Here is a 144,179-nt window from a genome sequence, read left to right as displayed (position 1 = left end):
GTCAGAAAGAGAAAAACAAATACCGTATGCTAACACATGTATATGGAATCTAAGAAAAAAAAAGTCATGAAGAACCTAGGGGCAAGACGAGAATAAAGACACAGACCTACTAGAGAATGGACTTGAAGATATGGGGAGGGGGTAGGGTAAGCTGTGGCAAAGTGAGAGAGTGGCATGGACATATATACGCTACCAAACGTAAAATAGATAGCTAGTGTGAAGCAGCCACATAGCACAGGGAGATCAGCTCGATTGTTTGTGACCACCTAGAGGGGTGGGATAAGGAGGGTGGGAGGGAGGGAGATGCAAGAGGGAAGAGACATGGGAGCATATGTATATGTATAACTGATTCACTTTGTTATAAAACAAACTAACACACCACTGTAAAGCTATTATTCTCCAATAAAGATGTTTAAAAAAAATGTCTCTTGCCTCTTTGGCAGCTCCACACTTTTTCCCGGACTCCCTCCCAGCTAGCTGGGGCCCACTACCCCCCCTCCTTCAGTCTGTGTTCACGCAGCCAACCCCAGTCCCCTCCCTGGGATCCGACTGAAGCCAGACCCTCAGCTCCCAGCTCCCAGCCATCCCAGCAGGTGAGGAGACAAGACTTCCGGGCTGGTGAGTGCTCGTCAGCACCGATCCTCTGTGCAGGAATCTCTCCACTTTGCCCTCTGCACCTCTGTTGCTGTGCTCTCCTCCATGGCTCCGAAGCTTCCCCCTCTGCCACCCAGAGTCTCTGCCCACAAAGGGGCTTCCTAGTTTGTGGAAACCTTTCCTCCTTCACAGCTCCCTCCCACTGGTGCCGGTCCTGTCCTTATTCTTTTCTCTGTTTTTTTCTTTTGCCCTACCCAGGTATGTTGGGAGTTTCTTGCATTTTGGGAAGTCTGAGGTCTTCAGCCAGCGTTCAGTAGGTGTTCTGTAGGGGTTGTTCCACATGTAGATGTATTTCTGATGATTTGTGGGGAGGAAGGTGATCCCCACGTCTTACTTTTCTGCCATCATGAAGCTCCTCTCAGCCCCATACAACTTTATCACATGTGTAGGTTTGCATGACCAACACCACAGCCAAGTTACAGAACAGTTCCATCACCATCCTTATGTATTGTATTACCCTTTCAGAACCATGGATTCCTTCTGTTACCCTTTTATAGCCACCTCTATCTTCTTGCCCTTCCCTCTCCTAACTCCTGGAATTGGGAAGTGTGAGTTGGTATTAATTCTACTGTAAATGTGTGATAGAATTCTTGAAACAATCTAGTCTGAGCATTTTATTTTTCTGGAGATTTTAAATCAATTTTTTAATGATTGTACGACTATTCAGATTACCTATTTCATCTTGGTTGAGTTCAGTCGTTTGTGGCTTTCAAATAATCGGTCCTTTTGTATTAAGCTGTCAAGTTTATGAGTGTAAGACATCCTGCCCCTGTGCTGTTCCTCCAAGCCTAGGGTTTTGAACCAGTTAGCTTTTCTTACTACCTTCCACAGCTCTCCTTCCTTGCCTATTGGCATTATAGCTAGGGTTTTTAGTTTTCCTTAGCAGGGAAAAGCAGAGAGAATGTCATCTTGTCTGGTCTATACCATCTTGTCTGGACCAGATGTCCGAGGAGGGTATTTTTATGTCATGTTAGACAAAAGCATTCTGCCATGTGGGGCTTCTCAAGGCTCCATCCCGTTGCAGCCATTCTACCATACCAAGAGTTGAGATAGAAGGAGGTGGGGGTAGAACTGATCCTCCAAAAAGGTCAAGCCTGGAGGCTGGATTTCTGGGCATTTTAATGTGTAATGGACATGTTGGTAAGTCTCTGGGGCTGGATCTAAGTCCCCATCCAGAAGCTCTTTGTGCTGCAGAAGCCTGCAATTTGAGTCCACATCCACCCCCATGAGTCTTTTCTTCTTTAGAAGGGCCAAGAAGGTCCTCATCCTGACTGTCCCAGGTTTCCTTGGTTTTCTATCTGGGAGTTTGGGCTCTGGTTTTTCAGCGATTACCTGGCCTTAAGCCAGCAGGCTGGGATTCCAAGGCTCTGCAACTGTTACAGGCCAATGTTTTCCACATAGTGGACAACCTGGGGCTAAAGGGGTTTGCTGGAGCACAAGAGAAAAGTTATTCTGCTCAGGCATCCGTACCATAAAGCCAGACCTTCATTCTCCATCTGAGTCTACTCTTTTGTGTTAGATCCATGGAATTTTCTAACTTGGAGAGCCTTCACAATTCATAGTGTCTATCCTTTTTTGTATAATTGGAGAATAGTAGAGAAGAGAAGGAGCCCACCTGAAATCACCCAGTGAGTCAGTGAGAGAGCCAGGGCTAAGACTTAAGTCTCCTGACTTTTAAGGCTCTTCCCACCAAACTAAATATTAGTAGCCATAGATTTTTAGTGTGAGAGGATTCAGTGTAAGGAGATTTCATAGTAACATGGGAAAACTGGATTATGTCCAAAAGAGTGTGAACAGTCTGGAGAAGGGGCTTCTTATAAGGACCATGAGGAACTTTTGAAGGAACCAAAGCTATTTAGTCTGGAGAACACATTAGAGAGATATGTTCACTATGTTTAGGTCTTTAAAGGACTATCATGGGAGGAGGGAGCAGATGGGCTCTGGGTGGTGCCAGGTGATAAAGCTAGGGCCTATGGGTGGAAGCTGCAGGAAGATAAATTTCAGCTTAAGAGAAGAAATAAATGTCTAATGGTAGAGTTGTTCAAAGATGGGATGGGCTCTCTCAGAAAGGAGCAAGCTCCCTGTCATTGAAAGTATGCAGCAAGGACCAGAAAAACATTTGTAAGTCTTGCAGTAGAAGCAATTAATGGCTTATATGGGTGTGGTGGTGGTGGGAGATTGAACCAACAGATCTTTGAGGTCACCTCCAACTATGAGTCTACAAATCTGTCATCCTGACTGAATTGTCTACTTATGTGATCTGAAGCAGATCACTTAACCTTTTTGGGATTCTATCACACCATCCTATTCCCCCAAATGAAGAAGATAACTGAATCAGTAGGAAATGATTAGCAATCCCTAAAAGAGAAAACTTCTTTCCATGGTACTTTGGGAATCAAAACAAAACAAAACAAAAAACATGAGAAATATGACTCCTCTTCAAGAACTTGACTGAATTTGATGTCCCAATATGAGCCCTGGACAGACTGAGATTCTCGCATTAGCAGATAGACCACAAAAAGATGTTGTCCTGTGCATGCTGAATCCATGCTTCTGGGAACTCTAAGGTGCTTCTGCAGAATGCAAAAGCATTCCCCAGGGTGAGAGGGGCACAGGAAGAATGGTTCATCTCTCTATTGAACTTGGAAGTTGATCCTCAAAGAACTGGTCATTTCAGGCTTAACATTACATATAAATCTCCTTTCTAGAATCTGATCGCAGATTAGTTTTGCAGTTTTATCTCCTACTACCTCTAAATCCCATGCACTTATCACAATGAGGTGCTCCTTTCTTGACGTCTCCCTCTGGCGGCCTGATTGAAAGCTGCAGGAGAGCAGAAGCCTGAGTTTCTTCATCCCTGCATTCTTCCCAGGACCCAGCACACAGTGAATACAGCTTTGATTGAATGTCCTGTCTCGCCCCAGTGGTTACACTTAGCTTATATCTGTGCACACAGCTTAGTACTGGGGCACATTCCTGAACCCCGTTGAATTTGTTATCCTGAGTTCTCTAACCTGAGCTCTCCTTTCTGCTGAGTGAGAAGACCTGACACTGAGCTTTGCTGAGTACTTCTTATGTGCTAGACACCACTCTGAGCACTATTCAGCAACTCCATAATCCCCCTCAAACAATCTCCATTTGACAGGTGAGAAAAAATGAGGCACAATGAGGTGAAATGACATGCCCAACGTCACGTTGGAACTAATAAACTGCAGGACTTGTCTTTTAACTAAGGCGACTAGCTCCAAAGAGCACACTTTTCTAAGAAATATTTTGTACTATTGTTTCATTAAAAATAGAAAAAAATAGGGCTTCCCTGGTGGCACAGTGGTTAAGAATCCACCTGCCAATTCAGGAGACATGGGTTCAACCCCTGGTCCGGGAAGATCCCACATGCCACGGAGCAACTAAGCCCATGCGCCACAACAACTGAGCCTGCACTCTAGAGCCAGTGAGCCACAACTACTGACTCTGCGTGCCACAACTACTGAAGCCCGCACGCCTAGAGTCCATGCTGCACAGAGAAGACACTTCAATGAGAAGCCCATGTACCACAACAAAAAGTAACCCCCGCTCGCCGCAACTAGAGAAAGCCCACATGCAACAATGAAGACCCAAAACAGCCAAAAATTAAAAAATAAAAATAAAATAAATTTAAAAATAGAAAAAATAGTATAATAAATCCCATATACCCATCACCTATATTTAGCTGTTATTAATATATTTCCAAGTTTGCTCCATCTTTCTTTGTGAAATATTTTTTTTTAAATTTATAGACATACTGACATTTCACCCCTTTTAGAATGCACCTCAAAAAATTAGGACATTTTCCTACATATGCACTTAGAAAAGTTAAGCATAATTCCTTAATATTCATTACATAGTCAATATTAGCATTTTTCAAATTGTTCTTCCAAATGTCTATTTGAATCGGGATCTAATCAAAGTCCACACATTGCATTTGGTTGTTAGCTCTCTTAAGTATCTCTTAATTTCCACCTTCCTTTTAAAATCATGCCACTGACTTGTTGAAAAGACCGGGACAATTGTTCTTGTAGAATTCCCCAGCTTTTGTTATCAGTCTAATTGCAGACTCCACTCGTTTTTTTTTTTTTTTAATTTCCTTCCTTTCTTTATTTATTTATCTTTTTTGGGGGGGGGCTGCATCAGGTCTTAGTTGTGGTACGTGGGATCTTTCATTGTGGATGGTGGGCTCTTTGTTGTGGTGCGTGGTTTTCTCTCTAGTTGTGGTGTGCTGGTTCCAGAGCGTGCAAGCTCAGTAGTTGTGGCACTCAGTCTCTCTAGTTGTGGTGTATGGGTTACAGAGTGCATGGGCTCAGTCTTTGCGATGCATGCGCTTAGCTGCCCCACAGCATGTGGGATCTTAGCTCTCCAACCAAGGATCAAACCCACGTCCTCTGCATTGGAAGACAGATTCCTAACCACTAGATCACCAAGGTAGTCCCATCCACCATTTTAATTGCCAATCCATGCAACTTTCCTGCCCTCTTCTTGCCTTGGCTTATTGTTTTGATGTTTTCTTCCCCCAAAAAAAGACAGAGATATTTTGATAGCTTCCCAGGGCTCTCAGCCTTAAATCATACCTGTTGAGTGTGCCAGAGGTGTTGAAGTGTCTCATTTTTCCAGTAAGTCACACCCACCCCATCCCCATGCCTTCCATACCTCTCTTCTCATCTCCACATCTTACCCTCTTGTCTTCTCTCTAGGCCAATAACTCTCAAGCTTAGTTTTACATTAGAAACATCTAGAAATATTTAATAGGCTTTTCCTGGAGGCCCAGTGGTCAAGACTCTGTGCTTCCAATGCAGGGGACATGGGTTCTATCCGTGGTCAGGGAATTAAGATCTCACATGCCATTTGGCACGGCCAAGAAAAAAAGAAAGCCTTAACAAAAACGGATGTCAAGGTTATACTTGAGCCCAGCTAAACTGGAATCTTTTGGGGTGTAGTCCAGGTATGCAAAATATGTAAAGCTCCCCAGGTAATTCCAATGTAGAGTCAAAGTTGAAACCATTGTCTAGACTGTCTAATATAGTGTTTCTCAACATTTTTAAAATTATTGCTTCCCCACCAATAAACATTTTCAAATATTTTTTCCCAAATCACTCCATCTGAGAAATTTTAATAACAGAGTTTTATCAAACTCTTAGAGGAAAACATAGGCAGAACACTCTATGACATAAATCACAGCAAGATCCTTTTGGACCCACCTCCTAGAGAAATGGAAACAAAAACAAAAATAAACAAACGGGACCTAATGAAACTTAAAAGATTTTGCACAGCAAAGGAAACCATAAACAAGACAAAAAGACAACCCTCAGAGTGGGAGAAAATATTTGCAAATGAAGCAACGGACAAAGGATTAATTTCCAAAATTTATAAGCAGCTCATGCAGCTCAATATCAAAAAACAAACAAACAACCCAATCCAAAAATGGGCAGAAGACTTAAACAGACATTTCACCAAAGAAGGTATACAGACTGCCAACAAACACATGAAAGAATGTTCAACGTCATTAATCATTAGAGAAATGCAAATCAAAACTACAATGAGATATCATCTCACACCAGTCAGAATGGCCATCATCAAAAAATCTAGAAACAGGGGCTTCCCTGGTGGCCCAGTGGTTGAGAGTACGCCTGCCGACAAAGGGGACACGGGTTCGTGCCCCTGTCCGGGAAGATCCCACATGCCACGGAGCGGCTGGGCCCCTGAGTCATGGCCGCTGAGACTGCGCGTCCGGAGCCTGGGCTCCGCAATGGGAGAAGCCACAGCAGTGAGAGGCCCGCGTAGAGCAAAAAAAAAAAAAAAAAAAAAAAAAAATCTAGAAACAATAAATGCTGGAGAGGGTGTGGAGAAAAGGGAACACTCTTGCACTGCTGGTGGGAATGTGAATTGGTACAGCCAGTATGGAGAGCAGTATAGAGGTTCCTTAAAAAACTACTAATAGAACTACCATATGACCCAGCAATCCCACTACTGGGCATATACCCTGAGAAAACCATAATTCAAAAAGAGACATGTACCAAAATGTTCGTTGCAGCTCTATTCACAATAGCCCGGAGATGGAAACAACCTAAGTGTCCATCATCGGATGAATGGATAAAGAAGATGTGGCACATATATACAATGGAATATTACTCAGCCATAAAAAGAAATGAAATTGAGCTGTTTGTAATGAGGTGGATAGACCTAGAGTCTGTCATACAGAGTGAAGTAAGTCAGAAAGAGAAAGGCAAATACCGTATGCTAACACATGTATATGGAATTTAAGAAAAAAAATTGTCATGAAGAACCTAGGGGTAAAACAGGAATAAAGACACAGACCTACTAGGGCATGGACTTGAGGATATGGGGAGGGGGAAGGGTAAGCTGTCACAAAGCAAGAGAGAGAGGCGTGGATATATATACACTATCAAACGTAAGGTAGATAGCTAGTGGGAAGCAGCCGCATAGCACAGGAAGATCAGCTCGGTGCTTTGTGACTGCCTGGAGGGGTGGGAAAGGGAGGGTGGGAGGGAGGGAGACGCAAGAGGGAAGGGATATGGAAACAGATGTATATGTATGACTGCTTCACTTTGTTATAAAGCAGAAACTAATAAAAAATAAAATAAAATAAATTAACAGCATAACGTTCCCATAATAAACACGACGGAATACAAAAAATAAATAAAATAAAAAATAAAGTAAAACTTTCACTTTCTGTGTCTCTTTGTTTCCTCCTCCAGTGATTGGTTTCCACACTCCTACTACCAAAATGTTTGAAAAAAAAAAGCAGAGTTTTACTCAATATTCATATACTATGACCATTTCACGAGACACAAGCCAGTGTAATAACTAAGATCTTCCCCTCAGCCACACAAAAAGCAATTTTTACCTGTTTGAGGACTATATAATCCCAGTTGAGAATGTATGCTAACAAGTTGCTGTTCAAAGAGTGGTCCTAAATCAGTAGCATTGGTGTCACTTGGAATTTGATAGAAATGCAGAATCTCAGGCCTCACTGCTCCACAAGACTTTTCTTCTCACCCACAAAACTTACTGTCTCTGGTAAGATGACTAGAAGCAGTAGCATCCACACAGACCTCGGACCTCAGGACTGAGATAGAAGTTAAAGGCCTCTAGTCCAAGCCTCTGTCATATCATTTGAGCCTTTCCAAAAAAGCCCTGCCATGTAGTCATCCAGCCACTGATGGAAAACCTCTGGCTATGGGAAACTCACTATTATTCCAGGCAGACCTTTCCAAGAATTCTTTTATTTTTTAAATCAAAATAAAGTTGATTTACAATATTATGTTAGTTTCAGGTGTAGAGCATGGTGATTCAGTATTTTTGCAGATTACTCTCCATTATATGTTATTACAAGATAATGGGTATAATTCCTTTTGCTGTACAGTATATCCTTTACTTATCCTTGGCTATTGTAAATAGTGCTACTATGAACATTGGGGTGCACATAACTTTTCAAATTAGTGTTTTCATTTTTTCTGGATATATACACTGGAGTGGAATTGCTGGATCATATGGTAGTTCTATTTTCAGTTTTTTAAGTAACCTCCATACTGTTTTCCATAGTGGCTGCACAAATTTACATTCCCACCAACAATGTACAGGAGTACCTTTTTTTCCCACATCTTCTCCAACATTTGTTGTTTGTAGACTTTTGATGATAGCCATTGTGGCAGCTGTGAAGCGACATCACAGTGTTGTTTTCATTTGCATTTCTCTAATAATTCGTGATGGTGAGCAGTTTTTCATGTGACTGTTATTCATCTGTATGTCTTCTCTGGGAAAATGTCTATTCAGGTCTTCTGACAATTTATTTTTTATTAGTTTCGGCTTTATAACAAACAGAATCAGTCATACATATACATCTGTTCCCCCATCCTTTCCCTCTTGCATCTCCCTCCCTCCCACCCTCCCTATACCACCGCTCCAGGTGGTCACAAAGCACCGAGCTGATCTCCCTGTGCTATGCTGCTGCTTCCCACTATCTATCTACCTTACGTTTGGTACTGTATATATGTCCATGCCTCTCTTTCGCGCTCTCACAGTTTACCCTCCCCCTCCCCATATCCTCAAGTCCATGCCCTAGTAGGTCTGTGTCTTTATTCCTGTTTTACCCCTAGGTTCTTCATGACTTTTTTTTCTTAAATTCCATATATATGTGTTAGCATACGGTATTTGTCTTTCTCTTTCTGACTTACTTCACTCTGTATGACAGACTCTAGGTCTATCCACCTCATTACAAATAGCTCAGTTTCATTTCTTTTTATGGCTGAATAATATTCCATTGTATATATGTGCCACATCTTCTTTATCCATTCATCCGATTATGGACACTTAGGTTGTTTCCATCTCCAGGCTATTGTGAATAGAGCTGCAACGAACATTTTGGTACATGTCTCTTTTTGAATTATGGTTTTCTCAGGGTATATGCCCAGTAGTGGGATTGCTGGGTCATATGGTAGTTCTATGTTTAGTTTTTTAAGGAACCTCTATACTGCTCTCCATACTGGCTGTACCAATTCACATTCCCACCAGCAGTGCAAGAGTGTTCCCTCTTCTCCACACCCTCTCCAGCATTTATTGTTTCTAGATTTCTTGATGATGGCCATTCTGACTGCTGTGAGATGATATCTCATTGTAGTTTTGATTTGCATTTCTCTAATGATTAATGATGTTGAGCATTCTTTCATGTGTTTGTTGGCAGTCTGTATATCTTCTTTGGAGAAATGCCTATTTAAGTCTTCTGCCCATTTTTGGATTGGGTTGTTTGTTTTTTTGCTATTGAGCTGCATGAGCTGCTAATAAATTTTGGAGATTAATCCTTTGTCTGTTGCTTCATTTGCAAATATTTTCTCCCATTCTGAGGGTTGTCTTTTGCTCTTGTTTATGGTTTCCTTTGCTGCGCAAAAGCTTTGAAGTTTCATTAGGTCCCATTTGTTTATCTTTGTTTTTATTTCCATTTCTCTAGGACGTGGGTCCAAAAGGATCTTGCTGTGATTTATGTCATAGAGTGTTCTGCCTATGTTTTCCTCTAAGAGTTTGATAGTTTCTGGACTTACATTTGGGTCTTTAATCCATTTTGAGCTTATTTTTGTGTATGGTGTCAGGGAGTGATCTAATCTCATACTTTTACATGTCCCTGTCCAGTTTTCCCAGCACCACTTATTGAAGAGGCTGTCCTTTCTCCACTGTACATTCCTGCCTCCTTTATCAAAGATAAGTTGACCATATGTGTGTGGCTTTATCTCTGGGCTTTCTATCCTGTTCCATGGATCTATCTTTCTGTTTTTGTGCCAGTACCACACTGTCTTGATTACTGTAGCTTTGTAGTATAGTCTGAAGTCAGGGAGCCTGATACCTCCAGCTCCGTTTTTCGTTCTCAAGATTGCTTTGGCTATTCGGGGTCTTTTGTTTTTCCAAACAAATTTTGCAATTTTTTGTTCTAGTTCTGTGAAAAATGCCAGTGGTAGTTTGATAGGGATTGCATTGAATCTGTAGATTGCTTTGGGTAGTAGAGTCATTTTCACAATATTGATTCTTCCAATCCAGGAGCATGGTATATCTCTCCATCTATTTGTATCATCTTTAATTTCTTTCATCAGTGTCTTATAATTTTCTGCATACAGGTCTTTTTTCTCCTTAGGTACATTTATTCCTAGATATTTTATTCTTTTTGTTGCAATGGTAAATGGGAGTGTTTTCTTGATTTCACTTTCAGATTTTCCATCGTTAGTGTACAGGAATGCCAGAGATTTCTGTGCATTAATTTTGTATCCTGCTACTTTACCAAATTCATTGATTAGCTCTAGTAGTTTTCTGGCAGCATATTTAGGATTCTGTATGTATAGTATCATGTCATCTGCAAACAGTGACAGCTTTACTTCTTCTTTTCCAATTTGGATTCCTTTTATTTCCTTTTCTTCTCTGATTGCTGTGGCTAAAACTTCCAAAACTAAGTTGAATAAGAGTGGTGAGTGTGGGCAGCCTTGTCTTGTTCCTGATCTTAGTGGAAATTGTTTCAGTTTTTCACCATTGAGGACGATGTTGACTGTGGGTTTGTCATATATGGCCTTTATTATGTTGAGGAAAGTTCCTTCTATACCTACTTTCTGCAGGGTTTTTATCATAAATGGGTGTTCAATTTTGTCGAAAGCTTTCTCTGTTTGCTAGTATTTTGTTGAGGCTTTTTGCATCTATGTTCATCAGTGATATGGGCCTGTAGTTTTCTTTCTTTGTGACATCCTTGCCTGGTTTTTGTACCAAGGTGATGGTGGCCTCGTAGAATGAATTTGGGAGTGCTCCTCCCTCTGCTATATTTTGGAAGAGTTTGAGAAAGATAGGTGTTAGCTCTTCCCTAATGTTTGATAGAATTTGCCTGTGAAGCCATCTGGTCCTGGGCTTTTGTTTGTTGGAAGATTTTTAATCACAGTTTCAATTTCAGTACTTGTGATTGGTCTATTCATATTTTCTATTTCTTCCTGATTCAGTCTTGGCAAGTTGTGCATTTCTAAGAATTTGTCCATTTCTTCCAGGTTGTGCATTTTATTGGCATAGAGTTGCTTGTAGTAATCTCTCATGATCTTTTGTATTTCTGCAGTGTCATTTGTTACTTCTCCTTTTTCATTTCCAATTCTATTGATTTGAGTCTTCTCCCTTTTTTCTTGATGAGTCTGGCTAATGGTTTATCAATTTTGTTTATCTTCTCAAAGAACCAGCTTTTAGTTTTATTGATCTTTGCTATCGTTTCCTTCATTTCTTTTTCATTTATTTCTGATCTGATCTTTATCATTTCTTTCCTTCTGCTAACTTTGGAGTTTTTTGTTCTTCTTTCTCTAATTGCTTTAGGTGCAGGGTTAGGTTGTTTACTCGAGATGTTTCCTGTTTCTTAAGGTGGGATTGTATTGCTATAAACTTCCCCCTTAGAACTGCTTTTGCTGCATCCCATAGGTTTTGGGTCGTCGTGTCTCCACTGTCATTTGTTTCTAGGTATTTTTTTATTTCCTCTTTGATTTCTTCAGTGATCACTTCGTTATTGAGTAGTGTATTGTTTAGCCTCCATGTGTTTGTATTTTTTACAGCTCTTTTCCTGTAATTGATATCTAGTCTCATAGCATTGTGGTCGGAAAAGATACTTGATACAATTTCAATTTTCTTAAATTTACCAAGGCTTGATTTGTGACCCAAGATATGATCTATTCTGGAGAATGTTCCATGAGCACTTGAGAAAAATGTGTATTCTGTTATTTGTGGGTGGAATGTCCTATAAATATCAATTAAGTCCATCTAGTTTAATGTACCATTTAAAGCTTGTGTTTCCTTATTTATTTTCATTTTGGATGATCTGTCCATTGGTGAAAGTGGGGTGTTGAAGTCCCCTACTATGAGTGTGTTACTGTCGATTTCCCCTTTTATGGTTGTTAGTATTTGCCTTATGTATTGAGGTGCTCCTATGTTGGGTGCATAAATATTTACAATTGTTATATCTTCTTCTTCGATCAATCCCTTGATCATTATGTAGTGTCCTTCTTTGTCTCTTCTAATAGTCTTTATTTTAAAGTCTATTTTGTCTGATATAAGAATTGCTACTCCAGCTTTCTTTTGATTTCCATTTGCATGGAATATCTTTTTCCATCCCCTTACTTTCAATCTGTATGTGTCTCTAGGTCTGAAGTGGGTCTCTTGTAGACAGCATATATATGGGTCTTGTTTTTGTATCCATTCAGCCACTCTGTGTCTTTTGGTGGGAGCATTTAGTCCATTTACATTTAAGGTAATTATCGATATGTGTGTTCCTATTCCCATTTCCTTAATTGTTTTGGGTTCGTTATTGTAGGTCTTTTCCTTCTGTTGTGTTTCTTGCCTAGAGAAGTTCCTTTAGCATTTGTTGTAAAGCTGGTTTGGTGGTGCTGAACTCTCTCAGCTTTTGCTTGGCTGTAAAGTTTTTCATTTCTCCATCAAATCTGAATGAGATCCTTGCTGGGTAGAGTAGTCTTGGTTGCAGGTTTTTCTCCTTCATCACTTTAATTATGTCCTGCCACTCCCTTCTGGCTTGTAGAGTTTCTGCTGAGAGATCAGCTGTTATCCTGATGGGGATTCCCTTGTGTGTTATTTGTTGTTTTCCCTTGCTGCTTTTAATATGATTTCTTAGTGTTTAATTTTTGACAGTTTGATTAATATGTGTCTTGGCATATTTCTCCTTGGATTTATTCTGTATGGGACTCTCTGTGCCTCCTGCACTTGATTAACTATTTCCTTTCCCATATTAGGGAAGTTTTCAACTATAATCTCTTCAAATATTTTCTCAGTCCTTTTCTTTTTCTCTTCTTCTTCTGGAACCCCTATAATTCGAATGTTGGTGCGTTTAATGTTGTCCCAGAGGTCTGTGAGACTGTCCTCTGTTATTTTCATTCTTTTTTCTTTATTTTGCTCTGCTGCAGTTATTTCCACTATTTTATCTTCCACCTCACTTATCCGTTCTTCTGCCTCAGTTATTCTGCTATTGATCCCATCTAGAGTATTTTTCATTCCATTTTTTGTGTTTTTAATCCATGCTTGATTCATCTTTAGTTTTTCTAGGTCCTTGTTAACTGTTTCTTGCATTTTGTCTATTCTATTTCCAAGATTTTGGATCTTGGAAATAGAATCTTGGATCATCTTTACTATCATTATTCTGAATTCTTTTTCAGGTCGACTGCCTATTTCCGCTTCATTTGTTAGGTCTGGTGGGTTTTTATCTTGCTCCTTCTCCTACTGTGTGTTTTTCTGTCTTCTCATTTTGCTTATGTTACTGTGTTTGGCGTCTCCTTTTTGCAGGCTGCAGATTCGTAGTTCCCGTTGTTTTTGGTGTCTGTCCCCAGTGGCTAAGGTTGGTTTAGTGGGTTGTGTAGGCTTCCTGGTGGAAGGGACTAGTGCCTGTGTTCTGGTGGATGAGGCTGGATCTTGTCTTTCTGGTGGGCAGGTTCACGTCTGGTGGTGTGTTTTTGGGTGTCTGCAGACTTTTTATGATTTTAGGCAGCATCTTTGCTAATGGGTGGTGTTGTGTTCCTGTCTTGCTAGTTGTTTGGCATAGGGTGTCCAGCACTGTAGCTTGCTGGTCGTTGAGTGAAGCTGGGTGCTGGTGTTGAGATGGAGATCTCTGGAAGATTTTCGCCATTTGATATTATGTGGAGCTGGGAGGTTTCTTGTAGACCAGTGTCCTGAAGTTGCCTCTCCCACCTCAGAGGCACAGCACTGACTCTTGGCTCCTCAATTTGGGATGATTCATTGTCTATTCATGTATTCCACAGATGCAGGGTACATCAAGTTGATTGTGGAGCTTTAATCCGCTGCTTCTGAAGCTGCTGGGAGAGATTTCCCTTTCTCTTCTTTGTTCTCACAGCTCCCAGGTCTCAGCTTTGGATTTGGCCGCACCTCTCTGTGTAGGTCGCCAGAGGGCGTCTGTTCTTTGCTCAGACAGGACAGGGTTAAAGGAGCAGCCGCTTCAGGGACTCTGGCTCACTCAGGCCAGGGGGCGGGGAGCGGCACGGAGTGCGGGTTGAGCCTGCAGAGGCAGAGTCCGGCATGACTTTGCACCAGCCCGAGGCGTGCCATGCATTCTCCCAGGGAATCCTTCCCTGGATCCCGGCACCCCAGCAGTGACGGGCTGCACAGGCTTCCCGGAAGGGGGGTGTGAACAGTGACCTGCGCTCGCACACAGGCCTCGCGGTGGTGGCAGCAGCCCCAGCGTCCCACGCCCGTTTCTGGGGTCTGCGCTTTCAGCCGTGGCTCACGCCCATCTTTGCAGCTCCTCCAAGCAGCGCTCTTAATCCCCTCTCCTCGTGCACCAGGAAACAAAGAGGGAAGAAAAAGTCTCTTGCCTCTTCGGCAGGTCCAAACTTTTTCCCGGACACCTTCCCAGCTAGCTGTGGCGCATTAGCCCCTTCAGGCTGTGTTCACGCCGCCAACCCCAGTCCTCTCCCTGCGCTCCGACTGAAGCCCGAGCCTCAGCTTCCAGCGCCGCCTGCCCTAGCAGGCGAGCAGGCAAGCCTCTCGGGCTGGTGAGTGCCGGTCGTCACCAATCCTCTGTGCGGGAATCTCTCCGCTTTTCCCTACTCAGGTACGTGGGGGAGTTTCTTGCCTTTTGGGAGGTCTGAGGTCTTCTGCCAGCGTACAGTAGGTGTTCTGTAGGAGTTGTTCCACGTGTAGCTGTATTTCTGGTGTATCTGTGGGGAGGAAGGTGATCTCCGCGTCTTATTCTTCCGTCATCTTCCCCGGAAGTCTCTATGAAAGTATAAGTTAACTTGAAGAGAGGTCAATACACATTATGCAAGCCAAAGAACAGAGAGAAAAGTCAAAGAAGAAAAAGGAGCAGTCTTAGAGAAACGTGGGACACCATTAAGCATGCCAACATATGTATAATAGAGGTGCCAGGAGGAGAGAAGAGAGAGAAAAGAGCAGAAAAATAAATATTGAAAGAAATAATGGATCAAAACACCATTTATGTTTTTTCTTTTTTTCTTTTTTTTTTTTTTGAAAAACAATAATCTACACTACCAGGAAGCTCAATAAGTCAGGATTGGATAAATACAAAGAGATCCACAAACAGACACATCAGAGTAAAAATTACTGAAATTCAAAACAATTGGGAAATATTTGAATATTGAAATTCAAAACAAGGGGAAAGCATTGAAGTTAAAAAAAATAATTTCTTGGCAGAAACAATGGAAATGTAAAGGATATGGAATAATTTATCAAAATTGCTCAAAGGAAAAGTATTTTTTTAATTCTAGATAAACAAAAGCCAAGAAAATTGATTGCTAGAAGACCTGTCTTACAAAAAAATACTAAAGGAAATTCTTCAGAATGGAAGCAAACAACCCTAGATGGTAACTTAAATCCACATAAAAGATGAGGTAGCCAAGATGGCAGAGTAGGAAGACAAGACACTGAGCTCACCTCCTACCACAGGCACATCAAAATTGAAACTATTTACATAAAAACTATCCATGATAGTGACCTGAAGATTAGCATAAAATATCTTCTACTACTAAAGATATAGAAAATGAACCATAATGAGATGAGTAGGAGGGGTGGAGACACAGTATACTCAAGACCTATACCCCAGGGTAGATGACCCATAAATGGGAAGATAATTACAATTGCAGAGGTTCTCCCCAAGGTGTGAGGGGTCCAAGCTCCACATCAGGCTCCCCAGCACAGGAGTTTTGCACTTGGAAGAGGAGCCTCCAGAATGTTTGGCTTTGAAGGCCAATGGGGATTACTTTCAGGAGAGCCAGAGAGCTGTAGGAAATACAGACTCCACCCTTAAAGGGAACACACAAAATCTCACATGCTCAAGACACAGGACTTTAGCAGTAATTTTAAAGAAGCTTGGGTCAGACCCATAATCTGATCTTAGAGAGCTTCCCAAAAAGGCAGGGGCCAGCAGAAACTCACCCTGGGGACATAGACACCAACAGCAGCCATTTCTGGCAGTTTATACCACTATGAGGACTGGTGCTGATAAGTGCCATTTTGGAATCCTCCCTCATGGTTATTAGGACCAGTGCTCAGTCCCTTCTACCAACTACTCAACATCTGTCCTGGGATGCCCAAAGCCATGCAGCCATCTGGATAGGGACATTGCCCCACTTGTGAGCAGGCTGGGTGATGTTGGACACCCTGAGTCCACAGCTGCCCCAGAACCAGGCCCTGCCCACCAGAAAGCCCATGACTTGGCAGCATCCACCAGTGGGGCAGCAGCTCTGGGAACCCCTGGGCCCTGCTAACACCCACTGTGGGGCCAACACCAAATCTATAATTTATAGACTCCACAACCAAAGAACCCAGGACCTGGTTCTGCCAACCAGTGAGCCAGCACTAGCCCTGAGACATTGCCTCACTCAATCATGAGCGGACATCAGCCCTGGGCTACCCTGGGCCATGGTCCAACATACCTGAGGGTCAACACCAACTTTGGGACCTCCAGAGCTCTTCAGCCAGAAACCCCAAGACCCAGGTTTACACACAAGAGCACTGGCACTAGCCCTGTGTCATTCTAGGCCCTAGAACAACTCAACAGTGGGAAAATACCAGCACTAAGATACCCAGAAGCACAGTGAGAGACCCCAGGAAGCAGTTCCACCCACCAGGGGACCAGCTTTAGTCCCAGGACCTAGCCTTACACAACAGTAAGTGGGCACCAGTCTGTGATACCCTGAGCCCAGGTCCCACCCACCAGTGAGCCAAAACCAGTTCCAGGACCACTGTGGCCCCACAGTTAGCCATGTTAACCAGGCCCAACAACTAGCAGGCCTGCAACATCCTGGAACAACCTGGGCTTCAGTGCTTCTCAGCAATAGGCCAAAACAAGCTCCAGGACACCATGGGTTCCTCCACCAGCCATGTCAGGATCTGGCCTCACCCACCAGTAAGACAACACCCGCCTCAGGACCCCCTCCAAGGCCACATTCCCCCCATCATCAGGTGGGCATTAGCTCTGGGATCCACGGTCCTGCAGGCAGGAACTGCAGGACTTAGTTCAACCCATCAGTGGGGCAGCACAACCCCCAGGTGGTCTCCTGCCCTGACCCTGCCAACCTACAAACCAGTACCAGAACCAAGACTCCCATGGCCAGCTGTGCAAGGACACACTTCTGCCCACTAGTGGCAGGCAGCCTCTGAACTAGGCAAAGCCTAGCAACCAACTGAAAAGGGGACCAATCATGCCTACCAGTGTACCCACGGTACTCTGCGACCCACGACAGAAGGACATATACAGCCCATATAGAGGATACCCCTAAAGCATATAGCTCTGGTGACCAGAGGGAAGTATGCTACTGGGTCCCATAGCATGTCACCTATATAAGGTCGCTTCTCTAAGATTGGGAAACATAACCAACCTACCAAATGCATAGAAACAAAAACAGTGAATTAGGCAAAATGGGGTAACAGAGGAATATGTTCAAAATGAAGGAACAACATAAAACCCCAGAAGAAGAACTAAGTGAAGTGGTGATGGACAATCTACCTAACAATAGAGTTCAAGGTAATGATCATAGAGATGTTCAAAGAGGGATGCAGCAAAAGCAGTTCTAAGAGGGAAGTTTATAGGAATATAATCCTACATCAAGAAACCAAAAACAATCTTAAATAAAAAGCCTAAGCTTACACGTAAAGCAATTAGAGAAAGAAGAAGAACAACAACAACAACAACAAAACCCAGAGTTAGCAAAAGGAAAGAAATCATAAAGACCAGATCAGAAATAAATGAAAAAGAAATGAAGGAAACAATAGAAAAGATTAATAAGACTAAAGGCAGGTCTTTGAGAAGATAAACAATATTGATAAACCATTAGCCAGACTCATCAGGAAAAAGGGGGAGAAGACTCAGATCAACAGAATTAGAAATGAAAAAGGAGAAGTAAAAACTGACAGTGCAGAAATACAAAGGATCATGAGAGATTACTACAAGCAACTATATGCCAATAAAATGGAAAACCTGGAAGAAATGGACAAATTCATAGAAAAATACAACCTTCTAAGACTGAACCAGGAAGAAAGAGAAAATATGAACAGATGAATCACAAGCACTAAAATTGAAACTGTGATTTAAAATCTTCCAACAAGCAAAAGCCCATCACAGATGGCTTCACAGGTGAAATCTATCAAACATTTAGAGAAGAGCTAACACCTATCCTTCTCAGACTCTTCCAAAATATACCAGAGTGAGGAACACTCCCAAACTCGTTCTATGAGGCCACCATCACTCTGATACCAAAACCAAAGAAAGATGTCACCAAAAAAATAAAACTTCAGGCCAATATCACTGAAGAACATAGATGCAAAAATCCTCAACAAAATAGTAGCAAACAGAATCCAACAGCACATTAAAAGGATCATACACCATGATGAAGTGGGCATTATCCCAAGAATGCAAGGATTCTTCAACATACACAAATCAATATGAACAAACTGAAGGATAAAAACTATATGATAATCTCAATAGATGCAGAAAAAGCTTTCAAAAAAATTCAACACCCACTTATGATTTAAAAAAAAATCTCCACAAAGGAGGCATAGAGGGAACCTACCTCAACATAATGAAGGCCATACATGACAAACGCACAGCCAACATCATCCTCAATGGTGAAAAACTGAAAGCACTTCCTCTAAGATCAGGAACAAGACAAGGGTGCCCATTCTCACCACTATTATTCAACTGTTTCGGACGTTTTAGCCACAGAAATCAGAGAAGAAAAGGAAATAAAAGGAATCCAAATCGGAAAAGAAGAAGTAAAGCTGTCATTGTTTGCAGATGACATGATACTATACATAGAGAATCCTAAAGATGCTACCAGAAAACTACTGGATCTAATTAATGAATCTGGTAAAGTAGGAGGATACAAAATTAATTCACAGAAATCTCTTGCATTCCTATACATTAACAATGAAAAATCTGAAAAAGAAATTAAGGAAACACTCCCATCTTCCATTGCAACAAAAAGAATAAAATACCTGGCAATAAACCTACCTAAGGAGACAAAAGACCTGTATGCAGAAAACTATAAGACACTGATGAAAGAAATTAAAGAGGATACAAACAGTTGGAGAGATATACCATGTTCTTGGATTGGAAGAATCAACATTGTGAAAATGACTATACTATGCAAAGCAATCTACAGATTCAATGTAATACCTATCAAACTACCAATGACATTTTTCACAGAACTAGAACAAAAAAATTCACAATTTGTATGGAAACACAAAAGACCCTGAATAGCCAAAGCAATCTTGCAAAAGAAAAATGGAGCTGAAGGAATCAGGCTCCCTAACTTCAGACAATACTACAATGATACAGTAATCAAGACACTATGGTACTGGCACAAAAACAGAAATATAGGTCAGCGAAACAGGACAGAAAGCCCAGAGATAAATCTACACACATATAGTCAACTTACCTTTGACAAAGAAGGCAAGAATATACAATGGAGAAAAGACAGCCTCTTCAAAAAGTGGTACTGGGAAAACTTGACAGCTACATGTAAAAGAATGAAATTAAAACACTTCTTGACAACATACACAAAAACACCATCAAAATGGATTAAAGACCTAAATATAAGGCCAGACACTATAAAACTCTTAGAGGAAAACATAGGCAGAACCCTGTATGACATAAATCGCAGGCAAGATCCTTTTTTCTCTAGAGTAATGGAAATAAAAACAAAAATAAACAAATGGGATCTAATGAAACTTAAAAGCTTTCGCACAACAAAGGAAATCATAAACAAGACAAAAAGACAACCCTTTTTGAGTGGGAGAAAATATTTACAAATGAAGCAACTGACAAAAGATTAATCTCCAAAATATACAAGCAGCTCATGCAGCTCAATATCAAAAAAGAAAAACAACCCAATCTAAAATGGGAAGAAAACCTAAATAGACATTTTTCCAAAGAAGATATACAGATAGCCAAAAAACACATGAAAATGTGCTCAACATCACTAATCATTAGAGAAATGTAAATCAAAACCACAATGAGTTATCGCCTCACACCAGCCAGAATGGCCATCATCAAATATCTACAAACAGTAAATGCTGGAGAGAGTGTGGAGAAAAGGAAACCTTCTTGAACTATTGGTGGGAATGTAAATTGATACAGCCACTATGGAGAACAGTATCGAGGTTCCTTAAAAATCTAAAAACAGAACTACCATATGACCCACCAATCCCACTACTGGGCATATAGCGTGAGAAAGCCATAATTCAAGAAGAGTCCTGTACCACAATGTTCATTGTAGCTCTATTTACAATACCCAGGACATGGAAGCAACCTAAATGCCCATCAATAGATGAATGGATAAAGATGTGGCGCATATATATATATATATATATATATATATATATATATATATACATACAATGGAATAATTCTCAGCCATAAAAAGAAGCAAAATTGAGTTATTTGTATTGAGGTGAATGGACCTAGAGTCTGTCATATAGAATGTAGTAAGTCAGAAAGAGTAAAACAAATACTGTATGCTAACACATATATATTGGATCTAAGAAAAAAAAGAGGGGGTTCTCATAAACCTAGTGGCTGGACAGGAATAAAGATGCAGACAGAGAGAATAGACTTGAGGACATGGGGCAGGGGTGGGGATGGGGAATCTAGGACAAATTGAGAGAGTAGCACTGACATATGTATAGTACCAAATGTAAAACAGATAGCTAGTGGGAAGCATCTACATATCACAGGGAGATCAGCTTGGTTCTTTGTGACCACTTAGAGGGGTGGGATAGGGAAGGTGGGAGGGAGGCTGAAGAGGGAGGAGATATGGGGATATATGTATTCATATAGCTGATTCACTTTGTTAAACAGCAGAAACTAACCCAACATTGTAAAGCAATTTTACTCCAATAAAGTTGTGTAAAAAAAAATAGCATTCAAAGAACTCAGGACAAGATTTAATGAACAGTGAGAAGTTAGAAGCTTTTAACAAAGAGTTAGAAAATATACAGAAGAACCAAACAAAGTTGAACACAATAATTGAAATGAACAATACACCAGAAGGAATCAACAGTAGATTAAGTGATGCAGAGGAATGGATCAGCGTGCTAGAAGGCAGAGTGGAGAAAATCACTGAAACTGAACAGAAAAGAGAAAAAATAAGAATTAAAAGAAATGAGGACAGTTTAACTGAGACAACATAAAGTGTACTAATATTCACATTATAGGGGTATCAGAAAGAGAAGAGAGAAAGGGAAAGGCAGAGAACATATTTGAAGATATAATAGCTGAAAACTTCCTTATCCTGGGGAAAAACAACAATATCCAGGTCCAGGAAGCAAAGAATCCCAAACAAGGTGAACTCAAAGATATCCACACAAAGACACTTTGTAAATAAAATGGCAAAAAGAAAGATAAAGACAGCAAGAGAAAAGCAACTCATTACATACTAGGAATTCCCTTATGAAAAGCAGCAGACATTTCAGCAGAAACTTTGCAGGCCAGAAGGGAGTGGTATGATACATTCAAAATGATGAAAGATAAAAATCCCCTACCAACAAGAATACTCTGCCCAACAAGGCTCTCATTCAGATTTGAAGGAGAAATAAAGAGTTTTACAGATAATCAAAAGTTAATGAGTTCAATAGCACTCAAATTGGCTTTACCATAAATGTTAAAGTGATTTCTCTAAGTGGAAAAGAAAAGACTACAACTAGATATATGATAATTATGAAGAAAAAATCTCACTGGTTAAGATAAGTATTCAGAAAAAGTAGAAGATTAACCCTTATAAAGCTAATGGGGGTTTCCCTGGTGGCACAGTGGTTAAGAATCCACCTGCCAGTGCAGGAGACACGAGTTCGAGCCCTGGTCCGGGAGGATCTCACATGCCACAAAGCAACTAAGTCCATGCATCACAACTACTGAGCCTGTGCTCTAGAGCCCGTGAGCCACAACTACTGAAGCCTGCACACCTAAAGCCCATGCTCCACAACAAAAGAAGCCACCACAATGAGAATCCTGTGCACTGCAACAAAGAGTAGCCCCCACTCGCCATTACTAGAGAAAGCCCGTGCACAGCAACAAAGACCGAACACAGCCAAAAATAAATAAAATAAAATAAATATTTTTAATAGAATAAAGCTAATAGGAAGGTTAAAAGGCAAAAGTAGTCAAATCAACTATATCCACAATAACTAGTTAAGGGATACACAAAAGAAAAAGATGTAACATATTATGTCAAAAATTAAATGCAGGGGGGATAAAAATGCAGGGTTGTTAGAATGTGTGTGAAAGTAAGAAATCATCAACTTAAAATAATCATATATATATTCATATATAGTCATTATAGTTATACATAAACCTCATGGCAACAACAAACGTGTATCTATAATAGATACACACAAAAAAGGAAGGAATCCCAACATAACACTAAAGATGTTTACCAAATCACAAGGGAAGAAAGCAAAGGAAGAAGAAAGGAACAAAAAAGAACTACCAAAAAGCCCCCAAACAATTAATAAAATGGCAATAAATATATACCTATGAATAATTACTTAAAATGTAAATGGAATATTTTCTCCAATCAAAAGACATAGAGTGATTAAATAAATTTAAAAAAAACACCGATGTATATGCTGACTATAAGAGGTTTACTTCAGACCTAAACACACACACAGACTGAAAGTGCTGGAGTGGATAAAGGTATTCCATGCAAACGGAAATGAAAATAAAGCTCAGGTACTAATATATCAGCAGAGTAGACTGTAAAGCAAAGACTGTAACAGGAGACAAAGAAGGGCATTACATAATGATAAAGGAATCAATCCAACAAGATATAACAATTCTAAATATTTATGCAGCCAACATAGGAGCACCCAAATATATAAAGCAAATATTAATGCACTTAAAGGGAGAAGTTGACAGTATAAAAATAATAGTAGGGGGCATTAACACCCCAATTACATCAATGGACCGATCGTGCAGGCAGAAAATAAAAAAAAAAAATAAGGAAAAACCAGCCTTAAATGACACTATACACCAGATGGGATCTATATATATCCATCCAAAAGAAGCAGAATACACATTATTTTCAAGTGTACATAGAACAGTCTCCAGGATAGATCACATGCTAGGCCAAGAAACAAGTCTCAATAAATTTAAGAAGATTGAAATCATATCAAGCATATTTTCCAACCACAATGCTATGACTAGAAATCAACAACCAGAAAAAAAACTGCAAAAACATGAACATGTGAAGGCTAAACAATATGCTACTAAATAACCAATGGATCACTGCAGAAATCAAAGAGCAAATCAAAAAATACCTGGAGGCAAATAAAAATGGAAACACAACAATCCAAATTCTATGGGACACAGCAAGAGCTGTACAAAAAGGAAAGTTTAGAGCAATACAAGCCTACATCAGGAAACAAGAAATATCTCAAATAAATAATCTAACCTTACACCTAAAGGACTAGAAAAAGAAGAAAAAACAAAACCCAAATTTAGTAGAAAGAAATAAATAATAAAAATCAGAGCAGAAATAAATAAAATAGAGGATAAAAAATATATACAAAAGATCAATGTCATTAAGAGCTGGTTCTAAGAAAAGATAAACAAATTTGAAAAATCTCTAGTCAGTATCTTCAAGAAAAAAAGAGAGAGAGACCAAATGAATAACATCAGAAATGAAAAAGAGAAGTTACAACTGACACCACAGAAATACACAGTATCATAAGAGATTGCAACAAATATTTGTATACTAATAAAATGTACAACCTAGAAGAAATGGATAAATGCCTAGAAATATACAATCTCCCAAGGCTAAATCAAGATGAAATAAAAACTATGATCAGACTGAATACCAGTAATAAAATTGAATTAGTAATAAAAAAAAATCCAAAAAAGCAAAGTGCAGGACCAGATCGTTTCACAGGTGAATTCTACCAAACACTTAAAGAAGAGTTAACACCTATCCTTCTCAAACCATTTCAAAAATTTAAAGTGAAAGGATTGTTTTTGAACTCATTGTAAAAGGCCAGCATCACCCTAATACTAAAACCATACACAGCACAAAGTAAAAAAAAAAAAAGGATAGTACTAAAATACTTGATAGAAATAGCATATACTTTAGGACTGAATGATTAGAGTTAAAGTATTCTAAAATCCTTTTATTGTTTAGGAGGAAGGTCAAAACATGAGCTAAAATTAGAATTTTGTTAGTTAAATATGCATGTTAATACAGCTAGAGTGAACACTAAAAGACTAAACAGAGCATATAACTTCCAAATGATAGAAGGAGAAAAATAAAGGGTAAGGAGGAAAAGCTCTAATCATTCCAAAATATGGTAAAAAGTTAAGGGGAAAGAAGGGAAAATAGAATAAATGGGACAAATAATAAGTGCATACAAATAAACAAAAAATATCAGCAATCACAGTAAATTTACTATGTTAAATGACAGAGGTCATCAGAATATTTTTTAAATCCTGCTGTAAACAGTTCAAAAGAGATACACGTAAAACAGAATGGCACAGCAAGTGTGAATGTCAAAGTATGGAAAAATATATAACAGGTAAATACTAATAATGGAAAAAAGGTTGCTGTGGATATGTTAATATCAGTCAAAATAGACCATGAAGCAAAAAGCATTAGTAAAGATAAAGGTGGTCACTATACAGTGACAAAATTATCAATTAATCACTAAGATATAACAAATATAAATTTATATGTATCTAACAATTTAGGCTCAAAATTTATAAAGAAAAAAAAATAACAGCATGATAAGGAGAAATAGACAGCTTATACCATTACCATGTGAAGTTTAATACATCCTTCTCAGTATTGATCAAGTGGACAGAGTCAGTAAAGTTATAGAAGACGTGAACAAAATAACAATCAAATTTGAACTGCTGGAGTTCAAAAAATTATATACAGAATTTCATACCCAGAATTTGGAGGATACATATTATTTTTAAGCACGCATGAATATTTGTGAAAATTGACCATGTGCTAGGCCCTAAAACTAACCTTAACAAATTTCAAACGAATGGCATCCTACAGCTCAAAAAAATGCAATCAATTTAGAGACCAATTATAAAAAGATAATTAAAGAGATATTTAGAAATGAAAAACACCTTACTAAACAACTCATGAATCAAAGAAGAAATCAATGAAAAATTTGAAAATACTTAGAACTGAAAAATAATGAAGATACTACATAGAAAAACTAAAGTGGTACTTGTAAGAACATATTTACCTATGAATATTTATATTAGAAAAGAAGAAAGGCTCAAAATTAATAATTTAAGCACTCAAGAAGTTAGAAAAGGAAAAGTTGAATGAACCCAAAGAGAGTAGAAAGTAGGGATAACATGCATGTAATTTGATAAAGTATTGCCAGATTTTCCTTCAGTTTGCACTCCCATCAGTAGTGCCTGAGTATTACTATTTCCCATATGCTCATCAACACTTGATATTTTCCTCCTTACTAATTTTGTCACTTTTATCTGTATAAAGTGGCCATTCATTATTTTATCTTTTCTCCAGATAAATTGAATATATATTCATATACTAATGAGCCATTCAGGTTTGTCTTTTTGTGAATTATTTTATTCTATAATTTTCCATTTTTGCTCTTGGATTTTGAGAGATATTCAAGAGTTAGAACCACATGACTGGTGGCTGGATGTGGAACATTAGGTAGAGGGAAGAGTCAGGGATAAGGATATCAATTTGGATTTCTCTAAGTTATCACTTCTCAGCAAACAGCCCTGGTTCTAAAACTCTCCATGTGTTATGGTATCCAGCTCCTTCATAAATTGACTTTTTGTCTTCTGAAAAAGTTCTGTTAATATCCTCCTAAAAGACTTAGTGCCAGAGCTGGACAAAGCCTTCTAGGTCACCTTCTCATTACAGAATTCTATAAATTCAGATTTGATATAACCATACCATTAATTGTGCATCAATGAAACAATTAGAACCCACCAATACAATGATGAAATGATAGAACTTTCTGTAATTGGGGATCTATAGTGTTCCTCTTTCCACCTTCCCTCACTACTTAAAACATATAGCCTCCTTAGCAGCTGTCCACTAATTCCACAAATTTTCCTGAAGCATATGGTCTGGATTAGGAGTAGAACACAGACAAGTGAGACCAGAGAATGGGTTATATTTCCCTAGGAAGCAGGTAGAACCCAACAGGCAGAATTTGGTTCCCCAAACACAGATTGCACTTCTTCTCTCCATTCATTTATTTCAAAGATGTTTGCCATCAGTCATAATGCACTGCTGCATATAAAGACCATTCCTCTTCCTTGGGATGAAAGTCAAATTATATGCTCTACCCATGGTGGGTCAAAAGAATCCTTCAAGACAGACATCATAAAGTAGTAATTATGAGCATAGGTTCTGAAGTCAGACAGACATCTGTATTTGAGTTTTGTTTCCACAACTCGCTGTCTGTGAAATCTTGGGCAAATTATTTAACCTGTCTGAGCCTGTTTCCTCATCTGGGAAATAGCACATATCTCTTCGGAATGTTGTGAATGTTAAGTGAGATAATGTGTGTACTAGGACCTTTGAACATAGCCCTTCATGAACATTAATAGCTGTATACTATTGTTATTCAGTGATATAACAGTGCATGAGCATAAAGCAGAAGTAAATTAGACACTAAACATAATGAAGTGAAAAGAACACTGGTCTGGAGTTAGCAGAAGAAACTCCAATTATTAGCCAGATCCACTCATGCTGATACAAATTTTTCAGACTAGATGAATCAAAAAATGCCCAGGTTATAATCTGTTCCACCTAATCCTAGAAAAGAAGATCCTATCTCCCATTAATCTGGCCCTGGATGCCTTGTCCTGATCTGGGTTCTATCTGCCATCTATCTGCACAGTTACCTCTGACAGGGCCCAAGACAGCTCATAAATAAGATCCTAGATTTTTAACATATTAATTACTTTTTATTTGGAAATAATTTCAAATGTATGAAAAGTTACAAGAATAAGAATAGTACATGATATGTCAATTATTTCTCAATAAAATTGGAAAAAAGAACAATAATACGTAGGATAACCCTGTACCCTTTAGACTTTTTCATACTGAAATGTTTGTTTCTGTTGTCACAGTGTGGAGTTTATTCCTCCTGATTATTGCCACCTCCCTCTTCTCCACATAAAGAGTAATAGAGAAAGAAAGGGCAAACAAGAGGTATTCCCCAAGTGACAATGGGAGGTCCAAACCTGGGAAGTTGCCCAGAAAACTCCACTATCTTTCATTTTATTTAATGTAGTTTTTAATAGGATAAAATAAATTTTTTTCTGTTACATTTTGGAAATTTTTATTCCTCAGGAGCTACCAGGGTCCCAAAAGGATCCAAGGAGATAGAAGAGTTACCCAAAGCAAACAATCCCCTCATTGGTTGCCAAGGAAACACCCTCTATTGATAAAGGTCTCATGCAGTATCAACTTTATAGTTGAAGGAAGAGGACCTTGCACTAAGCTGACAGCTAGTCCCTAGGAGGACAGGACATGGGGCTCAGGCCACAATAACCCTACTTTTTCCAGTTTCAGAGAAAAAAAAAGAATAAATAGCCAATTTTTTTTCAGAAAGACACCATGACTTTGGACAATTTGAGGCTCCTCCAGGCTAATTAGAGAGTCTTACCACATGATTGCTGCCCTTTCAGAGAGGCACCATTGGCTTGTGGGAAGAACAGTTAACTATAGGAGTCAGTCGTCTCAACTCTGACTTTGACAATTTGTAAGACTCTTGATCCAGACTCTCTTTGGGCCTGAGTCTTTCCATCTGACAAATGAGAGGAGAGAGAATTGAACTGGGTGATCCCTGAAGTCCTTTTGAACTCTGATGTTTTCTGAGTCAATACTGTCTCATTATTACTCCTCCACCCTGAGGTTAGCTTTGGTGTTCTAATAGCAATAAGAAAGGAGAACACCAAACCAGCCCCTCCCTCACATCGACAGTGTGGACATTTTCATCTCTGATATGCATCCTTACCCTTCAAACAAGTTGACATGCTGTTGTTTGTATGGTCCATGGTGAATGAGAAGAGCAAAGGTAAATGACCCACAGAGGAGTTGAATTGGGCATGTTGGCTTCAATAATGAGGTGTGCTAATTAACTGAGCTAATCTGCTATACACTAATAAAGCAGCTTAATGGCCTTATCTGAGCTTCCCAAGGGAAGATACCAGGAACAAAGAGGTTCCAAAATAGTTATTTTTCCCCTGAAAAAGGAAGGGTGGAAGGAAGGAAACTAGCACTTTGTAAAAACCTATTATGTCAGCCCCTGTGTTTATTGTACACCTTTTCATGCACTACCTCATTCTGCTATGAGGGGGGTTAAAGATACATATTTGTCACCTTATTGACTTCCAACTTTTTGTGTGTGTGTGTGGTACGTGGTCCTCTCACTGTTGTGACCTTTCCCATTGTGCAGCACAGGATCCGGACGCGCAGGCTCAGTGGCCATGGCTCACGGGCTCAGCCGCTCCGCGGCATGTGGGATCTTCCCGGACTGGGGCACGAACCCGTGTCCCCTGCATCGGCAGGCGGACCCTCAACCACTGCACCACCAGGGAAGCCCTGACCTCCAACTTTGACCCCTCTTTAACCCTTGTCATCCCCTGTGTGTCACTCTTCCTTGAAGAGGATGATTTACAAAGAAGAGGACCATTATTCCTCAAATGACCTAAGAGTAGCTGCTCCTGCTGGAATCTTTGTTGTCATATTTAATCTTCTTATCGGCTTCATGAGGTCCTGATCTCTTGCCCTCAGGTAAAACAGATGATTGAAACATATGTTCCACAAACTGAAATGGCTTACCCAAGGACACACACTAGCAAATGTCAGATCTGGAATTGGAACCTAAGACTCTAATACCATGTCCAGTCTTATCTATACTGTTCCTTATAGGTGCTACTTAGACCCCTCCATTCTTGGGGACTAAGAATAGCAGAACAGGGGTAAACCTCAGGAACACTGAATGGGCCAGCAAAATTGGGAGCTCTGTTTCTCAGAAGATGCTTCAGATAGGGAGATCCTCTCACGTTTAGGGGCTGAAAAAAGTACCAAAATCAACAAAGTAGCTTAGAGACCTGCTGAATTAATATTTCCATTTAAAGAAAACCACACTGTGAGACTGGTGAGACATCAGTTCAGTCTAAGTAAGCTCTAGTCCACTCCCTCAGTCATCCCAATTTCTGGGTCATTAAAATGTCCTTGACTTCTCTGGCCCTTGCCTACTTCTTCTTGGAAGAGAAAGGAAACCAAGAAGTTCCCTGGAGCCCCCCCAACCTGCCTCAGACTCCATGAAACAAAGTCCAGCTCCTGGGCCTTTGGCCAGTGGTATCTCAGTGTCATGAACTTACCCACAACAAAAAGCAAAAGGAAGGAGTGGGAAGGGCCCAGTAAGGTGGCAAGAGCTAAATTGTTTTTCCTCACAATGAAATAAGCTCATGGCAAAACAGGGCCCTCATCAAATTTTTCCTCTGGCCCTGGCCAACTCATCTGACATAAGCCATAAAGCCTTCACTGACAAAGAGTCATGAACTACACAAACTTAATGCCTTCCATATGCACAGGCTTCCTACCTGGTACTAAATTTTATACCAGGTACACTCAGAAACCTTATTGCATTAACTCCTCCAAACAACGCTAGAGAATGAGGGTAATAGTAACTAATGTTCAATGAGTATTTGCTATGTTTCTAGCTCTGTTCTCTAAGCTTTGCATATATTAACTCATTTAATCCTCACAACAAATCTATGAGGAAAGTTCTACCATATTTCATCAAATTTTAGATGCACTTTAAAAAATTAAAGTCAATAAAATTTGGATGTATTCAATATCTTGTTTCTTTAACATCTTGCTCTTCATCACAGCACTCATCACAAATTATGCATTTGCTTGTGATTACATCTCTCACTGAACTGTGAGCTTTTTGAGGACAGAACACTTTGACATTTTTTGACCTTCTTTACTATCTTATCCCCAGCACTCAGCACACAGCCTAGTGCAGAGTAAGTGCTCAGAAAATATTGAATAAATTAATCAAACCACTAAAAAGTAGACATTTCAAAATAGAAAAGTGACTGGAATCATGTAAATTACCCCTTTGCTTCTATGCAAAAATATTTGCAAAATTGACCCACATTAATAAAGCTTTCATGACATAAATCACAGCAAGATCCTTTTTGACCCGCCTCCTAGAGAAATGGAAAAAAAAAAACAAAAATAAACAAAAGGGACCTAATGAAACTTAAAAGCTTTTGCACAGCAAAGGAAACCATAAACAAGACAAACAGACAACACTCAGAATGGGAGAAAATATTTGCAAATGAAGCAACTGACAAAGGATCAATCACCAAAATTTACAAGCAGCTCATGCAACTCGATATAAAAAAAAAATCCAAAAATGGGCAGAAGACCTAAATAGACATTTCTCCAAAGAAGATATACAGATTGCCAACAAACACATGAAAGGATGCTCAACATCACTAATCATTAGAGAAATGAAAATCAAAACTACAATGAGGTATCAGTTCACACCAGTCACAATGGCCATTATCAAAAAATCTACAAATAAATGCTGAAGAGTGTGTGGAGAAAATGGAACCCTCTTGCACTGTTGGTGGGAATGTAAATTGATACAGCCACTATGTAGAACAGTATGGAGGTTCCTTAAAAAACTAAAAATAGAACTACCATATGAGCCAACAATCCCACTACTGGGCATATACCCTGAGAAAACCATAATTCAAAAATAGACATGTGGGCTTCCCTGGTGGTGCAGTGGTTGAGAGTCCACCTGCCGATGCAGGGGACACGGGTTCGTGCCCTGGTCCAGGAAGATCCCACATGCCGCAGAGCAGCTGGGCCCGTGAGCCATGGCTGCTGAGGCTGCGCGTCCGGAGCCTGTGCTCCACAACGGGAGAGGCCATAACAGTGAGAGGCCCGCATACTGCAAAAAAAAAAAAAAAAAAAAAGACATGTACCACAAAGTTCATTGCAGCTCTATTTACAATACCCAGGACATGGAAGCAACCTAAGTGTCCATCGACAAATGAATAGATAAAGAAGAAGTGGCACATATATACCATGGAATATTACTCAGCCATAAAAAGAAACGAAATTGAGTTATTTGTAGTGAGTTGGATGGACCTAGAGTCTGTCATACAGAGTGAAGTAAGTCAGAAAGAGAAAAACAAATACCGTATGCTAGCACATATATATGGAATCTAAAAAAAAAAAAAAAAGCTGTCATGAAGAACCTAGGGATGATTGGTTCAAGATGGCGGAGTAGAAGGACATACTTTCACTCCCTGTTGCGAGAACACTGGAATCACAATGAACTGCTGAACAATCATTGACAGGAAGACACTGGAACTCAACAGAAAAGATACCCCACATCCAAAGACAAAGGAGAAGCCACAGTGAGATGGTAGAAGGGGCACAATCACGATAAAATCAAATCCCATAACTGTTGGGTGGGAAACCCACAAACTGGAGAACATTTATACCACAGTAGTCCACCCACTACAGTGAAGGTTCTGAGCCCCATGTCAGGCTTCCAAACCTGAGGGTCTGGCAACGGGAGTAGGAATTCCTAGAGAATCAGACTTTGAAGGTTAGCGGGATTTGATTGCAGGACTTTGACAGGACTGGGGGAAATGGAGACTCCACTCTTGGTGGGCACACAAAAATTAGTGTGGGCATTGGGACCCAGGGAAAGGAGCAGGGACCCCATAGAGACTGAACCAGACCTATCTCCTAGTGTTGGGGGTCTCCTCCAGAGGTGGGGGGTGGCTCTGTCTCACTGTGACAACAAGGACTGTGGCAGCAGAAGTTCTGGGAAGTACTCCTTGGCATGAGCTCTCCCAGAGTCCGCCATTAGCCACACCAAAGAGCCTGGGTAGTCTTCAGTGCTCAGTGACCTCAGGCCGAACAACCAACAGGGAGGGGACCCAACACCACCTATCAGCAGGCAAGCAGATTAAAGTTTTACTGAGCTCTGCCAATCAGAGCAACAGCCAACTCTACCCACCACCAGTCCCTCCCATCAGGAAACCTGAACAAGCCTCTTAGATAGCCTCATCCGCCAGAGGGCAGACAGTAGAAGTAAGAGGAAGTACAATCCTGCAGCCTGTGGAACAGAAACCACATTCATATAAACATAGGCAAGATGAGAAGCAGAGGGCTATGTACCAGATGAAGGAACAAGATAAAACCCCAGAAAAGCAACTAAATGAAGCAGAGATAGACAACCTTCCAGAAAAAAGAATTCAGACTAATGATAGTGAAGATGATCCAGGACTTCTGAAAAAGAATGGAGGCAAAGGTTGAGAAGATACAAGGAATGTTTAACAAAGATCTAGGAGCATTAAAGAACAAACAAACAGAGATGAACAATACAATAATTGAAATGAAAACTACACTAGAAGGAATCAATAGCAGAATAACTGAGGCAGAAGAACGGTTAAGTGACCTGGAAGACAGAATGGTGGAATTCACTGCTGCAGAGCAGAATAAAGAAAAAAGAATGAAAAAAAAATGAAGACAGCCTAAGAGACCTCTGGGACAACATTAAATGCAACAATATTTGCATTATAGGGATCCCAGAAGGTGAAGAGAGAGAAAGGACCCGAGAAAATATTTCAAGAGATTATAGTTGAAAACTTCCCTAACATGGGAAAGGAAATAGCCACCCAAGTCCAGGAAGTGCAGAGAGTCCCATACAGGATAAACCCAAGGAGACACAGGCTGAGACACATAGTAATCAAATTGGCAAATATTAAAGACAAAGAAAAATTATTGAAAGCAGCAAGGGAAAAATGACAAATAATGTACAAGGGAACTCCCATAAGGTTAACAGCTGATTTCTCAGCAGAAACTCTACAAGCTGGAAGGGAGGGGCATGATATACTTAAAGTGATGAAGGGGAAAAACCGACAACCAAGATTACTCTACACAGCAAGGATCTCATTCAGATTCAATGGAGAAATCAAAAGCTTCACAGACAAGCAAAAGCTAAGAGAATTCAGCACCACCAAACCAGCTCTACAACAAATACTGAAGGAAATTCTCCAAGTGGGAAACACAAGAGAAGAAAAGGACCTAAAATAACAAACCCAAAACAATTTTAAAAATGGTCATAGGAGCATACATATTGATAATTACCTTAAACGTGAATGGATTAAATGTTCCAACCAAAAGACACAGGCTTGTTGAATGGATACAAAAACAAGAGCCATATATGTGCTGTCTACAAGGGACCCACTTCAGACCTAGGGACACATACAGACTGAACGTGTGGGGATGGAAAAAGGTATTCCATGCAAATGGAAATCAAAAGAAAGCTGGAGTAGCAATACTCATATCAGATAAAATAGACTTAAAAAAAAAGAATGTTACAAGAGACAAAGACGGACTCTCCATAATGATCAAGGGATCAATAGAAGAAGAAGATATAACAATTATAAATATATATGGACCCAACGTAGGAGCACCTCAATACATAAGGCAACTGCTAACAGCTCTAAAAGAGGAAATCGACAGTAACACAATAGTGGGGGACTTTAGCACCTCACCTACACCAATGGACAGATCATCCAAAATAAAAATAAATAAGGAAACAGAAGCTTTAAATGACACAATAGACAAGATAAATTTAATTGATATTTACAGGATATTCTGTCCAAAACCACAGTTTACACTTTCTTCTCAAGAGCACATGGAACATTCTCCAGGATAGATCATATCTTGGGTCACAAATCAAGCCTCAGTAAATTTAAAAACTGAAATCATATCAAGCATCTTTTCTGACCACAATGTTATAAGATTAGAAATGAATTATGGGGAAAAAACATAAACGCATGGAGGCTAAACAATACGTTACTAAATAACCAAGAGATCACCAAAGAAATCAAAGAGGAAATCAAAAAATATGTAAAGATAGATGGCAATGAAAACACAACAACCCAAAACCTATGGGATGCAGCAAAAGCAGTTCTAAGAGGGAAGTTTACAGCTATAGAAGCCTACCTGAAGAAGAAAGAAAAATCTCAAATAAACAATGTAACCTTACACCTAAAGGAACTAGAGAAAGAAGAATAGACACAACCCAAAGTTAGCAGAAGGAAAGAAATTATAATGATCAGAGCAGAAATAAATGAAATAGAAAGAAGGAAAACAATAGCTAAGATCAATAAAATTAAAAGCTGGTTCTTTGAGAAGATAAATAAAATTGATAAACCATTAGCCAGACTCATCAAGAAAAAGAGGGAGAGGACTGAAATCAATAAAATTACACATGAAAAAGGATAAGTTACAACAGACACCACAGAAATACAAAGCATCCTGAGAGACTACTACAATCAACTCTATGCCAATAAAATGGACAAACTGGAAGAAATTGACAAATACTTAGAAAGGTATAACCTCCCAAGACTAAACCAGGAAGAAATAGAAAATATGAACAGACAAATCACAAGAAATGAAATTGAAACTGTGATTAAAAATCTTCCAACAAACAAAAGTCCAGGACCAGATGGCTTCATAGGTGAATTCTATCAAAAATTTAGAGAAGAGCTAACACCCATCCTTCTCAAACTCTTCCAAAAAAATTGCAGAGAAAGGAACACTCCCAAACTCATTCTATGAGACCACAATCACCCTGCTACCAAAGCCAGAGAAAGATACTACAAAAAAAAGAAAATTACAGAACAACATCACTGATGAATATAGATGCAAAAATCCTCAACAAAATACTAGCAAACAGAATCCAACAACACATTAAAAGGATCATACACCATGAACACGTGGGATTTATCCCAGAGATGCAAGAATTCTTCAATATACGCAAATCAATCAATGCGATACACCATATTAAAAAATTGAAGGAGAAAAAACATATGACCCTCTCAATAGATCCAGAGAAAGCTTTTGACAAAATTCAACATCCATTTATGATAAAAAAAAAAACCCTCCAGAAAGTAGGCATTTAGGGAACATTCCTCAACATAATAAAGCTCATATATGACACACCCACAGCCAAAATCGTCTTCAATGGTGAAAAATTGAAACCATTTTCACAAAGATCAGGAACAAGACAAGGTTGTCCACCCTCACCAATATTATGCAACATAGTTTTGGAAATTTTAGCCACAGCAATCAGAGAAGAAAAAGAAATAAAAGGTATCCAAATCAGAAAAGAAGAAGAAAAGCTGTCACTGTTTGCAGATGACATGATACTCTACATAGAGAATCCTAAAGATGCTACCAGAAAACTATTAGAGCTAATCAATGAATTTGGTAAAGTAGCAGGATACAAAATTAATGCACAGAAATCTCTGGCATTCCTATACACTGATGACGAAAAATCTGAAAGTGAAATGAAGAAAACACTCTCATTTACCATTGCAATGAAAAGGAAAAAACATCTAGGTATAACCCTAGCTAAGGAGACAAAAGACTTATACGCAGAAAATTATAAGACACTGATGAAAGAAATTAAAAGGGATACAAATAGATGAAGAGATATACCATGTTCTTGGATTGGAAGAATAAATATTGTGAAAATGACTCTAATACCGAAGGCAATCTACAGATTCAATGCAATCCTTATCAAACTACCACTGGCATTTTTCACAGAACTAGAACAAAAAATTTCACAATTTGTATGGAAACACAGAAGACCCCAAAGTGCCAAAGCAATCTTGAGAACGAAAAATGGAGCTGTAGGAATCAGGTTCCCTGACTTCAGGCTATACTTACAAAGCTACAGTAATCAGACAGTACGGTACTCACACAAAAACAGAAATAGAGATCAGTGGAACAGGATAGAAAGTCAAGAGATAATCCCAAGCACACATGGTCACCTTATCTTTGATAAAGGAGGCAGGAATGTACAGTGGAGAAAGGACAGCCTCTTCAGTAAGTAGTGATGGGAAAACTGGACAGGGACATGTAAAAGTATGAGATTAGATCACTCCGTAACACCATACACAAAAATAAGCTCAAAATGGATTAAAGACTTAAATGTAAGGCCAGAAACTATCAAACTCTTAGAGGAAAACATAGGCAGAACACTCTATGACATAAATCACAGCAAGATCCTTTTGGACCCACCTCCTAGAGAAATGGAAATAAAAATAAAAATAAACAAATGGGACCTAATGAAACTTCAAAGCTTTTACACAGCAAAGGAAACCATAAATAAGACCAAAAAACAACCCTCAGAATGGGAGAAAATATTTGCAAATGAAGCAACTGACAAAGGATTAATCTCCAAAATTTATAAGCAGCTCATGCAGCTCAATAGCAAAAAAACAAACAACCCAATCCAAAAATGGGCAAAAGACCTAAATAGACATTTCTCCAAAGAAGATATACAGACTGCCAACAAACACATGAAAGAATGCTCAACATCATTAATCATTAGAGAAATGCAAATCCAAACTACAATGAGATATCATCTCACGCCAGTCAGAATGGCCATCATCAAAAAATCTAGAAACGATAAATGCTGGAGAGGGTGTGGAGAAAAGGGAACACTCTTGCACTGCTGGTGGGAATGTGAATTGTTACAGCCGCTATGCAGAACAGTATGGAGGTTCCTTAAAAAACTACAAATAGAACTACCATATGACCCAGCAATCCCACTACTGGGCATATACCCTGAGAAAACCATAATTCAAAAAATGTGATGTACCAAACTATTCTTTGCAGCTCTATTTACAATAGCCAGGACATGGAAGCAACCTAAGTGTCCATCAACAGATGAATGGATAAAGAAGATGTGGCACATATATACAATGGAATATTAATCAGCCATAAAAAGAAACGAAATTGAGTTATTTGTAGTGAGGTGGATGGACCTGGAGTCTTTCATACAGAGTGAAGTATGTCAGAAATAGAAAAACAAATACCATATGCTAACACATATATATGGAATCTAAGGGAAAAAAAAAGGTCATGAGGCATCTAGGGGTAAGACGGGAATAAAGACACAGACCTACTAGGGCATGGACTTGAGAATATGGGGAGGGGGAAGGGTAAGCTGTGACAAAGTGAGACAGTTGAATGGACATATATACACTGCCAAACGTAAAATAGATAGCTAGTGGGAAGCAGCCGCATAGCACCGGGAGATCAGCTAGGTGGTTTGTTACCACCTAGAGGGGTGGGATAGGGAGGATGGGAGGGAGGGATACACAAGAGGGAAGAGTTATGGGAACATATGTATATGTATAACTGATTCACTTTGTTATAAAGCAGAAACTAGCACACATTTGTAAAGCAGTTATACTCCAATAAATATGTTAAAAAAATAAAAACAAAGATATTAAAATAGATGGAGATATATACCATGTTCTTGTATTGGAAGAATCGATAATGTGAACATCAATATACTATCCAAAGCAATCCAGAGATTCAGTGCAATCCCTATCAAATTACCAATGGCATTTTTTATGGAACTAGAACAAAAAATCTTAAAATTTTATGGAGACACAAAAGACCCCGAATAGCCAAACAGTCTTGAGGGAACAAAATGGAGCTGGAGAAATCAGACTCCCTGACTTCAGACTATACTACAAAGCTACAGTAATCAAGACAATATAGTACTGGCACAAAAACAGAAACATAGATCAATGGAACAAGATAGAAAGCCCAGAGATAAACCCATGCACCTATGGTCAACTAATCTATGACAAAGGTAGCAAGGATTTACAATGGAGAAAAGACAGTCTCTTCAAGAAGTGGTGCTGGGATAACTGGACATCTACATGTAAAAGAATGAAATTAGAACACTCCCTAACATGATACACAAAAATAACCTCAAAATAGATTAGAGACCTAAATGTAAAACCAGACACTATAAAACTCTTAGAGGAAAACATAGGAAGAACACTCTTTGACATAAATCACATCAAGAACTTTTTTGATCCACCTCCTAGAGTAATGGAAATAAAAACAAAAATAAACAAATCGGACCCAATGAAACTTAAATGCTTTTGCACAGCAAAGGAAACCATAAATAAGACAAAAAGACAGCCCTCAAAATGGGAGAAAATATTTTCAAACGAATCAACGGGCAAAGGATTAATCTCCAAAATATATAAACAGCTCATGCAGCTCAATATTAAAGAAACAAAGAACCCAATCCAAAAATGGTCAGAAGACCTAAATAGACATTTCTCCAAAGAAGGCATACAGATGGCCAAGAAGCACATGAAAATCTGCTCAACATCACTAGTTATTAGAGAAATGCAAATCAAAACGACAATGAGGTATCTCCTCATACCAGTCAGAATGGGCATCATCAGAAAATCTACAAACAACAAATGCTGGAGAGGGTGTGGAGAAAAGGGAACCCTGTTGCATTGTTGGTGGGAAAGTAAATTGATACATCAACTATGGAGAACATTATGGAGGTTCCTTAAAAACCTAAAGATAGAACTACCATATGACCCAGCAATCCCACTGTTGGGAATATAACCAGAGAAAACTATAATTCAAAAAGACACATGCACCTCAATGTTCATTGCAGCACTATTTACAATAGCCAGGTCATTGAAGCAACCTAAATGCCCATCAAGAGATGAATGGATAAAGAAGATGTGGTACATATATACAAAGGAATATTACTCAGCCATAAAAAGGAACGAAATTGGGTCATTTGTCACACATTGCCAGTGTCAGAGATGCCATAATTTCTATTTCAGTGCTCTTTCTCCCATACTATTCTCTTTCAGAACCTGTAGAAGAAGAAGAATGGCTGCAATTTATGGAACACTTATTCTTTTTTTTTTTTTTTTTTTAATTTTTTGCCTTATAACAAATTTAATCAGTTATACATATACATATGTTGGAACACTTATTCTTTACCAATCTCTGAGCCAAGCAATTTATGTTTATTAGTTGAATAGAGAAGATGGTTGGTGGTATACGCAGAATGAATTGAAGAAAAGATTGAGGGTGGAGGGCATCAGATGGAAGGCTATTGCAATAGGTTAGTTGGAATAAAACTCATACTAGGAAACTGCTGGTGGGAATGGAAAGGAAAGGAGAAGTGGGAGATATTTCCATTGGATTAGCTGGAAACAGCAGGATCCCTAGGACAGTGGACACATGAGTTTTGATGTAGGAAAAGATAAATAAATGTGTGCTCTAAAGAAAGGTGCTGTCCAGATTGCTATCCTGCATCTGTGACGCTAGCTAGTTTCTAGAAGAATCCCAGCCTATATATATATCCCATATTCCTGTCTACTCCTCCCTCAATATGGAACTTCTCTCAAATGTGGGTATTCATTGGTAGCTCCAAATGAATCCATGTGCTTGCCATAAATCCTGCTCCACAGCCCCTCAAAATTCCATTCGCTTTCATTTCTGCAATGGGTACATCTGGGCAAAAGAGGAATTGGCAGGATCTCCTGCAGAATTTTGGTTCTGCATAATCTAAGCGAGGATGCTCCCTAGCATGTCCAGCTCCATCCTATCTTCTAAATACACACTTATACCCACATCTCAAATTTAGCATGTTTATCTTTTTTGTGTGTGTGTGTGGTACGCGGGCCTCTCACTGTTGTGGCCTCTCCTGTTGCGGAGCACAGGCTCCGGATGCACAGGCTCAGCAGCCATGGCTCACGGGGCCCAGCCGCTCTGCGGCATGTGGAATCTTCCCGGACCAGGGCACTAACCCATGTCCCCTGCATCGGCAGGCGGACTCTCAACCACTGTGCCACCAGGGAAGCCCAAATTTAGCATGTTTAAAATTGAGCTATTTGTAATGAGGTGGATGGACCTAGAGTCTGTCATACAGAGTGGAGTAAGTCAGAAAGAAAAAGACAAATACCAAAGGCTAACACATACATATGGAATTTAAGAAAAAAAATGTCATGAAGAACCTAGGGGTAAGACAGGAATAAAGACACAGACCTACTAGAGAATGGACTTGAGGATATGGGGAGGGGGAAGGGTAAGCTGTGACAAAGCTAGAGAGTGGCATGGACATATATACACTACCAAACGTAAAATAGATAGCTAGTGTGAAGCAGCCGCATAGCACAGTGAGATCAGCTCGGTTGTTTGTGACCACCTAGAGGGGTGGGATAGGGAGGGTGGGAGGGAGGGAGACGCAAGAGGGAAGAGATATGGGAACATATGTATATGTATAACTGATTCACTTTCTTATAAAGCAGAAACTAACACACCATTGTAAAGCAATTATACTCCAATAAAGATGTAAAAAAAAAAAAAAACCTGCCCTTGATTCAACCTCCTTGATTTTCTAGGTTCTATAGACAGTCTCTCCATTCCCCCATCCCTATGAGTTAAGTCCTGGAGTATCCCAGACTTCTTCCTCTCTCTGACCTCCCACATCAAATCAATCACAGAGCCCTATCAATTCTCGCACTGCAGCAGAGCTGACATCAGTGTGGGCCTTTTCCTCTGCACTGCCCAAATTAAAGCTCTCATTATCACTGATACAGATTATTGTAATATGTATTATTCCTGCCTCCTCTTTCTTACTCCTGTGATATATACTGCACCAAACACCCATCTATTTACTGAGGCCTTATAATGGCCTCTACACTGAACTAGTTGTGGAGATACAGATAATAAAAACATTGCCCTTAAGAACCTCACCATCTGGTTAAGGAATACAGGTGAAAAATCAATGCAAAAATATTTTTGCAAGTATTACATTGGAAGCGTGAATGAAAATGCTATAGAAACTTTTGTGCTTGTTGGGGGAAAATATTTGAAAAGACAGCTTCACAGAGGGGGTGACACTTGAGTATGATCTTAAAGGCTAAATGGTCAACCTGGAGGAAAAGCAGGAGAAAAGCTCTGTAAGCAGAGGAAGGACATGCATGATGATATAAGGTGGTTACACCAGGACTGTTGAGCAGTCTGAATGGTTAAAACACAGAAGAAAACAAGTAAGGCATGGGATAGGGCTCAGCCAAACCAGGAAGAAACCCATGCCCCTTTTGTAGGAAGTGGGGGTGGGGAGAGGACTGTACAGCTATCTCAGACAGGATTCAGACTGGGCAGTGGAGCTGTCCAAATGAGGGCTTGTTTCTTGGCAACAGTATGATAGCCCAATAACAGTGTCCAGGGATCTGTCAGAGCAAGACTATCATTCAGGAGCCAGCTCCTTCTGGCCCCACTTGAGCAGTCAGCCTAGCTCATGTGCCTTGCACTATTCCCTAGGGCTACAGTCAGGGTTGGCTCCAGTCCTCGTCCCACTAAGCTCTACCATCAGTTAGTTCTGCCTACCTCCCAATCAGCATCTCCAGAACCTCCTCATCTCCACCCTGTGCTTCCCTGAAATTGCTTGTGCTTTTCCCAAGGAAACATCTAGTCTCTACACATTCTTTTCCAGGCTACATCAACATTTGGCACTGTACATATCCAGAGCACCCCCAAATTCTTTGCTTTTACTCTCTCATCCCCAAATACTGTCTCTTGGCTGAAGCCCCTCAGCCTTGCTCGCTCATACTGTGTGTGTGTGTGTGTGTGGTGTGCTACTTCCTTTAGCTCCCTCATAAGAGGGTCTTGAAGACCACAAGGTCTTGAAGACTGGAAAGATCCAGTGAGAGCAGGATTGAGCTCTAAACCCAAATCGTTTCTTCTTGCCCTTTCCTATGTCCTTGGGGGTATAATTCCTGTCACTACAGATTAGCCAGACATTCTCACAAACATTCTCCTATGCCTTCATCTCTCAGTGCTCCCTCCTTTCATCCCCCACTCCCTTCAGAATCACTCAGCTAGAGGTCTTTTCTTGCCTTGTACTTTCCTCTCTGCTCGGGATCCCCAACCCCTGTCTTCCCTGGGGCACCCTAGCCCCGCCTCTCTCTACAGTGGCCCCAATCCTGCCCTCTCTTTCCTGGCCTCCCGAAGCATAGGGGAGACATGGTCCGCTATACCCCCAGCCCCTTACTCTGAAGCCCTATTCTTTTTCTTTTTTACGTCTTTATTGGAGTATAATTGCTTTACAATGGTGTGTTAGCTTCTGCTTTATAACAAAGTGAAGCAGTTATACATATACATATGTTCCCATTATCTCTTCCCTCTTTCGGTGGGAGGGAGGGTGAAGCCCTATTCTTATGGAGTCTTCTGCAGCCCCCGCCCCAAACACTGCGCTGTCAGATCTGCACCAGATTCCCTCCCCTCCCATTCACAGCTCTCCAGTAGCCCCTCCCCAGGGCGGTCTTAAGGTCAGAGGCTCTTTCCAGCTCAATTCCATCCAATCCGTCCTAGTCCAGTCCAAACCGCCCCCAGCCCCCGCCAGATGACTCACGTACGTATTTAACAAGCGAGGGGTGGGGTGATCGGCGGCTGGCAGGCTAAAGGGAGGTTCTGAAACCTTCCGGTGGGAACCAGGAGTTTCTGGTCAGAGGCTGTTCCGCGCCTTCAGGGTCAGTCCTCGCTGCAACCCAGTTCACCTTCTTCTCTCTCGGTCTCCAGGCACTTAGGGCAGCCTCACTCGCTAGCCCGCTGGGCGCCGCCAAGGGTCTGGGGCCCCAGGGCGGGGACGGGGAGAAGACAGCCGATTGCTGAAGAGAGCTTTACTCCTGCGGCAACCCCGCCACCATCCCGGCTACTGCTGCTGGCCCATGACAGCGCTGAGGGTTTCTGACAGGCTACCACTGCGACCTCGCAGATCATGTCTCCCCTATCCTTTGGGCGAAATGCTGGACAAGCCCCGCCGATCGCTCTCCACTAGCCAGATCTGGCCAACTTCAGTGCCTGGGCCCCGTAAAGAAGATCAGAGCAAGGTATGTAGTTGGGGCAGAGGGGACGGAACAGGAGGCAGTTGTGCTCTACAACGTGGCCAGGTTCCGCACGAGAAGATGCACGTGGGAATAGCGGTGAGGAGAATCAGGGCTGAGGGAGAGTCCTCCAACACCGACTCCACCTCCCGTAGCTTCAAAGCCCCGTCTCCCACCCCAAACTTGAAAGTATATATATGACCTCACTTCCGAGGTGCGAAATCACTTCCTTCTTCCCTGACCTGCCTGGAGTGCGAGCTGGAGAGTCAAATCCTAGAGTGCCAGGGCCTCTGCAGGGCTGTGTTCTTCCCAGTCAGAGAAATGTAGCATAGCCAGAGGCAAGCCCCCTCCCCAGACCGGGCATGATGATTCCCTACTCCCACTCAGCATTCAGAGGGGGTGGGGCTTCCACTTTGCTCCATCCAGCCCCAGAAGCTTTTCTCCACTAAGCCACAGTTTATTCATCTGTTAAATGAGGCTACCGAAGTCCACTCAGAGGGCTGCTGTGAAGATTACTGGAGGTAATGTATGTGCACAGCTCTTGACACACAGGGGTCACTCACTTCTTTTTTTTTTTTTCTTTTGGTATGTGGGCCTCTCACTGCTGTGACCTCTCCCGCTGTGGAGCACAGGCTCCAGACGCGCAGGCTCAGCGGCCATGGCCCATGGGCCCAGCCACCCCGTGGCATGTGGGATCCTCCCGGACCAGGGCACAAACCCGCGTCCCCCGCATCAGCAGGAGGACTCTCAACCACTGCGCCACCAGGGAAGCCCAGGTCACTCACTTTTACTTTTCTTTGCTCTTGACCCTACAACCTTTGAATGATAGAAACCTGGCACATTTCCTATGGGGTGATATTCTTGACCTCGCAGGCACAAATCATGCTGAATTAGCTACCTCAGGGACAGAGACTCAAGAGACAAGTAGGGGTGGGCAGGAAAAGTCCAGAAGAAACGAGGAACCTGCTAATGAAAGGAGAAACTCTGGTGACTAAAGAATCCCAAGGAGAGGAAGAGCCCTGGAAAGTAGGAGGAGATGCCAGCAGGGAAGTAGAATCTGAGAAAGAGGTAGAGTCCCAGGGATTTGAACAGGGTAGCCCCAGGAGAAAAATTAAACCCCCAAAATAAAAAAGATTGAAGCCTCGGATTTAGAAAGGATACTGAAGAAGAAAAGGTGGTGCCCCAGAGACATGGGGGACAGTGAATCCCATGAGAGCTAGAAACCCAGGAGAAGAAGATTGCAGAAAAGTGGTGGAGTCCCAAGGATGCCCAAAGGAAATAACAGGATAGAGATGGGACTGCAGAAAATGAGTGGGGTCCCAGTGGTACAAGGAAGAATCTCTAAAAAACAGTACTCCAGAAAAGGGGTGGAATCAGGAGGAGGGAGAGAAGGTTTCCTGAGAGAGATAAAAACTGCCCTGCCGGGCTTGCCTGGTGGCACAGTGGTTGGGAGTCCGCCTTGCCAATGCAGGGGACATGGGTTTGAGCCCCTGTTGGAGAGGGTCCCACGTGCTGCGGAGCAACTAGGCCCGTGCGCTACGGCCGTTGAGCCTGTGGGCCACAACTGCTGAGCCTGAGTGCCACAACTACTGAGCCCGCATGCCACAACTACTGAAGCCCACGCTCCTAGAGTCGGTGCTCTACAACAGGAGAGGCTGCCGCAGTGAGAAGCCCGTGCACCACAGCGAAGAGTGGCCCCCACTCACCACAGCTAGAGAAGGCCCAGGCAAGACGGTGGGGACCCAAGGCAGCCAAAAATAAAAATAAATTAAAAAAAAACTGCCCTGTAGTGCCAGGGATTTAGGGATAAGAAAACAGAAAAAAGATAAGAAATGCAAGCATAGGGGTTCCCCAGGAAAGGTAAAATTCCAGAAAAAAAGGTGAAGCCCCAGGGAAAGATGGAATGGGGGCCTAAATAAAATTTAGACCCAAAGAGGGGTAGGACTCTATATCTAAAGGGAGGGTATTTTAGAAATGTGATAGAACTTTCAAAAGACTGGCCTGTATATTGGAGGGACATCAGAAAAGGGAAATAGGTCCAGGGATTTGGGGTAGTGCTACCAGAAGAAAGAATGAAGAAAAGGGGTAGAATTGCAGAGATGCAGAAAGGGCACACCAGAAAAGTGGTATAGCCCTAAGATGTGGGGAGACCCTGAGAAATAAAAGGCCCCTAAAGGGAGTACAGCTTCAGAGATGTAAGGATGAGTCCCCAGGAGAGACATAAGACACCTCCTCAAAAAAGGCAAGGCCCAGAGACATAGAGAGTAAACCAAAGGAGAAAGTTAGGACTCTATTAAAAAGAAAGATGACTGCTAACAAATATGGGGTTTATTTGGGGGATGACGAGAATGTTCTCCAACTAATTATTATGGTGATGGTTACACAATTCCGTGACTATAATAAAAAGTATTGAAGTGTACACTTTAAATGGTTGAATTATATGGTACCTGAATATCTATCTAGATATATCTAGATAGATAGATAGAGGGAGAGAGAGAGATAGATAGAGGGAGAGAGAGAGAAGGAAGGAAGGAGGAAAGGAAATAAAGTAGGGAGGGAAGGAGAAAGGAAAGCTGACTTGCCGATATAGGAAGGAGAGCCCCAGAGAGAATTTGGACTCCCAAATGGATGGCCCTAGATATAGAGTGAGGAGACACCAGGAGCAATAGAGGACCCCAGAAAAAAATGTGCCCTGCAAAATTGGTGGCATGCAAAAGAGGGGTAACTCCAGTAATTTGGGGCAAGTAAGTTGAAGAAGAGACTTCAGAAAAGGGATAAAGTCACAAAGATGTAAGGAGGGGCTTCTAGGCAAGAAATAAAACTGCCTAAGGTGGGGGAGTCCCAGGGCTGCAAGGAGAGAGCTCTAAGAGAGAGAGAATTGGCAATCCAAGTTGAAACCCCAGTGATTTGGGAATGGAACTCCAGGGGGAGAGGCTGAACCCCAGAGGCTTGAAGACCATGATTCTAAGGTAGTTATAGAACTTCAGAAAATGGCCACAGCATTAGAGATTGGTTAAATGTATTGTTAAAAAGGTGGGGGTGGTAATACAAATAAAAGAGACTCAGGACAAGAAGGAGTACCTCATAAAATTTTAGACTATCAGGGATTTCAGGGAGTTGGGGAAGAAAAAATTTCAAGAAAAGAGATCGATACCCAGAAAAAAGGTGAATCCCTGGGAGAGAAGAGCAATTCAGCAAGCCAGGTAAATACCCAGAATTTAAGGATGAAGACCCCAGGAGAACAGTGTGATCAATGTTGAAGGGGCTTTGGGGAAAGAGTTTTATCCCAGGAGAGGGCTGAAATCCCAGCCCGGCCACTATCTTTTACTTTTTTGTTCCCCCAGCCAGCTGGGCTGAGATGACTGTAGTTTAAAACTGTGATAGGTTAAGGAGATCCTCAAGGAGGGGATTGGGCTAGGCCACAACCCCCAGCTTCAGGGTCTTAATTAAAACATTCCCTACCCCTACCTCCTTTCTTTCCTTACCTCTGGCACCCACCCTGGCCTTAATCTTAAAGGGCTTATTGACCATTATATTTTAAGTGATATTTGAACAGAGGGGCCTTCTTGTCTTTTTCAGATTTCAGCTGCTTACCTATTTGCCTGAGGTTCCCCCCCCCTTCTCATTTAATGCTCATTTTATTTCTGTTTTAGTTATTTCATTAATATATCATTATTATTATCATTACAATCACTGTTGTCAAAATAAAGCTAAAATATAAACCTACCAAGGAGAAGTGACATCATGTAATAAGACAGTCAAAAACACTGTATTACCTAGTTCTGTATTGAAATTGGGAGTGCTGGAGTAATTCAGTTTTCCCAGCTGAGCCTCAGTTTCTTCATCTGAAATTCTCTATGTGATTCTGTGATTCTATAAACCAATTTCTGGATGGCACATTTACTCATCAACCTCAGGGTAGTCAGTTAAGGGAGTTGAGGTAACGGCTGGCACTCAGGGCAGCCTATTCCCCCTAGTAGAGTCTCAAGAGCTCTCCAGGTAGTCTCACTGCCAAATTATTCTAGTGGTCCTGGCTGGGCTACCAGGGAACCCTGGGAATCCAATTTTTGGTGCAGGTGCAGTAAGATTCTACTTCCGTATCGGGCTTGGTGGTCTGACAATCACTGATGCTTCTACCCTGTCAGTGAGTGAGACAAGAGACTGATTGCTTATGCCTGCTGATCACCATGCAGAAGAAAGATTATTAGACTCTAAGGGGGCTTGGGCACCCTGTTATCTCCAATCCTGAGCTCATACCCAAGTGCCTTTAGGTGGGGCACCAGGAGAATCCCAAATATCTTCAATCAACATACCAAGAAAAGATATCTGAAGGATTATACTGCTCCCACAGAGCGCAATGCCCTCTCAATTGCTCCCATCCCACAGGAATCCTAATTTATTAAATCAGTCGTCTCAGTCTGAATGGTTTCCAGAGAATGCTGGTTAAATTCCTTTTCTCCTTGTTCTCTCTCTGCCCTACCCAGAACCTCTGCATTTGTTGGTAGCTGCCAAAGATTAAGAACCTCTGTGTGGTACTGCATTGCTGCTGCTGCCACAAACCCAAGGAGAAAGACCCAGAAAGACCAAGGTTTGTTGATGGATTTTATTGGGGACCTAAAAGTCTAGGAATTATGTGGGTAATATTTTAAAACTAGCACTACTATTTAGCTTATCATAAGTACCCTGTGTCAAATTATGAATCTACCGAGCTTGACTGGTCCCTGGGCATACTCTTTAGCCACTAAAAGCCAAGTATGCACATATGTCCCATGAACATATCCTCTATGTCTCCCCAGCTCTAACCAGGGTCAAACACAAACACCCTGTGTCCCAGGTATCTTTCTCCTTCCCATCCCTTCAGCTGAAATGAAGGGTGCCTGCTCTACCCAAAGATCCATGGGAGGGGAAAAAATAAACCATTCCTCTGCCCACCTTTCCCTCCCAAGGAAAACACTCCTAGGATAGAGCATACCCAGCCTTCCTGACTGGAAAGAATAATTAATATTTAGTCTTAAATCTCCCCTTACCTAATCCCCCTACCCACCCTACATTTAGCTAAAGTGAGTCCAAATACAACACTTTCATGTATGTCAAAACTGGAAGGGAACCAGACTGTCCTCTCCACTTTACAGGTGGTAAACTGAGACCCAGAAAGAAAAGATTTTCTCAGTAAAACTGTTAGTGGCAGAATAGGATATAAAACCTGCATTACCATTTCCCTCTCAGCACCACCCCTCCCACCCAGTCTCACGCACAACTCTGAGGCTTCTTCAGGACTGGACCTATTCATTTACAATGAAATGCTAGCCATCTATTGTATTTCCCTTCACAGGTGGATTACCTCTGAAAAGAGGACCTCAGGGCAGATTTACCCTTAACCAAATGAATGTCCTACCAGATACCTTCTAAAGTATCTGGTATCTGGTATCAATAATAGACTGGGAGAGATTGGAGTGGAACAGGCTAGGAGGGGACCCAAGGAGAAGGAACGTGGACAATGTCTTCATTTTGACTTAGATTTATAAAGCCCACTCAGCTCATGCATGACCCTTCTCCATCACAGGCAGTTAACTCTGCACCCCCTACCCCACTACCTTGCTAAACTGTCCTCCTGAAGCCAGCCCTAAGACAGGTATCTCAGACAGGAGTGAAAAGATAAAAGGCCAAGGTAAACACTCATACTGTTTTATTCCTTACCTACCACTCAGTGGCCCTAGACCAACCTTGGTTATCTGAAGTTTTGTTATGGAAAGTGGAGTTTTCAAGAAGCCCCCATATTATTACATACCTTGGGCTCTGGACTGCATTTTTTTATCCCTGAAAACTAATTCCTTTGCCTCTGGTATTATGATACCATGGGCTGCCCACATAGACTTCTTCACCAGATACGGCTTAGTAGCTAGACAAAGAAAAGAGCAATGAAGCTTTGAAATTTCTGGGGTTTTTTTTAAGGGAAGAGAGGTGGTATGTGTGGAAGGGATCTATTTATAGATATTGGTTTTTCAAAGACTCCTCTAGGCCCAGAATTCTGGTCCATTTTACACATCATCTTGGCAATCATCTACCCTGGGAACAGAAATAAGAGGGTGAATACTTACTTTTCTTACTATAGTGTGACTTCTATGTAAATTATGTGAGTGAGTGGTGTTGTGTGTGTTCATGATTATATTTGTGAGTATGGTCGGTTGCACAGGTCAGTTTTACAAGTTTGTGTGTTCATATTTCAGCTAAAATTAATACAGTTAATATTTCTGGTTAACTTTGGCATGAATGAAAACAAACTTCCAAGCACTAAAATTATATGGAACAAAATCCATATATTCTAATTTCCCTAAATACTACAGGAGAGGCCTGTGTGTACATCAGTCTTGGCAGACACACACACACATCACTGGAGAGGATTATCTTTGTAGGGACACTATTGCTGTTTACTTGGCTCTTAGAGTAGAAACAAATTCTAATTTTAGAGACTATATCATTGAAAATGCCTGGGGCCGACTAGAAGCCTAGGAAGCTTAGTTCTTGCTTTGGTTCTTAGAACAACTCACTATATGACCTTGGGCAGGTCTCTTCAACTCTCCAGGTCTGTTTTCCTCATCTGTAAGCTTGGGCTTATGACCTTAGCCTTCCTTTTCTAACAGTTTTGGAAGTTGAAGAGGCAAAGTACCCAACACAATGCCTGACAGAGAGTAGGGGCTTACTAAATAGCAAAGGGCAAAGGCTGTACTCTCTACTTCCTCCGCGTCCCCTGTCCAGCTTCTTCCCTGGATGGGGGCCAACTCCTTGGCTTCAGTGAAGCACTTCTCAAAGTGATCAGGGTGAATGATAGGTAAGTAGACTACTTAGTAAAATCATGTTGAGCCCAGAAAGCCCTATCTCCACCAAGTTTAGAGCAGGAAGTACTGGCATCAGCCCATTTGCGCTTGGACCTCTGCCCAAGCGCAATGGAGTGGTGGTACTCCTTTCTGCTTGCTTCCTTATGGTGGTGAGGACCCTTCTTCAGGACTATCCCTCCAGAACTTCTATTCCCTCCACCTTCTTCCAACCCTACCCATTCACCTGCTCACAGATTTTTTTCTTTTTTTTTTTGGAGGCGTTGCAGCATCATGTGAGATCTTAGTTCCCCAACCAGGGATCAAACCCACGCCCCCTGCATTGGAAGTGTGGAGTCTTAACCACTGGACCACCAGGGAAGTCCCTCATAGATTTTTTAAAGTCACTTCACTGGATGTACAAAAGGGCCAATAGTAAACCCTCCATGGGAGTGAAGTGGTCACTGCCTCTTTTCAATTTCAGGGTTGCCAAGTAAGGTACTGTGACCTAAAAAATTATCCTCCTGGATACTGTTGCTATCTTAATCTTATGAGTCCTAGACACTTCAGTGGAAATGACCTTGCTATGGGAGAAAAGAGCATGGCTATGCCCTTAGGCAGATTGCTTCTCCTCTCTCCCTTACTTTATTCATCTGCAAAATGGGGCTGATCTGTCCCACCTTGATTGTCTTACAAGGTCTCACAAGGATCCAACAAGACAAATCACGGTCTTTGTGAACCAAAAAACACAGGCCAAATAATGTGGATACCAAAAAATACCAAACAAACAAACAAAAAGACACCAGGCTAAATATCCATCAAATATTTATTCTCAAGTCTAAGAAATAAAAATAAATCAATACAAATGAGAGGCAGGGCTACGGACAAGGGCATAATTCAAATATAAATTTAGCCCAAGTACCATTTCTTTTGCCACTAAGAATAGCAAGAGGAGAGATGGAATAGAGGGATGGAAGTATGGATAGCAGTAGAAGATGTCTAACTTTCTCCCCTTAGTTTGATCACCACCTGAAATTCAGCCACCTGACCTGTTCTGCATATTTTGAATTTTCATTTTTGGTTTTCTTTTCTTTTCAGGTGATTTCTGCATGGGATATATGGGGACTAAGACAGTAGGGTAAGAGGTAAGGGTAGCTAGGGCAAGGCCCTAACAGATAGTGGGCAGTTCCTTTTTTTCAACCACAGTGTAAGGGCTGACCCCCTTACATTTCTGGAGGAGACTTATCTTGTGGTACAAGTGGTTTGAGGGCCTGCAACATTGCTAGCCCGGAATCATTCTGGCCTCTGACTCTGTGCCCATGGACAAGAGACTCCAAAATCACCCTCTTTGTCCAGGCCACAAAGCTGGAAGCTGGCCACACAGGCTGCTTGGCTGATGTCTGTTTTGGCAAAAGCCATCCTACCTCCAGCAAGAAAGATCTAGATCCAGGTGACTCCCCAGGGGCCATGAGGCATTTGAGGGTGGTGAAGTAAGGGTACAGGTTGGAGAGATCCAGCGTTCTTTCTAGGGACCATAGAACAGCTGGGGCTGGTTGTGAACCAGTTTGCCTCTAAGCCTGTCTAAACTTCTCTCCATTCCCTTTAGGAGAAGCACTGTCTCCTCCTTAGGGATAGATCTGAGAGCCAGCCAATGAGACTGAAAGGATCCATGAGATGCAAGTCCAATCCTCTCTGAGATGCTGCTCACAAGCCAAATGACCAGAGTCCAGAGTCCACAGCTGGGTCCTGGGCCCCTTCAAACTACCTCACAGGGTTGTTGTGAGGTTGTAATGAGATCATGTGCCCAACACAGTAAAGAGCTCAATAAATGTCTCTTGAACAGATCCATACATGTGATGGTGCTTTGCAAACTGTAAAGCTCCATACCAAATGGTAGAGAGAGTCAGGACACTGTTTTGCAGTCACATAAAGGGAGTGATTTTTGCCACTCATTCTCACCCCTCACTTAAGACTGGGGCATGGGAAGGAAATGGAGAGGAGAGGAGAAGTTTGAAATAGGAAATAAAGGAATAAGAGAACAACAAATAAAAGAAGAACTTAAAGGCAGATGATTCTCCAGTGACCAACTTGTATTTGAGAGCGGCAATGAGGATACAGACAGGAGTGACTTAGAGCTCTTTCTAGGGACAGAAGAACAGAGTTCAAATGGATCTTAGATATTTACTTCAAGGCCCCAGCTCCTGTTTGCAACACCTCAAATGATGGATGACTGTTTTCTCCCTGAGGCAGCTTGTTCTAATTATAACCAGTTCTAATGGTTAGAGAGTATTTCCTTGTATTAAGCTGTTTCCTGCAGCTTTAAATTCTATCCCTTGGTGCCACATAGAAAAAAGCTAATGCCTTGACATCATGTGAGCATTCAATAAGTGTCTGTTGACTGACATATAGGCAGGTGTTAGGGAGGAGTAGACTATCTCCTTTTGTGCCTTCAGGAGCCAGTCAGCACAGCCTTATATTTTACGGAAGGTTCAATAAATATGTGTTGAACATATATGTGGAATTTAAGAAAAAAATATGTCGTGAAGAACATAGGGGTAAGACAGGAATAAAGACACAGACCTACTAGAGAATGGACTTGAGGATATGGGGAGGGGGAAGGGTAAGCTGTGACAAAGCGAAAGAGCGGCATGGACATATATACACTACCAAACTTAAGGTAGATAGCTAGTGGGAAGCAGCCGCATAGCACAGGGAGATCAGCTCGGTGCTTTGTGACCGCCTGGAGGGGTGGGATAGGGAGGGTGGGAGGGAGACGCAAAAGGGAGGGGATATGGGAACATATGTATATGTATAACTGATTAAATTTGTTATAAAGCAGAAAAAAAGAATATACAACTTGTTAATCAACTATACTTCAATAAAAAATAAATTTGAAAAAAAATGAATGAATGAACATCCCAGGGTAGGCATGACTGCTACAATCTCTTGAGTTGAAATGGTCCATTAAAAGTCATCCAAATCTATCAACCTACCTCTCAAAGAACTCTAAGCCATCCCATCAGATTCTGAGTCTTCAAAATAAACACCTGGCTGTTCAGTGACTTTGGGCCAAACTGCAATCTTACAGTGAGAAAGCTAATCTCTTATTGATTTACCCTCATCCTCTTCCACATCCCAAGGCTGATGGAAGGCAACACCTTAAGTGGAAAATGACTCTCAAATCCAATGTGTGACAAATGCTCAAATAGAGGGTGCTATGGGAGCACAGGTTCAGGAGTACTTGAGTCCACCTGACTAGGAGAGGCTGTGTGAGGACATTCTAGAGCTGAGTCCTGAAAGACAAAGAAGCTGCATGTATAAATGAGGTGGGAGGAGGGGGCAGGTAGCTCAGATAGAGGGAACTTCATGGAGTCCTGAACGTGCATTCATGGGAAATAGCAGGAGTTTGCAAAATGGCTAAGGCTTTCTAAATGGGGTCCTGAAATTTGGATGGGGGAGGTGGTGAGAAAGCAAATAACCACTTCTAATTCAACTTGATTCTGGAGGTGACCCAGAGTTTGGCAAGAAGCTGGGCCGTGATTAAGTAATCACCATAGCTACTATGATCAGCACTGTTCATCTTCACTGCTCTCATCTCATGTGTCACCACTGGCATCATCACCATTGTCAGGACTGTCATCGCTGCTACCCGAAGTGTCAACATAATTGCTACCATTCCAGCCCACTAGCATTCCAACTATTACTTCACCCATGCTCTTCACCACTGACATCCACCATCACTCTTGGCATGGCCCTCTGAGCCAGTGTTTCTCATATACTCCAGGAAGTTGGGGGGAATATTCTGTCCTTCTGGGGTATGCTAGAGATGCAACCGCAAACAGCTAACTACAAGCCAAATTTTCTTTGAAATGTTATGTTGTGTATCAAATATTTATGCAAGTTTTGTTTTCTTTGATATAGTCATGTTTGTTTTAAGATAAAAGCAACACTATTTAAATTGTTTACTCCCCCCCCACCAAATCTGTAGGTAAAACTGATGTTGCATGAAGGTGTTTTGTGTTTACCCTGCCACTTCATGTATCCTTCGGTGCCTGAACTACTTCCTTGCTTCCATCCCATCATTTTCTGTCTCTGATTTTCAGAGGCAACAGAGCATAACAGTTAAGCGTATGCATCCTGATGTCAAATAGCCTGGGTGTGAATCATATTGTACTGTGATATGTCCTTGGAAAAATTACTTAGCCTCTGTCATTCTGTTTTCACATCTCTAAAACAGAACTAATAATAGCACTTACCCGTAGGAATATTGTGTTTTCGCAATGAGTTAGTGCCTGTAAAGTGCTTAACACAGTGCCTGACACATAATCTGTGTCCAATAAATTTATTAAACCGTGGTTGAATCAATTCAGTCTTTACAGAGCACATACTCTATGGAAGACATAGTGATAGGCTATGCTATTGGGGGAGAAAGAGTGGAGTCAGATACGGGATTAATCTTTAAATTGCTCACACTTGGTGGGGTAGGGCGAAGTGAGGAAGGCTCATTAGAGAGTATGAAAAAAATGTATTTAATCAATACCATAAGCAAGAAAAAATCAAGTTGTGACATGGAAAATTTAGCATTTAATAAGGATCTTGAAAGATAGGTAGAATAAAGACATACAGAAATGTACCAGATTGAAGGAATCCCACAGGTGAAGGGGTAGAAATGGGAAAATAGAAGACACAGTGAAGAAACGAGTGTTGCAGTTTGATTGGAGCATGGGATTTTTGGAATAGGGAAATATAAGATTGACGTGTGAAACAAAGACCTATATGTAGAAAAGAAATCACTAGAAAGAGAATCCAGCAATGTATTTACCGTGATTGTGTTTGAGAACTGGTATACTAAGTAATTTCCTTCTTTTTTGTGTTTTTCAAAATAAGCATGCATCATTTTTATACCAGAGAAACAAAAAAGGTATATTTTATTTTTTCTTGAGGGAAGATGAATTGTGTCAGGTTATCCAGGTGGACTTGAAAGGACCTATAGGTTAGTATAGTGGAGGCCTGGGGTCTCCTAACCACCAACCCGCCAATTCTGCCACTGTGTGACTTTGGATAAATCTGTTTCAGTTGCCGTATTTGTAAATTCATTACTTGATTTTAAAAATGTTTACTGAGCACCTACTGTGAGTCAAGTTCTAGGTGCTGGGGATATAGCAGCAAACAAAACAGAGAAAAAATCCTGCTCTGTTTATTCTAAGCTTTAAAATAAAAGTCTTCTTGTTTTCATCATGTGAAATCTTCAAAAGTATCCCCTACTTCCTCAGATTACATAAGGCCTGTTGGCACGCTTTATTCTCCATAGGCCCTACTGAGGAACCTGCGTGTTGGTCCCTATGCCTGCCTGCAGACACCTAAACATTCCTGTTAACACTTCCTCAGCTGTTCACACCTTCAATGATACCACCTGTTTGTTCAGTGACTTTGGGCCACATCTTCAATGATTCATTCTTCCCTCTAATGTTACTTTCTAAACCAACCAACTAATACATCTTCATTTCCACAGCTCCCAAGGGATCAGGCCATGGGAAAGAGGGTCCAAGGTCTACCTTCACCTACCATGGGCAAATGCCCCATTGCCCTTGGTGCCCTGTTCCAAATTCAGCTTGGTACTATTCAGCAGACTTAGGTGAACACCTGTGCCAGGCATGGTGTTGGACTGCCTGGTAAAATCTTTGCAAAAAGATAGAGTTTTAGATGGGCAGCTCTGCATTCTCTAGAGATTCCCAAGTTTCAGAGAAACAGGCTAATAACAAAGTATGTCTCTCTGTTCTTAAGGAGCCTCTGAAAGAAAGGCCTTGGTCCTAGTCTTAATTCTGTCACTGTTTCCTTACTTCAGAATGGGAAGTGCTGATGAGGGGCAGTATCTCAGTTAAGAATAGGTTTCCTGGAAATATTCAAGGGTGCAAGGACTGAAGGTGGCCAGAGAACTCTTAAGTCTACAGGGAGCATTCCTAGTCTGGTATCCCCAAACCAAGAGCAGAGCTCAGTAGCCTTAAAACCCTATTATAATCTCAGATTCACCGTTATAGGGATGGTGGGTGATAGGGAGGAGTGTGGTCAGAGAAAGAACTATAGATGTAGCCCAATGTAGGGTTCTCCCTACTATCAATGAGCACAATGCCCTAAGCCTCAGTGGCTTGCTGAGAACAAGGAACTAATCATATCAACATTCAGCCAAGGTTTGCTTCCTTTCTCCCACATCATGCCCTTTCTTAGCCCTTTCTATAAGAACCTAAGATCAAGGCCAGTCCTACTGCCCTACACTCCACTCCAGCTACTTGACCTTTCTGTGACTCGGTGTCCTTAGCTGTAAAATGGAAATAATAATGATACGACTTCACAGGGCTGAGGAGAGGGTGACATGAGTTAATCTAAGTAAGTGCCTAGTGCATTTACTAGTGCATTACTACTATCATCAATATTATAACAAGTGGTATTTAATGAGTCCAAGGTAAGCTTTGAGACTCAAGGCATACCTGAGGATGGAATGTTACTTTAAGGAAGGTATGCCCCTCAACCCAGGAGAAAGAGAAATTTTTCCAAGCCTTAGGAGTGACAAAATATCATCCCACAAGAAAAAAATCAATAGCCTCTTTTTGGAGCATCTACCACCTTTCCTCAGGAGCAACTGACCCATACCTGCCTAGAGAGGGGAGGAGAGCAAAACAAAAATATCAAAACAAAACACAAAACAAAACAAACAAAAAACACCAGACTTGACCCTGATGCCACCCATGATAAAGTGGGACCCTAATCTCTTTGGGCTTCAGTTTCCTCAGCTACCATATAGAATAATGGTACTAACTTTATTGGGTTGTGGAGACTATCATGGATATAACAGAGGTGAAGACACTTTTCAACTATAATACATGCTCCAAACATAAGGTCTTAATGGGGACAGAAACTAACTGCTCCTGCCACAAGAAGAATTTAAACCGTACTTAAGGAAGAACTTCCTGGTAACCCAGGGTTTTCTATTATTGCAATGTGTTAGGGAGAGGAAAGAAGAAAGAGACAGTGACATCCTTGATAATCAGAAGCCATCTGCTCTGCCTGGCTTGGCACTAGTATAATCTTTTCTCCCAACAGGAGAAAGGTCTAATTTCTGATGATCCCTTCCTCACTGAAGATCCCAGCTCTCTTTGGTTGCTGGACAGCCTAACACTGTGAGTATCATACCCAGCTTCTCTTTGCATTCAGTTTCCCCCTTTCCTTCCTTCCTATCTTCCATCTTCCTTCTTTCTTTCCTTCCTTCCATCTTCCTTCCTTTCTCCTTCCCTCTCTCCCTTCCTTTCTTTGTAAAAATTATTCCCTGACATACATCAACTACTGTAGTCCCGTGTGGGGAACTGTAATTGCCAATCACCTGTTCTCTTCCTTAGCCACTCCTTCCTGCCCTGTCCCAACACTCCTTCCACATCCCTTCATACCATTATCTAGGTCCCTGTCTTGGGAAGATGAATTAAACTGTAGTAGTAGTATCAGATTTGAAGTTTTACTGAATCTACCCAGGGGATAGGCGAACATCACTCTCAGCCCTCTAGCTCCGAACAGCTTGCTTGGGCTTCAGTAAGGCTGACATTCTCAAATTTCAAAGGGCAAAGGGAGGAAAGTTGGGAATTTGAGTGTGAGAGGGACTATGAAGGTGTGGGCCTTTAGTGGCCATCACCATTAATGGTCTTTAATGGACATTCACCATCTTGTGTGTTTTAGGGAAGGGAAAGGGACCAAAAAGAGTAATAATAATGCTTTCTGAGCACCTACTATATACTGAGTAGTTCGTGTGGTTAGGATTATTATTGGTCCTCCATCTTACAGAGGAGGAAATGGAGGCTCTGAGAGATTAAATAACCTCTCCAAGAGTACACAGTTAGTAGGTACAAGTGCTGGAATTGATACCCAGAACTGCCTGATTTTTCCATCCCAAACAGGCAATGGTCAATTAGAAACTGGCATAAAAAGTGGACGCTCTGACCACTAGATGCAAGTATTTTTTTTGAAGTATAGTTGATTTACAATGCTGTGTTAGTTTCTGGTGTAACTAAAGTGATTTAGTTACATATATATGTATACATATATATCTGTATACATATGTGTATATATAATATTCTTTTTCATATTCATTTCCATTATAGTTTATTACAAGATATTTAATATAGTTCCCTGTGCTATACAGTAGGACCTTGTTGTTTATCTATTTTATATATAGTAGTTTTTATCTGCTAATCTCAAACTCCCAATTTATCCCTCCCCCACACTCTTTCCCCCTTGGTAACCATAAATTTGTTTTCGGTGTCTGTGAGTCTGTTTCTATTTTGCAAATAAGTTTATCTGTATCATATTTTAGATTCCACATATAAGTGATATCATGTGGTATTTGTCTTTCTCTGTCTGACTTACTTCACCAGCATGATGATCTCTAGGTCCTTCCATGTTGCAGCAAATGGCATTATTTCATTTTTTGCTTATGGCTGAGTAGTATTCCATTGTGTGTGTGTGTGTGTGTGTATTATATATATATATATATATATATATATATATATATATATATATATATATATCACATCTTCTTTATCCATTCATCTGTTGATGGACATTTAGGTTGCTTCCATGTCTTGGCTTTTGTAAATTGTGCTGCTATGAGCATTGGGGTACATGTATCTTTTTGAATTAGAGTTTTCTCTGGATATATGCCCAGGAGTGGGATTGCTGAATCAAGGCAACTTTTCAGTTTTTTAAGGAACCTCCATACTGTTTTCCATAGTGGCTGTATCAATTTACCTTCCCACCAACAGTGTAGGAGGGCTCCCTTTTCTCCACACCCTCTCCAGCATTTATTATTTGTAGACTTTTTAATGATGGCCATTCTGACTGGTGTGAGGTGATACCTCATTGTAGTTTTGATTTTCGTTTCTCTAATAATTAGCAATGTTGAGTAGAAGCAAGTAATTTAGGATGTGACTTTGGTCAAGTCACTTCTCCTCTCAGCTTCATCTTCCTCATCTGTATAATGGGGGTTGAGTTGGGTTGGGTTGGGGAAAGTGGAAGCAAAGGTGTTGGGCCACATGATATCAAAGATCTTATAGACCACTGACATTTTCTATGTCTCAGGTGTTATGAATATGTTCCTCATGGTCATGCTCCTTTGGGATGCTTGGTATTGAATGAGATGGGTAATAAAAAAGGTCATTGGCCAGGAAGACAGAGATTTCTTTCCTTCCAGACATACAGGCTGAGAGCAGGGCATCAGTCAGACCAGGAAGTGGATACGGGGCTCTGGGCTAGGTGCTGACTGGGGAACTGCACAATTAGGGACATAGATCATGGGGCAGACAACTTGTGTACACTTTCCCTCTCAAAATATCTTCTTTTAGGCATCATTTCCAAAACTTATCTAATATTTGCAATCGCTTGGAGTGGGAGTTCTTTCAATTACAAATTGCCAGGCATCTCCCTTGAATATTCTGAACCAACATATTTGGGGTGGGATTGATTCCTCCAAAGTTGGATGGTCCCTCATACGTGGCACAGACCTTTTTCCAAAGAGTCCTCAGCTGAGACTAGCATCCATCAAAAGTGATAGTAACAAATCCTAAAGAATAGAAAGGAAATAAGTACAGAAATCATGAATAGGAAAAGAACAGCCAAGTTTCTTAAGTATAGTATACATTGATTGATTTGCACATATTAAAGAATCCTTGCATCCCTCAGATATTTCCCAGCTGATCATGGTGTATAATCCTTTTAATATGTTGTTGGATTTGGTTTGCTAGGATTTTTGCATCAATGTTCATCAGTGATATTGGCGTGTAATTTTCTTTTTTTTGTGATATCTTTGTCTGGTTTTGGTATCAGGGTGATGGTGGCCTTGTATAATGAGCTTGGGAGTGTTCTTTACTCTGAAATTTTTTAGAAGACTTTCAGAAGGATACGGGTTAACCCTACTCTAAATGCTTGGTAGAATTCAACTGTGAAGCCATCTGGTCCTGGACTTTTGTTTGTTGGAAATTTTTAATCACAGTTTCAATTTCAGTATATGTGATTGGTGTGTTCATATATTCAATTTCTTCCTAGTTCAGTCTTGGAAGGTAGGACCTTTCTAAGAATTTGTCCTTTCTTCTATGTTGTCCATTTTATTGTCATACAGTTGCTTGTAGTAGTCTCTCATGATCCTCTGTATTTCTGTGGTGACAGTTGTCACTTCTCCTTTTTCATTTCTAATTTTATTCATTTGAGTCCTCTCCCTTTTTTTCTTCATGAGTCTAGCTAAGGCTTATCAATTTTGTTTATCATCACAAAGAACCACCTTTTAGTCATTGATCTTTGCTACTGTTTTCTTCATCTCTGTTTTGTTTATTTCTTCTCTGATCTTGATGATGTTTTTCTTCTACTAACTTTAGGTTTGTTCTTCTTTCTCCAGTTGCTCTACGTGTAAGGTTAACTTGTTTATTTGAGATTTTTCTTATTTCCTGAGGTAAGACTGTACTGCTATAAACTTCCCTCTTAGAACTGCTTTTACTGTTTCCCATACATTTTCATTCATTGTGTTTTTTGTTGTCACTTGTCTCTGGGTATTGTTTTTATTTCCTCTTTGATTTCTTCCGTGACCCATTAGTTGTTCAGTAACATATTATTTAGCCTCCATGTGTTTGTGTTCTTTACAATGTTTTTCCCTGTAATTGATTTCTAATCTCATAATATTGTGGTCAGAAAAGATGCTTGATATGATCTCAATTTTTTTTAATTTACCGAGACTTGATTTGTTACCCAATATGTGATCTATCCTGAAGAATGTTCTGTGTGCCCTTGAGATGAAAGTGTATTCTGTGCTTTCAATGGAATGTGCTATAAATATCAATTAAGTCTATCTGGTCTAATATGCCATTTAAGGCTTGTGTTTCCTCTTTAATTTTCAGTCTGGATGATCTGTCCATTTGTGTCAGTGGGGTGTTAAATTCCCCCACTATTATTGTGTTACTTTTGATTTCCCCTTTTATGGCTGTTAGCATTTGCCTTATATATTGAGGTGCTCCCACGTTGTGTACATATATATTTACAGTTGTTATATCTTCTTCTTGGATTGGCCCCTTGATCATTATGTAGTGTCCTTCCTTGTCTCTTGTAACAGTCTTTATTTTAAAGTTTATTTTGTCTAATACGAGTATTGCTACTCCAGCTTTCTTTTGACTTCTATTTGCATGGAATATCTTTTTCCATCCACTCACTTTCAGTCTGTATGTGTCCCTAGGTCTGATGCGGGTCTCTTGTAGACAGCACATATATGGGTCTTGTTTTTGTATCCATTCAACTAGTCTGTGTCTTTTGTTTGGAGCATTTAATCCATTTACATTTAAGGTAATTATCAATATGTATGTTCGTATTTCCATTTTCTAATTGTTTTGGCTTTATTTTTGTAGGTTTTTTTGTTTGTTTGTTTGTGGTACGCAGGCCTCTCACTGTTGTGGCCTCTCCCGTTGCGGAGCACAGGCTCCACACGCACAGGCTCAGCAGCCATGGCTCACGGGCTCAGCCGCTCCGCGGCATGTGGGACCTTCCCGTACCGGGGCACGACCCCGCGTCTCCTGCATTGGCAGACAGACTCTCAACCACTGCACCACCAGGGAAGCCCTGTAGGTTTTTTTTCTCCCCTTCCTCTTTTGTTCTCTTCTCTTGTGGCTTAATGACCATCTTTTTGTATTTGGGTTGCTTTTCCTTTTTTGTGTGTGTATCTATTGTAGTTTTGGGATTGCATTTCCCATGAAGTTTTGATATAGCAGTCTATACATATACAAGGTTGTTTTAAGTTGCTGGTCTCAATTTCAAATGCAATTCCCATTTTCTGCATTTGTACTCTCCTCTTCTCATGGTTGCTCATTTTGATATCATATTTGTGTATGGATGATTTCCTGCTTTTACTGTATGTTTGCTTTTACCAGTGAGCTTTCCCACTTTTGATTTTCTCATTTACAGTTGTGACCGCTTTTTTCCCCTTTGCTAGAGAGGTTCCTTTAGCATTTGTTGTAAAGCTGGATTGGATGTGCAGAATGCTCTTAGCTTTTTTTTGTCTGTAAAGCTTTTGACTTCTCCATCGAATCTGAATGAGAGCCTTGCTGGGTAGAGTATTCTTGTTTGTACATTTTTCTCTTTCATCACTTTAAACATATCATGCCACTCCCTTCTGGTCTTCAGAGTTTCAGCTGAAAAATCAGCTGATAGCCTTATGGAGATTCCCTTATATTGTGTTTGTTGCTTTTCCCTTGTTGCTTTTAATATTTTTTCTTTGTATTTAATTTTTGTTCGTTTGATTAATATGTGTCTCAGCATGTTCCTCCTTGGGTTTATCCTGTATGGGACTCTCTGTTTTTCCTGGATCTGGGTGACTATTTCCATATTAGGGAAGTTTTAGACTACAATCTCTTCAAATATTTTCTCAGACGCTTTCTCTTTCTCTTCTTCTGGGATCTCTATAATTCGAATGTTGGTGTGTTAAATGTTGTCCCAGAGGTCTCTGAGACTGTTCTCATTCCTTGTTATTCTTTTTTTTTTATTCTTTTCTGTGGCAGTGATTTCCACCATTCCATCTTCCAGCTCACTTATCCGTTCTTCTGCCTCAGTTATTCTGCTATTGATTCCTTCTAGTTTATTTTTCATTTTAGTTATTTTATTGTTCATCTCTGTTTGTTTGTCCTTCTAGGTCTTTGTTAAACATTTCTTGTATTATCTTCTCAATCTGTGCCTCCATTCTTTTTCTGAGATCTTGGATCATCTTTACTATCATTACTCTGAATTATTTTTCAGGTAGTTTGCCTATCTCTTCTTCATTTAGTTGTTCTTGTAGGTTTTTATCTTGCTCCTTCATCTGCAACATATTTCTCTGTCTTCTCATTTTGTCTAGCTTACTGTGTTTGTGGTCTCCTTTCTACAGGCTGCAGAATCGTAGTTCCTCTTTCTTCTGTTGTCTGCCCCCTGGTGGGTGAGATTTGTCTAGGGGCTTGTGCAGGCTTCCTGGTGGGATGGTCTGGTGCCTCCCCTCCTGTGAGTGGAGCTGGGTCTTGTCCCTGTGGTTGGCAGGGCAATGTCAAAGGTTGTGTTTTGGGGTGTCTGTGAGCTTAGTACAACTTTAGGCAGCCTGTCTGCTGATGGGTGGGGCTGTGTTCCTGTCTTGCTGGTTGTTTGGCCTGAGATGTTCCAGCACTGGAGCCTGCTGTCTGTTGGGTGGGGCCAGCTCTTGGTGTAGAGATAGGTACCTCTGGGAGAGCTCACAGTGATTAATATTCTCTGGGGTTTCCACTACCTATCCCCTTGCCACCACAGTGAGCTACAGCTAACCCCGCCTCTCCAGGAGATGCTCCAAGACCCCTATGTAGGTCTAGACCTGTGTTCCTATGGAAGTACTGCTTTTTGCTGGGTTCCACTGTACATGAGGCCTTGTGTGTGCTCTCCAAGAGGAAATGTCCCTGTGTAGCCTGCATCTGCATGGGGTTATTATTTTTTTTTTTTTTGGTCAAGAGCTCTTTTTAGTATGGATGACTGCCACCTCTTTCCTCAGTGTGTGCTGGTCATTATTCCCTTGATAGGGTGCTTGACTGGTGTCTTGGTGTCCACAGCCTACCCTGGATATTGAGCGGGGCCTCCCTTTTGCTGTGTGGTTGTCACTGCCCTATCAGGGACAGTGTCTGCTCCTTAGTTTTTGGAGTAGTGGCCCCCAGTTCTGTTTCTTTACTGTGTTTCTGATCTGTGTTGCCAGGTAGGTGGGATTGGAGCACTCCCACTGGGAGAGAAGGCACTGAGAATTCTTCCTCTGGAGCTGTTCAACTGTGCATGTGCTCTGTTGTGTCTCCTTTCACCCATTGTGCTGGCTCACAAAGTACACTGTTGTTGGGACTGGTCTCAGTTCTTTCACCATGGGTATGCTGGCAATTGGCTCTGGTGTCTCTCAGGCACTCTTTCACCAGGCCACCAGTGCAGAATCACTGTGGTCAGGTCCCAGGACTGCAGTAATCATGTACCTGGACCTGCTATGGGAGTTATAGAAGTAGCTCAAATTCTGGCCTGGCCCAACCCCCATGTGTACATGTCCACAAATCCCACATCTGCTAAAGCCAGACCCATCTCAGCTGCAGAAGCACTTGTCTGTTTGGATGTTGTACAGGTGCTGAATTTAGGAAGCCTTTAGCAGAGTTATAACTCTACCATTCACACTGGTGGGAGGAGAGATTTCAGCTATCCTTCCTTAGTCACACCACCTCTGGGACTCAGCTGTAGTTTCAGTCTCACCTCTGCATGTGGGCCACCCACTGGCATCTGCTCCAAAGTCTGCCAGAGCACACAGCTTGTCAGGTGGGCGGGAGCTGCGAAGGCGATGGGGCAAGCAGGCTGCCCAGGAAGGAGGGAGCAGAGGCAGAAATTGGGGCTAGCATGTTGCCCAGGTGGGGAGGGGCAGAGGAGGCGTTGGCTGCGGTCGTGTAAGCCTACTCCGGCGGGACCCCTCCCTAGTGCCCATGGAGGCAGGGATCAGCACCTGAGGGCAGAAGCTGGAATGGTGGCCCCACCCTTTGCACCTCACACAACAATGGTGCTTTGCTTCTATGGTGGTCTGGGCTTCCTCCATGAGCACTCCTGTTTACAGATTTCCTTACTCTCATCCCCCCAGGTTGTCTCTTCACAGCCAACAGCAGTCCCCTCCCCACGTCTGCTCTCCAAACCCCACGTTCCAGCATCCATCCCCCTTGTGCACTGGCAGACACCCATCTCAGCCTGGGTGTGCAGAGCTGTGGCACAGACCATCTCTGTAGGTCTCACTCTGTCCTACCTGCCACATACCTGTTGCTGTGCTCTCCTCCAAGCCCCCAAAGCTCCCCTTCTGTCCCATCTGATCTCCTCACCAGTGAGGGGTCTTCCCCAGTTGCGGAAACTTCTCCCATTCTTTAGCTGTCCCCCAACCAAGGGTGCAGGTCCTGTCCCACTTCCTTTCCTCTTCCTTTTCCCTTATTCTTTCTTTTGGCCTACCTGGTTATGTGGGGATATTTCTTGTCCTTTTAGGTGTCTGAGGTCCTCTGCTAGTGGTCAGCAGGTGTTCTGTGAGAACAGTTCCATTTGTAGATTTATTCTTGCTGCATTTGTGGGGAGAGATGAACTCCATATCCTCCTACTCCTCCACCATCTTGACCTCCCTCTTTGCCATTTTAATTACAATGTGCCTTGGTGTTTTCCTCTTTGGGTTGATCCTGTTTCGGACTCTGTGCTTTCTAGACCTGGGTGCCTGTTTCCTTTCCCAAGTTAGGTAAGTTTTCAGCTATGATGTCTCCAATATGTTCCCTGTACATTCCTCTCTCTCTCTCTCTCTCTCTCTCTCTCTCTCTCTCTCTCTCTCTCCTCCTTCTGCGACCCCTATAATGCAAAATTAGTATGCTTGATTTTGTCCCTGAGGTGTGTTAAACTATCCTGATTTTTTTAAATCCATTTTTCTTTTTTCTGTTCAGCTTCGGTAATTTCAACTACTTTGCCTTCCAGTTTGCTGATTCATTCTTCTGTATCCTCTAATCTAGTGTATTTTTTATTTCAATTATTTTATTCTTCAGCTATGTTTGGTTCTTTCTCTATATTTTCTATTTGTTAAAATTCTCTGTCTGTTCATTCATTCTTCTCCCAAGTTCATTAAGCATTTATGATTGTTACCTTGAACTCCTTTTTGGGTAGGTTACTTATCTTCATTTATATTCTTTTTCTGAGGTTAGGTCTTGTTCTTTCATTTGGAAGATAGTACTCTGTCTCTTCATTTTGCCTAATTTTCTCTGTTTATTTCTATGTATTATGTAGGTCTGTTACATTTTCTGATCTTGGAGAAGTGGCTTTATGTAGGAGACATCCTATGAGGCCCAGAAGCATACTCTCCTCTGGTCACCAGAGCTATATGCTCTAGCGGTAACTTCCATGTTGGTTGCATGGGCCCTTCTCTGTGGCAAGGCCTACTACTGTGGTTGTGCTGGTAGGTGAAGATGGCCACCAGCCAAGTTGACTGCCAGGCCCTACCTCATGTGATGGTCACTGGCCCACTGGCTCACTGGCAGGCAGGGCTGGTCCTGGTGCAGCTGGTTGCAGGGCCCAGGGGACTCAGGGTTGGTGCTGGCCCACTGGTGGTGAGTAAGCCTCCGGCACTTGTAGGTTAGAGGGAGGACTCCAAAATAGTGCTTGCCAGCATGAGTCTCCTCACAGTAAAATGAGTTCCCCAAAATGGCTACCTCCAGCATCTCCATCCCCAGGGAGATTCTCAATTGCTGTCCCTCTCTCTGGGAGGCTCTCGAAGATCATCAGTCTGTCTGACCCAGGCTCCTTTCAAATTACTGCCTCTGCACTGGGACTTGGAGCATGTAAAATTGTTAATAGCAGAGTCTCTGTTTCCTCTGGCTCTCCGATATGCAAGCCCTGCTGGCCTCAAAGCCAGATGTTCTGAAGGTTTGCTTTCCTGGGGCAAGACTCCTGGGCTGGGAAGTCTGACGTGGAGTTCAGACCCCATGCTCCTTGGGGAGAACCTATGCAATTGTCATTATCTTCCCATTTGTGGGTTGCACACCTGGAGGTGTGGGTCTTGACTATACCATGTCCCTGCCCCTCCCACTCATCTTGTTTTTGTTCCTTTTAAAAATCTTCAGTTGTGGAAAATCTTTTCTGCTAGTCTTCAGATCATTCTCACAGATAGTTGCTCTGTAAATAGTTTTGGTTTTGGTGTGTCCATTGGAGGAGGTGAGCTCAGGGTCTTTCTACTCCACCATCTTGGCCACACCTTCTATAGCTGTTTAATTTCTCTGTGCCTTAGTTTCCTTCCTCATCTATAATGAGGTAATAAAAGTATTTACCTCATGGAAGCATAATGAGTATGATTTAATATATATAAAGTGCTTAGAACAGTATCTGTCATATAAGAAGTCATATGTTTTATTTATTGTAGGTGTGTATGTGTTGGGAGTAGGGGACTAATTTAGATAGGGTAGGAAAGGAAGGACTCCATGAATTGGGACCTGAACAATTAGGAGCCAGGCATTGGAAGAGCATTGCAGATAGTGGGACAGTTAAAGGCCTTGATACTGGAATGAGCTTAGAATATTAAAGGAACAAAAATAAGGACCAGGACCAACCTGGTAGGAGAATCTGAGCAAAGAAGATGAGAAAGGTATAGGGGTTTCTAGCAGGTGGCTGGCAGCAGAGGGTAGAAAGGTAGACAGGAGATCTAGTGAGGAAGCCATGACAATCGTCCCAGCACCAGAAGAGGAGTAAGGAGATGTGGCATTAAAAAGTTATTTAGGGAGCAGTATTAAAGGCAGGAGGACTGGGAACAGGGACATGGTAAGACGAGAGGGAACTGTCAAGGAAAATATCCAGGTTCTTATTTTGGAAAAATGAGTAGATAGTGGTGCCACCAAGTGAGAGGGGAACAGATGAGGATAAGCAGAGTAGGGTGACAATATAGAGAATATATTTGCTTATTAGACATTCTGAATGTGAGGCTCCAAGAAATATTTAAATCTTGTCTCTGTCACTCCATGCTGTGTGACCTTTGACAATTTATTTATTTTCTCTGTGCGTTAGTTTCCTCATCTGTAATAATTGGCCTTGACTCAGAGATGTGAAAATAACATGAAGAACTATAAAGCACATTGAAGAGTGTCCGACATACAGTAAGCACTTAGTAAACATTAATTATAATTACAATTATTATTACAAAGCCATGAGCAAATCTGAGATGTTGAGGGGCTGGGAAGGTTCTACTATGTCTAGAATGTAAAGTGCTGGGGGGGAGATAGACAATGATGAATAGTGGAAGAAAAGACAAGTCAAATTCTGAAGAGTCATGAATGCTCCCTAATCTAAGCAAGGTAATGGATGTTCTCAAAGAGCAACAGGCTTGGAGCCCTCCATTTCAGCTCTAGAAAATGATCTAGAAGTAGTGTGGCCTATTTCCTTAAGATCTTGACTAAAGGCTTCAAGAAACACCACCTATGCAGATATGTAAATGTGGGATGGGGAGATATCTTTAGGAAGAGGATTGGAAACAAAGCAGGTAAGACAGTAAGGGTGTCCCATGGTAGACTGTGTACAGGTCTGGGGCAGATACAGGAGATAGTTCAAGGCTAAGTCCTGCCATTGTGACAGTGCCTTTGATCCTTGAGCTTCAGTTTCCCACTCTACAGAATGGGGAGAAGGGATTAGATCCAGAAATCTCTCTGGTCCCTTCCTGATCAGATATTATAATTAAGGGATATAGTAAAGCAAACAATGGAGCACTACTCCTGGATGACAGAGAAGGCCTGACCTAGGCCTTGAAGGCCCACCGAAGAGTCAGGAAGCAAGTTCTAGGCCCCTATCTGTCTGACTGCTTGTGTGACCTTAGACAAGTCTCTTCTCTCTCAGGAAAGTATTTGTCTAGTCTGGACTCCAGTGGCTCTCAAAGTGTGGCCTCTGGAACAGCAGCATCAATGCAAATTCTCAGGTTCCACTTTAGACCCACTGAATCAGAGACTCTGAGGTGGAGTCTAGTAATCTGTTTTAGGCAGCCCACAAAGTGATTCCAATAGACAGTAAAATTTGAGAACCATTATTCTAGATATTTTCAAACTTTTGCAGCAAGGGAGCCCCCCCTTTATCTTTTCTTTTTTATGGATTTGTAATTTACATACATCTTGATGAATTTTTACATGTTTGTACCCTGTAACCACCACCCAAACCAATTGTATTTCCATGACCTCAGGTTTCCTTGTGCCACTTTCCAGTCAATCCCTACCACCCCAGCTCCAGACAACCATGCCTGCTCTAGAACTTGACATAAATGGAATTATATGTTCTCTTTTGTGTCTATTTTCTTTTTCTATACAAGATATTACCTGTGAGATTCATTCATATTGTTGTGTCAGTAGTTGATTTTCCTTTAATTTCTACTGCTGAGCAATATACCATTGTATGAATATACTATAGTTTTGTCCATTCTCTAGTTGATGAATATTTGTGTTGTTTTCAGATTTGGAGCTTTTGCAAATAGTACTGCTACGTCTTTTGGTGGACAGAAGCACTCATTACTCTTGGATATATACCCAGGAGTACCACCACGCCTTTTAAAAATTAAATCTTCTTCTTTTGAGATCACTGTAGATTCACATGCAGTTATAAGATAAATAATACAAAGAGATCTCATGTACACTTTATTCACTTTCCACCAATGGTAATACCTTGTAAGCTATGGTATAACATCACAACCAATATATTAATATTGACACAGTCAAGATAGAGTATCACTGCAAGGATCTCTCATGTTGCTCTCTTATATATCTAGATCTACTTCTCAGATGGCTTCCGCCCACTTCCTTAACTGCTGGAAACCTACACTTTGGAATCATTAAATACATTGATACCTGTGTCCCACTACTAGAGATTATAATTTGATCTGAGGATGTGGTCTAGGCTTTGGAATCTTTAAGATTCTAATATGCAGACAAGTTTGAGAGCCACTGCCTCAAAGGGTTGTCGTAAGGATTTAAAGCTCACAGAATACATACTTACTTTTCCTTGCAAGTATTGGCTCATCAAGAAGGGAGCTGGTAAATAAGAGTATGCCAGGTCCAAGACGGCCTGGAAGGCTGATCTGGGTCTCAAGTTTCCTCGTCTGTAAAACTGGGATAACCATATCTAGGCTACAAAATTGCCATGTTTTATAAACCATAAAGTACAACATCTTTTGTACATACATATACTACTCTCCATTCTTACTTCATACTCCACTCTCTACTACCTTTTGCAACAGTGCTCAAGGTAATTTCTCTGACCTTCACTGGCACTGCAATAAGTGAGGATAGTAGGTGAGCAAGCCTGGAGGCCTTCCTGAAAAGAGACAGGATAGGGCCTGACCACCCCAGGGGGAGTCCAGAGATATAAACCGCCCCCCACAAGCAGCCCCAAAGCTCCAATGCCAAACAAGCCCAGGAGCATCATATGGTCAATGCAGGGCCCATCTACACCAGAAAAAATTGGCCTAGGGCTATGGAAAGGGCACAGGCTATTAAGTCATACAGTCCTGGGCCCTTGGGCAGTTATTCTACTTTTTCAAGTCCATTCCCTCCTCTATAAAATGAGGATAGTCATATCCACTCTCCATAGGACTGAAGTGAGAATGAAATGAGACCAGGGATAGGAAAGTGGTTCACAGAGTGCAAATTACAGTGAAGTATCTTACAGCCACCACTCATGCCATAAAGAAAGATCAAGTCACAGTGAAGTCTTCCTAGATTTTATTGGCACTGAAATAGAACATTGGTTAAGCATAAACCCCTCCAAAAACAAATTTTAAAAACCCCAAAAATACACACACACAAAAACTGAATATAAAATCTAACCTTTTTCCCCAGCTTCCCTGGGGCGGGGGGTACTACCTTTAAGGCAGCTAGATTGCTCCACAATTCCAGGTTTGAATTTAGCCAATAAAGGGCGTATCACCAAGAGAGTGTCAATATAATTCACAGCAATGCACATAAGACTCCGCAAGGTCAAGCAGGAGGCAAGGGGAGGGAGGGATCAAAGCCATGGGCTCTGGGCTAGGGGCACTGCATGGAAGGACAGTAGGGCCCCTTGGGGAATGAACTTTGAGGAGAAGGCAAAAATAGGAACAATAAAACCAAATACCAAGAACCTTAAAAAAGGACTGTATGACCTATAGTGACAGGTGATATCACTAATACTGAAAGCTTCCTACATTAATTTTCCTGGCAAAATACTCTTTTACAATATAGTATATGCTTCCTAGGTGTAGGGGTGGTAAGGGAATGAGGCCAAAATGATCCTGTCCCAACACTAATATCTTCTAAGGGTGCATTAGCAAGAAACGCAGAAATCAATATTGAGTTAGATGCCACTAAAATATATAATACTGGTGGAAAGAAAAGGAGCACACATGAGACAGAGGAGGAGGAGGCTGCTTCTGGGTGGAAAGAAAGAGGTGGGAGTGTGAAAAGGACCAGGCCAGAGCCCCTAACAGCTCTCTGGTTTACAGCTCCAAGGGATAGCACAGCTGGTGGCAAGACCTGGGTTAGAGGTTTATTAAACAGAGGCAGGACCCAATCACCACCTTGGAGAGGTGTAAACTGTAGGATCTGGGCCACAAGCTTCTCTCACCATACTCAGCTTCTTCCACCCACTCACCAGTTGAGCCAACTGACATCAAGATCCAGGGCTCACCAAACCAAGGCCTTAATGGCCCTGAAGCAGGAGCTGTGGTCCAGGTAACTCTGAAGAGAGAAGTGGTCTGGGACCCCTGGCAGGTAAAATACTGAAGCCATGTGTGAATATTTCCTCCCTTTAGCAAGAGTCCTGGATGGGGCTGGCTGGGTTTGGGGGTAACCATCCCTACTGTTCTACCTGGAGGGGGGTTGGGGATTGGAGTGGGGAGGGGCAGATCCCAAGAGGGGAAGAGGAACACAGAATGATAAGTAAGGGATATCTCTGCCCATAAAGCTCACTTGAAACAAGTCTAGGCTCCCATAAGGCATAGGGGCAGATCCTCTACCTAATCTTGTCTGAACAGAATGGCCAACGGCCTTCCAGGATGTTGGTGAAGCCTCTTGCAGGCACTGTCTCCCCCATATCACCCTGAAGAGAAACTAAGTCCCTGAACTCAGGGACAAGGTTTACTGGGACCGAGTTTGTAACAGGCCCAATCTGGGAGGTAGAGAGAAGAATGAGTGAACATCTTTTTAGCCTCCAATCATTACAAAGCCTAAATAACTCTAGAAGGAATGGACACCGGGAGGCCTAATCCTAGGGCAGTTGACATCCTAGAGCATATAGCCAGGGCTCCGCCTCCTTCTCTAAACCCTGTGATGTTCCAATTCTGCAAATCACAGGACCATGAAGAGTAAGGCAGTGGTGGGGGCCAGTTTTCAATGTACTACACTTGACTCCTGCAGAGCAACAGTAAATATGGGGGTATTTCCCAAATCAAGTGGGAAGTGCCTCTGAGCTGAGAAAGTGATCTCTTCTAGAAAGCTAGATCACCTGGGATAGAAGAAAAAGAGGGTCCCATCATCACCATAGTGGGCCATCTCTCTGCCTAGGGAAGTGAGTGAGGGCTGAGGGGCTAGGTTTGGTCCCATGGCTGTACTGAATGTTTGGCATGACTCCTGGGCTGCTCTAGTTAGTGGCTCCAGCACAGTGTGAGTTAGGCAAGAGTGTAGGAGTGTGGGGGCAAGGAAGAAGGGAGGAGGGGTCCCTAGAGGCTGGGTGCCCATTACATGGACTCAAACTCATCAATGCGCTGCTTAGTATTGCCCTGCCGGATCTGGCGCAGGGTCTTGTATTTGTCTCGACCCAGTCGCATGTTCTCAGCATGGATCATGTCATTAGCAGTCTTCTTGGACTCATCACGGGCATTGGCCAGCTCTGAAGTGAGGGCCTGTGAGGGTGCAAGGGGATAAGGGGTTAATGGCTTCCTCTCATTTTACCTCCCCTTGTTAACCAGATGTATTTCCTGATTTATTTCCTTCTTACCTTCCTCCCACCCTCTCCACCACCTTTCTCTCTCACTCCCCCACCCCTGCCCCCCTCTTTATACACAAAAACACAGACACACACATTTTTTCAGAGCCATTTCCAGCCCTGTTAGAACTGCAGTGGGGCAAGAATAATAATAATAAAAAAAAGAACACCAACTTAGCAGATCAACTGATGACAGAATCCTGAGAGTAGAACAATACACCAAAGAGATTCAAGTAGGAATTGTGACAACTAAGTATTTTCTGAATATGAGGTAAATGGAATATGGGTGGAGGACGGAGCAAAAAAACAAACAAACAAAAAAAGGAAGAGGCGGTCCAGGCTGATTAATAAGTGAGAGGTGGGACTTCCCTGGTGGCGCAGTGGTTAAGAATCCACCTGACAATGCAGGGGACACGGGTTTGAGCCCTGGTCCGGGAAGATCCCACATGCCGTGGAACAACTAAGCCCGCGTGCCACAGCTAGAGAAAGCCCACGCGTAGCAATGAAGACCCAACACAGCCAAAGATAAATAAATTTATAAAAAAATAATAAAAAAATAAAAGAAAAATAAGTGAGAGGTGCCCTCCCTTAAAACTCTCATTGAGAAATGCTCAAGCTCCCACACAGCACTGAGACAGGCTCCTCTACTGCTCCCGTGCCCCGATGATCTAGGGAAGGCCATGGGCTACTAAGTCAATACACATGGTCTCCATGACCCTTTGGGTCCGCCTCGATACCTTCAGGTGCTTCTGCACACGTTCATTCTTCTCTGCCTCGGTGGTACGTTCCTCCTCGCTGCGATCCTTGGCCATGGCATCAGCCCGCAGTTCGGCGCTGGCCTCTGCACCGTTCTCATCCTGCTCATCCTGCTCATTCTCGGCAGGCTCTGCCACATGAGGAGTGCTCATGGCAGTCTTCAGCTCTGCACGGGTCTTCTCCAAGTCTTCTTGTACCATCTGAGCCTGTCCAGTAACAGAGGAAGAGAAGGACTGGCAGTCAGACCAGGCTAACTTGCAGCATTCCTATGTGTGCCTAGAATGGCCCAGCAGAAAGCAGGCACCAGGTAGGCCAAGTCACTTTGTCTGACTGATCCTGAGTTCCTTCAGCTGTATAATAGGAGTAATTGTACCAAATTCCCTGGGGGTACTGGAGAATTCTGGGAAGTATTTGAGAAAGCCTTGAGCTCCTTCTCCAATGATACCCACTGTCAAGGAAGGATGGAAGCATGAAGAAACCCAAATCCTCACATCGGTCAGAATGGCCATCATCAAAACATCTGCAAACAATAAATGTTGAAGAGGGTGTGGAGAAAAGGGAACCCTCTTGCACTGTTGGTGGGAATGTAAACTGATAGAGCCATTGTGGAGAACAGTATGGAAGTTCCTTAAAAAACTAAATAGAACTACCATACGACCCAGCAATCCCACTACTGGGTATATACTCTGAGAAAACCATAATTCAAAAAGAGACATGTACCACAATGTTCACTGCAGCACTATTTACAATAGCCAGGACATGGAAACAACCTAAGTGTCCATTGACCAATGAATGGATAAAGAAGGTGCGGCACATATATACAATGGAATATTACTCAGCCATAAAAAGAAATGAAATTGAGTTATTTGCAGTGAGGTGGATGGACCTAGAGTCTGTCATACAGTGAAGTCAGAAAGAGAAAAACAAATACTGTATGCTAACACATATATGTGGAATAAAAAAAAATGGTTCTGAAGAATCTAGGGGCAGAATAGGAATAAAGACACAGAAGCAGAGAATGGACTTGAGGACACGGGGAGGGGGAAGGGTAAGCTGAGAAGAAGTGAGAGAGTGGTGTGGACATATATACATGACCAAATGTAAAATAGCTAGCTAGTGGGAAGCAGCCGCATAGCACAGGGAGAACAGCTCGGTGCTTTGTGACCACCTAGAGGGGTGGGATAGGGAGGGTGGGAGGGAGACACAATAGGGAGGAGTTATGGGGGTATATGTATGTGTACAGCTGATTCACTTTTGTTGTAGAGCAGAAAGTAACACACCATTGTAAAGCAATTATACGCCAATGAAGATGTTAAAAAAATAAAATAATTTTTTAAATAAAAAATAAAATAAAAAGTACTCCCAGGTATTATCTTTTAAAATAAATAAATAAATAAAAGAATCTAAGGAACTGGAGTCTTTGCATATGATACCCCATCCCACACTGCTTTGTCCTAGGGACTGTATCTTACCTTCTGCTGCCATTCCACAGCCTCACTCTCCTTTTTCTGTCGGGCCATCTCCAGCTGGGAGATCCGAGCTGTCAGCTCTGCCATTTCCAAGGCCTGTGGATCAATTGGAAGCTTATGAGAGGTGGGCCTTCTGGTCCTCAGGCCCCAGGTGTCTTCAACCCCAGATCCCCTGAGAACTAACAGGGAACTTGCTGCTCCACTTGCTTGCTGCTCTGGAGGCTCTTTTTACCACACTTCCTCCAGGAAGCCCAGAGGAACACTCATTTCTCAGATCTACTACAGCACCCTATTAACTCCAAACTATTTCCTTATAAGTCAGAGCTCCCTGCCTAGACTATAGACCTGAGGACAAACAACCTGCTCTCTCTGGCTCTTCCTCATCTCTCTCTCTCCCTCTCTCCCTCTTGGTATTGCCAATTGCACAGTTAGGGCCTCAGTAAAGTTCTGGAGATCACTGTGTCACTGCCTGAAGTGGCAGACCCTTTCCTGTTATCCTACAATGCTCAGGGCTCCACTAAGACTCTTCCCAGGACAAGTATAGGAATGACACTCAAGTGTCACAAAGTGATCTGAAGAAGGGAATAAAGCTTATGCATGCCCTCACACTTTGGGCAAATTTCCCAGAGGACGTTTCCCCTTGAGAATTAGGTTTTAGGTTCCTGCACTCCCACTCCAAACAGTACAGGGGAAGAGCATACGTCAAGGAATTTGGGACACAGGTTCTTAATTTCTGAGTCACAGAACGCTTGGAAATTGTAATGAAAGTATAGATGCTCACACTTCTCCCCTAAAAAATGTATAGACACACAGTTTTACACGTGATTTTAGGGAGCAAACCTTTAAAAGAGAGGCAGAAATGACTTCTCATTCTTACTCATTCACAACAGTGTGACCTCTGATGAGTCTCTTCAGCCCCTCTGGGCCCTAATTTCCTTATCTGGGCATATTATCCCACAAGGAGTAATCTCATAGGGTTATTAGGAAGAGGAAATAAGGAAGTAAGGACAAGGGAAAAGTTGCTAGTATAGCTTGTAACACACGTAGCTAGTCAATCAAGTGTGAATCCCTTTACTTCCTTCCTCCCTCTCTCCTTTGTCAGGTCATCAGCTCAAATCCCCAACTGCTAAGAAAGAGAATAAAAGTAAGGGTTAGGGAAGAGTATTTGCAAAATGACTTCTCAGCTTGCTTCTGAAGGAGCTATCTGCTGGAAGCCTGCTGACAGTTACCCTGCTGGAAAGAACCAGTCCTGCAAGCGAGGTAGCTGTGAACAGGTAGGCAGACAGAAGAGAAAACTCAGGTCCCATAATCCCAGCCCATTTTGTAGCTTTACCAGTTGTTCCTGGGTCTTCTTCTGGTCCCGGGAGGCCTGCAACAGGGCCTCCTTGGCCTCTTCAGCTTCTTGACGCTCTTTGGCCAGTTTTTCAGCCTCGCTCTGGGCACGCTTCCGCTCCTGTTCAAGTTCCAGAGCCCTGCGGGTCTGTTCTTCCAGTTCTGGGAAGAGAAGGTAGGGGAAAGGTGGTGAAAAGTGCAGAGATCAAGAAGGGACACCTAACTTCCTTCTTGGAAATGCTTCACCCCATGACACAGCTGGCAGAAAGTTCTAGGCACTCTTCCTCTTGCTCCATCACTCCTCTATTCTTTAGCCATATCTGGAACATATGGCCTGAGTCTGCAGCTCAGACAGAAGCGTTTCCAGCTCATAGAGTCAGACTGTGGGAAAACCCAGTCTCCAAGGTGACTCCAAGCCTCACCTTGTTGAGCCTTCTTAGTCTGTTCCTCGATCTGCTTCAGCCTCTCCATCAGTTCCTCCTTTTCCCGTTCAATCTTCTCCTTCTCCTTTTCTGCCATCTCACGTTTCTTCTTCTCATTTTCCAGCAGAGCACTAGGAAAGGAGAAAGAAGGGATGGAACAGGATAGCAAGGCCACATGGAAGCCTTGGAATTCCCAAGGCTCCCTGGCCCTGGCCCCTCAGTCCCCACCCATCCAACACACTCAGGGCTTGTGAGGCAAGACCACTCTCCCTTCTCTCTACATTCTTGTCCTTACATCACAGCCCTATGTGGGCCGGTATGCTCAGGGCCCTGTCAGTTTGTCCCAGAATCAGGAGACCCAACCTGGATTCTCAGCTTGTCCACTACCCAGTGCGTAATCAGTGGGTGACCTTAGCTACATCATTTCTTTGCTCTTGCTCTCAGTAACCTTATCTGTAAAATGGCCAAATAAGTCCTGCCCTATCTACCTTATAAAGTTACAGGGAGAAAAGTTTTGGATCTGTGCTGATATACTGTGGTTCAAGTCTGGTGATCCCTATGGCTAGGGCATCAGTTCTCTGCCCGCCCTCTGAAGCTCAGCTCTAGGCTCCTTTTCCCCATAATTTGTTGTAAATCTAAAATAAGTATTTGCTTTTTCTTGCCCCAGCACCTCTTCCAGGAGGCCTTCTTTTCTCCCTTGGCTAGATGTCTTTTCTCTTTCTGACCCCTCAGAATACTTGGCCCATCCTTCTCCACCTCCCTCCTCCCTGTTATTTTTCTCCATAGTACTTCTTATCATGTCACATACCATATAATATGCTTATTTGATCTGTCTGTCTCTTCCCACTAGAATGACAGCTTCATGGGAGCAGAACAGAGAATTCTGTCTTTTTTTTTTCACTGCTCAATAAATATATATTGAGTGAATGAATGACACAGCATTTGTACCTTGAACCGTTATATATATACTGTTTTTTCCCTTTCTTCTACTATACTGTGAGGTCCTTGAGGGCAGGTTCCTGCCAGATCCAGTTCTGTAAACTGCCCCTAATATCATTTTTTCAGAATAAATGTGAATTTGGTGTCTAACCTCTCATACACGGAGTCATTTTCCAGCCTACTAGATTAGAAGCCTCCTGAGGTTCCAAACCCTTTATGACAGAGTATCTACTAAAACAGTGCTCTCAAACATTAACATGCACAGGAATCACCAGGGATCTTATTTTTCAAATAACTTACTGAGGGGAAATTCACATAATATAAAATTAACCATTTTAAAGCGAATAATTCAGTGGCATTTAATACATTCACAATGTTGTATGACCACTACCTCTATTAGTTCCAAAACATTTCATCACTCCAAAGGAAAACCTCATACCTGGTATTAAGCAGTTTCTCCACATCTCCCCTCTCTCCAGCCCCTGACAACCACCAATCTGCCTTCTGTTTATCTATTCTGGATATTTCATATAAGTGGAATAATACAATATGTGACCTTTTGTGTCTGGTTTCTTTCACTTAGCATAATCCTTTAGAGATTCATCTACATTGTAGTATGCATCAATACTTTGTTCTAAAATTTTTAATGGCTGAATAATATTTCATTGGATGGCTGTACAATTTGTTTATCCATTCATTCACTGATGGACATTTGGGCTGTTTCCAATTTTTGGTTATTGTGAATTGCACCGCTATGAACAGGTATGTGCATGTACCTGTTTGAACACCTGTTTTCACTTTTTTTCAGTATATACCTAGGAGTGGAATTGTGGAATTGTATAGTAATTCTACACTTAACTTTTTGAGGAACCATCAAATTGTTTTCTACAGCAGCTGAACCATTTTACATTCCCACTAGCAATGAGCATGAGTTCCAATTTCTCCACACCCTTGCCAACAACTGTTATTTTCTGTTTTCATTTATTATATCCATATTAGTGAGTGTGAGGTGGTACCTCACTGTTGTTTTGACTTGCATTTCCCTAATGACTAAGGGTGTTTTCATGTGCCTGCTGGCCATTTGCATATCTTCTTTGAAGAAATGTTCAACTAGGATCTTAAGTTGCAGATTTTGAATCAGCAGCTTCAGGGTAGGTCTCAGAATACTGCCTTTCTAAAGTTCCAAAGTTGATGCTGATGCTGCTGAGCTTCGATGCACTTTGAGTAGCAAGGGACCGCAGTGCAAAAGGGCTTGGTAGGGAAAATTCTGGTGGCTCTGCCCAATTCCACTCCAAAAACCCTAGAGTCCAGGTTTAAATGTGCATGAAGCCTTCTGCTACTGCTGCTATACTGGTCAGATAGCCCAGAGCAACCCAGAGTCCACCTAGAAGAGCAATGGCATGAGGGTCATAGATAATGGGGAACTATGAAATGCCCCTCCCTCCTATGAGCCTCTGAAATCCTAGGGTTCTAAATGCCTGCCTCCTGGGGATGGGGATGCCTGAGACTTAATGGAAGGGGTGTATCCCTGTACAGCTCTCTCTCCCCCAGTACCAGGATGGCTTCATGCCTTGCCTTTAGCAGGCTTGGCACCTCTGAGAAGCTTCCTTGCCACAGCCCTGGCCCCTACTTCAGTTCCACGTCACCTACCGCTCCATCTGTTTCTGGTGCTTCTCCTCCCGGGCCTGTGCCTTCATCTGCTGCACCTCGATTGTGTCGGGCTTGCGGCGGCGCATGTATAGCTCATGGTTCCCCATACACAGAGCCAAGATCCGCTTGTTAATCCGCAGCCGAGGAGCATAGAAGACGAAGTCCTGGTGGAAAACCAGCAGTCAGAAAGAGTTTAGAGGGACAGATGAAGGTGGGCTTCTGCCTTCTGAAAAGCTAAGTCCAAAAGCACTGGAAAGATCATGTTACAGATGGGAAGACCAATTATCAGAGTGGTGAAGTGACTTGCCCAGGGTCAGATGGCAGGTTAGTGGCAGACCCAGGACTAGAACCCAGGCTTCTTGACTCCGAAACCAGTGCTCTTTCCACCGAGCCACAATTTCTTTCAACCTTTGCTTATGAAAAACATCCTAAAATACCCTCAATGCAGTTGAAAGATAGAAACTGACTTTATCTGCTAATTAGATATCCTGCTGGGTCTCAGGGGCCTCTCTTAGAGGCCCAATAATCCCTGCATAATACCGTGGTGAGTGTAGTATGGGTGGGCTGGACTGGTTCTATAATCTCCTAAAAGCATATCCTAGACCCAGTCCCTTAAATCCTGTTTGGAATAAGGCAGTTTGTAAACGCATACATGAATATATAAATCTCCTGAACATCGATTATCCTGGTTGTTGCTTTTTAAATATGCCCTTGATCTCAGCTGGCTTTGTTACTTACCTTTTTCTGATGAAAGTTGAGCACAGCAGCAGTATTAAAAAAACAAAACAAAAAAACAAAAAACAAAGAAAACAAAAAAAACACACACACACAAGAAAATCCAGTGAGTTCGAGTTTGTTACTACAAATACCACTGGACCAAGGTCACCAGCTGATGGGCTAACCACCAGCTCCTCTGCCACTGAACCCAAACTACTACCGTCTCACATAGCTTGGGGTTCAGTAGAAGAAGCACAAGAACCAGAGGTCAAACAACCTAGGTGTAAATCCCAGCTCTATCATTTTTAGCTGTGTGATCTTGGGCAAATCACTCCATCCCTCTGAAACTCAGTTTCATCACTTATAAACTAGGTATGCTACTACCTACCTGACAATGTTGTTGAGGGTTTAAAGAGACAACATATATAAAGTTCCTAGCAGGGCAAGTTCAGAGACCTTGGAGCTGGAGAGGAATGGTTGAGGCCTCATGAGAAAGGTCTGGTTCAGCATGGCCATTGGCCCTTGTTGGACGTGAGGTACATCAAAAGAGGAGACTCTCATCTCAGTTTTCTATCCTATTCCCAAGCACCAGCTTTCCAGTCTCGTCAGCCACAGGCAACTGAGTAGGTGACAGGTGTGGCAAGCATGTTAGAGGAATGACTGGACTGAAAGCACTTCCTTGATTTTGGATTGCTCTGGAGAGAAGCCTTGAGAGGACAGCAGCAAAGTTATAACAAAAAGAACACCTGGAGAATCATCTTTGGATCTGGACTTCTCCTGTCTCTGTCCTTTCTCCGCAATTAAATATAAATCGAGTACATTAACAGTTTCCACTTTCTAGGGCCTAGAGGCTTTAAAAGATAAGATGTACTCTCTGTTTCTACCCCAGAGCCTCAGGGAAGTAAAAGACAGTGGCTAAGAGGCAGTAATTAGACTGCCTGTGGCTCTCCATAATCCATGCTTCTCCTGAGACACAGGTAGCAGTGTGGCACCAGTTATAGGATGCCTCCTGACCATTTCTTGGCATCAGCATCCCCTTTCACTGCCAATCGCCTTTTGTGCCTCCTATTCCCACCCACATACACAAAAAAAGCCAAAAAAGGGAGAGAAATATAGAATGACACATTTGCTTTTAGCATTATCCAGGCCTTGGCAAGTACCTGTGTTGGCCAGTGGGAGGAGTCACTTACCGGGGCTTTTTTGTCAATGGGCTTGATGACAAATTTCTTGTCATTAAAAGAGATGTTCCTGATTTCACTCCAGGGGAAGCCTATCTTAGGAGTCAGTCTGTAAAAATGGATGCCAAGAACATTAGGATAAAGGCAAGACAAGAAGGACTTAGAGGGTTGGTGCCTTGCCCTCCCCACCACCAACTTCTCCCTTAAGGAGGTAGATTCATTGCCAGCTCAGTCAGTGTCATCACATGCCGCCAGGTCAGTTGCCAGCATTGAGGGTGCACAAAGGACCTCCTGATACCACAATCAACATATCCCTTGTCCCAATATCTGAGGTTTGTTTTATTTTATTTTTTGTTGCGGCATGGACCTTGTAACAATCTCTCACAAGAATCCCCAGCCCTACTTAACTGGAGCTCTTCTACCCAAGGTTGTAAAAGTTGGGGAGAAGGTAAATAATGAGTTCCAAGACTCAGAAGTTACACAAAACAATAATATACTGATCTCCATCCTCATCAAGAGCAAGCCAAGAAGGGACTTCCCTGGTGGTCCAGTTGAGAATCCACCTTCCAATGCAGAGGACACGGGTTCGATCCCTGGTCGGGGAACTAAGATCCCACATGCTGCGGGGCAACTGAGCCCACATGTTGCAACTACTGAGCCCATGTGCTCTGGAGCCCACATGCCACAACTAGAGAGAAGCCCGTGCACCGCAACAAAGAGCCCATGTGCCACAACTAGGACCCGACATGGAAATAAATAAACGATATATATATATATATATATATATATATATATATATATATATATATATATATATATGAAAAGAGCAATCTAAGGAAAAAAATAAGCTAGTGAGATAAGGCTGTAGCAAGAGGGATTATAGGCCAAAAGGCACTTAATCATAATAGGCAAAGGAGATTAATTACAAATCGTGACAAGGTAGGTTTTAGACCAGTGTTGTGCAACAGAAATATAATGAGAACAACACATGTAATTTTAAATTTACTAGCAGCCACATGAAAATAAGTAAAAAGAAATAGGTGGAATTAACTATAACAGCAGTTCATTTAACCCAGTATATGTAAAATACTATCATTTGAACATGTAAATCAATATTTTTAAAAATATCAGTGAGACATTTTGTATTCTATTATTCACACTAAGACTTCAAAGTCCAGTATGGAGTTTATACTTATAGCACATCTCAATTCAGAGCAGCCACATTTCAAGTGCTCAACAGATATATGTGGCCAAAAGCTACCATAGTGGACAGTGCAAGTCTAGTCAATGCAAGATTTAGAGGCCTGAGGGAGGTTGTACAATCATCTGGACTGGTCTAAACTAGGTAGAAGAAGAATGATATAGGTGGGACCCAGGAAGTATAATCCTACTCTGTCAAATCCTAGGTGTCAAAGTGGCCCAAAAAACTAAGTAAGCTCTGAACTATACCTGTCATTCTGCTCATAGATATTGAGACCCAGGGCATCCACTCCCAGCCACAGCTCTGAGCCTTTCTTGTTCTTGATGCTGAAGTAGTTCACACCATACATCTCCAGATCCTGAGCAATCTTCAGATACTCCAGGACAGCATCCTCCCTAAACAAGAGAGCAGGGTGGGGCAGGGGTAGGGAATATAGGGGACCCTGTGAATCAGACCCAGGAAGACAGAAAGCCTACTTGTACTGCACTTCTGACAAGAATCTTGCTATAAGGGGTGGGAAAGAGGTTGGAAGGTGAACAGATGATGGCGAACAGAGCACAACATGACTTTTGCCAAAACATGCTCACAGGAGCCTCAGGTCTGAGGTTCCCAAGGGGAATAAAGGCGGGCTGACCCTTGCTGGCCTCTGGCATGTTAGCTATCACAGAAGCCTCGTACGCAGGCACATTATTAGCAGAGCCCAGATGAGGTGGTGATGGCAAAATGGTAAGATTTGTTCTTCAACTAGACAACTCCCAAATGGCATGCCATGTTTATAGAGTTCCTTCTTCATTTCATTCCTGGGGAGGAGACCCTGGTGGCGCAGAAGCTCCCTAGGGATCCTGAGATCCCCTCCGTTTCTTTATGGTCAAAACTCTCTGGGCTATCTGTTGCCATCATTCACAAAAAGTACAGCTTTATAATGGCCCTGATTTGCCTTCCATTTCTAATTTCCTGTTTCTCTCTCTCCAACGTCCTCCAGTGTTCCTAGCCCTTTGCCTCTTCTCTCTCCAGAACCAACTCTCATTCTCCCTGCAGGGGCAGTAGAGCCCACAGTTGCTAGGGCCGGCTTACCTGAGCATGCCCCGGTGCTCCTCATGCCACACCTGGATCCGTTCCTCCCACTGGTCCTTGTTAAGTTTGTGCTGTTCCAGGACTCTGGAAAGACAGTGCATGGTGAGTAGTTTAAAGCACAAAGTCCAAAAGCAGGGGTAAAGGGAAGTCTACTTAGCTCCCTAAGTGGTTGATGCAAAAAGAATGTGGGGTCATTACACCAGAAGCAGACTGAAATTACAGCAGGAGGTATTAGTTAGACATAGGGAACTGCCTGAGGGGTATGAGAGATACAGAATGGGTGACCAAGAAAGACAATAGGAACACCTTCCTTTGTACCTTTAACCAGAAAATCCAATAATGTGCTGTGGTCTCTAAGCAGAGCAATAACATATCAACAGTCTGTGCTGGCTTGTGGGGCTAAGAGTAGGAGCGGGCCTCGCGGAGGCATGCACGCGCTCTCCTAGATCTTTGTGGTACCAACAGTTTGCATTTGTGAGATTATTGCTCAGGGATAAGATTATAGCCTGTGGCTACAGAACAAAGAACTGAGCCCAAATGGCTCTGGGAGAAACTACTGATAATGGGCTCAACCTCCCAGATCTACTAGATCATAAACAAGGCTTGCTTTAAATATGCTATCTCAGACATTATGGCAGTGACTTAGGTAGAGTCCCAGGCCACAGCCACTATCCCTAATACCTTCAGGTGAGTTGTACATTTGCCACAGCTCCACTGGGACTGAGGCTACCAGAATGAAGCAGAACTTTTCCTTCCAATCCAAAAGCCTATGAAAATAGCGAATGGATGCAGTGGGGTTAAAAAAATCAAGAGACTAGGGTTCTAGGTCACCTTAAATGAGCTGTGGGAGATTGAGCAGGTCAGAGTGAGCACCTCTGAACATCTATTTCCTGAGCTAATAAGGATTGTGCTGCCTTATTCATTTTGTGTGTTGTTGTGATGCTAAAACAAGAATAATGAGTGTTTGAGAATGTTCAATTTTGAAGTTTACAAAAGCAGAAATCTCTGTACACTGGTTATCAATATTAAAAGACTGTTTGAGCTCCCCACATCCCTGGCTTAAGTATTTCTCACTCCTATGAACCTCTGATATAAGAGGTCTAAATCAGTGAAAAGGATTGAGAAAATGGAACCGGGGCAAGGAGAATTAATCCATCTCTGGTTCTCTATATAAGCACCTGTTTCCAGGGCAATGAAGTCCTGTAATTAGGCAAACAGAGGAGGAAAAAAAGCTTTTTATTTTGAGAACCAGAGAAATAACAACAGGGTATGGTGCCATATGCAAATGTGTCTGTCTGAGCAGCATAACACGGTCTTCAGACAGACCCCAGTGGAGAAGGACAGATCTGGCAACCTCTGTATAATAGGGATCAGCCAGCTTTGGGCTGCAGCCCACTCTGACCAGGGCAGATGGCCAGTACATCACCTCACCTCTGTGGCAGCAACTTGTCCCCGGCCAAGTAGCCAGACTTGTGGACTTCCTTATTGAAGTCACCATACTTGGACTGGACAGCATAGGAGGCCAGCAACACAGCAGTCTCAGGTGGGCAGTAAATATCATCATTGAGAATGCCCTCCTTCACTTGCAGGAAGAATAGTCGCTGTGTGATGTCCTGGATCAATTCCTCGGATACATCCTCAGGGTAGAACTTAGCCCGGAACTTGAAAAGCAGGGGGCTTTCCTTCCGCACATCCTGGGCAGTCACCTGGGAGCAGCATGGGGTTATGGTCTCTCATAAAATAGACTTTAGGGGTGGGGGAGTGGCTGTAGGGTGGGGAGAAGACACTGAAAAGTCATCAATTTGGATAATCCCAAAGAGTTGGGTGGCAATTCTCCTGGTAATTCAGAAAAGAGACACATTACTTTCATTGGGGACCCAATCCCATATCCATAATTGCTTCCTGTTGGGAATTTCTTCCTGAAATAACCTAACACCCACTGATAGTCATAAGCCCTTAAGCCATCATCATCTGACAATATATCCAGCTGCCCCCACGTTCTGAAAGTAGGCTTAAGAAACTCCTCTTTTAAGGCTCCCCCAACTCCATAAATCAGCAAAATAAAGACTAGGATGTATGACTGAGGTCTGGGAATTGGCTATAGGCAAAAGCACAAATCAGACTGTCTTTTAAAGCCTGAAATTGGCTATTAGCAGCTCCACATTTTTCCAACAGAAGTCTCCACTCTTTGTGAAAAGAAGACTCTGCAAGCAGAAGGTGGGGCACCCAGCCCCTAGACACTGTCAGGAAAATAAGCCATAGGACAGTATGGAGACCTCCAAGGACAAAGTCAGCCAGTCTGAGGATAATGAGATGGAGAACTGCCATGTCCCTGCAGAGATGCTGCTTGGAGGTGGAGAGTTTGAATGGACATATACTTAAACCATCCCACTTGAAGTTCAACTGAGATAGAAAATCAAGAAAGAAGGACACATCTGTATGGGGCTCAGGCATCAGTTGACAGGCAAGAAAAGGGACAAGATAAGATTATGAGACTTTCGAGATTCTTTCCAGTTTAATAGTCTATGACTCTCTGTTTAACAAATTTCCTAAAGCCCTTCAGTTTGGAAAGGAAAAAAGGATACCAATCCCCTCCTGAAGAACTACTAATGGCTATGGTCCATAAGTGGGTCCCATCCTCCTTGGACACTGGCCATTCTCACTGTTAGGAGTCCAAGTGGAGACAGCAAGAGGTCTGCCCTTATTCTGATCTACTGGTCGATCAGAATTTTTCACTCATGAAAAACTGAGCCCTAGATGCCCTGCATTTGCCAGCGAACATATTTTACACCCCTGAGAAAGATCTGGTAGAGGAGTGAATTCCAAACCTGACAATGGGATAAGCAATTACCTTCTTATTGAGTTTTAGCCAAGTAGAGAAACCCTTAGTGTCCTGGTACTGCAGACCAAAAAACCAAACTTCCCTCAGGCCGATAGTTTTCACCACCTGAAAGACAAAACACAAAACAACCACTAGTTGAGTGCCTACCTTGTGCTAGGCACAGAGGACAGAAATGTGGAGCTCACATGGTCCCAGGGTCTGGCAAGAAAATATACTTGGGCAGGAGCTAAGAAACGATGTCAACATCTCTCTGAACAAAGTACTTTCGCTGAGGTAGGGACTGGATCGATTACTTATGAGCACGACCACACACCAATAACTTGATAGCCATTATCTCCTTGAATTTTCACAATAGCACTATGATATAATTACAATTGGGCCCATTTTATAGATAATAAAAGTAAGGTTCAGAAGTGAAGGTTCAGTTAGTAAGTAGCAGAGTCAGGTCTGTTTGACTCCAAACCCATTCAAATCCAGTACTTTCTGCCACCCCCCCCACGCCCCCTCAATTATGCCATGCAGCTTCACACACCCAGGATGGATTAAAAGCTGAAGGTAAAAACTGTTGGTTTAAATCCTGAATCTTGTTCTCCTGGATTACTTTTTTATGTTTAGCAACTAGGAATAACGCCCACACCCTTCAGACTGAGTCCTATTTACAATGTCCAAATAAAGAATGTTTGAGGAGACAGAGCAGGGACTGTGGTATCTATACACCCCAAAGCTGTGCTGTGCCTAGGGGCTGAGATGTTTCTTTCCAATCCTGATTAGAGTTCAGTCATGATTCCCCTTTACCACTCACACAGGTTGAGAGTGGGAATGAGGGTGGAAACAGGGTGAGTACCTCAGTGTAGTAGCTGAGGGGCCCCGTGGTGTTCTGGGCATCTTGGCTGAGCAGTGGGCAGGAAAGGGAGGCCAGCCAGGAGAAGACAGATGGGGTCTGTTTTCCAGTCCCCGACATTAGCATGTAAATAGTTCTGGCTGGTGGCTCAAACCCAGCATGCCCACCATTGGGGATAGAGGCAATAAAGCTGAGCCACATCCTAATGAGGTCATGCTGGCATCAGAGTCTTCTTTATATTTTCTTCTATTGTGGGGGGGTGCTGGGGGGGTGGTTGAGGTGAAGAAATTTACCTGGACTTAGAAACAGGTAACAAGGACCCAGTGTTGCTTATGTCTTCCCTGTGAATAAATCAGTATCTCCCCTCAAAACGCATACACGCACGCTCACACACACACACACACAAACACACACACACACACTGCACTGTATCCAAAGTCTGCACTACACATCCAAGGCCAGGCCCCATAGTCACTCCCAGAGCTTACAATCTAGAGCTTCAGAGGTCCCAAGGAAAAAGTGGATCATGTTTATTTTTTTTTTTATTTTTTATTTTTTTTCCGTACGCGGGCCTCTCACTGTTGTGGCCTCTCCCGTTGCGGAGCACAGGCTCCGGATGCTCAGGCTCAGCGGCCATGGCTCACGGGCCCAGCCGCTCCGCGGCATATGGGATCCTCCCAGACCGGGGCACGAACCCGTATCCCCTGCATCGGCAGGCGGACTCTCAACCACTGCGCCACCAGGGAGGCCCTGGATCATGTTTATTAAAGTACCTGTTATGTGCCAGGTACCAAACACTGAACAACCATGAGATAGCTATTATCTCCATTTTATAAATGAGGAAAATAAGGCTTAGAGAGGCAACCTGTCTAAAACTGTAGAGCCTAGACTAGAATCCTAATTGTATGACTCCAAAACCTATACCCTTTTCTCTTGCATGCTATATCATAATGCCAAGGGCTCAAAGGATCTTAGAAGCTCTGGGGTTCCCAAGTGACTAACTCCCTTGTCTCTCTTTTGGCCCAGATATCCCAGCCAGACAATGAACTTTGACTACCTCTGCATCTAGATATAGTTCCTGGCTTTCCCACTAGACTCAGTCAACAACAGCTTTGGAGAGAAGCCATATCCCGAGGTCATTAACCTTCATTGCTCACCAGGGTATGCATGGTGATCACCCTTCCCTTTCTAGCTTGAATCAGGTATCAGAAAACCTCAGTGGAAGTCTCAATTCTGTCTCCAACTTGCTGTGTGATCTTAAGGTAGCATATTTCCCTCTCTGGGCCTCAGCTTCCTCATCTATCCAGCTTCCCCATCTACTACGAACGGTGTGGCTTAAATGACCTCTTTCTGCTTTCAAGTTCTACCGTTCTACTAATTAGGTTATTTGTAAATTACCAAGAAATACAACCCAATTTCCCACCTACCTCTTGCCAACTTGGGTAACTAGGAACATGCTTAGAAAAAATAAATGAAGGAAGGTGCAGGGTATGAGGAAAGATCAAAAGACTTCCAGGATTCAATGGCAAGGTGAGTCCTTGACTGTAAGTCAATAGGCAGTAGGAATTACCAGGTTTTAGATGACAACAAAGTAGTCATGTTGAAATGTGATTTTGGCTTTTTTGCAGAGGATAGAGGAAGAGGATGTGGACAGGAAAGATTTTTTTAAAGCACCTCTTATCCTATATCTAAGATAGGGCTTAATTAACAATTCTAATGGTTTTTCACCAGGCTGCAAAATAATAATGTGCCAAGGTACAATTGGTGGAAAGAAATAAGTTCCAAGAAACAATTCAGCCCCAAGAATGAAAGGGACCCACTGAAGATGTTGAAAATGGGCCATTAGGGCCAGGATGCTAGGTCACGGCAGGGCAGACTGGGAACAAAACTAGTAGGGCAGCAACTGGTTTTTGTCTGTACCAACGGCACAGCTGTAGAGGCTCAGAGACCCCAGAACTAAAAGGGAGTGAGGAAGGCACGGACTACACAGCCAGTCCCACAGGTCCCAGGACTAAGTTCCTTAGCCTCTTCTTGCACCATGTTGTCTGTTTCACTAGTGGGATGGCTAGGGGTGTGATGAGAAGAGGATCATGGGAGCCAAAACAGTTCCAGGATCTAGAGTATCTCTGAGGATAAAGTAATAGCTAAAGCGATATCTAAAGAAAGATTTCAGGATCAGCAAGGCATTTTAATCTCTCTGAGCACTGCCTCTTCCCTTATGAATACAGAGAAATCAGATGCATATAAATTTTCCACTTCCTTAGGCTGTAGGGCTTGGAGAGATGAGCAATGTCTCTTAGCCTCCACTGAAGTCCTAAAGTGAGGAAGTGAGGGTGTGGGGGGAAGGAAATATGGTCTGAAGTCAGAATCGAGACTGAAAAAGAACAAAGGATAAAACAGATGACCCCTGGACCCCAGGCTATAAGGAAAACTCCAATTAAGGTCCACAGGGCGCTGGGAATCATTTGATCAGGCAACTCTTGGCCCCATTTCAAAGTCCTGAAATATGGAAATGAGGCCAAGCTTAGCTTGCTTCCAGCTTTGCCTCCAGCTGAGACCTTACTCCAGAGGAAACAGAAACCTTGTTTTCTAGTGGGAAAGAGTGTCTAGGTCCCGGTTCCAGGAACAACATCTGTGGCTCCAGTGACGGGTCCTTACCATTCCACCCTGAGAAATGGCTGCATCCCTGAGAAAAAATGTCTTTCTTTGCTCCCTTTGATTCCAGAGAGCCAGCTCATCTGGCCTGAGCTAGTATTTCTCAAAGCTGCCATGGAAGAAATCCTTAAGCAGCAGAAGATAATGAATGCATATACCCAGGGGACGGGAGTGGGGTGGGGTGGGGGTGGCAGTGTGAGATACAAGAAGATGGCTGCAAGCCACAATTTTTTTGAAGCCTGAAGGTTTAACCTTAATCATTTGTGCAAATTTTACTTTCTACTCCTTAAATATCCATGTTTTAATAATGAAATAGATATTATCTACAAGTAAAACTGATGTGCCAAGATACTAAATCACATCCACCCCACGGCTCTGTGTACCTCCTGGAACCTGCCACATTCACCTAGAGGGGCTAGGACTTCAGTTTGTAAGACACTGGCTGTGGATTCTATTCAGCCACACAATAGAAACCCCCCAAACAGACTGGAGCATTGCAGGATCCAAGCAGCATAGACTAGAAAACTGGGGTCCAGTGAGGGAAAGAGATTTGCCTCTGAGAAAATCCTCACTAATTACCAGGAGCATCTGGATGTAAGCAAGAACTCCCTTTTGCCTCTCTTTTGCATGTGAAGGCTACTTACGTCTGAGGTCTGGGGAGGGGAGGGGAGATTAGGTCAATTCTGGAAACCAAAGCCCCCCTCCTCATATCCCTTATGCATCTATCTGAGTAAATAAACTAGTGACATAAGCAGTCACTTCAGAAGCCCAGAGCAGGATTGGGAAGCAAGGCTTGAGCCTCAGAGGAAAACTGCCTGAGAAATTATGTGCAAAACTGCACCAATGCCCAAACACCTGAGGCCCACTGAGATCCCATTACAGGCTTGGCAGCAGCTGCATCAGCCACCCACCTGAAAGCAAATCAGTGCACAACTGGAAAATTCCAGGAGGGCTGCCACCATCACTGCTTCTGCTACCCCACACTGCCTGTGCCCAAGTGGCCACCTGCTCAGTAACACAGAACCCATTCAGCTAGGGTTCTAAGTTTAGGGACCAAACTATGTTCTTAGAATGGAAACAGGCAAATAAAGAGGAGGTCACAGAGGACACAGCTGACAAAAGGCACTGGGAAAATTGCAAATGCTATAAGCTTTGGTTCAAGCCACTATACTACTTCCTAGCTATCTGACCTTAAACAGGTATTTTCCCCTCTCTAAGCCTCAGTTCATCATCTATAAGATGGGGATACTATTATTATAATAATAGATATTAGTTATTTTATAAAACAAAAATGGTAAAAAAAAAGAGAAGAAGGGATTGCTGCCTTCAATGCAGAGTCGACAAATCCTAAGGCCTTCACTGAGCCAGAAAAGCATCCTGATTCCATGGCTCCCTTATCTGAACTCCCAGGGGAAATTCCACCCACTTATTTAGCCCTTAATAAGAATAAGCAACATTAGAATGCCTGCTATGCACCAGGCACTTTACTTACTCGAGGATTAAATAAGACTATAAAATCTCTGAGATTAGTGTGATTACTATTTTACTGAGGAAAGTAAAGTCCTAAGAAGCTAAACAAGCCATCCAAGGTCACACGGCTGAATAGCAGGACAGACTTTGAACCCACGGCTGACACCAAATCCCATGCTCTATATACCACCTCTATACACAACCTGAGCCTCAAGGGTGTCTGTTTCATTCAATGTGAGAGGAGAGTTGCATGTACTTTTCTCTGTTTCCATAGGTGAGTAACTCCAAGTTCCTTAAGGACAGAGATGGTGTTTGATAGGTCTAGAGATTCTCCTAGAGACACAGTAGACCTTCAGTCAATACTGAATCAGTCAATGAACAGATGAATGAATGGATGGATGCTCTGAGATTTCACCTCTCTTCTAGAGCTCAAAACCTTAAGTGGAGGGGGCAGGTAGAGCTAGAATAGAGCTAGAATAGAGACCACGGCTGAGGAGGAGCCAGGCAGAGGGTTCTTAAAGTGGAACTTATTATGGCAGCACTGCCCCCTAGTGGCACCTAGGTAATCAAGAGCCCTCGGAAGAACCTCATGCTTTAGAAGTGGGGCTAAGTGACAAAATCGCTGTAACAAAATGTGTTCTCTCTCCTCCCTAGCTGTGAACACACTCACAAGAAGGAACAAAGGCAAACGGGAAGAACTATGGGCCCCACTTCCCTTTCCCACCAGGCCTTGTAACTCCTCAAGCTATGGCTTCCCATTGTTGCCTGTTATTTATCGCTGGTGCCAAGGAGGGTGCTTCCTCTCCAGTCAGCTTCCTCTCTGGTCATCAGCCAGACAACTGCTGGATTCCAGGATGGCCCCAGAGCTTCTGTCAATTCCTCCCAAGGAGTCCAGCTCCTTCCTCCTAGGCCCCTGATCTCCCTGAATGATGGATCTCAGAGGTCAGACAGAATGGACTTCCTTCCTTATGCCTCATCAACTTAGAGAGAGGGAAGAAGGGAAGAGATCAAATCCCCCAATGGCCTGTGAACATGAACCTCTGAGGATTTCCATCCAGACCGGCCTTGGCCCCGAGAGTGCCAGATGCTCAATTCTGTGTCAGAGTTGAAATGTTTTTTTCCTGTAGTTTTCACCTATGGGATCCCAGCTCTGCTCCTTCTGACCTCACAGAACAGGATTGCTCCCTCCTTCCTACAACAGTCCCTCAGTGATCTCAAGACAGAGAATACATCTTCTCTTGAGTCTTCTCCAAGCCAAACAGGCTCATTCACCCCAAACAGAGTAGCACAGTAGGGAAAAGTATCATTTTACAGTCAGAGCTATATTTGAAACTCTGTATCACAATTTACTAACTACATAATCTAGAGTGTGTTTTTTCACCTCTCATAGGCAGGGTCACTACAAGGATTAAAACAAGGTTAGTCCATAGTAGGTGCTCACTAAATCATACTTCTCAAAACAACACTGAACTTCCTGGTGGGAAATCATGAATTTCCTGGTTTCCTCCCTTTCCTCTCCCCAACCAGTATGAAAGATTCAAGTCTCTCAAGGGCTTTTTTGGGGAAGCAGTAGCTTTCAGAACTAGCACACCAATCTGGCCAGGGCTCCCTACCAACTGGGCTTCCCTCAGAACCACACCCACAGTACGCAAACCAAACCAACACTAACAAAGAACTATCTGGCCCTGTGGATTTTCAAAGTTAATAAACCCCTTTGTTCAAGTATTTTTCTGCTCTAGGCTCTAAATTATGCCTTCCTCACCCTCCACAGCAACGCCCTCCAATGCAAATGGACAAAGCCCCCAGTGTTGAAGGCAGGGAACGGTGTCATTTGTTTGAGAGAGGTGGGGTATAGAAACAGGGCTCTGGGAAGGCGTCTGGGTAGAGGCCAAGGGAGTCTCTGGCACCCAGCTGGACTATAAAATGCACATTGGCTGATACTCTCCTCTCTACAGCTGCTGCCCAGAATGATACTGCTGTCTGAAGCAAAGGGCCCAACAGCCTACCTATGATATGGACACCTTCTCCCTTTTGTCCCAGAGACAGTAGAAGCCTATCTAGGAAGAGTTGTCCCCCCTCCAGGTATCCTTCCCCTCCCCACCCCCTGACATATGCCAATTACAGATCATACTCAAGTGAAGCATTTCCCTCCTTTTTACGGAAAGGGGTCATCTGAAACACAAATAGTGGGGTTAGAAATGGGAAAGAAAATATATGGAATACAGAAATAAATGCCACAGATAAATTTCTGAGAGATAACCAGATTTGAGATATCAGTTAGACAGTGTACAGATGGGGAAACTGAGGCCCAAAGAGGGGAAAGTTTTGTGTAAGGTATCAGGAGAGTTAGTGGTAGAGCCAGGCCTAAGGCCCAAAATTTCCAACTTTCTATCCAGTGCCCTTTCGACTTCACCAGGCTGTCCCTTGAAAAGCTTTCCAATATAAAACCTGCATGCAAAGGGAGAATGCAAAACCTTAATGTAATCAAAATGCATTCAGTCATTCCAGACGAGCATTGTAATCACTTGTGAACTATGTGAATGTCAGCACATTAATTGTAGTAAATGTGTGTTTAAATGTTCCTCTGACTAATTTGCCTTTTTTAAATTAAATATCAATTACTACCTTTCACCATTCGATACAAAACAAACTCCAGAGAAGAAGCAAGTTCTAGCTAGACCCAAAGTTAGCTATGCTGAAGATCTTCAAGCCCATCTCCCAACTCTAGCTGATTAATGAGACAAGAAGTGTTGCAGCATTTGGAAGCTATCATTTATTACATCTCTACTACATGCCAGATGCTTCACATAACACTCACTTCTCTATTTGTATTTTCTTATTGCCTTTCTCTCCTATTTCTAATTTATCCTTTTGTATAATTATAAACCACTGTAACAAGTTTTCTGAGTAGCAAGTGAGATACAAATGACATACTCTTTCATAACCTCACAAAAAGCCTGTGAGGTAGGTATTAGACCCACTTTTGGGGGGCAGGGCCAGGAGAGGAATGAGACTACCAACCCAGAAAGGTTCAATAATTTTTCCAAGGCCTAGCTACGAATATGAAGATTTTATTTCCCCATCTGTAAAATGGGGCCAGTACTAATTCCTGCATTCATTGGGCCTTGTGATAGTCAAATGATATGGTACACAAAATGTCTGTCACAGTACCTGACATACTGTAAGCCCTGGACAAATGTTAACTTTCATCTGTAATAGCCATAGACAACAATTTTTCCACTCTATCACATGACATCAGGGACTCAGGAGACATGCCCAAACTGTCCTCACATTTCTAGGCATATTTTCCTTCCTTTTACGTAGAGATCTGAATGGAAAACAGCCTTGCACCGTCCCCATCTCCATCCTCTCCCCTCACCAGTCAGGAGTATTCATAGTAACAGAATGGTCTCATTTGAATATAATCTCCTTCTTTCTTTCCCTTCCCAACTCTGAGTAAGCTCTCAGACAGCAGAGGTACTCAGAGAGCAAAGGAGAAAGGGAAGCAAGAGGGCCTGGAAAATCCATTAAGGGGACATGCGGTCCCAACATCCAGGACAATGTTAGATTCCCACCTCACCAGAGGCGGGTGTGGAAATAGGATAATGGCCCACCTGGAGGGATTCCAATCTCTGGAAATGGGAATCCCATTTTTACTCCTAGAAGTCTGGTCACAGATGGCACACTCCTTTGGCCCCTGGAGGGTCTTTGAATGCTAACAGATTGTGTGGCCCCCACCTGCCTATTATATAGCACATCCCTTTTGACAATGGTGATTCACAGCAAAGGAACAACCCTTGGATTGGAGATGGGAATGACCACTTCAGAATTATCTCCATGGCATGATTACAGGAGCTGAGGTATCCTCCTATTGCATTCATCACCCCCAGTGGTATCCTAAGTCCCAATATTCCTTGAGGGAAATGTACATAGAGCACACTACTTCAGGGAGAATATGTTGGTTTCCTTCTACTAGGAAGAAAAAACAATGTGACAGAGGCCATGTTGTAGTGACAAGAACATGGGGTTCAAATACCAGCCAGATACCAGCTGAGTGCAATTAAGTTATTTAATTTCTGAGAGTCATCATCAAAATAGAGATCACTTACATCTTTCAGAGTTGAGAGAAAGGCTCTGCATGCTGACATTTTAAAAGTATCTAACACAGTCATATCCCACTTGCTTCTCTTTTCTCCCATGTTCAGCACCAAGGATAGGATTAATCGGGGCCATCAAGGCGTAGGCTGCCAAAGTTAAACTTTGCCTCCTTCCTTATTAAGGCTGAGGCCAGCCTTTGTTTTGACCTATCCTGGAGGAGTGATTAGAAGAGATTCCCCAAAAGTGGGTATTATGGTGGAAGCTATTGGGAGAAGTGGGGGGCTAAGGAGCAACAAGTCCCTCCCTTACCTGGTCAAACAGCTGCTTGCCAGTGGTGTTGGGCTGAATGGCAAATTCCAGCTCTGCGTCCATGGTGGTCACACGCACATTGATCTAGGATGAGATCAAAGGAGGCAAGTTAGTTGTCTGGCTCTATGCTCAGCAGAGCCTGGGACAAGTCTCTGTTCAACCACAGGAGAGGGAACTAAGATGCAAGAACCTAAGACATTTAGATACTGGTGTGAAGGAAGGGAGACTATTGAAACAAACAATAACCTAGCCCCTGCTCCCAACCAGTTTACTGAAGACAAAAAAACCCATAGATACAGGGCAATGCTTACCAAGGGGCAAACAAATGAATGCAAATCAACCTACTATCAAGAGGAAACAAGTGTTGACTGTACTTCTTCCACCTACACCAGCCAGCTCCAAGCCCACAGCGTTCTCTCCCCACCTCTGATCTATAGCCTGGATTATCTACAGCACTGATCTTTGCAGAGGCAAGTTAAGGGCAGGATAAAGAACACTGCATTCTAAGCCTAGCATCATAACTTGTTCACTCTACAACCTCGGATAAGTCTTATCCCCTTCCTGGGCCTTAGTTACCCTCATATGTGCAAGGGCAGGAGTGCAGGGGGTGGAGGTTGTCAATTACACTAGGCAATCTCCAACAACCATTTCAGTGCTGACGTCTATGGTTCTATATACTGACTTACATTGTTAACACTTCCTGTATTTATGTCTCACTGGTCTCCCCAGGCTCAAGAGAGGAAAGGGGCCTCAACAGAGATAGGTGTGGGCAGCATAGAGGTGCTTGACTTCCCAAAGCCAAGTCAGCAGAGAGAAAAGGAACAGGGACAGGCCCAGATGGAAACACACAGTATTTCACAGGCACTAGAAAAAGTACCCTCTACCTTTAAGAAGAGATCCCCTAGCCAAAGTCAATGATAGCTGAAATTCCATCAATAGAGATATGTTCCTTTGGCTGAAAGCTTGGTGGTGGTGGTAATAGTATTAATAGCAATAATAAGCAGCAGCTTTCATGTATCCAGACTTATTACTCACTAGGCACTTTATATGCACTACCCCATTTAATATCAACAATCACCCTGTGAAGTAGAGTATTATCTCCACAGTGGGGATGAAGACTTAGATATTTGCCTAAAGTCACATCACTAGTAAGTGGGGAAGACAGGGTTTGAATTCAGATCTAAGTCCAAGCCTCACAATTTAAACCAATACACCAAACTCTTCTTACACCGAAGTGTAAAATGTCTCCATTAAAAGAAATCAAAGATTAAGTGTTTTCTTTTGTTGTTGGACATTTTGCTTAAGTAACCTATATGGTATAGCTACAAGATGGCTTGTTACATGGTCATATAAAATATTCATAAAGACTATTTCATGCCCAAGGCAAATAATTCAGTAATATTAAGTAAGGAAGACTAAGCGACAAGATTTCATGAGCTCAACTTTGTAAAAAGTATGCATACAGAGGTTATTGGAACCATACCCAAGTGCTAGTCAGTCCTGGTTTCTGGGTAGTGATCTTATGAGTGCATTCTCCATTCTTTAAATTAAAAAAAAACTAATTTACATTTTCTAAGATGCTCACATATTACTTATACTATTGGGAGGGAACTAAAAATAGAATTGTCAAAGATGCAAATCCCCACGGAGTGGGTAAGACATTAGGCCTTATCAGTCTTTGACACCTATGGGCCCTTCCTGAGCACAGGGGTCAGCTAGCAGGGAAGAGAGGGCCAGACAGCAATTTTGCCAGCTAAACAATTCTGATGAGGACCAGGCCTGGGGAACAATTTTGTAAATAAATCTCACCAGGGAGCCAAGGAGGAAATCTATTTCAGGATTGACAATGGGACAGGAAAGGCCATGAAGGCAGGAACAAGTAAGGCAAGTACCCCAGTGGGAGACAACGGGCAGGGTTAGCCACTTTGACTCAGTGTTACCTAGGCTTCCTGCCAATACAGTGACCTCCATAGAATAGGCCCTCATAAGGTAGGGAGAATGAGGCCCAAAGGGCTGGAATTTGGCCTCAACATCTAGCCTTAAATCACCCTTGAGCTGAGTCAGGGGAGCCCTCAAAACACCAATGACTTGATAGGGATAGGAAAGAGTAGAAAAGGGACAGTGGCCCTTTTAGTGCACTGAAATACTTCATTCTCACCTCAAGGTTTCTGTCTTAATTAGAGTTACCTCTCTAGTATCCAAGACTCAGTGGGTACTCACAAGATATTGGCTAAATGAACAGTACTAAGCAAGGGGATATAAGAGGTAGATATAACACAGTATACAGAATCAGAGGTAGGAACATTTTACATCTTGACATTTTTGTGCCATGGACCTTTCCAAGCAGTTTAGTGCAGTCTATGGACCTCCTTCTCAGAATATTTGTAAATGCATGAAATAAAGTAGATACAAAGAGACCAATTATATTGAAATAGTTACCAAAGTTTAATATGTACTTCTTTATTATATTATATTATATATTTACCTAACACTGGGTCTTATTAATTATTACTACTGTAATTTCAACTTTGTCTTCGGGAAATGATATTTTGAGAAATCTATAATAAGTAAATTGTGATACAAAAGTATCTTAGATTTCCACTGGTGACAAAGTCATAGGTACTTTTTTTTTTTGGCCTACATTCATAATTGAAAGAGGGGCTAAATTTCAGTGAGAGGTTAGTGAAAACAAATATGTAATTTTCCTCCATCCAACTTCATAGATCCTTCCCACTTCAAATTATACCCATGGACTTCAAGGAGGCTCAAGGACTCCAGGTTAAGGAGCTTCCTATAAATTTATTTCAGTTTACCCAATATTAATGGAATAGTATGTTTAAAGAACTATGGTTGCAGCAGAGCTATAGGACCTGTCCCTGACCCCAAGGTACTCACTGAATAACAGGAAAATTATAATATACAAGGGAAACCCTGAGAAGTGCCATACCAGAACAGAAGAAACCTTTTGTGGAAATATGGAACCACAGTTCAAAGTGGTATTTGCACTGGTCTCTAAGGATAACCTGGATTTTGAAAAGGGGAGAGTGTGGGAATTGGGGGGAAGAGCACACAAATGCCCTAGGTAGAGAAAGAAATATGTGCAACGGCCTAAAAGGAGACAGAGATAAAAGCCTGCAGGTCTATACTGCTGAACTGAATGAATAAGCATTTTCAGAACTCTAATGGAAAACTGAGTAATTCATAAAAGTGCTAACAAAGGATCAAGATGAAAAAAAATTAATTACATGGGACTGAGTGAACTGATGAGGATGATTATAATTTTTGTGACTTTCTGTTTGAATTTAAAAAAAACACATTTGTAATTTAAAAAAAAAAAAGCATGCAGGTCTCCTCCAGGGTAAATGAGGTCTGCAAGGTGAAGAGTGGGCAGAGAGACCAGGAAGGTAGGTGGAAGGCCTTGAAGAATATGCTAGAAAGCTGGGCCTTAATCCTGTTGAGAGTGGCCAGCCACCCTGAAGGTTCTAAGCAGGGTGGGGCAGAATCAGAATAGGGCTTTTTAGAAGAAAGCACCCAGGGAGGACACCAAGGAAAGGGGTGGGGCTCTAGGGAACATTCCACAGCTAGAAGTTCCCTTTATTTATAAGATTATTTATTTATTTATTTATTTATTTATTTATTTATTTATTTATGGCTGTGTTGGGTCTTAGTTGCGGCACGCGGGATCTTCGTTGGGGCATGCGGGGTCTTTCATTGTGGTGCACGGGCTTTTCTCTAGTTGTGGCATGTGGATTTTCTATCCCTAGTTGTGGTGCGCAGGGCTCCAGGGCATGTGGGCTCTGTAGTTGTGGCGTGTGGGTTCCAGAGTGCATGAGCTCTGTAGTTTGCGGCACACAGTCTCTCTAGTTGAGGTGAGGTAGCTCAGTAGTTGTGGCACATGGGCTCAGTTACCCCGCGGCACGTGGGATCTTAGTTCCTTGAGCAGGGATCGAACCCGTGTCCCCTTCATTGGAAGGCGGATTCTTTACCACTGGACCACCAAGGAAGTCCCAGGAGTTCCCTTTAATTCACACTATTGGGAAGAATTTTCAAAGGAAATTCAGTGTCTCTTACAGATCATGTCAATCACAGGTCATACCAATCTATCATCTATAGGCGCTGGCCCACAAGTCCAAATATTTAACTTAAAGATTTGGTAAATAAATGTTTCTTAAATAAATCAACTGGTAGAAAAGAACTCAGCCTGGGTTAGGAATAAGCATGTCAGAGAGGCTAGTACTGTACAGCTTCCTCCCTCCTAATAGAGCATCGCCCCAGAACAAGGGCTCTCCTCAAATCTGAAGCTGTCCAGCTGAAACCAAACTGGAACCTACTTCTCTAGAATCTCCGCTGCGAGTTTCTGTCATTCCACTGTGGCTGCTTCTCGAGGGAAAGCAGCCTGTGGTTTCCTGAACTTCACTGTGGAGTCAAATATTCTTAGGTTTAAAAAAATTAGAAAGAAAAGCAAACACAAAGAGACTTCTCTTCTTGCCATCACTTAACTCAGAAGAAAATGTGAGTCATGAAGACAGGGTCATGGGTCTGCGTTCTCCTTTTCTTCTGTGTGTCAGGGGTAGCGGGTAGTAAGGGTAATAGCATGACTGGGGCTGAAGGTGATAGGTATAGGGCAGGAGTGTTGATCAAAGAATATCCCTTGTTTTCCTTAAGAGGAATCTGAGACCCAAATGTGTACAAGGAGCTTCAGGCCCAGATCCACTGCCACGCTGCCACATGGGGCCCACTGGATGCTCATCCTAGTGGGCACCCACTGCCTTCCTTTTGAGTCTGGCCTCTTCAATCTCAATGAGGAGAAGAGGGCAGTCTAGTTTGAGAGGCAAGAACTTGAAAATAAAGCCTCCAAAGTCAGCAGAAAGTTCCCAGGCAGCCCCTCAGCTCAGCAGGAGTGGAGGAGCTGGCCTGGGTGGAGTAGCATTTCAAGATGTGGTCCCCAACAGAGAACTAACGCCCTGTCTAAGCCTGTCCTTGAAAACGGTGTCTCTGGAGAACATTTAGAGTTTAAGGAACAAAAAAAAGTCTGGGTGTGGTGGTGGGGGGGTGACACCCTCTCATACACCCTAGCCCTCCCACCCCTAGCCCAAGAACAATAAATCCACTGTTATTTATTGAACAATTGAACACAGACACTTCCCACACCAAGCCTTTCATTGGACACTAACAAGCCCATGTCAGTGGACTGTCATCCAAAGCCCTTAACAAACTGGGATCTCTCCTGTGTCCCCAGTTGGCTGGCCTAAGAAACAAAATAACCAGGCCACATGCTACCTCTGCCTTGGCTGCAACAGCTGGGGTACTTTGCTCTCTGAACCTGGCCAGCTTCAAATAAGGGACCCTCTCTTTCCCTAGGGCCAGGAGCACCCAGATGAACAGTACCTGGGCCACAGTGAGGAGATCAGGGAAAAGTTTCCTCTTACTCACCCATGTCACTGAACTATAAGATGGCTCTTTCCTGGAAGGGAATTTGGGGGAGATAGAGGACAAAGCAGAGAGAGTCGAATAATCACAAGTGGCTTGCCTGAAGCATTGACCTGTACACAGAAGGCAAATGGCATTACCAGCCCCACGCCATGGATAAGGAAACTGACGAGCATAGAGGCAGGTAACAGAAGGATGGAAATGAACACTTACTGTATAGCAACTATGTGCCAAGCCCCTTCACTCACAGTCTCACTTAACATCACTGAAACCACATTTACTCAGCCAGCAAGTGGTGAAGACAAGTTTTCTGGACATTCCCAGAGCACCATCCTTGACTCCACCTACCTCTCCAGTAACACTGATTTCACTGCTGACTTCAGACACCGCCTTGGCAACTATTTTGGCTAAGGCCCAAACACTTTAGCATAGGAAGCCTGGGCACATCTGGGAAGCACTGCTTGGGAAGGCCCCCTTGCCAGGGCAGAGCTTATGAGTCAGCCCAGTTGGGGCTGAGCTCAATGACATCACCCCTCACCTGCCACCTCGCCATTCTCTTCAAAGGCCCAACTCCTCTGGGCTTTCAGTGTCCCTGCTGCTATGGAGAAGGCAAAGGTAAGTGTAGGAGGGTGGCCAGAGGCAGGACAAGCCCTACCAGGGTAACCCCAGAACTTCAGTATCTCCCCTGGACAGACAGCAGTCACCACAGTGTCACTCAAACTGCCTATCCCCATTATTTAGGCTCTAGCGCCCACCACTTCCTGCTTCCAGAACTGGGGCCAGGGCAGGGCAGAGCAGGGCAGGGCCTGGTCTGTCTTGCCTCTTGGGATGACAGCACTGCCTCAAGCAGCTGTTTTCCATAAGGGGTAAAACAAGGGTTGCTTTGAATCTCCAGCCTAGGAGGCATTCTCCCCCTCCCCCTTCCCCTCCTCCTCCTCCACTGACTCACTCACTTCCCGGCAACTCAGTCTCTTCCCTGTGGACTTGGAAGTGGTACCTGGTACAGTTATCTGTTTTGACCTCTTCCTGCCCATTTCCAGACCCTTAATACAGCTGGCAAGACCTGCCTAGGGTTAACCCTTCCTATGCCTGTGCTTTTTTCCAGTAGGTTCTAGAAAGGAGACCACACCCAACCCCATGCACACCCATACCTTTAATGGGTCAGCAGTAATTCTTTAATCACTCCAACTGCTGCAAAAGGCACGGGAGACAAGGGTCCCCTTTCACTTGCTTTGGCCCAGTCCTGCCTTCCAAAAGCTCCCTGAGAAGCATTTCAACTGGGAGACAAGGGCATACTGGACACTGGGTGTTACTCCTCCAGTTATCATATACTTAGAGGAGTAACCCCAAACAAAACTAACCCCTCATAGCAATGAGAATATAACTACATTGTCACTATAGGAGGAGAGCTCAGGACAGAGAACAAAGCTGAAAAGGTCAAAGGTCAGAAACAGTGAGGTTACCTTAGTAAGCTACAGCTTCCCCATTAATCCAGCCTTAATTGCACAGCCTTTTGCTCAAACTCGGACTGAGGTCGAGTCCCCCTCTTCTTCTCAACACATGAAGGTCAGGAAGGAAACTAGCTTCTCACCATTTATACCTAACCCCAGGTCTTATTTTCAAAATCAGCTCAGCCAAACCATATCCCAGGAGCAAACACCACCCACTCCCCTACCCCCCACCCCAGCACATCTCTCCTTCCAAGGCACAGGGGGCTGCCCCACAAGCTCCTTAGCATAGCCATTCCTCCTCTTTAAATTCCTCAAGATTTCAATCCACTCATCCTAGAATCTCATCTGGCACCTCCAGAATAAACCCTTCTGAACTTCTCATCCCTATTTTCCAAAAGAATAAATAATCCAGAATCCCCAACTATCAGACCTGAAAGGAACCTTAGAGATCACTTGATTCAAACTCTGCAATATACAGCTCGGGAAACTGAGGTTCAAGGAAGGGGAAGCACTGGCCCAGGGTCACACAGCTGCTGGACAGTGTGGGAGCAAGGATTAAAAATCTGGCTCTTGATGAGAAAGACAAATACCATATGCTAACACATATATATGGAATTTAAGAAAAAAAATGTCATGAAGAACCTAGGGGTAAGACAGGAATAAAGACACAGACCTACTAGAGAATGGACTTGAGGATATGGGGAGGGGGAAGGGTAAGCTGTGACAAAGAGAGAGAGATGCGTGGACATATATACACTACCAAATGTAAGGTAGATAGCTAGTGGGAAGCAGCTGCATAGCACAGGGAGATCAGCTCGGTGCTTTGTGACTGCCTAGAGGGGTGGGATAGGGAGGGTGGGAGGGAGGGAGATGCAAGAGGAAAGAGATATGGGAACATATGTATATGTATAACTGATTCACTTTGTTATAAAGCAGAAACTAACACACCATTGTAAAGCAATTATACTCTAATAAAAAAAAAATCTGGCTCTTGAACCACTGGCCATAATAAGCAATAGAAACATCCTAGCACTTGGAAAACAGTAGACACGTCAGGCTGTTGAGCTGGAAAGACTATGTGGAGGAGGCAGGACCAGCTTGCTTCCATGAAAAACTCCAAACTGACACCGAATGGAAGTCTAGTTTATGACAGAGGGCAAACCTAACTTTAAGGCTCTGATACATTCACCATCACCCATTCTAGGGAGACTAAACCTTTTATAACAGCATGGAAGGAAACTCAAAGATCCCTTGTTTCTAGGACAGTTTTTTTTGCAAAAACTTGGATAGCAACTGATTGGGAAGGTCCCTGGCAACAGTCACAGCCAAGACCCAAGCTGGAGGTTGGGACAGGGTGGGGAGGTACAGAGAGGGTGGAGACGACACAGCAGGGAAAGAGGCAGGGAATTTGAGGAACGGATTTATATCTAGATAGCCAAGAACAACAGATTCTTCAATTCTCATAAAACTTTGAAGCTGCCGAAATAAAAGGAAAGAGGGCCCATCATTAATAAAATAAGTCTCTCAAATGGGTTAAGCCCCTCTCTGGGGCCCCACCCAACTGGGCTTCAGTCTCTAGATTCAGTTTCCTGCTTGACCCAGCTTCCTGCCTACAAGTTTCACAGGAAGTATTTATAGACTGGAAACACAGACCGTTTGCAGCTGCCTGGAGACACCAGTTCTGCCCAGAGCACCAGAAGAGGGCTCTACTTTCTGTGCTCAAGAACACATCACAGCGACCTCCAGCATCCCAGCTCTGAAAGGCACTGGAGCTGATCTAAGTCTCAGCTTGAGTTCCATCCATTACTCATGGGATTTCTGCCCTGTCCTGTGCTCCTCAGTATTAAAATTGCTGAAGCCAGGATCAGTCAACTATGCAGGAGCAAGGGGAGGCTTCCAGGGTAAATCAAAAAGCTGTTTTCTAAACTTATGGTTACCAGCGGGGAAAGGGAGGAAGGGATAAATTGGGAGATTGGGATTGGCATATATACACTACTATATATAAAATAGATAACGAATAAGGCCCTACTGTATAGCACAGGGAACTCTACTCAATACTCTATAGTGACCTATATGGGAAAAGAATCTAAAAAAGAGTGGATATATGTATATGTATGACTGATTCACTTTGCTGTACACCTGAAACTAACATAACATTGTAACTCAACTATACTCCAATAAAAATTGAAAAAAAAAAAAAGCAGCTCTGTTTTCAACCCCAGAGCTAAGCTAAGGTCAGCTTCCTGCCAACGTCGCTGGTAAGCCAACAGCCAAACCTGGTATCTGAGGAACTCACAAAATTGCAGCCCTCGTCCCAGAAATAATGGGCTCAGTTCTTTGAGGAACAAATCATGGTATAGCAGAAAGAGGCTTTGGAGTCTCTCTGACCTTCCTCTTTCTGAAACTCAGTTTTCTAATCTATAAAATGGGTCTAATAACATCAACCTCACAACAGGGTTACTGGGAGATTTAAGTTAAAATAACAGACATGAAAGTACTTGGTATATCATAAGTAGAATGTGATGATTACTAACCCCTCCTTTTTTAGCCATATTATTACAAATATTCTACTACCTCTCTGAAATCAGTTAAAACAAAAACCTGTTCGACTGCACCTAAGGGCTATGGATTGCCCAAGGAGACCTCCAGAGAGCCCTTCTAGCATAAAGGACTCTTTGACTGTGGGGTCAAACTCTAAAAATGTGATTAGATTTCTACTTGGCTAGACAGTTTGAAGCCATGCACATCAGGTAGACACACACACATCCTTCAATTATTTTAAATGTTTTCTCTCTTGGGAGGGATGGGGATTTCCCCCAAGAAGCAGAGCCCTGAGGGGAGTCAGAATACAACAGAGCGCCTGTGCTACCTTGTCCTTTTAAAGGCTGCCTGATTTTCTTTCCTCGTTCTAGGCTCTGCCTTGCCATTTTCTCCAAACATGTCCCATCAATATATACAAGTTCCCAACCCTTCAACACAACACACTAAGACATCCAAAGTCCTTCAGCTGTTATCCAGAAAAATCACAAACTTTTAAAAATACAGATTCCCTGGCTTCACCCACAGAGATCATGATTTATTATTATGTAAGAAGCAGGGCCTGGGCATTAGAAGTTAAGAGCTTCAGGTGATTCCAAGGCCAGCCAGGTCTGGGAACCTCTGGCATGGAATACAGCCTCTCATGTGCTGGTATTAATACGGCCAGAGGGATGCTTGATGGAAGGGAAACAAAGCCAAGTAGAGAGCAGTAACTACAGGGACATCTAGGCCGGTGAGCCTAGTGAGTGGCTCTCCAGAGTTGAATGCAGCTCACCTCCACAAAAGATCAGGAATGCAGTCAGTCCTGCTACTGCCCCCAAAGCCCTCTGCAACCTGGTCTCTTTATTTGTAAAGTAGGGCAGGAATTATCCTTGCCCCTCCCTACCTAGTATCATCACTTCCCACCACCACAGACACTATTATATACTAAAGCAATTTCTCTCTTGTAGAAGGAACATAGCTTTGTACTCTAAAAACCTGAGGGCAGCATCCAGCTCTGCCAATAACAAGCCATGATCTCTCAATCATCCTATCTGTAAAATGGGCATAATGACATCCACCTGGCAGACGGTTGTGCAGTGGTAATGTGGTGTTTCCCAAACTTAACTGTTGGGAATCATTTGGGGCACTAGTTTAAAAACCCAGATTCCTGGACTCCACTCCAAGCTTACTGAAACAGACTCTCCAGAGGAGGAGCTTGGGAAGTAGTAGCTTTGTCCCAAGTGATTCTTACCCTCCGGGAAATTTAAAGAAACATCACCTGACACAGATGCTGTTGAGATAAAATGAGAGGTCAGACCAGAGCTTGGGTCCTCCAAAATGCTTCCTGGCCCAGAGATCCTCATAGCAGGAACCTTTAGGTTAGAACCCAGGAGAGGATGCTCTGTAGGCAGAAGAGGGAGGAGAAAGCTTTGGAATTCCAATCAGAAAGCTAAGTGCAGGACTTCCCTGGTGGTCCAGTGGTTAAGAATCCACCTTCCAATGCAGGGGACGTGGGATTCCATTCCTGGTCAGGGAACTAACATCCCACATGCCCCCGGGCAACTAAACCTGCAGGCTGCAACTACAGAAAAGCCCACTTCGAAGACCCAGCACAGCCAAAAAAAAAAAAAAGGAAGACAGCTAAGTGCTTTCTGGAATGACCATAGCCTCAGGTCACTGTCCAGAGCCTTCCATTATCTTCCCATCTAGTTAAGAATTAGCCAGTGGGAGGAAACAACTGGTGCAAATACCTCAGCAGCCAAAACACATTGATCAAAAACTCTAATTAGGGGCTTCCCTGGTGGCGCAGTGGTTGAGAGTCTGCCTGCCGATGCAGGGGATACGGGTTCGTGCCCCGGTCTGGGAAGCTCCCACATGCCACGGAGCGGCTAGGCCCGTGAGCCATGGCCGCTGAGCCTGTGCATCCGGAGCCTGTGCTCTGCAACGGGAGAGGCCAAAACAGTGAGAGGCCCGCGTACCACAAAAAAAAAAAAAAAAAAAAAAAAAACCTCTAATTAGGGCCCCAATCAAAATCTTGTCAAGTTCTCTGCCCCTTAAGCACTTTCTCTTGGGAGAACTTTCAGGCAAGGAGCAGGCCTTAAATGATACTCTCTCTTTCCTGGATGCCCTGGGAACTTGGGGAACAGAAAAGACATGGTGAGAGGGTCTTGCATTTGCATATAGATGTGAATAGACTGAGGGTGGGAGTGAGCCTGGGACTCTAAGATAGGTGTGATGAATAACAGTGCACTGGAACCAGCTCGTACTAGAGCTGATCATGGGCCACTCTGTACAACTCCTCCTTCAAAGACCTTGTATTGGTAGTTTGAAATTGGCAATGGTGAGAGTATTTCCACCACAGGGATTAGTAAACAGTTCAAATCATGGCTTCACCAGAGAGTTTGTTGTGAAACATTTACCAGCACATGAAACACACGTAAAGTAAGCCACCTTTAGGCCCATTTTACAAACGAGGAAACTGATCTCAATGAAGGGAAGCAACTGCCATCTTTTAGTTGTATGATCTTGGCCAAGAGCCAGGTCCGTCCAACTAGCAACAAATCCCAGGCTCTTCCTACCAGCACCCCAGGGCAGTAGGAAGCCCTTGTCAACAAAAAGGGAGCTGACCGGGCTTCCCTGGTGGCGCAGTGGTTGAGAGTCTGCCTGCCGATGCAGGGGACAAGGGTTCGTGCCCCGGTCTGGGAAGATCCCACATGCCACGGAGCGGCTGGGCCCGTGAGCCGTGGATACTGGGCCTGCGTGTCCGGAGCCTGTGCTCCGCAATGGGAGAGGCCACAACAGTGAGAGGCCCGTGTACCGCAAAAAAAAAAAAAAAAAAGGGAGCTGACCCAAGGGTTCCTACATCAACTAACAGCCAAAGGGCACCTAAGTGCACCTGGTGTACTACCAAGAGGTAAAGAGCCCAGGACTGAGACATGAAGGCAACAAGAGACAGTTTCATCCCCACCAGAGGAGAGAGGCTGGAGTGGAGCAGGGAATGGGTTGGAAATCCCCAAAGGAAACCACAGCACTTTCTTAAGGTCTCTTTACAAATACATGATGGAGAGTGTGGGTCCTGGAAGGAAGCCCTGGGGGCGCTGCAAGTCCCTAGATCTCTTGAAGCATCAGTTTTCCTGAAAGTAAAATGGGAGTAACAATGCCTACCTCACAGATTGTTGTGAGGACAGCATTATCTCCTTTACTCATAGGAAAGGACCTGGCTTGGCACCTAGCATGTATTAGATGTTTGATACATTTTAGTTCCTTTCTCCTGCAACCTCATTATCCAATCCAGGACCTCTGGCTCACCCTTATACAATAAAAATCCTAACCCCATGTGCACAATGCTTTACACTTTAAAAGACACTGTCCACATGCATTCTCTCACTGAACTCAACTCTGTATGAAAGGCAGAGCAGAGATGAGCACCATTTTATAGACAGGAAAAATGGAAGCTCAGTGAGGTAAACGGCCAATTTGCTCAAGTGTGAAGGAGACAGGACTAGAACCCAGGTCTCCTCAACTACTAGCAAGCACACTGTTCTTTGCCCTTCCAAGTTTCTCTTATTTAAGGTTGCAAGAGAGTCCTTCCAAAGGCTTACTTGCTATCATTTATTTCATCCAAGAAATCTAGTGGCCTCTGGCCTCTAGCTCTGTCTCAGGGTGCTACAAGAGGGGTTCTCCTTGGGATGGGAGAAGATCAAGGTAGCACAGGATGGGAACAGTCTTTCTTGTAGTGGAGGGAGCCACACCATTAGTTGGAAGCAACCAGCCAAAAACAGTGGACCAGTAACCTTGAGATAGTCCCTTCCCCCTCTAGGTTGGAGTGTCCCTAACTGTACTGGGTAGGTCTTGATCAGTGGTTTTCAGTTTTATTACTTTTTTTAGCAGCTTCCTGCCTCTTCATTCTCCCAAACAGAAAATCTCATGAAATTTCAGGATATAAAGTACATAAAAGTAGAATTGTTCTGGTGGAAGGATGGCTACAGCTCCCCAGGCAGCTTGGCCAAATACAGTTTGCAAACCACTGGACTAGCAGCTTGGGGGAAGGGAGGGAGCCCCAGTTCTAACCTTGTAAAATTCTACTCATCTTAACTCTGCTGATTCCTTAGAGGACTTAAAGACTCCCTGGGGCTCAGTTTACCCATCTATGGTATGAGGTGATTGGACCAGTTAGTCTCTAAAAGCCCTTTTTTGCCTTGTGATTCTAGGAAAAGGGAGCCCAGCAATCCCCGTGGTGGAGAACTGTGATGAGAGACCAACAAGAGCAAAGCCTCATCCCTACGCCCAGAAAGCCCCTCTGCCTCTGATGACTCTGAACTTAACTCTACAGTCAGTTCCTCAAGCGCTGGCAGCTGGGCGGGTGGGCAGACAGGCAGGAAGGCGGGCGCCCCACCCTCCCTTGCACAGGAAGCTAGCTACATCCTCTTTTCCCCACCCCAGGCAGCACATCTCCAAAGGTCCCCATTAGAAGTAGTGGGGGCGGGGAAAAGAAGAGGATGGGGCCTGAAAGGAAACTGAACATGCAAATCACCTTAGTGTTCTAGGCAGCCATCTGTTCAGAGGGGAGTGACTGGGGCCTGGGGTAAAGCAACAAAACAACCCCATTCTCTACTGGGGTACAGCTCCCCGGACAAAACCTTGCCAAAATGGCCTATGGCTGCAGGAGTCACAAGGCATGGGCTGATACAGCGGGCAGCCTGGGCCCACCCACTCCTTGCCACGGAGTTTCTCCAACCTGAAGAGTTGGGTCTCATTCACAGGTGTTTACAGTTCTTTCTTAGAGTAAGAACACAGACATGCCATGGGTGGGTGGGTGTACACGAGTTAACACTTGAGAATAGAGGGGCTCTTCACGCCTCTCAAAGCCAAGAAGGCAGGCACCAACCCGCATGGCCACACTACCAGCCCACTTTCCCGCGCCCTCCCCCATACCTTGTGACTGGGCCCCAGCCCTCCCCACATCCTGTTCTCAGAGAACACGTGGCTGCCTGGGGAAAGATAATGTCATTACCACACTTCCCCTCCCTGGAGGAGGCTTTCGTTGACTGGGGAGGGAGCTGGAGTAACCTGGTTGATCAAGCTGAAAAATCTGCAGTAATCTCCCAGTTTCACAGACAGGGACAGGAAGGGTGACCAGCTAACCACGGGAGCACCTTCCACACTGGAGGACCCATGCCTAGAGAAAGATGGTGATGGTCCAAAGTACTTCTGGAAAAATGAATTTTCTGAGAAAACACAAATTGGCAACTTCTATATTTGGAAACTGAAAGAAAACATGCCAATGCTCTTCCTTGATTAATGAACCATGAGATGCAAAAATACAGTAAACATATTTTTTTAAAGGCTCCCAAACATCACTGAAGTCTCACTACACATGGGTTTTAGATGCCAGTATCAGCATTTCTGCTAAAGCAACATGATTTGCACAGGGTCTTAATGGGCCTAGAGTGGCTTTGGCCACTGGATAAAAGAAAATGACTTCAGACCAATAGGAACAGCTCCCCCAACAAGATCAGAGGAAGGGATGATGAGGGGGTACCACAGTCTGAGCCCACTCACTGTTCAATTTCCCTTCACTCCTCTCTGACCAGCTGACGCCCTGGATCCCCCCTTGTCTTCCCTTCCCAGACTATAAGTAGCAAAGAATGCGGTTGAACATTCCATCTGAATATTCAGGGAGGGCCTCCTCATTCATCCAGGGTGAGAAATCAGAAGGCAGATGCCATTCCACAGCACTGCCTCACTAAGTGCAGACCTTCAGTGCAGCATAATCCCAGGCTAGATTTATATGGGAGACCTTGACTGACTACCCCTAAACAAGTCGTCCCCAGTCCCAACCAGCCTACTGCTCTCCGACACCTAATCTTGCAGCCCAATCTAACTCTTGCCCCCATCAAGGAACACGGTTTGTCATATAGGCCTCAAGAAAATACCAACTCTTAGCACCTGCCTCCAGTGGATGTGCTGAAGGCTGAAGAGTGGCGTCTGGCATCACACCTGCCCTAGGTATCTCTGTTTGTAGCCACAGTCTTCATTTTTGTCATGGTAACCTTCCTGGAAGCAGAGGTATAGAGAGCCCAAATAATGCCCTTGAGCTCTGTGGATCTATGATTGTTTTGGAAAAGTCCTAGGGCAGGGTGAGGGGGGCAGTCAGTAAGAGAACAGGGACATGACATCCAGCTTATTAATTTTAGTCCCTATGTAGATTAACATAACTTCTTTAAATGCTGGCTCTGTATTTTCTGAGTTGATAAAGCCACATCTTGCCCTCCAAACCACAAGCTCAGATGCTAATTTACTGAGACCGGTAAAAACTGTTTAACCTATCCAACCAACAATACCAGGGTTTTTAGCACCCCTACCACCAGAAACTTACAATCTTTGTATCCCCTAATGGTAAGGTTGAGCATGCATGAAACCACTCACTCCCAACACATACACACATCAGAGTTCTTCGGGTAGGGTAAGAAGCACCCACACCCTAACTCTGGTTTAGTTTCTTTCCATAGCAGCAGGAAAGAGGCCCACCAGAATCTCTATAGAAATTACCCGGCAGCCTCTCTTATGGCCCAGGCAATAGATATTGTTCCACAATCCAAAGTGAGTCCTAAAATTGTACCTACAATTCTAATAAGACCTAGAAAAGCAAACAGGGCCACCTCTTACCTACCTCAGGTGTTTCAGAAAGGACCTCTACCCCTGACACAGTCACATATATACACATGCTTGCTTCACACACCACTATGGACCAGGCCTTGAGATGATTCTAATGCTTGCAAATGTGCATTGTGAAAGTGAGTGAGCAAGCGTGTGAGAGTGTTTTTGTTGGGGAGGGGTTGCAAGTTCATGGGGAATTACCGTGCTGTACAGCAAGAGCAGTGATAGAGATAATCAGAGGGAATTGTGGAAACATAAAGGGGCACCCAGGCCATAATGGAGAAGGCACGAGGCCAGGTTTCTAGAGAAAGAGCAGACCTGTCCTGAATGACAAATAATATTTTCACAGGAAAAAGATGTTAAAGGGAAAGGGAAGCTCATGGTATTCCAGGTAGACAAATAGCCTGTACAAGGACACAGAGTGTAGGCCCTTCAAATGCCACAGGAAAATATACAATATGTGAAATCCCTCCCAAAAGTACAAAGTTAAGTATCAAGTCCTGCTTTCCCAGCTCTCTGACCCTCTTGCCAGAAACTATCAGAAGAAAATACATTAGAGAGCTTTCCACCACCACAGTATTAAACACCAGCTCATCAGATGTGGGGGAGAGGCATGCCACAGGCAGATACAGAAATCCCTGAAGACAAAGCCAGACAAGGTGGCCTAGTATACAAGATATAGGTAGGAAGCTGGTTCTATTCCGCACAGCCTCACTGAGGTACCAGCTTAGCTTAATGAGCACTCCCTACCCTAGCTTCCACAAACCTTGAGGGAACCACTCTCCAGATCTTGAGAGATCCTACTACAACCCACTTTCAGTCCATATGGAAAACCTGTCTACCCACAGATAGACCTGGAAGGATGACCAGACTAAGATCCCCCTGCACCCTATCCTACCACACACACACACACACACACACACACACACACACACACACACACAGGAAGTGAAAGCTACCAGCACAGCAAGGGCTTGGGGTGGGCCTCAGCTATGGCTGTCTAGCTTCTGCAAAGGGGTGGGGACCCAATGATTTCACAAACTGTTTTGCTTTCTTGAGTAAGGGTTCCTCTAACCATTGTCTCCTCTGCACACTCTCTCTTCTTCCCATCCCAAAACCATCCTGTCTAACCTGGGTCTCATAATACCCAACTCCCTCATCTTGGGACTTTCAAGGCTCTCCTGAGCTGGGGTTCTCCTTCACAGAGCAACAGATTCACCCACACAAATTCTTGGACTGTTTCCCCTCAACGGGCTGCAGTGGAAGGTAGTGCAGTGCAGGGAGCCCATTTACAAATTAGAGGAAAAGCCTAACTAGGGTCCTAAAATTATTTGATCTCAAATACTTAAAGACGGCAAAATACAATGAAAGAAATTAAGAGAAAAGGGGCTTTTATCAAGCATCTTCAATATGCCAGGCACCCTTCTAGGTATACTTTCATGTTCATGCGCTCTTTTCTCTCTCATAAATTCCAAGGAAGTGGGTGTCATTTTTTATCTCTATTTTAAAGATGGAAAACTAAGATTCAGAAGGTTAAATACCTTACCCAAGGTCATGCAGCTATAAATAATGGTTGAAAATAATTCTACAGGGGCTTCCCTGGTGTCACAGTGGTTAAGAATCTGCCTGCCAACACAGGGGACACAGGTTCAAGCCCTGGTCCAGGAAGATCCCACATGCCGCGGAGCAACTAAGCCTGTGCACCACAACTACTGAGCCTGCACTCTAGAGCCCACGAGCCACAACTACTGAGCCTGCATGCCACAACTACTGAGCTCGTGTGCCACAACTACTGAAGCCCACATGCCTAGAGCCTGTGCTCCGCAACAAGAGAAGTCACTGCAATGAGAAGCCCACGCACCACAACAAAGAGTAACCCCTGCTCGCCACAACTAGAGAAAGCCCACGTGCAGCAACGAAGACCCAACGCAGCCAAAAATAAATATTTTTTTAAAAAAAGAAAATAATTTTACATAATTGGCCCACTTAATTTATCTTATGGCTACCATCTTCCTTTCTCTCAAGTCACCTTGAACAATGCCGACCAGACACTGGCCCAAAGAAGTCAGGAGAAAAACCTGAGGCAACTCTACTTGCAATGCTCACCATTAATTGTCGCCTTAAAACCATTTAAGCTAGCCTCGCTCACAGACTATTCACAAACATGCTTCAGTCCCTAAGGGTAGGAACATCTTTACACATTCCACAAGTCTTCTATACTGTTGGGCGTAGAGGTATAGGGCTTTGGGGACAGAAAGGAAGGGGAGAGGAGGAGCAGCCCTGGTCACCCCTCAGGAAGCTCAGTGGTTGAGTCTCCCAGGCCTAGTAGCCTAGAGTTGGGTGGGTATCTACAATCCTAGGTGTGTTTGGGGAAGGGTGGGGACAGCAGAGGAGAAAAGAGAAAGCATTCCAAAGCAGATCTGGTACAACACCTCTTATAATCCTGGCTTTTCCAGGAGAATGACTCAGCCTTGGCACCATACTCTCTCCATTACAGGATTCCCAGGAACTCGACAAGAATGGGCATGGGTGACCAAATAGGCATATACCCACATAAACACACAACAGTTAACAAAATGCAAACCTCCAGAACACTGGATGTAAGGGCTCCAGATAGAGCTGGGAATGCCTCCCTGTCTGGGTAAAAGCTAGGCTCTAATATCACCCCTACAACAAACGGTCTCAGTATCTTACTCCAAAAGTACCCAGGATTCCTTCTGTTCAAGCATAGTCTGGAAAGAGCACAAAGGAGGCACCTTCTCAAAAAGCCAGGATTGATTTTAGGAGGCTCATCAAAGCCAGGGATGAAGTGTGCGGGGAGGAGCAGGAAGAGTCAGCCCCTGCTCCAGAATCCCCTGTTGAACACAGCTTTGGACTTCTGTGATTTTGTTTTCAAATCTCCCTAATTACCATCAACAGGAGCTGCTTACTTATCAGATTTGGGGCCATCTGAGATGAAAAGCTAAGTCTTACACAGGAACAGTGAGCTGGAGGAGAGCATCATCTATCGGGTTCTTTCCCCTCCAAGGATACAATTCTAATTCTAACCCCCAGTGACTATGACACCAAGTACACACCAGAAGGAGACAAAGTGGTTTGGTTAGTTAGTAACCAACACAGAAGGGACTAGCTACACACATCCCAATCATAAATCAGGAGTCAAAGGCCTACCATGTGCCTGGCTCAGGAAAGAGGAACCATGAGTTTATAAGAAATTGGTATATAATAGGGACTTTCCTGGTGGTCCAGTGGTTAAGAATCCACCTTCCAATGTAGGGGACGTGGGTTTGATCCCTGGTCAGGGAACTAAGATCCCACATGCCGCAGGGCAACTAAGCCTGCGCGCTCAAGAGCCCATGTGCCACAACTAGAGAAGCCCGCGTGCCGCAACGAAGAGCCCGCATGCTACAATGAAAGATCCCGCATGCATAAACTAAGACCCAACACAGCCAAATAAATAAATAAATAAATAAATAAATGCATAAAGGATTTTGGAATCTTAAAAAAAATAGAAATTGGTATATAATAACTTGGTAGTGTAAAGCATAGATTACCAGGGGTTGGCAAACTGTTTCTATGGGCCACATATGGTCTCTGTTGCATATTCCTCTTTTTTTTCTTTTTACCAATGCTTTTAAAATATGAAACCTATTCTTACATTACATACAAAATCAGGCCTCACGGGCAAGTTTGCTAATTGCTAGACTAGGCTAGTAACTCCATTCACTATCTGCAAGGTCTCAAACCTGGACCAATAGCACTCTTCACATTCTACTTTCCACAGAAGATGGGCAGCAAGAGTCTTATCTGAAAGTTAACCAAAGAAAACTGGACCAGACCATCATACACAGTAGTCTATTCCCTTCCTAAGTAAAGGCAGTGGGGGGAAAAAAGGGTAATAAGCTTAGACCACTAACCATCTATTCCCCAAAGGCTCATTCAGATACCAGAAAGGCCCTGGGCCAAGCTGACCCCCCTCAATAGCAGGCCCCAGACCAAAGGCTGAATCAAGGATTGCCGGGCCCCTAGGCGTCTGGCTCAAACCCCTGGCCTTGAAGAGCAAGAGGCATGCATGAAGAAGAAAGAAGAAGGGGACCTTCCTAGCTGGCCTATTAAGGGCTAAAGAAACAAAGGGACATATGTGGCTTGTTTCCCTCCCTATCCCCTTAGAAAACATTTGGAAAATAAAAGAAAATCAAGTTGGAGCGGCCAAACTCATCGGGAGGGACAGCTAAGAATGAAACTAATGCCAACCACAAAGCTCCAAGGCTAAAGACCTCCACTAGTGGCCAACGCTGCACACAAGCCTTTCTCCTCTGGACGAGGTCTAGGATCTTCAGGGTCCAGTTAGCACTTATCTCACAAGGAAGTGGTGAAAAGAAACAACCATTCAGGAGTGCCCACCTTCTAACCTCCCACTTCATGCCCTGGCTCCTCATACTTACCCCTCCTGTAGAAAAAAAATAAAAACAAAAACATATGTGTGAAAGTATGTGTATTCTAAAAGTCAACTACTGCTAAGAACTGTGGGCTTCTGGATACAGGGGATACACCAACAGCTAATGCTCAGATGCAGCCCTTTCCTCCTCCCTAGCTTCCAGATTCTTCCCCCAGGAGACAGAAGGCTTCTAGGGAATCTAGCCTGACTCAAGGGAGGGAACAGGAGAAGAGATGCCTTCAAATCAATTCAGCAGCTATTGAGCACCTGCAAAGTGTGGGGCAGGGTGCTGGGCACTGAGAATACAGAGATTATGACAAGCCCCTACTTCAAAGGGTTCCCCATCTAGTAGTGAAAAGATGTAATTATTGGATCCCAAAGAATGCAGTGTGTGCTATATCCACCCTGAAGCTCCCAGTCACCTTTCTCTTCAAATAAAAATTTCCTTTGGAGGCTGGTAGGAGAAAAGAAACCAAGATACCCTCTTAGCACTGCCTGGTTCTCCAAACTAAGCACCTTCTTGTGCTCCTGGGAAGACTGGGAGCAAAGCCTCCTTTCCAATCATAAAAGGAATTTATTCTCTAATTGGGGTGCCACATACAAAACAGTGGGAAATAATAAAAGACCACACTGTGATATGGTGCCAGGGCTTATGAGAGAGCTTGGTGTACTCTGAAAGTACAGGAGCAGCAAGGGCTGGGACCTGGTCAGATGTAAAGGCCAATCAGCTGAAGCAGGAAGTGGAGAATCAGCAGTCTTCAGTTCCAAAGCACCTTGCCTTGGACACAAGGCAGGGTCCCAGCCCAGCACTTCTATATGGAACTGAGGAATGAAGTCACCAGGTCCTTGGGCTCTTACTCACCAACTCCCTGTAATGTTCCCACTAACTGAATGCCTTGGTGTCCACAGCATTACTCACTTTCCATCCTGTCCTATCCTTTCTCTCCCACCACCACTGGTATGCGCATGCCTAGCCAGTGAACTCGAGCTCTAAAGAGAGCTGCTTACCTCCCTGGGGTCCAGTTAGTTTCTGTGAACCTCACCCCTTCCTCTAGTACTTGAGGTGGGGAGTGGTGCATAACTCCCATCTCATCCAGGCCCAATAACCAAGTTTAGAGGATGCCCAATTGAGCTGTCTGGGCCACCTTTACTTCCAGCTATGAATGGAGTGGAAACAGCCCTAGACAAAGTCTCAGCTCAGCTTAGCTATATTCATGCTGTGTTGGCATGGACATGGGCTCCATTTCTTAGGCTCAGTTTTCTCAGATGTAACATGGAGAGGCTTCAGTTAGGGATGTAGTTATCAACCCTGGCCCAAAATTAGAATATCCTACGGGAGCTCTTAAAAAATACTGATGCCCAAAGCCCTAAGCCAAAACATGAATCAGAGTCTCCAACATGCTTCCACAAGCTGGCCAAGACCAACTAACTGTATAGGCAAGCTGGACTTCCCCAATGGATCAGAAGGCTGTTCCCATGCAGAACTCAACACCCTACTATAAGGGCAGCCCTAACAGTTAAACTCCACCTTCATTCTAGCCCTTAGGGCCACTAGGGTCATGAGTTCAAATTTCCCCCTTCTCCCAACCTTGCTTCAAATCCACAAGAAAAGGATTCAAATGCATCAGCACTAGTAAATTCAACCTCACATGCTTTGACATTAAGCAAGCATTATGATTTTTCCTTCTTCTAAAAGACCAGGCCTATCTGCCATTAGAAACTGGGTTTCTCCATTGCCACATCTGGTCTCCATGGCCCAACTTTAAGGACCTCACACTCTACACAACGGGAATGGTGACAAGGGAGAGCTGTTCCTCCGGCTTCCACAGCCTTTGACTGCTCTAGTGACACATTGCTTAGTGACAGTGTCACATTCCTGAGGGCTTACCAACTACTTGTGACCAGGAACCATCTGGCCAGAGACTACACTAAACTGTCTACACCTCATGATGTCATCCTATTGCCTGTTTCTGGGGGGCTGCCCAAGTACTACCTTTCCAGAGCACCTCTTCCTTCCTTACCTAGATCAGGCCAGGTCTGACTCTTGCCACCCTTGCCTGCCCAACCGTCTACCCAATTATGCTCCATAACATTCCCAAGGCCTTTCTATGAAGGGTTCTCCTCTAAGGCCAGGTGTAGCTGATCACTCCCAACCTCTCAGAGCTGGTAGAGTTGCCATTTGGCCCAGTATCCCACAGAATGAGAACATTTCTGAGATGTGTGCCACAATCCCCCTACCCAAGGTGGGGCAGACCAGCCTCCATTGTTGAGGGAATGTAACATCTCTGAATAAATCACAGACTTGAGGAGCAGGAATGGTGCTCAGAGATTAGCCAAACCAACTCCTCATAGAACAGACTGTGGTCCCAAAAGGGGCAAGGGCCTGGTCAAGATTGCCCTGGGAAGCTGGCAGAAGAGCTCAGACTAACCTCCAGCTCTTCAACTCCAGAAGAGTGCTCTTTCCACAATTCCCCAGTACCTCTTCCACTAATGCTCCCGCCAAGGTCCAAACAAGACTCTACATTAGCTAGGCCGAAGCAATCCCCAAACAATTCTCACTTCTTAACAAGCAGCATCTATGTGTCCAAGAGCAACATAAAGCCAAGTAAGTTATTGGCCCAACCAGGTGGAAAGCTCAACCAGCCTTGAAGGCAGTGGTCTGACATTAGCAAGAAGGGTAACATACGAAGCCAGCTACAAAACAAGTGTCAGGCCAGGCCCCAAGCAGGCAGAACACAAACATGACAGGTGGACAGCCACACACAGATCCCAACTACTACAATTCTCTCTAAACTTTATTCTTCACTCATGATATTTTAGGAGAGACTAAAGGGAGGTTGAGCAACTATTAGAACAGGGGAAGGACCTGATGTTTAAAGCTGAAACTTCTTTTCTAGTCTCAAAACTCTGGCCTAATCATGACTAGAGCTTAAGTCCAGGCCTTTATGAAACAACACTCATCTCCCCTTTCTACACCCCCTACCCCATGCAAAGTCTAAAACTAAAGTCTAATGTTTGCCACTGAACTCTTGTGTTCCTTATTCATTAGCTGAGTGATTTCTGCAGTCACTTAACCTCTCTGAGCCTCAGTTTCCCCATATGAAAAAGCGGGGTTAATAATTCCTAACCTGCCAACTGGAGAGAGTTAATGAATATCAAATGACATAATAATAATAGTGGTAAAAAGGGTTTTGACAACTACAATGCATATCGCAAATGTAAAGATTATCAGCATTTGTGTTGGGGACTTTCTTTTTGGTCCAGACATGGGGTGAGTACAGCTAGGAACACTGGAAAATAATTGCAGGGCAATGCCAGCCAACCTATAAAGGGATTCCTTCAATTCACATCTGACAGGGCCATTTTAAACAGGGAACTACTTGGACAACAGGCAGCTACCCCCTAAACTTATAACTCCCTCCCAGATTCCTAACCAAAATCTTCCCTTTTCTGGGCTGCTCAACAGCTAGAGGTTCCAGCGGAACTTGCCCAGAGAGGTCTCTAGTAGTTCTTTCAAGATTTCTTCAGTCTTGCCTCTTTCTGACAAAGGCTAGATCCCAGCGGCGGGGGGGGGGGGGGCGGGGGGGCGGGGTTGAGAACTGTTCCAATCCTCCCTGGAATAACAGTCCATATAGGGCAATCTCACACATGGTCTTTCCTAGCTCCATCCTTTGAATGGTTGCCTCTCTCCCAATCCCAGTCTTATAAATTTGTCACACCTACCTGAGTTCATAGGCTGGAGGGATGGTCACAGAGGGCATAAATGATCTGCGAAGTAGAAGCCCATCACTTTCCTTGCTCCAGAAGCCAAAGTTCACCATTATTCTTTTGGTTAAGGTCAGTCATCCACATCAACGTAAGAATAATACCCTGTGGATAACTCAGCAGTAGCAATCTAACCACTTTACTTCGAGTTTTTTTTGGAAATATTTATGTAACTAACTAACTATGTCTTGTTTGGACTATCAGAAGAGCCAAGGGAGTTTGCATTCCCTGGGCTCATATGGCTTAGGACAGGCAGTCCACACATAGCTAGGAGAAGAACGTTTTGTTATGGATAGCTGAGAGCCGATTATATTTCAATGCATCATTCGTCCCAAATGGTCTATAAATGATCTGTTCCACAGAAGTGAACTTTTCCTGATAACTGAGGCTTACCCTTTTAAGGATCATAACCATTCTTAATGGTGAGGTGAAAGTCTTTCATCCACTGAACACATTTTACTGCTTTTGTCAACAGAGGGTGTGAAAATATGACTTACGCTTCTCTGAGCACCTGAATCCTATATGCTTGATTTTCTATAGAACTAACATTCGAGGGCTTTTTTTTTTTTTTTTTTTTTTCCGTACGCGGGCCTCTCACTGTTGTGGCCTCTCCCGTTGCGGAGCACAGGCTCCGGATGCGCAGGCTCAGCGGCCATGGCTCACGGGCCCAGCCGCTCCGCGGCATATGGGATCCTCCCAGACCGGGGCACGAACCCGTATCCCCTGCATCGGCAGGCGGACTCTCAACCACTGCGCCACCAGGGAGGCCCATCGAGGGCTTTTTAATGTATTCTTATCCAAGTTTCCCACCAACACTGAGGATTATCATCCCCACTTTACCGATGAAGAATGGGAGGTTAAGGTTAAGGGACTTCCAAAAGGTCACACAGCTAATAAGTGTTGAAACCCATATCTTCCTACAAGCCTGACCTACAGTAAATTCCTGAAGATACTTTGGATCCAAGCCTTCTCAAGTAGCACAAGAAATTCTTTAAAATGTCATTCCCTTTCCCTTTTTAGAGTCTGACCTCAGAGCCTTGCTCTCCCTGCCCCACAAGGATTCAGAAAGCTCCAATCACCCAATTTGCAGGCAGCTTCCTGTTTGTCTAAAGGGGAAGGAATAATGCCTGCAGTGGCCTGTAGTAGGCCTGGCCTAATCAAGGTCAACCTCTGGTGGCAGAGGCTCTAGGATTAAAGGCTGGGCCAGCATAAGCTCTGCTCCACCCACTGTGAAAGTCTGGGAACTAAGAAGACAAGAGAAGGGTGGGGCATGCCATGAGTGAGCAGAAGAGAGCCTGCATTTCTGGTAATCCTGCTTCTCCTTGCCTGGCCTGGCTTCGATCAGTACCCTCAAGCTAGAAAGCTTCTAAGAGTAGGAGTGGCCACTGGGCTAGATTTTTTTTAATATACTGTGTACAGCTGACCCTTGAACAACATGGCTTTCAACTGTGCTGGTCCACTTATAAGCGAGTATTTTTCAATAAAAACGTACCACAGTACCACACAATCTGCAGTTGGCTGAATCTGTGGTTGGTTGGTTGAATATGCGGATGTAGAACCAGGGATATGGAAGGCCAACTGTAAAATTATATGCAATTTCGACTGGCAGAACACGGTGGTGGGGGGGAGCCTATGACCTCCCTATTGTTCAAGGGTCAACTGTATTTATTTGCATTTCAAAAATCACTATCTATCTCAGCTCTTCAACTGGATGTCTCTGCTATAGCTGAGCACTCTGCAAAATTCCACTTTTCTGCCACTTGGACAAGATCCCTGGTAAGTACAGGGTGAGGGGATTCTAATCCAGCTTCACTGCTCTTCTCTGGGGAAGACTGGAAAGGCATGTGCACACCAACAAAACACACATACACACACAGCTTCTTTCCTCAACCTCAGATAGCTATAGCAGCCAGAGGTCTTCTGAGGAACAGGGTTCTCAGTGAGGTACTGTTTGGAATCAAACTACCCCAAACTGGCAAAACCACAGAAGAGGGAGAGGGCCACGTTAAGCACAGAAAAGTGGTTTACCCTACCACCAATCACTCCACTCAGATCACTTAGGCATGGGTGAAATCACAGCAGTCTCTAAAAGTGGGGCCTACTGAGCTTGAAAAGGGGAACAGCTTTCATCACCCTATCCTTCATCCCAACAGAAGGGTCCACAACTCCCTCCTCCAGAAAGCCTTCTCTCTCAGGCAGGCAGCCCTTACAATGTTCTCTTTATTTTCCATTCAATGAAGAATATGAGCCCTTTTCATTTGTGAAATGCTTTTAAGTGCTTTTAAGTGTTCCACCCACTTGATAATTTGATTATTAATGAGCCCATACAGATGTTAAAATCTGATTTGATATGAAAAGATGGCCACCACATAGTAAGTTTAAAAAAAACAAGTTGCAGAACAGTATGGATTTGTATTATGTGTGTATTTAAAGTTATATGTGTATAAATGCATTTAAAAAGGAGTCTAAGTTCATATAACTAACTAGGTCACATAAATGTTGGTTCTCTCTGGAGAATAGAGTCAGGGCAGAAAACAGGGGATTTTGTATTTTTCAGTGTTGTTTTATTTCTCACAGCAAATACGTATTAGTCTCACAATGAAAAAACACAAATCAAAAATTGTAAAATAAATAAAGTCTGGTTTTATTTAAGTCTTCCCTACCAAAAAGCACAGACTATGTCGGTTTCTAGTCTTCGTACGGTGTCTAGCTCAGCACTATAAGAACAGATGGAAAAAGTCCTTTAAAGACTAGATAACCTTCAGAGGCTCTTGCTGTTTTAGGCCAACCCTATCTAGTAAGCCTAAACCTATACCTCTCAAATGCTGGCCATACCCCTCTCTCAAGGGAATGTGTGGGAGGAAGAATACCTCCTATTGCTCCCCAAATTAGCCTACCTTGACTAAAACAGGCTAAAATCTGCAAAGATATGCAGTCTGGGACCTAAGGCAGCCTGGGTGATGGTGGTGGCAGTGGTGGTGACAACAGCAGCAACAGCAGAACATGGCTGCTGGGTCCCCCAACATGATGATCTACAGCATTTCCCTGCTGTCCTTCCTGATCTGTGTCTGGCCCTACCCACCTCTAAGCAGAGGAGCCAACTCAATCCTTAAACTTTGGGAGTACAAACCTCTCAGGATTAGATTACACAATGCAGTCCTGCAATGCTGGCCATGCCACAATGAGCAGCACACATACAAAAAAGTAAAAAAAATTAAAAGCTGGGTAATGCTTCAAATATGTACTCTAGGGCCAAACTCTGGGTTGCTTCACAAACGCAGATAGAAATGCTTGCACGGATACCTGTTAAAATCCACTAAAAACTTTGATTTGAATATTCTCCCTTGGTGTGAACACTATTGCATTGTGTGAAGACATGGGAAAAGGGAATGGAAATTAGCTATGAACAAGCTGGTCACTCACACACAGGTAAACAGGTTCTTCAAGGTGCACAAGAGGGAAAACTCCTCCCCATTTCTTGGCACTACTTAGCTCCACTCTGCCAGGGCCCAGCTGGGTCCACATTAGGTAATTTCCAGTGGGTCCCTGAAATTGTTGTTTGGCTTTCTAGTAGACCTAACCAAAGGAGTCTGTGCAAGACAATTCCAACTTGACAATAGTAGCTATTAATGTATTTATTCAACAAATATTTGTCAAGCACCTCCTCTATGCCAAGCACTGTGCTAGGTACTGGGGATAAAATGGGAAACTGTCCCTGTTCTCAAGAAGCTTACATTCTCAGTGGGCTAAGCTGATAGAATGACAACAACACACTCCTGAGAGTCTTGGCTTAAAGACTTGCTTCTGCCCCTGACTCTCTACATGACCTTGAGCAAGTCTCTTCCCCTTGTTGTGTTTTATAGTTGACAAACAGATCTTCCATAGATTCAGGTAATTTGCTTCCTTTATAAAACATAAAATTCTGAGGTGGATTTGGGGTTTTCAAATGGCCAGGACAGCAGCAAGAAGCCATGGGTAGTATGTGGAGAAAATAAAAGTCACACTAGATGGAGGAGAATCTCTATCCAAAACCTTGAATGTTCCCCATGAGCTATTTGCCCAAGACAGGTGGGATGGGCAGGCCTTTGAAGAGCATATAGTCGGTGACAGACACAGAGTCCTGTCCTTCTAACAGTACATGGCTGGTTTGAGGCCAGAAGGCCTGAAAGGTGCCCAGTTTCACTGAAGCTTCGATAAATACTTCCACCTCCAGCTGAAGAGATGTTAGGAAACCCTCTACTCTAGTACCACTCATTTGTTGCTAAAGAGCTGAAGAGAAGGTGGTACCTCCCTCCCCGGCCACTTGTGGCCATTTTTTAGTAGGGCTGTGCTGGGGCCAGTTGGAGCCATGTTGCCCAGGTAAGTGGGGAGATAGGGACTTCCCTGCATACCTCCCACTAAAAGCATCAGGTTGTGGGGCACCTATGGGAATGCTTGCTCGGGGAAACTCTATAATCTGACGTTATGGGCTCAGAAGCTTGATGAGCAACACACATAGAACAGAACTTTAAAAGGCCAACTGGAACAAAAATTATGGGGTGTCATGGACCTACCCTCCCTCCCCTGTGCCCCACACCTCACAGAGCACTTCCAGGTGTATTAGTGCCCGAATCTTCATCATAACCCTAAGAAGTAGGGTGCTATTACTCTCCATTTTACAGATGGGAAATCGAGATCTGGAATGGTTTGAGAAGTCTACTCTGGTGTGTCAAGGCCAGCAAGACTCTCTCTCAGGGCTCTCCACCCTATAGGTGCTAATGCATCTTCCCTTCTCCAACGTGTATTTTCTCTATTATCAGTACCTAGTATGTCCTACCAGGTGCTCATCCAAAACTGTTGGATCCCTTGCATACATTACTGCTGCTTCCCCTTCTCCATGTCTGTCACTGACTATGCATTCTTCAAAGGCCTGACCATCCCTAACCATCTCCACCTGAACAACAGTCCCTTCTTGAGGCAGGAGGAGTTTGAAACTTTCAAATCCACAAGTTTACTAAAGGAAAAAGTATGGGAGCCCAGGTGGCTTCAATACCACATGGTAAGTATCATAACAGAAATTCTTACAAGGTACAGTGGGCACACGGAAGATAGTACAACTAATACTACCTGGGAGTATTAAAGAAAGTATCCAGTGGAGGTGTCATGGAGTGGGGCGAGGTGAGGAAGAGACACTTGACATTTCAAGTTGAAAGAAAAAAACACATGCTAAAGGTGAAAGATATAAGAGGTATGGCTTACTTGGGGAAACTTAATCCCACAAAGCTACAGCATAGTGTACATGTGGAGCCAAGTGGGACCTGAGTCCGGAGAGAGAGCTAGGATGGAGCCAGGTATCAAAGGGCTCTCCATATATAGCATGCTAAGAGGTTTAGATTTTCTCTTGTTCACATTCACCGCAGTGTTATAAATACTGGCAAATGCTGGGAGTAATCTAAATGACCGGCAAAAGGGGAATGGTTAGTAAATTATGACATAGTCATTGGATGCAATTTTGTAAAGGCATTAAAATGTTCATTTTTAAAAACTAAATAGCATTTACCTAAGTTTTTAGTGATATGTTAAATAGGGATAAAGAAGTAAGATTTTTTTATGTACAATACGATTATACCATGGAAAACTAAGGTATATATATGAGATGTGATGAGAAATACACATAAACAATAACTGCTATGTTAAAATGGTGGACTTATGGAACATGTCTCCCTCTATTTGCTAAACTCTGTCATATGCCATGTTGGGTTTTATAAAAAGGAGAAGTATAAAAATAACCCCTCTTCTTCTATTTGACTCCTCTTTCCTTCTCCCCTTCTCTCTCCTCTACCGGTTTCCCTACTCTCCCTCACCAACAGCATTTCTAATCTACCAACTGTGACTGGAATCCCTAACAACACATGTGAGGCCCCTAGGAAGGAAAGGCTAACAGAAAGGTGGCTACTCCAAGCAGCAAGCTCCTGCATGCTCCAGAGGCCGTTCCAGCTCAATGCTGGAGAAGAATCTTCCACCCAAAAGCATTGTCCAGCTTTACCCAACTAAGTCTTCTCTGATTAAACTGCCCTAGAAACTTATTCCCAAAGGAAAGAAGACAGACGCCAAGAAGACTTCTATCTTGCCCTCACTCCAGGAGGCTCAGGGCAGGTGAAGATCATGTTCATGGCCAACTGCTAGGTGGTTGATATACAGCCTGGGATTCTTGATTTACAAGCAAGCACTGTACAAAATGTCAGTGAGGAGGAAGAAGAAGGGTGAAAACAGATCCAGCCAAGGGCACACCATCTCCAGGAACTAGCTTATGCCTCATCAGCCTATTACTCCCTCATGGGAAATTCAGAAATCCCTCCCCTTTCATCTACAGGTCTATCACCACAGGAAGCCATATTCACAAAACGCAGGATAAGTTGAAGGCTGAACACTAGGCCTATGTCAATCTCCCTCACTAGAAATTTCTCCCCTCCACTCCACCCAAGACCACGTCACCTAGCTCTCCCGATCCAGGGGCAACAAAGGCACCGGTGACTCCAACAGAAGAAGGGGAAGGGGAGCTTAGCAATTTAAGACTCAGCCAAAAGCAATTTCATAACCCTAAGGAGAGGGATGTTGTGGGGGAATGGAGTAGAGGAAGTCAAATCTCATTTGCATTTCAGTTTTGGTTTGTTTCTTGGTCTTCTCCTTTCCTACTGGAACAATGACCAATTCAAGGGTCTTCTATTCTTCCTGGAGTCACCAATGACCCAAAATAGCCAGCAACTGTACTCTGCAGGCTGAACTCCAAGGCCCCACCCCCAAGGCACTCAGTTAACAGTTGTCTCTCCAAGTCAGGATACTCATGGCAAGCTCTGTGGTAGGTGGATCTAATACGCCTAAGGAGAGCTCACTGAAATAGAGAGGGCTACTTACACATTGATAGCTGGGGGGGAAATGACACTCCCAATACCATTCTAAAGAGGAAAGAGCAACTTCTCCAAATAGTCACTGTTCTCTGTTCTGTTACACTCTTTCCAAGAACCTCTTACTATCTTCTTAAAGACTAGGCACAGGGCTTCCCTGGTGGCGCAGTGGTTGGGAGTCCACCTGCCAATGCAGGGGATGCGGGTTCGTGCCCCGGTCCGGGAGGATCCCAAATGCCGCGGAGCGACTGGGCCCGTGAGCCATGGCCGCTGGGCCTGCACAACCGGAGCCTGTGCTCTGCAACGGGAGAGGCCACAACAGTGAGAGGCCTGCATACCGCAAAAAAAAAAAAAAAAAAAAAAAAAGACTAGGCACAAATAATCAGAATGTCAGAAAAAGCCAATGTTCTCATTTTACAGATATGAAAACTAAGGCCCATAAAAGTGACCTGCCCAAGGTCACACAGGCAAAGACTATAAACCAAATATCCTGATTCAGTCTGTTATTCTTTTTGTTGTACCATTTCTACTCAAAAGCATTTAAAAAAAAATTCCAGACAAGTGCTCCAAGCTGAGCTGTGTCAAAAGCTGAGCTCTTCGAAGCTAGGGCTAGACAGCTCAGGACTGGAGATAAGAGGCAGAAGAATGCTGGACGCAGCCCGCTCAGGAAAGTCAAGTGAGAAGCCTAGGCATACGAAAGGCACACGTAAAGAACTCAGCAACTGAAGGGCTTTACTTACTCCAAAGGAGTAGTTTCAGATGCTGAGAGCCCAACCGCGCCCCACCCCACCCCCACTCTCTGAGCCTTTCCAGGCCGAGCAAAACTACTCTTAGGCTATCAGAGATCTAAGTAAGAAGCTAGAGGGAGGCGACCAGGCAGGGCAAGGAGGGCAATGAGAGATAAGAAAGCAGGGTGGAGAAATCACAGTCATTCCAAAGCTCTCTCATCTTCCTCTCTCCTTTCCCACTGGCCCCCACCCTGGCCCCAACAAAGAGCCTCACCTCCTGCTCCAAACAAGCCCTAAAAAAGGAGAAAATAAAAGTTTGCAGATGGCACTATATAAACATGAGGAAGGTGTTCCCTGTACCAAAGAAGAACAAGGCACTAGTTGAGGTGGCAAAGGCATCTGAGGGGGGAAAATGTAGCCAAATAAGGCATACTTGACTGGTAAGGAATCATCAGGAAAGGTTCCAGAAGCTGACGTCGCAGGGAGGAAGCCTTTAGTCATTGGTTTCCTCTGGCAACTGGCCTAAGGCCAGGAGGCAAACTCCCAACCTTAGGAAAATGCCCAGGCTATGGTAGAAAGAAAGGCAACTAAGGCTAAATTTTCCCCAGGCCCTCTTCAGGTCCTGCTGGAGCACCTCTCCAAGTACCAGCAGAGAGGTATAGTATAACCCTGAAGCAAAGTGGCAGATGTCCTCACCAAGCATATGCTAGATCGGCCAAGGCCCAGGTGCCAAGAAGAGTAAGGAACCTGAGGAAAAGGGCTCTACTCCAGTTATATATTTCTGATATTGTTGATATTTTCAAGTTAGAGAAAAGAAAAATTCAAACATAAAATGTTAAGTGACTTTTGCTCTCAACAAGGGAACTTCTATGGGTTAGTCAATCTCCCAGGAATATCTGCAAGGATAATTGGAGAGAGGTTTCGCTCACTTAAAACCCCTGAAGATAGCAAAGATTTGTACACCTTAACTAAAGACAACCAAATTGGCTATTACCTTGACCCCCACCCTCCAACTGCATACCACAGATTAGTCAACCCCAGTTAAAGATTACAACAGGTATACAACAGGTATACAGATATACTCTTGGTATACTTCATCTAACCTTCAGGCTGAGATTTCTGAAAAAGGACAGGGGTGTGGGAGGGGCGAGGGTCAGATTAGACCAAGACAGTAAGATCAGGAACCAAATATACTTCAGTGGAGAAAAACGAGCCTTGACCTTTCCCAGGTATTTAAGGGAGGCCAGGACTAAAGATAGGGAAGGAAATTCTGACCAAGCCTGATAGGTATGCCTTATTCCCCCTCTTATCTGCCAAATAAATATCCAGGAAAGGATTTCTCAGGATTATACTTTGTTACGTATGACCAAATGCCCACATCTCAACTTTTCTCTCATTAGACCCGGATTGATACCCTGGCCACACAAAATATCTACCAAATTCCCACACAGAAGGGTCACCAGGGGCAGGAAGAAACTTCAACCTTTGAAGTCACCTATCACAGGAGCTACCTGGCAAAGCATTACTACTAAGCAAACACAGTGGTAGGTCACCATACCAGTGGCCTAGGAGCTAACTCAACACTTACCTTATGCCACAACGAGCCCACTGAAAGGAGCACCAAATCTGGTTCTGTCATCAGGCACAGCCAAAGAGCTGTGCTTTGAAAGTTACCCAAAAGTTCTTTCTTCAAGTTTAAGGCCCAGATGCTCCAGCTGGGTCCTGGCCAGAAAATGCCACACTCTTCAACCTATCACAATCACACACGAAGAAATCCTCCCCTCATGTCCATCCTTTCTCAAATACCCATCTCATAGCAAAGCCACTGAGAGAGAACTAAAAGCTGGTTTTAGGCTGCTGACCTAAAGAGAGTAATCACTAAGCCCTATTCCTTGGTTTAGCTCACATGGAAACATGGAGGAAGGAGCTGCTCACATACCAACTTGGGCAACAAAGACAACAAAATTTGTTTTAGTTAATTCACCAGATTCTGGAAAACCCAAGGTAGAGTCTCCCCCAACAGATCCCTTCAGAAGGGGTTTGCCAGTTGAGACAGGACTGTTGGCTCCAACTGACCCTATAAAAAGAAACTTGGTCTATGCTGACATGTACTCTGTGGCTTGTACAATCCACAATCCCTTCAAACAATCAGCACATCAAGCCTTCCTTCATTTCAGACAAACTCATTTTCAAGAGAACACTGGCCTAGGGCCACTTGGTTTACACCCACATACCAAAACTACATCACTGTCCCACCCATAAAAGCCACTGCCCCCAAGTGTACACATCCTCTAAGGCCCTGTTCATGTCCCAATAAACTCCCTTCTTCTCAAAATCTATAGGAAATATCATGTACACACTTTTGTCAAACCGTTTTTAAGTGAGTTAGCCCTAAATCTCCAGTTAAACAGGAGATCTATGAAGGCAGCAAGTGTATCCTCCATTCATTTATTTGTATCCCTTATAGTAAATAGTACCTAGTAACCACTCAAATAACAGTGAGAATGCAGCTGCCTGCCTTCATTCTTACCATCCTACCTAGCACAGGGTTGGGCATATAGTAGTTCCATAAATAATAATAACTAACTTTTGCATAGCACTGATTAGATAGATGCTAGGCACAGTTCTAAGCACTTTATAGGAACTGCCCTGTTTAATCCTTACAACAACCCTATGAGATACTACTACCATTATCTTCACTTTACAGTTGAGGAAAATGAAGCACATAAGTTAAGTAACTTGCCCAAGGCTACAAAACTAGCTGATCACAGAGCTAGTATTTGAATCCAAGCAGTCTGGCTCTAGAGTTTGTGCTTTTCACCAGTACTCTATGTTCCCTTTCTATAAAGGCTAGCTACCTTCATCAGCCTTGGCCTACAAAACCTAAAGGTGAGTAGTGAGGGTTGAGGCCAGGACACTCCAGTCTGTATTCAAATGGTTTCAAAGCAGAAAATACTGTCGCCAAAGTGGAAGAAAGTACCATAATATTCACCTAACTCAAGAAACAAGACAAGCTGGAGCACTGAGTCAGAACACAAAGAGGTCAGAGCTCAAAATTTTAAATGGCAAAGAGAAAGTGGGGAACTTGGGTGAGGGGCAGGCAGGAAGAGAAAAAAGTCATTTTGAGGCCCCAGAAGAAGTGAGTCACCCACTGACTGAAACTTCCTACAGCAGAAGCTATTTAGGGGAACTCCACTGTGGCCATATTGTTAATGTAATCACCACAGAGCCAATTCTCTGGACGTCTGTGTCCCATGGGTGAAAGAGTCATCCTTCCAAGTCAGGCAAGTCCAGTGAGAGACCACTAACTTGGGAATCAGCAAAGCCAAGTTCTCCTTTCAAAACTGTTACCAAGGGACTTCCCTTGTGGCGCAGTGGTTAAGAATCCACCTGCCAATGCAGGGCACATGGCTTCGAGCCCTGGTCCTGGAAGATCCCACATGCCATGGAGCAACTAAGCCCGTGCACCACAACTACTGAGCCTGCGCTCTAGAGCCCACGAGCCACAACTACTGAGCACGTGTGCCACAACTAACGAAGCCCACGTGCCTAGAGCCCGTGCTCCACAACAAGAGAAGCCACGGCAATGAGAAGCCTGCGCACCGCAATGAAGAGTAGTCCCCGCTTGCCGCAACTAGAGAAAGCCTGCATGCAGCAATAAAGACCCAACACAGCCATAAATTAATTAATTAATTAATTAATTAATTGGTAAGGATAATCATAGCTATCATTAAAAAAAAAACTGTTACCAACTTCATGTGATCCTGAACAAGCTGGCTAACCTTTCCAGGTATGAATATGGAAAAGAAATAACTCTTCTCAATAAAGACTCTTACTGGGGCTTCCCTGGTGGTCCAGTGGTTACGAATCCGCCTTCCAATGCAGGGAACGTGTGTTTGATCCCTGGTCGGGGAATTAAGATGCCACATGTTGCAGGGCAACTAAGCCCCCACACCACAACTACTGAGCCCGAGCGCTCTGGAGTCCGTGTGCCAAAACTAGAGAGAAGCCCACACTCTGCAACGAGGAGCTCATGCGCTGCAACAAAAGATCCCGCATGCCGCAACTAAGAGCCGACGCAGCCAATAAATAAATAAATATATATATATATATATATATATTTTTAAATAAAGATTCTTAAAACTGTGAAGTCTAGCCTCAAGCAGGAAAACATAGCTAGTCTCCTCTCCTTACCTCCCTTCAGTGCACATATCTACTTTTCACCACACTTTACAGCCAAAGCAAAACACTTACCTTCCTGGGAAGTGCTACAAAGAATCCCAAAAGCAAGGTCAGAGCCTGAACCATCTCAATTATCTCCATACAAAGTAACCTTTGAGATGAGCTCTACATACTCAGAACCACTGCTCTTCCCAGGACCATTTTAACACTATGGTCAAGTCACCCACAGCACAAAGGGAGAAAACACTGAGCACACTGCATCAAGTGCCATTTAAAAGGCAGACATTCAAAATTCCTCCCCTAATCTGGGACCAGGCAAGTTGGATTTTAGTCATAGCCTTATTACCAGTTCATTCAAATCACTTCTGTTTCTTGGGCTTTGGTAACCCCATCTAAAATATAAACTAAACTTAAACTACAAAGTTTAAGGCCAGCTCCTTTGCTCTGTGATTCAAAACACTCCTGTGAGAAACCCAGACCACTTAGAACAATCAGCTAAAAGGGAAGCTTAAGGCTAAGGAAGCTCTTGGTCATCGTAAATACAGATGCATTTGAAATGCTGCACCCCACAACAGCCAGCTTTCAGCTCATTGGTGATAGATACCTTAGGAGGTCGGTTTATGCCCACCAGGTCCTCACTGTCTACCAGTATATCTAACTACCACACTCAACAGGTTAAAAGTAAACTTGAAATATAACTCAGTAGCTTCTTGGCCTCTCAGTGACAGGCAAGGAGAAGAAATGGGGGGAAACCCATAAGGTTTTCTGAGTGCTTGTCTGAGGCTCTTCAGTCAACCCACAGCCTTCACAATATAGTCTCAGTTGGTTTCTTTCTTGTTCCTCAGACATAGCCCATAGACATAGGCCATAGTCCGTAGCCTCAAGAGGAAACAGCCAAGAACACTCATGCCAGGGTTCGTGTCAGAGCTACTAATGAGACAAACCAATTCCCAAGCTAGAAACTCTCTATTCTGAACCCAGTACCCAGGAAGAAACAGCACTCCAGAGGTGTAGGGGGACAAGAAGATATATTTTAGCAAGTGCTGTTAAACTTTGTATTCTCAGCATAGCCTAGCACACTGCCTGGTACAAAGAAGGCACTCAAATGTTAAGGAAAGGATGTCTGAAGGAATAGATGTACCAATGGGAGGCTTGAGGCTGTACCATCAAGGCTTTCAAGAACATCAGTACTGGAAGGGTCCCTAGAATGTATCTATTACTAGTACAGTTCTCTCATGACAAGCTGGAGAGACTGAGGGCCTAAGAAAGACCTTGCCTAAAGGCCCACTTCATTTGGATCACTTTACTGAGGACAGGGAAGATGTTCTTCTTACATGGAAAGAGAAGAAGAAAAATTATCAGGTCAGTGTTACCTGCCATTTCCCAACACCCACCTACCAAATCAATGGAGTCCTGAGCTAACCCTCCAAGTGACTGCTCCTGCACCACAAATCAGAACCTGGAATTGAAAAGTTTTTCAGCTCTATCAAGCATTAAATAGGAGGAGGGATGAACAGCAAAACCAGTCAATCATAACAAGACCACCTCCTTCACTTGACCAACAGACTGCCCCAAAAGAGATCACCTTTGTACTGTTTTTTCTTTTGGGGAAGAAGAGTAGAGTGAGGTAGCAGGGAGAAAATATCATGAGTTAGGAAAGATATACATGATAAACTCAGTTCTATCTTTGAAAGATCAGAAACAGACTGTTGCCAACCTGTAATGATGCCAATTTTCAGCAACTCTAGCCATGAAAGACCCAATCCTAGTAGTGTTGGTAGCCAGATATTCTCCCTTCTGGGGACCTTGAGTTTTGAAATTCCAGTGACGGGGATTCCCAGGAAGATACAAAGGGACCTAGATATCCTGTTGCCAAGTAACACTGTTAGAAAAGATTTCAGAATAAATGTAGCTGTCAACTCATCTCATCCCTCTAGACAGAATTGGAATTGGAGTCAGGGAAATATACCAGATGACCTCTAAATGTCCCTTCCAGCTCCACCATTCAGTAAAGCAATCTCCTGAGAGAAGGAAAAAAGAGAAAAGAAGAACACCCTCAAGGGCTTGCCTGGTGGCACAGTGCTTGGTAGTCCACCTGCCAATGCTGGGGACACGGGTTCCATCCCTGGTCCGGGAAGATCCCACATGCCGCGGAGCAACTAAGTTCATGGGCCACAACTACTGAGCCTGCGCTCTAGAGCCCGTGAGCCACAACTACTGGGCCCACGCACCACAACTACTAAAGCCCGTGAGCCTAGAGCCCGTGTTCTGCAACAAGAGAAGACCCCACAATGAGAAGCCTGCACACGGCAACGAAGTATAGCCCCTGCTTGCCACAACTAGAGAAAGCCTGCATGCAGCAACGAAGACCCAACACAGCCAAAACTAAATAAAATTTTTTTAAAAGTTTAAAATAAAAAAGAACACCCTTAAAACAAGCTATTATTACAGGCAGCTAGATAATAATGAAGAGTTAGCAGACTTGTGATCAATGCCATCTCTGTCACCCACTCATACAGCAACCTTCCCTTCTCCAAGCCTAACATGATAGAATATAGATTAGTTGGTACCTTTGAGGGTCCCATAAAGGCTCTCTTGCCACACTAGCCCCTCTCGGACCAGAGAGCTATTCAAGAAGAAGCCTAAAGGAAATCCCCAAGATGGTTCCTGCTCTATCATCTAAACTTTCACAGAGGGCCAAGTGAACTGGAGAACCGACGAAGTGGACAAATGCAGGATCCAAAGAGTCAGTCTCTCTCACATAACCTCCATTCCTGATCCTTTGTCCACCCCTGAAGTCTACAGGCAGGGAAGGGTTAAGAGACTGATATTCTGCCTCCTATTCAGCAAGTACCACTTTAGTGCCACTCGAGTGCCTCAAGTAATGCTAGGAATGGCAGAGAGAATAAGCAGTCCACACAGCCCCTGTTAAAGTTTAGCTGAATGCAGACCCAGAAGCCTTCAAATACTTCAAGGAGCTGGACTCCTTACATCTGCTCACATGGATGGTCCCATCAATGACCATTTGATCACCTTTCCCCTGACCTGTTGAGCTAGAGCTAAAAACTCAGCAAACTGAAGAGGTTTTACCAAGACTGATCCTCTAACTAAGTCCCAGATTCAAATCCTAGCTTCACTACTGACTTGCTGCATCATTCTAGGTCAGTCCCTCCTATCTGTGGGTCTCAGTTTCGCCATCTATACAATGAGAACAATTGGACTTGACAATTGTGAAGAGTCTTTTCGACTCTAGTAAACCAAAAATTCAAGAACACCTTGAAAATTCAAAACAATCACTTTTTAGGGAATCCAAGAATCCCAAAGACTTTGTGATCTAAAAAAGTTAAAGAGGGTAGGGAGGGAAAAAACCCTTTTTTTTTTTACAACTGTCTTATCATCACCACAAAGTATAGACAGTAGTTAATAAACTTCTTCATTCTGGCTACTAAAGCAGACTCAGGAAACTGGCAAGACGAAGCACAGAACCCAAGAATTGGTTGGGGGGACGGGCGTGTAGAGGGGCATGTTTTAACAGATTTAAAGGTAGCTGGGTGACTAAGGGAGAAAATTGGCTGTAAAAGTGAAACTAACCCTAGACAGTCTGTAGACATCGTTCACATGAATGAATGGATTTGATTTTTCCACTACCTTCCCTATCTGTCATACTCCAGAAATAGCCTAAAGCACACTAGTGAAGAAGGAATAGAGAATAAGGAATTTTTTCTCTTCATTAAAGTTACTAGCTGGTATGCAGTGAACTAGTGTGCCCCTGGATGCCTCAGCATTGGGATAAGGAATGAGAAAAGTAACGAGGCACTTTGTGATACCTCGAACTCTCACCAGGAGACCACACAAATGCCAACCTTGGTTACTTTGCCCAAATCATCCACTTCCTTTTATCTGAGGACCAGAAAGTCCTGAGAATAGGGGGCAATTTGCTTTGAGCAAGAGAGGGGGCTCAACTTCAAAAATCCTTCACAGAGCGAGAATAGAGGGTCAATGGGATGAGCATCAAAAAGCACGGACCCCGGGCTTCCCTGGTGGCGCAGTGGTTGAGAGTCCGCCTGCCGATGCAGGGGACACGGGTTCGTGCCCCGGTCCGGGAAGATCCCACATGCCGCGGAGCGGCTGGGCCCGTGAGCCATGGCCGCTGAGCCTGCGCGTCTGGAGCCTGTGCTCCACAATGGGAGAGGCCACAACAGTGAGAGGTCCGCGTACCGCGAAAAGAAAAAAAAAAAAAAGAAAAAAGCACGGACCCCGATCTTGGTTCTGTCACCATGTGCCCTTAGGTGGTAAGTTCTTTCCTGTTAGACCTAAATATCCTCATTAGTTGAGAGAGAGAGAGAGAGATACTAGATAGTGTCTGAGATCCCTTTCAGGTTAAGATTCTATGGTCGTAACAGGCATGATATAGTTTTTTCTCCTAAAAGTTGACCATTCCTTACTTGGGACAGGTCCCATTGCCCAGGTGGGCGTCGCCCAGGTGGGCTCAGGAATTTCGTAACCATTGCAACATGGTGGGGAGGGCGATTAAGAGTCGGGTAGGGGGTGTAACGCTGAAACTTTTTCAGGCAGGGTCGTCCTTTGTCCTTGAAGCACCATTGTCCTTGGAGCACCACAATTCCTCGAGCCAAACAGCATAGGAAATTCTCCAAATCTGCCAGTCTATCAAAATTCAGTCCTCTCCTTCCAACATGATTCAAGTTTCAGTCAATCTGCATAAAACTACTTTCAGTATTCAGGTACTTTCAGTACCTTAGGCCTGACCTCAAACAGCTCATACTCCAATCTCTCCACAGCAGGAAAAAGATCACCATGTTGTCTTCTTTGTCACCTTTGACTGAGATAGGATGGTTTAGATAACTTTGAAATAATGTCCAGGCCCACTAAGTTGCACATAAATGAGAGATATCTCAGGATTGAACATGAGACATGTCACTAAAGAAAAGCGGTTGTGGGGCACAGTCTATTCCCAGAGATCCACCCACCTATTTAGGCAAAGCCACATCTGAAGAGGAGTCAAAGAGTAAACCACAGAGAGATAAAACCAGAGAGGCTCCTGGAAGGATTTTTATAATCCTCTGTGATAGCAGAGACTGTCCTCCCACCCTTTTCAAAACCATTCTGTCTCACTTTGTGTGTATGTGGGGTGGCGGTGGGGTGTGTGGAAAAGCCCCATGTCATAAAACCATTAGCAACTGAAAAGAAAGAGATGGTAGAAGTACACACTTGTTGAAAACTTGGTGTTTTTGAAGGACAGGTTCTGGAAAGGCAACAATGACTTTGCAGTAAGGCTGGAACACAGCAACGTGGCAACTAAAGCTCAGCACACACCAAAAGAACTGGGCCCCCCACTCCTCTCTTTCAGGGACCCTCAGTCCTTCTCAAGGCTACTAGTCACCATCTCAGCTCTACAAGGCTCAGGCAGTCCTAGGGAGAGGAATCTGAGATAACTGCATAGCCTAAGCCAGTGCAACAAGTTGCCTGGCCTAAGGGACTCAAGCCAGGGTGGTCACCCAGCTTTCCTGAGCAAGGGAAGAGCCTCAGCAGCCATTTGGCATGACTTGCACAAAAGCAAGCAGGGCTCATTATTCAGGCACACCCCTCCCCCCTCCCTCCTGGGCATCCGGCCCCCCCTAGGCCCCACTCCCAGGAGGCTTCTTCTCTTCTCAAAACAGCCAGTAGGGTGGAGACCAGATCCTTAGAAGCTACCACCACCCTAGAAAGGTGTGGCCCCACAGGAGAGTCCACACCTCACAGAATAGTACGGAGTGGATAGGAGGAAATAGAGAGCCAGTAAGTAATGGGAAAGGCAGGGATTTGGCGAGTGGAGAGGAGGAAGACACCAGTCTTCTTCTCCCCGACCCGCCCCCCCACCGCGCGCGTCCAGCCCGCCCCGCCCGCAAAGTCTTCTTGCCTCCCTTCAGACTGGTGCCTAGTGAAGTGTTAGCGCTCCCGGTTAAGAGCAAGCGGCCTCGATGAGTCTGTCCACAACTCTCTCCTCCCCTCCTAGTGGGAAACAGCTGAAGCCGCCTGGGGAGGCTGTGGGAAAGGTGAGTGGGGGTACGGGATCCGCCCTGAGCAGCTCCCACCCTCCTCCTTGCTTCTTGGTTCCCATGGCCCCTCCTGGTCAGTGGCATCCTCGCCCCATAAAAGCGCCAATTCCTGGACTGGGGTAAGTGTCCTCCTCCGAACCAGAGTCCTCTCCCCTGCGCCCAGGGCCCGTCAGGGGTAAAAGGAGACCTTGGGCCCCCAAGGAAGCCTTCCCTACTGTGGCAATCCAAACACACGGAACTAGAATCTGCGAAAGAAACCGGCCCGCCCGGCCCACACTTCTATCCCTGGACCCCTTTACCCGCGAGGGCGCGCCAGACCCGGACTCCACTGCCGCCCCTCCCCACGCCTGGCCTCGGCGGAAGGCGCGGCATCGCGAGCGGACGCGCGGCTGCCCAAGCCCCCGGCCATCGGCGAGGGGCTATGAGGGTCCGCAAGAGCCCCCGGGGTCGGAAGCGCCCATCCCCGGCACTCACCGTCTTGGGCATGGTGGCGGAAAAGGCGGCGGAGTTGGTGAAGTTTGGCTGGGAGCTGTCGGACGGCGCTGAGAACGCAGTACACAAGGCTCGGACTCCGGGGACTGGGGGTTCGGACTGGGTCTCTCGCCAGCGTCGGGGCGACTGCTCCGCTTCCTGCTAACGGGCCACGACTTCACAAACCCCACCCAGGAAAGAGCCGCCCCCGTCGCACCGCCCGCTCCTTTATGTGGCCCGGCTTCCGCACCGCTCCCCGCCCTCGCGCCCGCCTTCTAGCCGGCCGCCGGCCTCGCCCCGCCCAGCCCAGCCCTGCCCTGCCTGGCCACACCAGCTACTCGGGGGCGGCCAGGCTGGGCCTGGGCGCCCCAGTGGGGGCTCCCACCCCTCATCTGGGCCTGCCTGCCCCTCTCCCACCCCCTTCACGGCCTCTGGCCCTCAGCATCCGGGCCATTCGGCCCCACCCCCAAGTCGGGCTGGGCCCTAGGCCGCACCCTGGAAAGAGGCTTACAGCCCTGACTGCAACTTTCCACTAATGGGGAGCTCACTACCTGTCAAAACTCTCCGTTCCTCCTCAAGACGGCTCTGACTCTCAGAAAGTTCTTCCCGTGTGTATTTGAACTCCTCTGTGGCTCCGCCTATGGATCTCAGCTCTGCTCCCTGAGACAACACAAATCCCCTGCTGTCCCTAACTCCTCAGAAGTCTGAAGATCCCATATCCCCCTGAAACTTCTTTTCTCTTGGCTAAACTGCCTCAGCTTCTCCAGCACTTCATTGATTCTCTTCTGTAGGATTCTATATCGCTTTTCCCATCATTTTTCATCCCCATCCTTGCTCAACCCTCATTTTTATCAGAATTGGGCTCCTTTTTCCCATATCTGTCTCTATTCACTTTCCTTCCTACAAATCCCAGTCTCCAACTTCTTCAAATCCTGATTCTATAGCCCCACAACACATTCACTGATACCTGATTCACTGTCTGATAATTCCCCCAGGTTAGATGCATCCCCAGTCCACTCCTTTGAGATATGTCTGCCAGAACCCTTTCTGCTTCTTGTTAAGTTCACAGAATCCCAGGATAGAGGTGTTCTAGACTGTAACGATCATCTAGTTAAGTCTGAGCTTTAGTTTGAAAGTGACGGTCCATAGTTCTTTTTTCTACTATCCACTGGTAATTGTGCGGAGGCATGGTCTGAGTATTCTTTGTGAGGTAGGGTAACACATACCTCAGGGATAATGAGCCAGCTTGGGGCAGTGAAAAGGATATTTGAGAGGGATGGTCGGGACACCTGGATTTTAGTCATAGCTTTGCCATTAACTCACTCTCTGATCACTGTGTAGCCTTGGGTAAGCCCCTTCCCCTCTCTGGGCTTGAGTTTCCCTTTCTGTAACAAGAAAGGGCTGAACTCCTGGGCTTCCAAGGTCCTTTCCCACTCTGACATTATAAAAGGATAACAAAGGAAGTAGACTTCCTAGGACAATAGATGAGTCTAGCAGGGTTGCATAAAGACTGGCCTTGCATTTGCTCTCAGGAATCAGCAGTCCTATTCTCTACTCTGCTTTCCCAGCTCAACAGGGTCCATGCATCAATGTGCCTCAGCTTCTCTCACTGCTGTCAAAATCCATTGATATGTGCTAGGGAAAACAAAGTCCCCTGCCCAAACCATTTTCTGGAGCTGAGCAGTTGACCCAAGGAAGAGCAGCACTCCCCAGAAAGCCTCAGCAGCATGGGTAGCAATGGCATCAATCACATTCCTTGACATTGTCATGGCCCTTTTCTCCCAGGAGTTCAAGGAACTCACTGATTCCCTCATTCATATTCTAGAGCTCACAGGGGCCTGGAACTAGGCTAAGTGCCTAAAGCGGGAGGAGAAATTGATTGGAAACTCCAAATTTCATTGTCCATCCTGGAAAGTGGAAACCCCCTGTGTGTCATTCCCCACATCCCATGCCAACACACCCCCTGCTCCAAACACACACACATAAGAGACCTGATTAGGGAGTGTCAAGCATCTGAACACAGTATTAAAAGGGAAAAGAGACACAGGAGTTCAAGTGAAGGAAGGGAAGTCAAAGGGTAGGGAAGCAAGGAGGTTCATGGAAAGAGAGGCTGAGAGAGGAGGTGGTTAGCCCCCTGGGGAGAAGGGTGGGGAAATGGGAGGAGACTGTTTAGTCTAGCCCCCATTCAGGTCAAGGGAACTGAGGATCCAAAAGAGGAAAGAAATTACTCAAGATCAGGCAACTAGTGTGGAGAATGGATTCAGGGGTAATAAAGAAGACAAAGAGCTCAGTTAAGCTGTTTCCGTAATACAAGCAAGAATTTTTGAAGGCTAGAATCAGAGGAGTAGTGCTGCCGCCACTTCACCAGACAGAAGTTTGTTATGGTGATTATAGTCAAGCAGCTGGACATTGCTTGAAGCTTAGACTTGAAACCTCCTGGCTAGGAGGGACCCATATTTGATATCTATCTCCATGTCTCCAAAGCAGAGCAGAGGCAGCTGAGGTGCTCTCTTGTTCTTCAAGATGGCCAGGGAAACACACCTTTGTTTTCACCTCTTTGTAAAACACTTCATGCCTATATGGCCAGAACTAATCTCCCCCACCCACCCCACACCCTACCATGATCCCATGTGAATTGAGTTAGCTCAATCTTCTTGGGGCCAGAGTAATCCCGATACTTAGCTTTAGATATGATGAGGTTTATGCCAGTGTTTGTAGAGAGAAGACATGGGAGTAAGGGCTAAACATCCCCACATATGTTGGCCGGGTGAGGGAAGTAAGAGGTATGAAGATACTTGCATTTTTTTGTTTTTGTTTTTGTTTTTTTTTTAATAGTGTGCTCGGGGCACACTATCACCTATTCTGCCTTTTATTAATTTTATTTATTTATTTTTGCTGTGTTGGGTCTTCCTTTCTGTGTGAGGGCTTTCTCTAGTTGTGGCAAGCAGGGGCCACTCTTCATCGCGGTGCGCAGGCCTCTCACTATCGTGGCCTCTCGTTGCAGAGCACAGGCTCCAGACACGCAGGCTCAGTAGTTGTGGCTCACGGGCCTAGTTGCTCCGCGGCATGTGGGATCCTCCCAGACCAGGGCTCGAACCCATGTCCCCTGCATTAGCAGGCAGATTCTCAACCACTGCGCCACCAGTGAAGCCCAGATACTTGGGTTTTTAGAAGAGCTGAATTCAAAGTTCAAGGAGGAACAGGCAACTATTTTTCAAGCAGTAGAGCTAGGTGAGGGGCAGTACAAGGACATTCTGAAGCTGGAGTCCAAAGAAGCTGGGGTGGAGGGAGGGATCTGAATCAGGGGGTAGGGGATACAAAAGGAGAAATCTGACCTGTGCTTTATGGCCATACATGGGGTCAAGTGGAAAGGCTCAGGATTCCTCGGAGGCTGGGACTGTTCCAGAGCTGCCCCACATCTGGATGTCAGAGTCAAGGAAATGGCAAGCAGGAACTGAGTAAGGCTGATTTATGTGAAAGCTTATGCCAAGCTCAAATGAGAAATGAGATTGGACTTGTAATCACTTCCCACTCAAGATATAAGCTCACTGCAGTAAAGAAGCTTCTGCATTCTAAATGGTATTCCTCTTTCAGAGGACACAATAGTGCAGGAGAGGCAATATCAGAGAGGAACTGGGTAGGGCGCAGTCCTGAATCCCAAGACTACTTTGACTAAAGAAGCATTCCTCCCCAATCCATTGGATGGTAACAGTTAAAAGTTCCCCTTCACTCAGAACTTTCTGAGGGCTGCTTTTCATTTTCATCATTGTTAGAAAATCCTTCTTTACATCTAAATTAGATCTCTTCTGCTTCACTCCACACAATTGCTCTTGGCTGATGCTTGGGTAAGGAATTAACTAAGCCTCTAAGTTGCTCTTCTCCTTCATTCATAGAAGAGAAATGTAACAGAGAGGTGAGGACAAACATAAGCTTAAGGCTATGCACTCAGAGTCCTTCTCTCTCTCTCTCTCTTAATTCCCCTGGATCAGCAGCCCAAGCACTAGGCTAGCTGTGTTCTTTACACAAACAAGAAAATAAACAGAAGAATATACTCTTGTCTCCCCAAAGGGAAGAGGTCCTTTTGGTATAATATGGCTGAAAGTAGAAACTGCAGCAGTAGAGAAGACTTGCTTTTAACCATCCTCAATCTTCTACCTACTTCTTGGAAACAAAAGCTAGGCTTTGGTTTAAAGAAGAGAAGATAACATTAATGAGGCACTTATGTGCTGAGCAGTGGGGAGGACATTTCAATACCTAACAAGAACTTTTAAGGGTAGAAATGAGGAAATTTAGGGTCTAAGGAGTTATCTAAAAGTCACACAATTTGTTGATGGTGGGACTGGGATTTGGGCCCCGGTCCTGTGAGTCCAAGGTCCACCTTCTTTCCACCAGCCTGACCTGTAACCTTCTCAGTCCCTAGCTGTGACCAGGCAAACCCGAGGAAGGAGATGGATTTTAAGATTCATATCACCCCTGCACCTCAGTGGTCAGACTAGACAGCTTGAGAGAGTGGGTGTGTAATAATAAACAGTGGTAATATGGCATCTTGCCAATATAAAGTGCCTGGGAATATTTATTATTAATCATACAAATGGACCACAGTGAGAGGGAAGAGAGTTTCTCTCTGGCTTTTCCTCTTAGTAGTAAGGCTGGAAGCTTTTTGAGAGCTTCCCTCAGCCAGCCATTATCAATTCAGTTTGAGCCAGTGCCATCTTGGAATGTGAAATTAGCCCTGCAGAGAGGGTCTCCCAGTGGAGTCACTAGCTCCCAGCCCTACCCCCAGCAGCCAGTGACCAGCAACCACAACTATGTGTCCTGTCTGCCTATGGGGCCCAGAGAGAAAACAGCCCGCTGAGCACACGGCCCTTCCTTCTGTGAACAACCCACAATTCAAACTCAATACACTTAGAAGGAAACTATCCATCTGTCCATCCTACCCATGCCTCCAGCAGTGACCAGGTGCCTGCTGGGTGCCCGGTTCTATGTGAGGCTCTGCAAGGGGTACTCACCCTCTTCCTCCCCAGGAGCTCTCCTTCCCAACCGCTCTGTGTTTGTTGGTGGTTTTGCTGTTAGCACCGTCCTTTGTATGCACGATGTCATCATCTTTCTCTCCTCCGCCTTCCCCCCTACCATCGGATCACCAGGCCCTGCTCTCTGTCTGTCTGTCCTTCACAGCTTCTCTCCCTCCCATCTCTGCTGCCAGTGCCCTAGGTCAGCCCTCAACCGCTCTCCCTGGTCTCCCTGACTCCAGGCTGCCCCACCCAGGCCATCCTCCACATGGTCACCATGGTGATCTTCAGAAATGCAGCCTTCACCTGTGCTCAAACATGTCAGATGACCCCCTCCACCCAACACACACACACTTAACCTTTGCAGGCTTCTCTTGCTCCCACAGCTCCTCAGCACAGCCTTTCCGCTCGAGCCAGGCTACTCTCACCGCATGCACACAGCCCGGTGTGCTCGCTCTTGTCTCTGCACAAAGCCTTCCCTTGATCTCTCCTGCCCTCCTTGTGCTCTCTGCCTCCCCCCAGCTCCTGTAGTGCCCAGGTCTGCAGTGCTCATCTGGCCTCCCGCCCACATTCTGCTTTGTCTTGTCAGCTGCTGCTTTTTTTTTTCTTTTCCTCCATTCCAGGCTGGGCTGTAGTTGTCCCCCAGAAGGGATCACACTTTGTGTTCCATGCAGAAGGAGCACAGCACACTTCCAGGCATATCTTTAGAGCTCAGGATAGATTGCTCAACTAAAGAGAGGGATCTACTATTCTCATGTCTGACCCTAGAGGCCTATCAACTGGTATTATGTCCAGATTCTCTGAAGGCCCAAGTTCCCCCTTACACTGCCTCAAATTCTCCTATTAGGAGACAAGACCAATGAATAGAGCCTTCTATTCCTATCTCATTACTCCTCCCCCCATTCACAGCTCTATTTGGGTGGGTGGGTTGGGGGGGGTGTGTGTGTGCATGTGCCAGCTCTACTACCAGTCTATCTTAGGGAAACACTCTATTGTTCACAAAGAGGCATCTACATGGACATTTACTACAATACTATAATAATAAAAAGAAACAACCTAAATGTTCATCACTATGGGACTGATTATATACATGGTATAGCCATACAACAGGATGTTATTCAGCCTTTTAAAAGTATGAACTACTATGAAAAGACTTCTTTTAAAATCTACTCTGAAATCACAGAACAGTGTGAATAGTATGATACCATTTATGAATTAAAATATCTATGTTTTTATAAATATGTTTGTAAGTCCCCAGAAAAGGGGAAAGATGCACATGAAATTGATACTAGTTGTTACCTCTGGAACGGGGAC

At 43.7% G+C, this 144,179-nt stretch overlaps 1 protein-coding gene across 1 annotated transcript; it reads right to left on the bottom strand.

Annotated features, from left to right (window-relative positions):
- Nucleotides 1-70,062: 70,062 nt before the first annotated feature.
- On the bottom strand, nucleotides 70,063-138,069 carry MSN (moesin). The gene is made up of 13 exons (XM_082610663.1): nucleotides 137,860-138,069; nucleotides 95,272-95,355; nucleotides 85,908-86,003; nucleotides 84,488-84,762; nucleotides 83,057-83,140; nucleotides 82,231-82,377; nucleotides 80,794-80,890; nucleotides 78,887-79,050; nucleotides 76,298-76,428; nucleotides 75,877-76,037; nucleotides 74,547-74,639; nucleotides 73,056-73,280; nucleotides 70,063-72,235 (listed from the first exon to the last, which is right to left on the bottom strand). The coding sequence occupies exons 1-13, from the start codon at nucleotides 137,869-137,871 to the stop codon at nucleotides 72,071-72,073; spliced, it is 1,734 nt and encodes a 577-aa protein (XP_082466789.1). The 5' UTR covers nucleotides 137,872-138,069; the 3' UTR covers nucleotides 70,063-72,070.
- Nucleotides 138,070-144,179: the final 6,110 nt, after the last annotated feature.

The sequence above is a fragment of the Mesoplodon mirus genome, assembly GCF_964341445.2.
Source record: "Mesoplodon mirus genome assembly, chromosome: X".
Taxonomy (NCBI): domain Eukaryota; kingdom Metazoa; phylum Chordata; class Mammalia; order Artiodactyla; family Ziphiidae; genus Mesoplodon; species Mesoplodon mirus.
This window is presented reverse-complemented; position numbering and strand designations above follow the sequence as displayed.

What these genes read in the sequence shown, in the direction of transcription:
- MSN (XM_082610663.1), bottom strand. An exon ending in GGCTAAAACTCAATAAGAAG is followed by an intron (nt 84,763 to 85,907) that starts GTAATTGCTTAT and finishes TGCTGCTCCCAG; the next exon opens with GTGACTGCCCAGGATGTGCG. An exon ending in GTGTGCAGAAGCACCTGAAG is followed by an intron (nt 72,236 to 73,055) that starts GTATCGAGGCGG and finishes GCACCCTCACAG; the next exon opens with GCCCTCACTTCAGAGCTGGC.